General features: G+C 41.7%; 4 protein-coding genes across 7 annotated transcripts; 2 read left to right on the top strand and 2 right to left on the bottom strand.

Annotated features, from left to right (window-relative positions):
- Positions 1-37077: 37077 nt before the first annotated feature.
- SLC25A28 (solute carrier family 25 member 28) lies at positions 37078-49286 on the bottom strand. The gene is given in 6 exon segments (XM_036736195.1): positions 37078-37920; positions 39274-39330; positions 40793-41021; positions 48994-49155; positions 49157-49249; positions 49251-49286. Coding segments are annotated over 6 exon segments (1095 nt in total). The 3' UTR covers positions 37078-37402.
- A 10712-nt stretch (positions 49287-59998) lies between these two features.
- Positions 59999-98434, top strand: ENTPD7 (ectonucleoside triphosphate diphosphohydrolase 7). Of its 2 annotated transcripts, none has more exons than XM_036735679.1 (12): positions 59999-60370; positions 62441-62623; positions 73003-73208; positions 74736-74886; positions 84571-84674; positions 85762-85818; positions 86085-86218; positions 87102-87268; positions 87969-88293; positions 93278-93363; positions 93707-93868; positions 94307-98434. In XM_036735679.1, exons 1-12 carry the CDS (start codon positions 60363-60365, stop codon positions 94536-94538), a joined length of 1815 nt encoding a protein of 604 aa, XP_036591574.1. In that variant the 5' UTR covers positions 59999-60362; the 3' UTR covers positions 94539-98434. The 2 variants fall into 2 exon arrangements, with proteins under 2 accessions (XP_036591574.1, XP_036591575.1); XM_036735680.1 differs by lacking the exon at positions 59999-60370 and adding an exon at positions 61252-61290 and having other exon boundaries at positions 94307-94587.
- Positions 98435-99723: 1289 nt separating this feature from the next.
- Positions 99724-122265, bottom strand: LOC118828825 (cytochrome c oxidase assembly protein COX15 homolog). The gene is made up of 9 exons (XM_036735694.1): positions 122060-122265; positions 120589-120779; positions 119691-119813; positions 118789-118975; positions 116779-116946; positions 106858-106939; positions 105875-106029; positions 103829-103942; positions 99724-101594 (listed from the first exon to the last, which is right to left on the bottom strand). Exons 1-9 carry the CDS (start codon positions 122141-122143, stop codon positions 101463-101465), a joined length of 1236 nt encoding a protein of 411 aa, XP_036591589.1. The 5' UTR covers positions 122144-122265; the 3' UTR covers positions 99724-101462.
- A 118-nt stretch (positions 122266-122383) lies between these two features.
- On the top strand, positions 122384-143260 carry CUTC (cutC copper transporter). Of its 3 annotated transcripts, none has more exons than XM_036736375.1 (9): positions 122384-122538; positions 123832-123903; positions 125066-125125; positions 126280-126489; positions 128572-128607; positions 130537-130670; positions 138449-138476; positions 141853-141958; positions 142781-143260. In XM_036736375.1, the coding sequence occupies exons 1-9, from the start codon at positions 122478-122480 to the stop codon at positions 142890-142892; spliced, it is 819 nt and encodes a 272-aa protein (XP_036592270.1). In that variant the 5' UTR covers positions 122384-122477; the 3' UTR covers positions 142893-143260. The 3 variants fall into 3 exon arrangements, with proteins under 3 accessions (XP_036592270.1, XP_036592272.1, XP_036592271.1); XM_036736377.1 differs by having other exon boundaries at positions 122452-122538; positions 123832-123910; XM_036736376.1 differs by lacking the exon at positions 123832-123903 and adding an exon at positions 123746-123803 and having other exon boundaries at positions 122452-122538.
- Positions 143261-144179: the final 919 nt, after the last annotated feature.

Genomic DNA, 144179 nt, shown 5'->3' with positions numbered 1-144179 from the left:
CACCCTCGTGGATTTGGAATCTACAACGTCAGGAATAGGTCCAGGAGGAGAATGAAGCCAGGCTGACCAGGACCTTCCACAAAATGAAGGCTCCAGGAAGAAGTCATCAATGGGAGAAGGGTGGTAGTGGAGGAGTATTCCAGGGTGAGCAGACCCCAGGGGTGGTAGGTTTTCCAGGGCAAGGAGGCCCCAGGCACTGAGAGAAGTTTTAGGACCGATAGAGAAGGCCTAGTTTGAAGTCCAGAAAATAAGGGTCAGGGCTGGGAGCACAATAATAGGATCAAGGAGGGCATTTGCCTGGGAGGAACAACATGAGCAAAGGATGCAGAGTGGGCAATGAACAGGTTGAGCTCAGGAGGGTAGTGAGGCTAACCTAGCTGCAGCACAGGGCAGGTAATGATGTTGACATTCAAAGGAGCTGGAGTCAGATAGGTAAGCTGAAACAGATTGTGGAAGGCTTTAGATTCTGGGCAAAGAAATCAGAACAATATCTTCTAGAGGCATAACTAGCTATTTTTGTCCCAGTGGCAGCACAAAATGCACCTGGTGCAGAAGGCGTGACCATGAGGTGTGCCTTCAAAGCCAGATCACTGGCCTACCAGTAAAGGCTGGAGCCAGGGAGGAGCTTACCTGGGGAAGAGCCAAAGCAGGGGGGATGGGGAAGTTGGAAATGAGGCACGTGGTAGCTTCCTCTTTTATTTTATTTTTCAAAAATATGCTTTTTACTGATATCTCTTGTTTTTCCATTACCTACATTTCTCGATATATCCCTTCCCATTTACCAAAGAGTTATCCTTTTTAACGAAAGATAAAAATGAGGGGAGAAAATAGTTTAGCAAAATTAAGTGATTAAAAAAAGTAATGTTACAGGATCTATAGTACTCCACACCCATAGCCCTCTGCTTCTGCAAAAAAATTGAGGGATGTGCCTTTACATAACTCTTCTTTGGGATCAAAGCTGGCCTTTATAATTTCACTCTATTCAGGTCTGTTTTCTTTTTGCTATTCTTTCCATTTATATTGTTGCGCTCTCTCTCTCTCTCTCTCTCTCTCCCTCTCTTATTTTCTCTGTCTGTCTCTCTTCCCCCCCATATACACACACATACATATATACGCATGTATGTATGTATATTATATATATATATTCTATTTTTATTTGGCATCAGTTTACTTCTTTCTACTTTCTCTCTCTATTCATCCTATTCATGGTTTCTTACAAGTTAGTTATATCCCATTATATTCATGAATCACAATTTGTTTGGCCATTCCTAATCCTTCTCACTAAAACTAGGTGTTAAACTAAGCTTTGATATTTCTTCTACTGAAAATCCGCAGGTGCTTTCAGGCGCACTACATTCCTTTTAATGACAGTTGGGTGGCTAGACTTGGAGTGACACAAATCTGAATTCGAATTCTGCCTCAGATTGCTGACCCTGGGCAAGTAACTTAACCTCTCTCAACATCAGTTTCCTTATCTGTAAAACAAAACAAAACAAAAAAAGAATAGGAGACCCCTTCCTCTTCTACAGATTGTGAAGGTCAAATGAGATAAAACGTTTGTGTTGGTTGGTTGTGCAGAATTTTTTTTTTTAAAACTTTGTGTACAAAGTAAATTTTGCTGAGTACGGAAGGAGGTGGAAAAGTTAATGTAATGTAAAAGCAAAAGGCATAATGCAACTTTTTAAAAATTAAAAATAAAAACAAAAGGCAACAACAAAAATTTAATAATTGCAGCTTAAAATTGTAGTTTCCAAAAAATTGATTTGATATAGAAGTTACAGATGGTTTTGGAAAATAAAATGGGGTAGCTACAAAGTATAGGTTATTTAAAGTCATCATGGGCCATTATAACTCTAAGTACTTGAAAGAGTATGAAAGACCATTCTCATACAGCTGAGTTACACTGATAAGAACTGCTGGGTACTCCCTTTGGCAGCACGTATACTAAAACTGGAATGATGCAAAAACAAAGCAAAACAAAATAAAAGTGGCATGGCCTGTGTGCAAGAATAACACGTAAATCCATGGAGCGTTTCACATTTTTAACAGAAGTATAGAGAAGTTCACAGGAAGCAAAGTAGATAGTTTTAATTACATGAAATTAGAATTTTTGCAGAAACAAAACCAATAAAGCTAAAATGAGAAGAAAAGCAGAAAACCAAGGGAGGGTGGAAATATTTTTGCAGCAAGTTTCTCTGATAAAGGTCTCATGGGTAAGATATGTAAGGAACTAAGTCAAATTTGTAAGAAAAGGAGCCATTCCACAATTGATAAGTGGTCAAACATTGAATAGGTAATTTTCAGAGGAAGAAATCAAAGCTATCAATAGCCATATAGGGGGAATATGCTCTAAATCACCAATAATTAGAGAAATACAAGTTAAAACAATTCTTAGGTACCATCTTATACCCATAAGATTGGTTAAGGTGGCAAAAAAGGAAAATGACAAATGCTGAAGGGAGTGTGAGAAAACAAATACACTAATATATTGTTGGTGGAATTGTAAACTAGTCCAACTATTCTGGAGAACAGTTTGGAATTATGCCCCCAAAGCTATTAAACTGTACATATGTTGATCCATTGATACCACTACTAGGTCTATATCCCAAAGAGATTAAAGAAAGACAAGGACCCCTCTGCACAAAAATATTTATAGCAGCTATTTTGTGGTGATGAAGAATTGGAAACAGAGGGGATGCCCATCAATAGGAGAACAGCTAAATGAATTATGGTATATTAATGTGGTAGAATACAATTGTGCTATAAGAAATATCAAAGGGGATGGTTTCAAGAAAGATCTGGGAAAACTTGAATGAACTGGTGCAGAGTAAAATAAGCAGAACCAGGGGACCAATTAACATTAGTATTGTCAAGATCGTCAACTTTGGAAGCCTTTGTAACTCTGATCTTCATAATCATCCACCTCAATTCCAAAGGACTCGTGCTGAAAAACACTACCCACCTCCAGATAGAGAACTGATGAACTCAAGAGTGGATTTAAGCCTCTTTTCTTTTCTTTGTTTTCTTTTTCTTTCTTTTTTAATTGGACGTGGCTAATGCTGGGATTTGTTTTTCATGACTATACATATTAGTAATGGGTTTTACTTTTCTTGCATTTTTAGTGGGTAGAAAAGGGGTTTGGGGGAAAAGAATTCATAACTGAAAATTAAATTAAATTAAATTAAAAAAAGAATTGCTGAGTGAAGTATAGAAAGAGCACTAGGCTAGAAGTGAGAAAACATTTTTCAGACTTATATGGCTCTTAGAGTTTTTTATTTTTAGTTCCAAATTCTCTCCCTCCCTCCACTCCTCCTCCACCCTTTGAGAAGGCAAGAAATACAATATCCATTATATATATGAAGTCATGCAAAACATGTTTCCACATTAGCCATGTTACAAGAAAAAAAAGAAAAGCAAGAAAAAGAATTAAAGACAAAAATATGCTTGAATCTGCACACAGAGTTCATCAGTTCTCTCTATGGGGCTGGGCAGTATTTTTCATCAAGAGTCCTTTGGAACTATCTTGGATCATTGTATTGATCAAAGTGGTCAAGTCTTTCACAGTTGATCAGTGTTAGAACATTGCTGTAGTTGTGTACAATGTTCTCTTCATTCTGTTCGAAGCGAGACTTGACCTATCTCGTTGTTCCACGGCTTATTGGTGATGTGACTTGACTTTACCTGATATGTCACCCTCACAGCTTTGTTGTAGAGATCAAAGGAGATAACGTAAGTGAAAGCTATGAAAACCCTAAAGCAAGATGCAAAGGCAAGGCATTATTATGAGTGGTAGATAATATTTATACAGAGCTTTAAAGTTTGCAAAGCACTTTACATATGTTATCTCGTTTATTCCTCACAACAATCTGGGAGGTAGATGCTATCATGATCTGAATTTTACAATTGAGGAAGCCGAGACTAACATAGGTTAAGTGACTTGCCCAGGGAGTTAGTGTCAGCTGGCAAGTGTCTGAGGATATATTTGAATTTAGCTCTTCCTGACTCTAAATTCAGTGCTCTATTCACTATGCCACCTAGTTATAACAATGATGATATAATAATAATAATAATAATAACTGCCAAAACTAGATGGCACAGTGTAGGACTTGTAACCTAGAAGCTGGTGTTCAGTCATTACAATCATGTCTGACTCTTCGTGACCTCATTTGGGGTTTTCTTGGCAAAGATGTTGGAGTGGTTTTCTATTTCCTTCTCCACTCATTTTACAGATGAGAAAACTGAGTTGGAAGGGGGTAGAATATGCTGATAAATATTTAACACCTGCTCTCTGAAAAAATGTCCTCTGCATTATCAACATTTTTCCCATCATTTTCTTATGTAAAGAGTGGGAATAGGCCCCACATGTGTGTAGAAGGGCCGCATACAGCTAAGGCTTGTCCTTGTGTGGCCTAGCCTCCAGCCTCTTCCCTTCCCATCCTTCTCCAAGAGAGACTTTCATTCCTGACAGGAGAGGAAGCCACCATTCTGATCTACTTGAGTTAGAATCATACCTGCTCTCTTAAATATTGTTTGTCTAGGGCAGGGGTGGGAAACCTGTGGCTTCAAGGCCACATGTGGCCTTCTGGGTCTTCCAGTGCAGCCTTTTGACTGAGTCCAAGGTTTATAGAACAAATCCTTTTATTAAGGGGATTTGTTCTGTGAAGTTTGGGTTCAGTCAAAGAGTTGCACTTGAGGACCTAAAGGGCCACATGTGGCCTCAAGGCCACCAGTTCCCCACACCTGCTCCAGATCCACCAGTGTACTCCTGAAGAGAATATATAACTTCATAAATAATTCACCAAGTAAGGTGATTAGATACATAAATAAAATGATGCAGACCCTGGTGTGTTGGTAAGCAAAATGGGCTCTTAGCACTCAGTTCAACCAAGTGCCCTTGAAGAGCTTGGCTTTTGTTTCCTTTGATTAATTCAGTGTATTTCATTGAGTCTTACTAGGTGCTAAGCCCCAGGCCCAAACCCCTATTAGGTGCTAAGCCTGTGTGGGTGTGAAGCTTCCAGGGTCCTAAGGGGAGGTGCTAACTCAAGAGCCAATCATAGCAGCCTAAGTTCTGGTCATTCAGATGATGTTTGATGACGTCTGAAATGGTATAAGAAGAGAAGACAGAGCTATTGCTCAGGGCTCTCACCCGTGGTGGTGTGCTGATGCAGAAACTCCAGGCAGCTGTAGCTGAGAGCCCTCCAGCTCGTAACCCGGATGCTGGGACTTTGTTAAACTCTAGTAACTACATATTGGGATTTGAATTGTATTTGGTCTGTCTGTCGATGTTTGTAATTTGTTTGCATTTATTCTGAAGTTCAGGGTGCTGGCTTTTTCTCCTGAACTAAGTGAATGATATTTGTATGCTGAATTAAAGTAAGCTTGTTAACCCCTTAATGTTGCTTTCCTTAGTAAAGCAGATCAAAAGAACCTGTGCTTTTGCAGTGTGCTGCTAGCGTGCTTGTTGTTGGGCTTGTGTTGGTCTTTCACCCCCACAACAGTTGCTAGCCAGATTGTTGAAACACCTGGATGCCTTAAACTGCAATATCTAGACTCTACCATCTTCTAGGTCTAGTTTGGACCTTCTATTTTTGCGTTATATGATTTCCTCTTAAGTTTTGAAGAGAAAAGTAACTTTGCCCTGGCTCAGAAGGCCACCCTCCAATCTGGGATTCACACAAATCACAAATGGCAGGAGCTGGCCTGCTGAGTCCAATTCATTTGCCTGCTTTACCAGTCCAGGCCCATTCTCAGCCAATTAAGCAGATCCTGGATTGCATGGCAATTTTTTTGGTATACTCCCAGCTCCACATCACTTGGCTGACAAGGTAAATTGTTTCTTCCTTCTTCAAAGTGAGCAGGGAATAAAAAGAAATATCACATATAATTTTCCAACAACCTAAAAAAAATATAACATTGCTCTAAAATTAGACCCACGTTGAAGTCCTCCAAAACATTTTTTATCTCCAGCTGGCACACAATTGGTGGAGACTATATTTTGTATTTTTACAGTTATTTTTCCGTCCTTTTGCAAATTACACTGTGCTCAGCTAGACCTGTAACCCATTTAAAAATAAATGTGCTTGATTTTCCTACTCATCACAGTCATTTGGAATTTCCTCCTAGCTCCCTAAGGTGCTACTTTCTTGCTTTGGTTTAATGTAATTGTAAATTTATCACAAACATTCTTCTATCATCCAAGATGACATTGGGCCTGTATCTGACCACTGCAGATACATTCTCCTTGGCTGACACTGATAACGTCTTTTTAAGAGTGACCTTTAATCACCAGGGCACTTCCCTAGTCATCATGCCAAATTGATGAATGATATGATACAAGACAAGGAGTCCAAAGAGCCGCACACAATGGAAGAAGTCTAAAGGATCGTGCAGGTCTTGGCAGGAAAAAGAGTTAAGTTCAGAGGATTCAACTAAGGAAGGGAAGAGCAATTCTAGGAGAGGCATGCAGGGTCCAGAGGGTCAGGGAGATTCCATAGAACCACCAAGAGAATCACTGGTAAACAAGACCCTTGGTAAATGTTGATCCAAGGAGAGAGATCACTGTACTATTTAATACTGCTTTTCTCACACTGGTAGTCCTGGGATTATTCATTTATGTAAGCCATAAACAATTCAGAAGAAAAGGTGTTAGATACAGGCACAGAGCATGCCAATTACTCCCCTGTCAATTACCTTTGCGTATGTGAGTTTCCTCATCTATAAAATGAGGGGTATGGACCAGACCAGCCATGCTTCACTCTTCATTCTTCATCACTATGACTCAGTTCACTTCTCCCTCCTTCCCTGCAACCCTTTTGTCCCACTACTGAGTTCTTCCCAGAACCTCAAAATGTGAGGAAAAAGCCCAGGCCAGCCATACTTCATTCTCTGACATCACCACCAGGCTTCCCTTACCCATTCCATCTTTTCACCTCCCTTTTTTGTGTTGTTTTCCCCCATTAGAATGTAAGCTCCTTTGAGGGCAACAACTGTTTTTCTCTGTGCTTATATTTTTCTACCCAGAACTTAGCACAGTACCTGGCACACAGCAACAGTTTCGTAGATGCTTGTTGGCTGTTGACTAGATGAACTCTAAGATCCTTTCTAGCTCTAAATTCTTATGAATCTTGCTTTGAGCTTAAGGCAGGAACAGAAATGTTAGAATTAACAAATATTACAGTAAAAGCAGGGTGGCATAAGAAAGATAATTTGGACTGGGTATCAGGAGACTTGGCTCTTAGTCCTAATTTGTCAGTCAGCATTTATTAAGTGCCTACTATGTGACAGGCAGTGTGCCAAACACCAGGGATACAAAAAGAGGCAAAAGATTAGTCCTCACCCTCAAGGAGCTTACAATCAAATGAGGGGGGGTCAAAATGCAAACAAATATATACAAAACCATCTATATTCAACATAAATAGGAAATAGTTAACAGAGGGAAGGCTCTAGAATTAAGAGGAGTTGGGGGAAACTTCCTGTAGAAAGTGGGGTTTCAGGTGGGACTTAAAAGAAAACTGAGAGGTCAGTGGTTGGAGTAAAAGAGGAAGAGTGTTCCAGGCATGAGGGACAGCCAGAGAAAATGCCTAGAGCCAAGAGAAGAAGTGTCTTCTTCATGGAACAGTCAGGAGATCAGTAGCACAAGACTGAAGAGTATGAATTGGGGAGTAAGGTATAAGAAGACTGGGAAGGCAGGAGGGGGCTAGGTTTGGCTTTGATTGACAAACGTAGCATCTTACACTTGATCCTGGTGGTGATAGGGAGTTTACTGAATAGGGAGTGACATGATTGGATCTGTGCTTTAGGAAAATTACTTTAGTGGCTGAATGATGGATTGGAGTGGGGAGACTTGAGGCGGGCTGACCCACCAGCAGCTATTGCAATAATCCAGGAGTGAGGTGATGTGGGCTTGCACTAGAGAGGTGGCAGTGTCAGAGGAAAGAAGGAGAGATGTTGCAAAGGTGAAATCAGCAGACCTTGGCAACAGATTGGATGTAGGGATGAGAAACAGTGACTTCAGGATGACTCCTAGGGTGCAAGCCAAAGGACTGGGAGGATGGTGTTTCCCTCCACAGTAATAGGGGAGATAAGAGGCGAGGAAAGTTTAGAGTGGATATGTTGAGTTTAAGATGTCTGCTAGACATCCATTTCTAATTCAACCACTAACTCTGTTATTTTAAGTAAGCTACTTAACCACCCAGGACCTTATTTGTAAAATGAGGAAGTTGGAATAGATGGTCGTTAATATCCCTTCCTGCTTTAATTCAAACTACTGTGTAATCTAGGTTAAGTCAAGTCACCCCTTTGGATCTGAGTTTCCTTATCTGTAAAATGGGGTCAACGGTAGCTAAAGAGAACAAAGAAAGAGGAAAAGGTCCTATATGTACAAAACTATTTATAGCAGCTCTTTTTGTGGTGGCAAAGAATTGGAAACTAAGAAGATGCTCATGAATTGGGGAAATGGCTTAATAAGCTATGGTATATTAATATAATGGGATACAATATTACTGTAAGAAGTGATGAAAGAGATGGTTGTAGAGAAACTTGGGAAGACTGGTCTGAACTGATGCAGGGTGAAGTGTGCAGAACCAGAACAATTTCAATTATAGCAACATAGTACAAACAATTCTGAAAGACTTAAGTACTCTGATCAATGCAGAAGCATGTGATCAACCATGATCCCAGTGACTGCTGACAAGAGAAGATAGATTCATCTGAAGATGATACACATTTTTAATCATGGCTGATAAAGGAATTTGTTTTACTTGAGCACACATATTTGTTACAAGGGTTTATTTTTCTTTTTTTCTTTCAATGTGGGGTGAGAGGTAGGAGGGAAGAAAAAAAAAACCTTGATAAATTTGAAAAATCTTTAAATTTAAAAATAAGAGAAGGTATATTAGATTAGTGGTCTCTCAAGAGGGGTAGGCCATCTAGATGGTGAAGTAGCTAGAGTGCTAGGCCTGAAGTCAGGAAGATTCATCTTCCTGACTTCAAATTCAGACTCAGACACATACTAGCTGTGTGACCTTGGGCAAGTCACTTAAACCCTTTTGCCTCAGTTCCTATAAAATGAGATAGAGAAGGAAATGGCAAACTACTCCAGTATCTTTGCTAAGAAAACCCCAATTGGCATAATGAAGAATTGGGCATGACTGAACAGCAATAGCAAGAGATGTAAATGATACATTGGAGTGCATGAAGAAAATACAAGATTGGATTACATGCCATCTGATGGGGATGTAGGGGGGAAGACAGGAAGGGGAAGAAAATTTGGAACTCAAAAACTTGTGGAACTAAGTGTTGTAAACTAAAATAATTAATTTGTAAAAAAAAAAAAAGAAAATATAAGAATTTCTGTTTTACCTAAAAACATTACATTTTACTAATATTTAATATATGGATTGATGTTTGCAGCCTCACTTGGTGTATATGTCAAGACAGTCACATTTCCCATACAAGATGTGAGGCTTCTTGAGGGAATAGTAGGAGTTCCACAAAACAAAGATGGTGCCAGGCCTCAAACATTTTGTGGTAGTTTACATTTACAGGTCAAGTGGGCTTATGGATTATATTATCTAGTTTTCTCTAAACTAAGTCTCATGAAATAGATAAGTGGCTTAAAAAGATTGCTACCAAGAAACCTTCGAGTGAAGATAACACAGATAATGTGAGTATTGAACAATAAGAAAATGGGAGAGCTGTTAATTCCACTAGCAAGAACAAGCTTTCCCTCTGCCATGTTTCAAGATAAAACAAATCAGTCAAGAACTCAGCAGAAAAAACTGGAAATAATCAAGATTATTAGAAACAAGAATTTATATCTTGTTCTTAACAATAAACTTGGACATGAGTGTACATTGTGCTTTAAAATATATACTCTTGACAGTAGAAGGCTATAATCTTTAAAATGTAAACTTTTGGGGCGCTAAGCCCATGATCTTAGTATACCTCTCTTTCATATTTCCTTCTTATAGATTTTTTATTATGGTTTCATTATTTTTTGTTTGCACAAAAGCTTTTCAAGTTTGTGTAATTGAAATTATCAAATTTATTTTCTGTCATCTCCCCTATCCCTTATTTTGTCATTACTGGACCTTTTCCAGTTGTCCTGATCTATATCTGGCCACTGGACCCAGATGGCTCCAGAGGAGAAAGTGAACTCTCCCTCACTGTAATCCAACTCACTTGCAAGTTATGGCATCATCTTCCTGATATTATGGCCCTCTTCGAGAACGAAGGAAACACCACCACCATTTTGTCATTAAAAATGTTTTTTAAATGTAAACATTTGTTGCTAAAAGTTATATTAAAAAGTCAGCCTTAAAAATCCTCATTCTGCACATTAAAAAAAAAAAAACTTAGAAACAATATTGTCTAATCTACCTAAAAATCTTCCAAAGAATTCCAGTCAGTGTCGAACCTCATTTGTTAAAAAATATACAAATAAAAGACCTTCTGATTAATATTAGGGAAAGTGGAAATTTACTAGCCAGATTTCAACAGAAACCTTTACATGATTTTTGAATAAGAAGGAAAAAGGAGTATTGTGATTTAGAAAGGGCAGCCAATGTTGTACTTCTTCCATTTAGGTCTCTGTAATATTTCAGTTATAATAGGCACTAATATTAAGTCTTTCTCTAGGAAAGAAGCCCTCTGGGAAAGCAGTGTATTAGTTACATACAAGACTTGTAACTTCTCCTGTGACTTCAATATCATAATCATCTGATTTCTCCATTTGTGCATTAGATAAGGAATGTTATCGGACTGCAAAGAGGAGAAAGTTTCTTTGCTTCATTGTTCCTATGTTCCATTCTTGGATTAAGCTAACGTCCAGGCTCTGAATAGACAGATCTGCTACCTGCATGATTCTCTATGAGTTCAGCCTATGGGGTCACCTCTGAGAAAAGTGCAGGGAAGTGTCACAGGCAGGGTAGAGGACAGCACTTACATCCCTGGCAGGATGGCTTCATGGCAGTACAAGACAGATCATTATTGCTGTTGCTTGTGTTAGGGAGATTCTGAGAGGTCTTGTGGGTCAGGAGCTGGCCTTGCAGCCAAGAAGACTTTGGTTTAGTATGTGCCTTTGACAAATGTGTGGCCCTGCCCATTCACTTAACCTCTCAATGCTCCAGGCAATTCTCTAAGACAGTGGATTTTCAAACTTTTTGGTCTCAGGACTCTTTTACACTCTTAAAAATTGTTGGGGGGGAAAAAGGAAAAAAAATTGGGCACCTTTCCCCTCAAAAGAGCTTTTGTTTATGTGGTTTGTATCTAGCGTATTTACCATATTAGAAATTAAAATGTATTGATATTTTGATTAAAACATCATCATCATCATCATTATTATTTATTGTTTTGACCTGATAAACCCTTTTAAAGGGTCTCAGGGACTGTCAGGGGTACTGCTACTTTAAGATTAAAAGTTATAGAGTTCCTCATGTGGGAGTAACAAGGAAATCCCAGGTCCAGTCTCTATCCTTTGTTATTAATGATAAGAGTAAGGCCATGAGGCAGATAGGTAGTGAAGTAGATGGAGCACCAGGCTGAAGTCAGGAAGATATGAGTTCAAATCCAACCTTAGTTGGATTTACTAGTTGAATGATGTTGGTTATTAACCTCTGTTTGCCTCAGCTTTCTCATCTATAAAATGGGGGTGATAATAGTATCTATCTCACAGGTTTGTTGTAAAGATCAAATAAGAAAATAGCTGTAAAGCGCTTAGCACAGTGTCAGACACAGCAAGCACTATACGAATGTTAGCTATTATCATTATTAATGGATGTGAAAATACTTTGTAAGCAATAAGTGCCTTACAGATAGAATGTATCTTTATTATTTGGTCCACATTACCCCCAGCTGGAAGCCATCTCTCCCTCCTTGAAGGAAAAATCCCTCTTTGTTTGCACCTCTCTTGCCTAGCCCCTACATCATACAGGAAAACAACTCCTGTGGTTATGGGACCTGGCTGAATGCCTCTGCAGGCACTGCAGCCCACACCTCCTCAGCAGCCACAGCTCCTAACATTGCAGTCCAGACAGTTCTTCCAACCTCAAAATCCTTGGCATTGTCAAATGAGTCAACATCAGAAACTGATAGGATTTTATCAGTCGAAATGATGCTAAAGGAGGTGTATCACTATCTACCCTAAGGATCATGGTGACCTTCCTTCTGACTGAAACCCCTTCACTTCAATATGTTATCTCCCTTCTGTTAGCATGTGACCTTCTTAAGGGCAGCTCAGCCAGGGCAGTGGACTAGCTTTGTGATCCTAGACAAGACACTAAACCTCTCAGACTCGGTTTCCCCATTTGTAGCACCTATGTCTCACTAAGACTTTTGAGATGCCTTTTGTGTTAAGATGGTGGAAAGGATGTAAGATATGTAGCTAAAGGATCTGAGTTTAAATCCTAGTTTTGCTTCTTTTTACCTATACGAAGGTAGACAAATGACTTCCATGGGCCTCACTTTCCTTATCTGTAAAATTAGGGAATTGGACTAGATAACCTCTAGGGTCCCTCCTATCTCTAAATCTATGATCCTGTGTGTGATTGCTCCTAAACATTAAAACATTCTTTTCATGGCAATCTGCTTGACCTCTTGATTGTCTTTTGAATCCATGTTTTAAAAAAACAGCTTTAATCAGGGCTGCTCCTTCAGAGAAACAGTCAGTCAATAAGTACTTATCAAGCACCTGCTCGGTTTGCCAGACACTGTGCTAAGCACCAGAGAGTTTCGAGCAGTAAATATTTCCCTCAATTCCAACTTTATTCTTCTCATCAAGGGCTAAGGTCAGAGGTGACAGCCAAGGATTTGCTCTGGGAGACTGTGAGATGATGTCCTGAGCTTCATGAACTTTTCAAGGATCAGGAAGAGATCCATATTGTTATAACTCCAAGGGCTCCCTGGCTGACCTAGACTGCTGCCTAGGCCACCATCACCAGGGTGTTATGAGACTATAAAGGGATAATAGTTGTAAAGCACTTTGCAGACCTTAAGTTGTTGTTTAGTCATTTCAGACTCTCCATGACCCTATTTGGGGTTTTTCTTGGCAAAGATACTGGAGTGGTTTGTCACTTCCTTCTCCAGATCATTTTTACAAGTGAGGAAACTGAGGTAAACAGGGTGAAGTAACTTGCCCAGGGTCACACAACTAGTAAGTGTCTGAGTCTGGATTTGAACTCAGGTCTTCCTGACTCCAGACCAGTCTCTAACCATTGCATTGCCTAGCTGCCCTGGCAGACCTTAAAGGGCTATATAAGTGTTAGCTATTGTTATGTAAATGTTTACGATGAGGGATTTAGGTATTTCCACAATTGAAATCCCAGTCAGACCTCATCCTCTTCCTTTCTCCTTTTTCTCTTCTCTGTCTCTATCTCTGCCTCTCCACACTCTGTTACTAGTTCTCCTGTAATCATATTATAACCAAATTATCATTAATAATTGCTTTTCAAACCTGAATTCAAAACAAAACAAAATAAATCCTTCCTTTTCTTTAAGTCTCAACTCAGGAAATTTCTTCTCCTTGAAATCTTCTTAGCTAGCCTCCCTTCCCCCCAAGATGAAAGGGACTTCTCTCTTTCTTCTCTCTGTTTCTCTTTTTCAGTCAACAAGCGTTTAGTCAGTCAGCAAGCATTTATTAAATACCTAATAGTGAATAGGTAGTAGTTCCCAAAGAGGGGATTCCTCCTATCAATGCAGATTAGCAACTGTTTAGTAATCAATAGTCTTAGAGAGTTATCCTGGGGCAGCTAGGTGGTGCAGTGAGTAGAGCACCAGCCCTGGAGCCAGGAGGACCTCAGTTCAAATGTGACCTCAGACGCGTGACACATTTACTAGCTGTGTGACCTTGGGCAAGTTGCTTAACCCAAATTGCCCTGCCTTCCACACTCCGAAAAGAAAAAAAGAGAAAAGAGAGTCATCTTGAGTGGCGGCAAGATTAAGTGACTTGCTCAGAGAAAAGTAATTCAGAACTATTTGTTGTTTAGTTGTTTTCAGTCATGTTGAACTCTTTGTGATCCTTTTTGGGGTTTTGTTGGCAAAGACATTGGAATAATTTGTCATTTCCTTTTACAGCTCATTCCATAGATGAGTAAACTGAGGCAAACAGAGTTAAGTGACTTGCCCAGGGTCACATAGCTAGTAAGTGTCTGAGGCTGGGTTGGAACTATGCCCCAAAACTGTGCACACACTTTGACCCAGCAAAAGTGTTACTAGGTCTTTACCTCAAAGAGATCAATGAAAAAGGAAACAGATTCATATATACAAAAATATTTATAGCAGCTCTTTTTGTTGTGGTAAAGAAATGGAAACTGAGGGAATGACCATCAATTACAGAATTGCTGAATGGGTTATGGTTTATGAATGTGATGGAGTACCATTGTGCTATAAGAAATAATGAAGGGGATGGTTTCAGAAAAACTTGGGAAGACTTGTATGAACTGCTGCAGAGTGAAGGAAGCAGAACCAGGTGAGCAATTTTTATAGTAATAGCGATATTGTAAAGGTAATCAACTTAAAAAGACTTGTAACTCTGATCGACACAATGACTACCCACAATTCCAAAGGATTCTTGATGAAACATGCTGTCTATCTCCAGTTAGAGAACTAACAGAATAAGTATAGATTAAAGCATATTTTCTTTCTTTTTTTCCTTTTTCTTATTTTTTTAAACACAGCTAATGCAGAAATTTGTCCTATGTGTCCACATACGTTTGCCATAGTTTTTATTTTTCTTTTTTTTTTTTAACTTATTTATTTAACATATTTGGTTTTCAGCATTGATTTTCACAACATTTTGAATTACAAATTTTCTCCCCATTTCTACCCTCCCCCCCACTCCAAGATGGCTTATATTCTGGTTGCCCTGTTCCCCAGTCAGCCCTCCCCTCTATCACTCCCCTCCCCTCTCATCCCCTTTTCCCTTCCTTTCTTGTAGGGCAAGATAAATTTCTACGCCCCATTGCCTGTGTATCTTATTTTTTAGTTGCATGCAAAAACTTTTTTTTTTTGAACATCTGATTTTAAAACTTTGAGTTCCAAATTCTCTTCCCTCTTCCCTTCCCACCCACCCTCCCTAAGAAGTTGAGCAATTCAACCTAGGCCACACATGTATTATTATGTATAACCCTTCCACAATACTCATGTTGTGAAAGGCTAACTACGTTTTGCTCCTTCCCAACCCATCCCACTTTATTGAATTTTCTCCCTTGACCCTGTCCCCTTTCCAAAGTGTTTGTTTTGATTACCTCCACCCCAATCTGCCCTCCCCTCCATCATCCCCCCCCTTTTATTTTTTTTTATCTTCCTCCCTCTTCTTTCCTGTGGGGTAAGATACCCAGCTGAGTATGTATGGTATTCCCTCTTCAGGCCAAATCTGATGAGAGCAAGGTTCACTCATTCCCCCCTCACCTGCCCTCTCCCCTCCTCCCATAGAACTGCTTCCTCTTGCCACCTTTATGCGAGATAATCCACCCCATTCTATCTCTCCCTATCTCCCTCTCTCAGTATGTTCCTCTCTCATCCCTTAATTTCATTTTATTTCTTTTAGATATCTTCCCTTCATCTTCAACTCACCCTGTGTCTGCTCTCTCTCTTTTACATATATATATATATAAAAACACATATATATATACACATACATACACATACATACATATACACATAGATATATACATACACATTCACTTATATATATACATATACATACATACATATATATATATATATATACACACATATATGCATATTCCCTTCAACTACCCTAATACTGAGGTCTCATGAATCATACTCATCATCTTTCCATGTAGGAATGTAAACAAAACAGTTCAACTTTAGTAAGTCCCTTGCAATTTCTGTTTCTTGATTACCTTTTCATGCTTCTCTTGATTCTTGTGTTTGAAAGTCAAATTTTCTATTCATTTCTGGTCTTTTCACTGAGAAAGCTTGAAAGTCCTCTATTTTATTAAAACTCCATATTTTGCCTTGGAACATGATACTCAGTTTTGCTGGGTAGGTGATTCTAGGTTTTAATCCTAGCTCCATTGACCTCCGGAATATCGCATTCCAAGCCCTTCGATCTCTTAATGTAGAAGCTGCCAGATCTTGGGTTATTCTGATTGGGTTTCCACAATACTCAAATTGTTTCTTTCTGGCTGCTTGCAGTATTTTCTCCTTGATCTGGGAGCTCTGGAATTTGGCGACAATATTCCTAGGAGATTTCTTTTTGGGATCTATTTGAGGAGGCGATCGATGGATTCTTTCTATTTCTATTTTGCCCTGTGGCTCTAGAATATCAGGGCAGTTCTCCTTGATAATTTCTTGAAAGATGGTATCTAGGCTCTTTTTTTGATCATGGCTTTCAGGGAGTCCAATAATTTTTAAATTATCTCTCCTGGATCTATTTTCCAGGTCAGTGGTTTTTCCAAGGAGATATTTCACATTGTCTTCCATTTTTTCATTCCTCTGGTTCTGTTTTATAATATCCTGATTTCTCATAAAGTCACTAGCTTCCACTTGCTCCAATCTCATTCTTAAAGTAATATTTTCTTCAGTGGTCTTTTGGACCTCCTTTTCCATTTGGCTAATTCTGCCTTTCAAGGCATTCTTCTCCTCATTGGCTTTTTGGAGCTCTTTTGACATTTGAGTTAGTCTGTTTTTTAAGGTGTTGTTTTCTTCAGTGTATTTTTCAGTATTTTTCTGGGTCTCCTTTAGCAAGTCATTGACTTATTTTTCATGGTTTTCTCGCATCCTTCTCATTTCTCTTCCCAATTTTTCCTCTACTTCTCTAACTTGCTTTTCCAAATCCTTTTTGAGTTCTTCTATGGCCTGGGGCCAGTTCATGTTTTTCTTGGAGGCTTTTGTTGTAGGCTCTATGACTTTGTTGTCTTCTTTAGGCTGTATGTTTTGGTCTTCTTTGTCACCAAAGAAAGAATGCAAAGTCTGAGACTGAATCTGGGCGTGTTTTCGCTGCCTGGCCATATTCCCAACCAACAAACTTGACCCTTGAGTTTTTCAGTGGGGTATGACTGCTTGTAGACTAAAGAGTTCTATGTTCTACGTTTGGGGGGGAGGTGCCAACTCTGTCAGAGCCGCACTCCTCCTTCCCCAAGGACCCCCAGTCCAGACTGGGCTTAGATCTTCAGCAGGCTGTTGCACTCCTGCTCTGATCTGCCACTTAATTCCTCCCACCAGGTGGGCCTGGAGCCGGAAGTAACAACAGCTGTAGCTGCCCCACCTCCGCTGCCCCCGGGGCTGGAAGCCGAACTGCGAACTCCTTCCACTCCCGTAGCTTTTCCCACTAACCTTCTCCACAGTCTTTGGTGTTTGTGGGTCGAGGGGTCTGGTAACTGCCGCAGCTCACATATTCAGGGCGCTAGGGCCCCCTCCGCCCAGCTTCTGGTCTGGATCGTCCACGCCGCTCAGGCTGGGCTCTGCTCCACTCCGTTCCCAGCTCCCAGCTCCGTGTGGAATAGACCTCACCCAGAGACCATCCAGGCTGTCCTGGGCTGGAGCCCTGCTTCCCTCTGCTGTTCTGTGGGTTCTGCCATTCTAGAATTGGTTCAGAGCCATTTTTATAGGTTTTTGGAGGGACTCGGGTACGGAGCTCACTCTAGTCCGTGCTTACCAGCCGCCATCTTGGCTCCGCCCCGTTTTTATTTTTCTTTACTTCTCAATGGGTGGGGTACCTAGAGAGGGAAGGGAGAGAATTTAGAACTGAAATGAAATAAAGTTGAATTTAAAAGAAAAAGAAACCGAAAGCAATGGTAACACTGATTTGATTACTATTCCCAGAACAAGAGTTGGGAAGGAGATATATGTGTACCAAGGCAGAGCAGATGCCCAGGCTGAATGGGATGGGAAGCATGATCTGGGGCCATTTATATAATGGGTTAGGTGAATTTGCATTCATTTATTCACCAATCAGAAAGGCTCAGCCTGTGTAGGGTTCTAAAGCTCAGTGGAGTGACTTGGAGAAAGAGGACTTGGAGAAAGGGGCTGGAGATGTGAGGTCTCTAGAAGTTCTGTCCTGGGGTGCGGGTCTAAATTAAATGACATGGTCACACAAGCTAGTAGGTGTCCAAGGTGGAATTTGAACCCAGGTCTTGAGGACTACACACCTACCACTCTATCCACCACCGTTCCACTGCCTCTCAAAGTCTTGATGTCTTTGAACTGAGATCTTGTTTCTCTTTGAGCTAAAAGAGTGACCTTTTGATACCCTATTTCCCAAACCCAAATTTCAGTAGTTAAAGGGGGAGGGAGGAGTTACTGACTCTTTTACTTCCCATCAGTTGTGGGCAACCAGGGTGAGAGGAAACAGAATGCTGTATTGTCCCTTGTCAGGGCTCCTGTAACCCAGAGGGGAGCCAGCCTGGGGCCTGTCCTCGGAACCTGGAGTTGTTCTGTGGCCCAAGGAGTCCTCTGCCAGTCCTGATGACATAAACTTGCTGAAGGCCCCGGAGAGTTAGGACACCTGATCAAAGATGACTGAAGGCCCTTGAAATTCAGAGAAGTTATTAATCAGGCAGGTTGGTCTGAACAGCCCCCAGTGGAAAAGACCACAATTATCACAGCAACAACCGCCAAGGACATGTCAGGGCAACTGCTGTAGCTGACAGCTAGGAGCCCTGGCTTCCAGCAGCCTTCCCAGCTGCCTTAACCCTCTGCCCCAATTCCTGAGCTGAGGCTGTAGACTCCCAAGCCAGAGTTTAGACTCCATTGAGTAGGGACCCCCCTCCACCACCTTGCCGTTCTGCCTGGTTTTGTCATGATCCTGACCAGCACTTACCTTCCTGGTGTCATGTTCCCCTTAGACAAAAAACGACCAGCGCTTAAACACAGTGCCTGGCACATAGTAGGTGCTTAATAAATGTTGATTGATTGACCAATGGGGATTTCATTTCCTCTGGCTCCCAGTGTCTGCCTCAGCCCAGGTGTAACTAGAAAATCTTTTAGTTAGGATAAAAACCCCTGGAGGATGAGGGGTAAGAAACAACAGAGGAGATGGAGAGGATGGTCTGACTGCAAGTCCAGTGGGAGGGTGATCTGTCCTTTATATCAGAGGTGTTGAATTCAACATCGGTCAAATTCCCAAGTGCGGGCCTGAGCTGGATTAAAGTGTAATTGGGAAATATTTAGCAAAATAAATAAACCACAATAGAACATTGGTTGTTCAGTCATTTCAATCATGTCCAACACTTTGTGACCCCATTTGGGATTTTCTTCGCAGAATTAGTGAAGTGGTTTGTCATTTTCTTCTCCAAAATAGAACATGGAGAATGTTAACATGTGGCTTTCTAAGTTAATATACAGCCCATAGGGATCTTTATATAAAGTTTAATGGCCCCCTCTTTTTTTGAGTTTGACATCATAGCTAGGTGGCACAGTGGATAGAGTGCCAGGCCTGGAGTTGGGAAGAGTCCTCTTCATGAGTTGAAATCTGGCCTCAGACACTTACTAGGTGTGTGACCCTGGGCAAGACACTTAACCCCATTTGCCTCAGTTTACTCATCTGTTAAATGAGCTGGAGGAAATGGCAAACCACTCCTGTGTCTTTGTCAAAGAAACCCCACTTGGGGTCACAAAAAGGTGGACATGGCTGAAACAACTGAATCACAACAATATGTACCAGGCACTGGGTTAAATGCTTTGCAAATAGTATCTTGTCTTCGCTTTCTCCTCCTAGTGATGGCTCTGCCCCCTAATTACTTGGACCGTCGACCCTGAGCTAAAACACAGTTAGTTACTCATATCTGAACATAATCATAATTTTATCCAATGCCCAGCCATCAGTGAATTGGTTCAGAGCACCCTGCTAGGTCTAACTAGACACAGGGTTGGATTGACCTAAGAAACAGGCGTATGTGTCTGTTGGAGGAAGAATGTTTTCTATTCTCAAGGACCCTTTATCTGGCAGTGAAACCAAGGACTGTTGTCTCTGCTTCTTTGTCCTGCCTATTCTGACCTTATTTTCCCAAAGTCTTCCCCGCTACCCATCCACCTCAGGTTCAATCTGGGATTGATATGGGTGGAGGGCAGAAGCATGGTTTTTACTTTTTTAGGGGAGATGTGAGTAGGGAGGCTTAGGTGTTTGAATGAGGATAGAGCTTCCATTGCACGTCTGGTACAAAGAGGAAGGGCAGGTGTATTGCTGGAGGATTCCTCCACTAAGGAGAAGGTTAGGTGGTCCTTGGAAAACTAGGGGGTGGTGATAGTGATAGTGCTTGTAAAGCGAGATGCCTGTCATTTCTATTGGGTCATCTTGGACCTTGCAGAAAGCAGAAGGATGCTGTCGCAGACTGCTGCAGCTGCTTTGCTCTGAGGCTTTCACAGAAGACAGCAGGCTGGCAAATGATGATTTTTTAAAAAGCACAAAAACAAAAGGCCTTTCTTATGAGTGTGGTTGAACTGCCCCAAGGGATGGCTTAGAGACTAACTGGAGACAGCTGAGGCATGAAGGGGCAGGAGCAGGCGAAGAGGGTCTTGGGCAAAGAATCCACCCAGGTCTCAAAAGCTGGAGGACATTGTTGGGCCTTGGGAGCCACAGTGAAAAGAGGAAGAGCTTTGGCCATGCTGCCCCCAGCACTTGGCACACACCAGGTTAGCTACACCAAGATCTCATTGCTTCTAGTTTCACGAGAATGCCTAGATTATTTTCTTCCCACCAAAGCATTTTGGAGATGCAAGTGAGGGGTAGGGAGGCTTCTCATCTGTAAAATCAGAGTTGGACTGGATGGCCTCTGCTAGCTCTGGTTTATGATCACGTGACTTGCCAGGGTCACGCAGACAATAAACAGTAATCTTGATTTTGAATAATAGAGGTCATCCAGGTCAACTCACTCATTTTACAGGTAAGGAAAATGAAGCTCAGAGAGGTTAAGTGATTTTCCCAGGGTCAACAGCTAACAAATCCCTGAAGCAAAACATAAATTGATGACCTCCTGGCTTCAAGTCCCTTCTGGTTCTAGATCTATGACCCTGACCCTAAAGAGGCCTAGAATGAAAGGTCAGTTTTTCAGAACCATAAATGTTATAATCTGACCTTCAAGGGCCTTTGGTTAGAGGCACCATGGGGGTTAGGGAAAGGGCAGTGGATTAAGAATCAGGAATCCAGAATTTTAGTACAGGCTCTAATACTGATTTGCTATGTGACCTTAGGCAAATTATTTAACCATTCTGGGGCCTAGTTACTGACAGGGTAAAATGAGGGCCCCCACGTCCTGGGACTATCTCCAGTTTCCTGATCTATATCTGGCCACTGGACCCAGATGGCTCGGGAAGAAAAGGGAGGCTGTTAACCTTTCACAGCTCTCCCTCACTTAAATCCAATTCACTTGAATGCCATGGCATCACCTCCCTGATGTCATGGTCTTCTTCCAGAACAAGGACAAACAGCAACAAAATGAGGGGAGTGGTCTGGATCTAAGATCCTTTTGTGTTTCATTACTTGATGCCCCTAAGCGCTAAGATGAGTAATCAGTAGGTGGGAATCAGTAATCATCAGTAAGTGGGAACCTCCTGTAAATTTGGAGGCTTTAACTGAAATGGGTATTATAGGTGTAACCCTAGTTCTGCCTAAGCCTGGGGTGGTTTTCCTGAGGAAATTCTAGATGGAAGAAACAGCAAAGTTATTAATTCAGCAACTGCCAAGGCACTGTAGGTAAAGGCAAAGCCAAACCACAACTAAGGTGGAGTGACTGGAGTGTTGTCCCAAGGCACCAACATTTAGAGGATGTTGACAGCATGTGGATTTGACACCTATTTATCAAGAATAATTAAAGAGAGACAATATGGATTAATGGATGTAGAGCCAGTCTCAGATCAGAAAGACCTGGGTTCAAGTTTGTTTTCTTGGCCTCTGTGTGACCCTAGACAAATCTCTTAACCCATCAGGTGACTTCTTTTTCTGCCAACTTGGAGAGGAATATAACTCCTGATTGGCTGAGAGACCTCTGACCCACACTGTTTTATGTCTGCTAAGCTGTTACCCTCTCCTTGAGATTGCTCAGGGACAGTGGCTTTTGTTCCAAACCCTTGATCCTACCACTGGACTACAGATATTTACTTGTGGTAGATAGATATAATTCTGCCCCAATATGCAGATATGGAGATAAGAGCATGAAAGAAAGATCACCCAGCCTCTGGGGTTCTGGATTCGGCTTGCCTCTCCTGGACTAGGCTACTTGCAGTTCCGAATGGGCCTCTTCCTACTCTCCACAAAGTCCTCCCTTTGTGTTAAGGTCAGCCAATCCCAGATCAGATACCTATCCATGCCACACGTGGGACAGCTGCGTCTATCAGACAGCTACCAACCACAAATTTAACTTACACAGGAAACAATGTGTTTCATGAAATGTTAGTGATTTTGTAGAATGCTGTGAATAGCATAACTAGGTGGTACAGTGAATAGAGTGTGGGCCTCTGAGTTCAAATCCCGTGACTGAGTTATGATCCCATGACTTGCCCAGGGTCACATAGACGATAAACAGTATTCTTGAATTTGAATAATAGCGTCAGAGATTATGAGCTGGAAGGGACTATATCTGGCCTCAGATGCTTACTAGCTGTTTGGTCCTGGATATATTTAAATCTCTGTCTGCCTCAGTTAAATGGGAATAAAAATAGCATTTACCTCTTAGGGTTGTTATGAGACTAAGATGAGATCATATTTGTAACGTACTTTGCAAAATTTAAGGTTATATATGCATATATAGAATCATTATTATTTTCATACTCTAATCTCCCAAGTAGAGGGGACTTGAGCTGGAACCCTCGGTGTTCCTTGAGGCAGCAAGGTGCTATGTATAGAAACAGATCCCTGCAGGCTATATACGGACTTAGAAAACCACAAATTAACATTATCTATGTTGTATTATATTTTTATTTATTTTACTAAACATTTCCCAATTATATTTTAATCTGGTTTTGGCCACACTTGGGAGTTTTGCAGCCTCAGTACATGTGGGGAGAAGCTAGTTTGATGCCTCTCTAGGGAACAGCATGCTAGACTTTGAGTGAGGAAGGCCTAAGTTCAAATCCTACCTTAGATATTTACTAGCTATGTGACCCTGGGCAGGTCACTTAACCTCTCTCTGCCTCAGTTTCCTTATCTACTTTTTTAAAATGGGGATGATAATAACATCCAACTCACAATGTTGTTGTGATAATCAAATGAGGAAAAATATATGAAAAAGGCTTTGTAAACCTCAAAGCCCTATATAAATGTTAACTATTAGCTATTATTAGTCCTCAAACCTTGTCGATTGTCCACATAAATATAACGTTGGGGGGAGTGTGTGTGTGTGTGTGTAACTGTTGACCCCAGAACAATTAATGATCACATTACCAGCGGGCAGGATTTGGGAGAAAATCTGAAGAGCATTCTCATGTCTGTATGGAATGGATCCAGCAAAGCACACTGTACAAACTGTTGAAATTCAAGTCGGGGTAAGTGAGAGGGGGTGGGCAGACTAACTTGTCTCCTGTTCTCTTTTTGTAAAATCTGCTCTTTATTTTAAAGCCTTTCTAGGGGGTTGAGGAGAGGGAGGCAGGAAGTAAGATGACTGTTCTTTGCTTTATTTGTAGGGTTTTCTTTTGGGAAAGGGGAAAAGGGGAAAATCAGTAATTAAGCAACTGGGCTTTGGCAGTTAAATCGTTCCCCCCCATTTTTTCCACCATTACATTTTCTCTCCTAAGAATCAATTTCCCTGCTAAGATGGGTAGGTCTGGGTGTTCAAGGGTCAGGTTCCAGTCTCAATGATTCAGTCTCTCTGGGCTTAACAAAGAGACTCAGTCACAGGCCTCTTTTTCTTAAGCAACTGAAGATTCAGAGGAAGGCGCCGCCAACGTTCACCATCTCTCACAAGTTCTTCAGCCCCTTTCATGAGTCTTGTGCTCCAGCCATTGGAGCTGTAAGTACCAATTTTGGCTTTCAGCATAGTGGAATGGTAGGCTGGAGGTATCTAAGAGGGGGCTCAGGCCTGTCATAGGGAGAGAAATACCACCCACCCTATGGAGAGGATGACAACTCTGTATTATTGTTATCCCCATTTACCAAATGAGGAAACTGAGTCTGTGGGCAGTTAAGTGACTTCCCCGGGAACGTACGCTCCCTACCTTCTCCCCGTAGAGGGGGTGGGGGACCTGAGAGCCAACTGGCACGTGACAAGACCCAACTCCTGAGGAATAAAGAGAGAGCGGAGGAGAGGCATGCTGGGGAGGAGCTCACATGGAATTCGAAAGAGTAGTGACCGAGGAACTGAACCATTTGAATTAATTTTTTTTTTGTCCAGACCAGTGACGTCAGAGCTAATTACATTTGAAGAAATGCTTTTATCAATGCAAATAGAAGTTATCTGGGGGGCAGCTAGGTGGGGTAGTAAATAAAGCACTGGCCCTGGAGTCAGGAGGACCTGAGTTCAAATATGACCTCAGACACCTGACATTGTACTAGCTAGGTAAGTCACTTAACCCCGGTTACCTTGCCAAAAAAAAAAAAAAAAAGTTACCTGATGGCTTAAGAGACTTGTCTAGGGTCAAATAGAAGCCAAGAAAGCAAACTTGAACCCAGGTGTTTCCGATCTGAGGCTGGCCTCATATCCATTAATCAATGTTATCTTTCTTTAATTATTCTTAATAATGAGGTATCAAATCCACATGCTGTCAACATCCTCTAAATGTTGGTACCTTGGGACAACACTCCATCACTTCACCTTAGCTCTGCCTTGGCTTTGCCTTGTAGTGCATTGGCAGTTGCTGAATCAATAACTTTGCTGTTTCTTCCATCTAGAATAATCTCCCCCTGCCCCATTCTCTACTTTCACCAGTTGAAATTCTACCTAGTTGAAAATGGCAGCTAGAATGGGGTGCACGGGGTGTTCAAGGAGGACTAGCACCTCTGCTATGAGGGCCTGCAGAGCCCTTTTCAGGGCTGCTCATCTACCTTTGGTGTCCACCTGGCACGTAACTCTCACCTGTGGCTCCAAGAAGTGCTAGCATGTGCACCAGCCACACCCTAGTAAAACTGTCTTGGTGAACAGGCTAAACCAGGTTGACGCTGACTCTACATGACCCCCTTCAGGGTTTTCTTGGCGAAGATACTGGAGTGGTTTGCCATTTCCTTCTCCAGCTTATTTTACAGATGAGGAAACTGAGGCAATCAGGATTAAGTGACTTGCCCAGGGTCACACAGCTAGTGTCTGAGGCCAGATTTGAACTCAGGAAGATGAGTCTTCCTGATTTCAAGTCCCATGCTCTATACATTTCAATAACTAGCTGCCCCTTCTGGTATTGTGATTATTTCTATAGATGTCTTATCTTCCCCACTAGGTTATAAGTTCCTTGAAATTGGGAACTGTGTCTTAAACAGTGCTCTCCACAGCACCTGGTTCCATGCCTTACACTCATTAAATATTTGAGTGACTGAATGACCAATGTTAGAAATTTGACTACTGAACTTTTAAATGATCCTACTAACCTTCATTATAGGAAGTAGAATTGAAGGAAAAATCCACTGTGCATTCTTTTAAGGTTTCAAAGATACTGCATTACATTTGCAAAAGATGCCAAGGGAAGATCACGGGCCCCATTCCCACATGCCTCCCTCCTCCCCTAAACTGTCATGGTCTCTTGAGCCGGGCAGTTTTGGTCCTCACCAATTTTCCCTGTTCGACTCAGGAGTGTTTCAGTCGGAAGAAGAGCAATGAGACCTCTGAGGATACCTTCTCGTTCATTCAGGTGGCCCTTGACTCCTCCTTCATCCACCTGGGCCTTTACTCTTCTGCAAGGAAAGATAAGAGGCCAATGTGAGAAGCAACTGGTCTGGGCTTTGGTAGACTGAGAAGTGTGCCTGATGGCAGCCAAACTGCACGCAGTCCTTCCGTAGCCACCTGATGCCCCCTTACCCGGCCCTTGAACTAAGACTACATGAAGGTGATGATTTTCTCCTTTCCTACTGAATTCAAGGGGTAGTTAGGTGATGCAATGGACAGACTGCCAGGCCTGGAGTCAGGAAGATTCATCTTCATGAATTCAAACCCAGCCTCAGGCACGTACTAGCTGTGTGACCCTGAGCAAGTCACTTAACCCTGTTTGCCTCAGTTTCTTCATCTGTAAAATGAGCTGGAGAAGAAAATGGCAAACCACTCCAATATCTTTGCCAAGAAAACCCCAAATGGGTCATAAATTGTTGGACACAACTGAAAGGACTCAACAAGTTGAGTCAAATTCAACTAGTGATTTGGAGTTTTCTAAAAGACTGCTTACTGTGTAAGCAAGTGCTGGAGTTTGGCAAGGGTGCAAAGAGAGGGGGAGGGAAGGGAATAGATTCATCCTGGGGCTGGGGTGGGGGAATTCGATACCTCTACTCCTAGTCCTTCCCCCAGGACAGAGCTTGGGCATCAGTCAACCCACTAAATCCACCAAATAAAGGAGAAAAGGAGAGATGAGGGGAAGTGAAGGCAGAAGGTGGATTATGCTTCTTTTCATTTTTCTTGCCACAGATAACTGTGGCTAATGTGCTGATTCTGGATGGATTGATTCCTTGGACACCCTCTGCTCCAGAACCAAAATTCACTTCATGGTGCAGAGCCCAAATTTCATTGTCCTTCCATTGATTCATTTCCTAAAGCTATAAGCCTATAAGGCAACTAGAAATCAGAGGAATGGAGTGATTCAGAAGAGAGTTATGGGGGAGCATTCAGTATTAGCAGCAGGTGAGTTGGGCAAGTCCACAATACCCAGGGGCCACAACAAGTCACTCTTTTGTTATGCTTTTAAAATAAAATTTAAATATATATATGTACATATATGTATATATGTCCATATATACACATCAGAAAATCTTGTTCCCTATTACCCATAGGTGTTTCTTTTGTTATATATCAAGTCACAAGTACTGAGGACAGTAAAATGGTGGTAGTAAGGGGAGAGGGACAGTAGAACCCAGAGTTCAAACCTTGTCTGAGGGCTCACAAATAATTTTCCTGAGCCCTAGTAAGAGCTGAGAAGAAGGCCAGAAGGAACATTTCAACTGGGACCATGCTCCAAGGCTTTTGGAGTCCTACAATTCACATGCATGTGCACATACCCATCCTCTTAGGGAGATTGGCCCAAAAGCCAGAAAAGATTGTGTTTAGTTTCCCTTTTTTGTAATTGAGCTCAGAATGATGATAAGCTAAGTTCAGAGAGACTGAGTCTTTCACACTGGAGCCCTACCTTCTCATATGCTGGCTCTGCTCCTCACCCCTTTTTGTTTTGTTTTGTTTTGTTACCTAATCTCTTTAGTGGATTTTCTGCTGGAAGGACACTCCCCACATTGGTCAAATTCTCTCCCTTTATTCACTCACCCTCAAGACTCAATGTCAATTTGATCAGTATCTCCAGCTCTAGCACTGCTGACTTACTTACCCTCACTCAAATTAAGATTCCACCAACTCTTTGCTGCTTGGTCCTATGTAGAGCTGGGCATACCTCTGAGAGCTTTTTCACGTCTCCACGTTCCATTGGCCATTTTCTTTTCTTTTTGTATTTTTTTTAGGCAATTGGGTTAAATGACTTGCCCAGAGTGAGACAGCTGTAAGTATCTGAGGCCAGATTTGAACTCAGGTCCATCCTAACTCCAGGGCCAGTGTTCTATCCACTGTGCCCCTCCATCGGTCACTTTCAAAGCCTCCTGGCTAAAACTCCTTCTTTACTACTACAAGCATGAATAACTTCTCATCCTGGCTAGAAAGGCAAGACCGTATAGGGAAGAGAAAAGCAGACTTGGAGGTAGGAGTCCACATGCAACCCCCAGTTCTGCTACTGAATTGCTGTGTGATTGTGGGCAAATCACAACCTCTCTGAACCTCAGTTTCTGCATTGGTAAAATGAGGCTAACGCTAATACAGTCCAGCTTTGCAGAGCTGTTGTGAAGAAGGGGCTTCGTACACTTAGAGTGCTGTAGAAATGACTAATTATGATTGGATCTTCACAGCATTGTAGCATAGTGGAAAGAACATTGGACTTTGGAGTCAGGAGGACCTGGGTTTTATGCTATTTACTACCCGTGTGGTCTTGGGCAAAACACTTTTATCTCCTTGAGCCTCTGTTTGCTTATCTATTAAATGAAAATGAAAAGGTTGGACTGGATGTCTTCAGAAGCCTTCTAATGCCTTCTCAACCGAGGGATATTTACTGAAAAAAATAAAGCAAGAACAGAAGAACAAACCTTTCCCCCCTAGTGCCTGGGGACCCACTCTCTCTCATTCCATCTTGGTCTCTAGGCTTAGACATGATGCAGTCCGCATAACATTCATCCCAGCAGGTTTACTTCCAAATGTGTCATGACCAGTGGTGGGTGGGTCTTCATCTCTGCTACGGTAGGACTTCACCCCTCACAGTCTGATTCCTGGCACATCCTAGACTGGACTCCAGCTCCTGGACTCAGCTCTGGTGGCTTACTTTCTCCGACCTTTCAAAGCTCACAAGGTCATAACCATCTCCAGTCTCCTTTATCTAAAACAAGGATGAGCAAATGCAAAAGGGCAAAGAGCAGAGACTCATGTTCGCAGTCCATGGACTCAGCTCTGGTGGCTTACTTTCTCCGACCTTTCAAAGCTCACAAGGTCATAACCATCTCCAGTCTCCTTTATCTAAAACAAGGATGAGCAAATGCAAAAGGGCAAAGAGCAGAGACTCATGTTCACAGTCCATAGGCCAGGATGAAGAGCTGAATGCTTTGCACATCGTCGTTGTCGTTCATTCATTTCAGTTGTGTCTGACTCTTCATGACCCCATCTGGGTTTTTCTTGGCAAAGATACTGGAATGCTTTGCTATTTCCTTCTCCAGATCATTTTATAGATGAGGAAACTGAGGCAAACTGGGTTAAAGGTCACACAGCTAGTAAGTACCTGAGGCTGGATTTGGACTCAAGAAGATGAGTCTTCCTGACTTCTGGCCCAGCAATCTATCCACTGTACCCCCTATAGTAGATGCTTAATAAGTGTTTATTGACTGAATCCTCTCCCCTCACAGTATTGTCTCTGACTAGAGAGCAGCCAGGTGGGAAAAAGATCTACCTTCTCAGCTCTAAATCAATGATCTTACCTGATTCTAGTCAAGGAACTTTACCTCTTATCTCAGTTTCCTCATTTTCATTTTTTTTTAATTTTTATTTTATTTATTTAATATATTTAGTTTTCAGCATTGATTTTCACAAGAGTTTGAATTACAAATTTTCTCCCCATTTCTACCCTCCCCCCCACTCCAAAATGGAGTATATTCTGGTTGCCCTGTTCCCCAGTCAGCCCTCCCTTCTGTCACCCCACTCCCCTCCCATCCCCTTTTCCCTTCCTTTCTTGTAGGGCAAGATAAATTTCTACACCCCATTGCCTGTGTATCTTATTTTCTAGTTGCATGCAAAAACTTTTTTTTTTGTTTTTGAACATCTGTTTTTAAAACTTTGAGTTCCAAATTCTCTCCCCTCTTCCCTTCCCACCCACCCTCCCTAAGAAGTCAAGCAATTCAACATAGGCCACATGTGTATCATTATGTATAACCCTTCCACAATACTCATGTTGTGAAAGACTAACTATATTTTGCTCCTTCCAAACCTATCCCCCTTTATTGAATTTTCTCCCTTGACCCTGTTCCCTTTCGAAAGTGTTTGTTTTTGATTACCTCCACCCCCATCTGCCCTCCCTTCTATCATCCCCCCCTTTTTTTTATCTTCTTCCTTCTTCTTTCCTGTGGGGTAAGATACCCAATTGAGTATGTATGGTATTCCCTCCTCAGGTCAAATCTGATGAGAGCAAGATTCACTCATTCCCCCTCACCTGCCTTCTCTTCTCTTCCTACAGAACTGCTTTATCTTGCCACTTTTATGTGAGATAATTTACCCCATTCTATCTCTCCCTGTCTCCCTCTCTCAATATATTCCTCTCTCATACCTTAATTTGATTTTATTTCTTTTAGATAGCTTCCCTTCATCTTCAACTCACCCTGTGCCTGCTCGCTCTCTCTCTCTCACTCTCTCTCTCTCTGCCTATATATATATATATATATATATATATATATAGGCAGAGAGAGAGAGAGTGAGAGAGAGAGCTCTTTTGCCATTTGAGTTAGCCTATTTTTTAAGGTGTTGTTTTCTTCAGTATATTTTTCAGTATTTTTTTGGGTCTCCTTTAGCAAGTCATTGACTTGTTTTTCATGGTTTTCTCGCATCCTTCTCATTTCTCTTCCCAACTTCCTTTTTCTTTTCAATGAGCAGCCTTGCTCACCTTCCCCATTCTTAACAATGACACCGGGATTATTCTATTTGTTAAATCTTTACACTACCTCCGGTCACCTTTGATGCTTTCCTTTCCTTCTTCCCCTGAGTTATACTAAATCACCAAGTCTCACTGATTTTTCCTGCAATGTATATCTTATATTTGCCCTTTCCTAATGGGAACTCCCTTAACTCTTCTGCATGCTCAAAATTTCTCAGCATTGACACCTACTCTTTCCTCCTGCTCTCTTCGAGGAAGAAGAACCCTTACACTTTGTGGACAACAATTCAATCCCTTCTTGCTTCCTCCAGGACCTTACTCCAGCAATCAACCATACTTTCTCAAGCATCTTCCTTCTTCCACTCTACTGGTTCCTTCCCATCTGCTTATACAAATGCTCCCTAATGCTAAAAAGCTTCCCCTAACTTTTTCTTCACTCAGTTGCCATAACATAGTTTTCCTCCCATTTCCTACCAAACTTCTGGAATAAGTTGCCTATGCTTAATGCCTACACTGCCTCACTGCCCTCAACCCCTTGTAATCTGGCTTATTCCCCCACCCCTGCTGAAACTGCTCAAAGGTCATATTCAGTGGACTATTTTTGGTCTTCATCCTCCTTGATCTCTATTGACCATCTCTTCTTTCTGTATATTTTTCTTCCTTGGCTTCTATTTTTGCTTTTGCTTTGTCTGAGATCAGGATTGCTACCCCTGCTTTTCTCACTTCAGCTGAAGCATAATTTATGCTCCTCTAGCCTTTTACCTTTACTCTGTGTGTCTCTCTCTGCTTCAAATGTGTTTCTTGTAAACAAGATATTGTAGGATTATGGTTTTAAATCCACTCTGTTATGCACTTCTGTTTTATGGGAGAATTCATCCAATTCACATTCACAGTTATCTTCCTTGGCTTCTAAGACAATGTATTTCTCTGGTTTTCCTCCTACCTCTCTGACCATTCTTGTCTTTCTCTAATCCTCTTCCTGACCCCTTAAGGACTGTTTCCAAGGTTCCATACTTGCCTTTCTTTATACCCTTTATACCCTTGTCATTTATTCAGCAGCTTCAACTCTCATTTTTTCATGAGGGATACCCAAATTTGCTTCTCTAGGGTTCCAGATCCACACTTCCAGCCGCCTCCAGAATAGCTCAACCTGGGTGTCTCAATGGCACTCCAAACTCACCATGCCTCAAACCAAGATTACCTCTTCCTGCGGTCCCTAAACCTGCTTCTTGTGACTTCACTATTTCTGTCACTGATACCCTTCACCCAGTTTCCTATAGTTAAAAACCTCATGTTTTACCTGACTCTTCCCTCTCCCTTAATTCTTGTATCTAATCTGTTACCAAGTCCAATTGATTTTATGTCTGCAATATTTCTGTCATTCCCCTTCCCCTCACCTCCCACTTCCATCACGCTACTACCATCCCTGATAACACCTCACCTGGAAAGTGACCCTAGTCTTCCAACAGCTATTAGACTCTTCCTGAATTGTTCCCATGATTTTACTCTTCTACACAAGAATCCATCCCATACAATCCAAACTCCATCTAGCCTTCACCATGCATTGTCCACTCCTTAGTTTTACCTTTGTTGACATTCTTTGAGTAGAGCTTGCTTGTTCCCATTTCTTCACTGGGATCACACCATTGTACCACAGCCTTCCCTTCTCCTCCTCTTCTTTCTTTCCGCCAGTCTGCATCCTTCCTTTGTCTACTTCAATCCCTAGTGACACAGCCTTCCCCTCTAGGAAGCCTCCCCTGGTTAGTTCCACTTACTGGTTGTTCCTCATCATTCATCTACTTGGTTCATCCATGTAATGTCATTTTGCACGTGCTCATTTGCTGTTTTTTGCTTCCTATTCATTTTGTGTCCTTTCACAAGCCTCTATTTTTTTTTCCTGTATCTCTCCAACAGCACTGATGATCTCATTTGGTACATGGTTAGCACTTGGTAAGGTTCCCAAGGTTTGAGAAGCCCTCATTGTTAATCCATTAAGCCCAGCTTGGAACCACTACAGTGGTAGGCATCACCCAGAGGTGAAGCTTACCTCTTAAATGAAGAATCATGTAGGAGATATTAAGGGCAGGGCTCCTGCCTTGTTCCACACCCAGTTAGAGCTTTCAGTTGTTGGCTGCAAGGGGAAAACCCTCCATGACTCACCACTTTCTTTATTCAAATATAATTGCCCAGTTTTCCACAGCCTCAGAGTGGGCAGCAGGCTTTGCATATCAAGGGATTACTACTCTTGGTGGGTGGTAAGCCAGAGATCCTTCTTCCACGTGTATGTACTGATAGGCTTGATTTTTGGTTAATTTTGATCCAAGTGCCACAGTTAAAATGTCAAAGGCCCACAACTCTGAGACTTGGTTTGGTTCTAGGCCAACTCTGGGAGGCTCATAACCTCAAGAGGTTTGGCCTCCTACCAATTTGTAGTAGACTGGAAGACACCTGAAAGGAGAGATCATTCTGAGGGCAGATATTCACTCTGCAATCCCTCTTCAGTCTCCTATGTTGGTTCCTCTTCCTCCTTCCATGCTCTGTAACTATGGGCATCGTCTAAGATTCTCTGGTCCCCTGCCTTTATCTATGCACTTTCTTCAGAGAGCTCCTACCTAATTTTTTTGTCTCAATGATTACTTCTGTGTAAATGATTCTACAACTTTATCTCTAGCCCTGACCTTTCATCTATTCTTGAGTCAAATATACACTCAAATGCTCCGCTTCTATCTGAAACTCGGTGTGGCCATCCACATATTCATCATCTTGTCCTAGAAACTGGCTTTCCATCATAGCTTCCTCATTGTTGTCAATGGCGCTGTGATTCTTCCCACCATTCAGGTTAGAAATCTCAAAGTTCTCTTTGACTTTTCTCCCTCCTCATGCCCTGTGTTAATTTGTCCTCCAACGAGTCTTTATTGTACATATGTACAAAGTATTGAATTAGCTGCTGGAGGGGGAAATATGAGAGGGAGACAGTTCTTGTTCTCAATTGAGTTGAAGACAATACCCAGATGAAACAAGTAAATAATAAGATGAGGCAAGGCACTGATTGGTATTAAATCCCTAAGTAAGACTAATCCAGCACCAAATCCTGTTAATTCTTCCTTCAAAGTCTTTTTGGAATCGTCTCTCCCAAATTATTGCCACGGTGCCCTGACCGAAATCTCTGCCTTCGGTTTCTTCCATTCCAATCCATCTTGTATCATACTCCCCGATTAACCTTCCCAAAATACTTTCATCATGTCACTCCTTGCTCAAGAAGCTACAATAGCTGCTTAATGACCAAGTCAAGTCTAAACTGCTCTGCCCTGGCTTTCAAGTCTCCTCATAATCTGGCCCCACCCTACAATAATATGATAGCTGTCTTCAAATACTATATTTGAAGGGCTGTCATGTGGAAGAGAGAGTATACTTATTGTGTGACTCAAGAGAACAAAACTAGGAACAACTGGTGCGAGTTACAGAGAGGCAGATTTTGGCCCGATATTAGAAAGAACTTTGTAATTATGATAGGTGGCCACTGGAAGACACTGTCTATTAAAAAGTAGGGATCTCTCCATCACAGGAAGTATAAACAGAGGCTGAATGACTATCTTTCAGCAAGGTTGTTGTTATTGTCATTTCTGACTTTTCATGACCCCATAGACCTCTGTCCACGGGATTTTCTTGGCAAAGATACTGGAAGTAGTTTGCCATTTCCTTCCCCGGTGGCAGTGACTTGCCCAGGGTTACACAGCTAGGAAGTTTCTGAGGCTGGATATGAACTCAGGCCTTCCTGACTTCAAGCCCAGGGTTCTATCCATTGTACAACCTAGCTGTCTTTCAGCAATGTTACAGAAGGGATTCTTGCTTTGGGAGGGAAGTAGATGCAAATGACCTCTTAAGGTTTGTTTTAACACTGATTCTATGTTTCTGTAATCAATCTGAAATTCTACATAGCTACACTTACCCACAACTTCCCAGCAAGGACTGTTTGAGAGAATTCAGCTGGTTCTCTGAGGAGAATGTATTAATTCTAGCCTCTGTACCTTTACTCCCACCATCCTCTTTATGCACCTCCTTCCCTCTTTTTCTCTCGTGCCCTTCTTCCTGCCTCTTCTAACCAGTTCACCTTCTCTTCACCTCTCCTTCTCTAAAGCCCTTTATTATTTAGCCTTATTTTGTTCTGTGATACTTTAATGAATGCTGGTCTGGTCTACTACTCAGACTGAAAGCTTTCCCAGGAGCATGAATTGTGACTCATTCTTACCTGAGATTCTCCATTGCAAGATCTTGGCTATGTAGAAGGCACTCACTAAACATCTGTTGGCTGACTGGTATTGGATACCCAAGAAGCTCCATGACTAATATGGCTTCCTAGGAAAAGCTCAGCTCCGGGGACAATCCAGAACTAACAAGACACTTTTGGTGGAGGTAAACCTATATCCCAGTGCTAGGCCAGAACTAAACTTCGCTCTGAGGCTGTTGTTCACCTTTAAAAATAGTACCAACAATCAAAGTTCACCTTCGTACATCCCACCTTTCTTTTGGGGAGGGCTGGGGAGGCTGTGGGCGCAGACCCGAAGTTTCATTGGCGTAGAGAATACCCAGTATGGAAACTCAGAAAACTCTTTCACCAATGCAAATATACAACTGTTCTGAAAAAGAGATTTGCTTAGAGCTCTGAAAGGTTAAATGACTTACCCAGTAAATGACTCAGCCAGCATGTATTAGAAGTAGGACTTGACCCCGGTTCTTGACACTGAGGCTTTCTACACCATTATTCCATGCTGCCCCTTAGCCTTTGTGACACCATCATATTCTGGGTATGGGCACAGTAGTGATTTGGCCCAAAAGCACATAAACTGGTTTCCTGTTCAAAGCTCTTAATGCATGGATCCCTAACAACTGAAGGTTAGAGTCACCTCTGGACCTGGAAAAAGAGTTCGGTGACCATTTTTTTTGTTTGTTGAAACTAAGATGTTGACATAAATAAACAAATACATATATAAGTATGTATATGTATATATATTTAAATAAGCTGTTCATAATAGATTCATGGTGTTTTTTAATTAGATTTTTTATTTTTAGTTTACAACAATCAGTTCTACGAGATTCATGGTTTTAGGTACAATCCTTTTTCTTTTCTTCTGTGTATACAGAAATGCTCATGTTTGTTGATGTTTGACAAGTTCAAAACAACAAAAAATTTAAATATACATTTTAAAAAGCATCTGAACATAATACTTCATATTTTGTCTGACCAGGGTAGAATATGATTGGACTCATTAGCAGAGGCAGCATGGTGTAGACAATAGGGCACCAGACTTGGAGCTGGGAAGGTCTGTATGAAAATCCTGCCTCAAACTTCCTGTGTGACCCTGTCACTTAACCTCTCTGCCCATTTCCTTAATTATAAAATAAGGACATTGGTCCTTTCCAACTAAAAATCTAGGATACTATGATCTCCCCAAACTCATCCTCTTCCTAACTTCCCCATATGTCAAGGGCAATACCTAGGTTTTCAACCTTGTCATACATAATTCCTCACTCTTCCTTGTCCAACCAGTTTCCAAATTTTTGTTAATTCTACCTCCACAATCTTTCTGTAACCACCCTTTCTAAACTCACATTATATAGTAGGCACAGGATGAGTCTCTTTTTTGAGGGTAGGGCCATATAAAGCTGAGTCTCTCTAGAACAGGGGTTCTCTAGAACTGATGACTATTACAATATTATTGATTTCCTTTTTGGTCATGTCTTTTTATGCATTTAAAAACAATATCCTAAGAAAGGATCCATAGGTTTTCCTAGACTGCCAAAGGGGTCCATGGCACAAAAAAGGTTAAGATGACCTTCTCTAAAACACAGAATCCCTTTTTTTTTTTAAATTTTCCCATTTGATCATATGCTCATTTCCACATGGTCACTTGGGACCAGGCACCTGGTGCTCCCTTCGCATCATCCCCATGGCAAATCCTCAGGAGTCGGCTCTCAGCTCCCTAGCATTTCCTGTGGCCACTACTTGGAATTTTTATCATCTTCTTTTCTCTTTTCCCTTCTTAAATTGGAGGGGAGAATATGGCTTAAAATAAACTTTGGGAGGAAATCAAAAGATCGCTGTCTTGGGACAAATACATCAAGTCACTTTCCATCTTTGTCCATCAGAGTGAGTCACGATAAGCAGAAAACCCTTTCTAATAGTTAACTGGGCCGAATACTGTGGATCTGAATATTCCAGTCCAATATAGCAGGCCCCCGAAGGCAGGTCCAATATTTGATTTGCTCTATCAAGCATCTAGAAGAGAATAAACCAAAGAACTGAGTAACTACCTAATGGCACTTAGGTATTATCTGAATTAAAAAGGTCAGCTCCTCCCAGTCTGTGCACCATGTAAAAGCACAATGTGAATGTAAATACACATTTACCCTGGCTTTGTACAACTCTGTCCCAGAGGCCTTCCAAGTTTCATTGTAAAACTTGAGTTCTCACAAATACCCTAAAATGAGATAGAGACAAAATGGAGCTTTTGTTGCAGGTGGTGTGAAGAACAACAAATCAGACCAGCCAAGCCCCAGGAACACAGATGTGGCACTATTCCCCTAAGAAAGAGAGACAAGCGGTGGGGCCTATGTGCATACCAGTGTGGGTGGGTACTCTGACAACTGCCCCCAGAGCCACAAACAGTCTTAACACTCTACGTTCTCCCCTCCAAACCAAGAACAACCCAAGGAGGAAAAAGAGAACACTAGGAAGATTCAAGGCCCCTTTAACTCACTGCTTGGAATGGAAGCCAAGGAGGCCAGCAGCTTGTTACTTCCTTCTGTAAGACAAACCCAATGAAACCATTTAATTTAAAGAAGCCTCTTTATTCAGAACCAGGAGAAGGAGCTCGACTTTTCGCTCTATAATCTGGAGCAGGACACCTGGCCAAAGATGACGAATGAGAAGTTGTGGATGTTGTGCTGCTGTGTGTGGCACTGCCCGTCCTTGGGGGAAGCTCTGCTGGGCAAGGAAAGGCAGGAGAGCTGCAACAGGTTCTGGCAAGAAGTGGCTTTGGTGATGACACCCACATCCTCAGAAAAGCCTTTTCCACCTCCCCTCCAACATGACCCGGAGGTGGTAACAGGGCAGAAGGAGCAGGGCAGTACCAGGCCCTGGTATGATGCCGCCTCATTTCCCAGCCCTTCGCTCCTCCTGGTGTTTGGTGATTAGGTATTTGAAGAACTCATACACAGACCACGCAATGGCCGTGGAGGGGATCTGGTAAATGACTCTGGCCTGCACCCCTCGGAAGTAGGCGGTCACCCCGCCTACCTGGTACACCGTCCTGAAGGCACTAGCCATGCCTGTGATATGTCCACTAACATTTGAGTTCAAAGCCAAGGATTCCTGGGTGTTGAGCAGTGTTTTGCAAACGTCCAAAGGGGTAGTGAGGGCAGCAGCTACAGCTCCTGCACAAGCCCCAGAGATGACGTGGGAACTGGGGTCGTAATGTCTGTGTGGGTTAAAGTGCTCTTGCAGGAATTCGTAGGTCATGAAGTGAATGGCTTGGAAAGGGACGTTCATGGTCAACTGGGTGGTGTAGCTGCGGTAAAAGGCTCCAGCCCCTTCATTCTGCCACACTGCCCGAACACAGTCTGTCACCCGATGGTACGGTGAGTTGTACATCTGCATCCTCTGTTTGACCACTGGTGATGGCCAAAGAAGAAGGGAGGAGGCAACCGATCCAGGAGTGGTGGTGTCCAGGTCCAGATTCCCAAGCCAGCAGATCAGCCAATGAAAGAGAAGAAAAACAGAGATGGATAAGCTACCAATTCTGCAAAGAGAGACTGAGAGTGGGGGACAAGGACAGGACAGATCTTTCAATCAGTTCTAACTGGATGCCTTACAAATACTTATAGGCCAATTAATTAATGTTCATGGACTTTATCTCTTAAGACTAAGCCACCTTGTGGAGAACACACTACTCTCGTTCTCCCTAATATTTATCCACATCCAAGCTAGAAATGTAGGGGAAGCATGGTCCCAGAGGCAACAAAGGCTTTGGAGTGGAGGATCACTGGACTTGGGCTCAGGACCTCGCTCCATCTCTTGCTAGCTTAGGGATGTCACAGCCTCTGAGCTTCAGCTTTCTCAGCTGCGAAATGGGGCTACTACTTAACTATCCACCTCAGAGTGTTGTAAGGATCAATGGCAAACAGTGAGTAAAGAGCTTGGTAATAATTAAGTGCTATATAAGGTATTATTATTATTGACAACAATAATAATAATAAACACAGACCTAACATTCCCAATCCCTTCTCCAGATACAAGAGCGGCTAACTCTGAATACAGAGACTACTTCCCTCCTGGAGAAGCTGCATGAAGGAACGCTGGTACCAAAAGGAAAAGAGCAGTTAGCCAGAGAATTTAACTCTGATATCAGAGCACCTCCCCCTGCCCAGGGAGAGAATGCTGGGTGAGCTATGTGTGTCTGTGTGGCTTCTGACCTTTCATCAAAGTTGCTGAGCTCTGCAGATTCCCACCACCTGGCCTTGGCCCAGGCAAGTAAGGAGCTACAGCAACACAAGGTGAACCCGACTGTGACACAGACAAGCCCCATTTATTTAAAGCTATGTGGTTGCCTCTGTTCCCTACTGACCCCCTGACTGAGGGGTTAAAGCATCTTCCTCTAAGAAAAGGAATCTAGACTTCATCTTTACTTGTCGTTGGAAGAAAACAGCAGGATGGTCCTGGACTTCCAAGGATGCTCAAACCTGGGCCTGTTCCCACAGATGGACCCTAAGTAGGTTCTACAAAGCCCAGTACTTTTCCTGTTGAAGATCCCGCCCAGTGATGCAGGCAAACACATCATGTAACTGCCCAAGGGGACTGCCCCACCAAGCAGAGAACATGAAGGAGTGGTCCCCTTGGGACCCAAGGTACAATAAGGATGTGGAAGACTGAGATCCCACCAGCTCTCTTCCCCTCAAGAAGCCAAGGGAGTCCAGAAGAGCAGAGACCAACTCCCTATTCAGGGAGAAAGGTGGGAAAATTGTTACCTTCTGCTGGATTCATGGCCGCGTCATGGAGTAATGTTGCTACACACCCTGCTGCACCTGTAAATAAGAAAATAACTGCCACATGTGAGGCCAGGAGAGGGTGAGCAGAGTGCTGGAGCTGGAGTCAGGAGGCCCTGGTTTCAAACCCCACCTCTGACTCTTACTAGTTTTGTGGCCCTGGGCAAGTCACTTAACCTTTCTAGTCCTCATTCCCTTGTCTGTAAAATGAGGGTAATAACAAAGTGCTCTGGAAACTTTAAAGAGAACTATCTATACATATATCTCTATGTCATTCATATATATCTATACATTGCTAGTATCACTGAAATCCTAGGATGGAGTAGGACCCACCAAACACCAATCACTGTGTCCCAAAAGTCATCCAGGGTGCTAATCAGAGGCGAGAAAAGGGAAACTGAGGCTATACCAAGGCAAGAAATCAGAAATCCTTTAAAACCTAGAATTGGATGATCCCACCAACTTAACAAGAACATGCCAGTGCAAGTCAGCAGATATATACTATGGGAAGGATACTTCCTGGCCTTGCCAAATCTCTGTCAAGAGGCCCAGAGAGAGTCAATGAATATCACCCAAAGATGTGCCAGGAAAAGACCTTTTTAAGAACTAACCCTGTGACCCCTGCAGACAGTCACATGAGCTACCCAAGAGCTGGTCTGACTGAACAAGGGGAGAGGGAGGTGTTGAGTCAAGCAGGGATGCGACCTTAGAGGGTGATCCTGACTTCACAAAGGACTCACCTTGTAGCTTCCTGCCATGTCCCTCCTATTTCTAGATCTGCCTGTCTGTACTTCTCCTTCACCCCTCAAACCACAACCTCCCTAGCATATGCCACAATCAACTCTTAAATTGGGGCACACTCTACAGCTACAGCCTAGCCTCCCTCATTCCCTTCATGCCCCAAAGTCCTTGTTTTCACATCACTTGCGTGCCTCTTACTACCTGTCCTATAAATTGTTTGGACACCTATTCCAAAAACTTGTTGAAGACTCATCTCATTGCTCAGGACACCAAACCTCTAGTCTTTCTGCTCCTCTGAGTATCTAAATAGGGAGCAGCATCTACTTCAATAAATATCTATGGAGGACGTACTCTGCGCCAGGCATTGTGCTAAGTGCTTGCTTCCTGTACCACAAGTAACCCTGCCCATGAGATGTGACAACTGCCTATCTAAGGAATGATGTGGAGACAGGTGATTCCATGAATGGCCCCAGTTAGCACTGCACTACAAACTCTGACTCCATGAGAAAGGAACACAGAGTGCAGGGAAGAGGGAAGAGGGAAGAGGAAGGAATACTAGGAGTGTTGTTGAAGTCAATGGGTTTTTTAAGAACACATGAGGAAATTCAAGGTTTGTTGGTGCTTCCCTTCTAATCTGGCCTAATCTTGCCCAAAGCTTCAGTTCAAAAATGTTTTGAAGCAGTTAAATGTTGAGAGCAGCAAAAAGACCAAAGAATAGGTTGGGGGTGGGGTGGGGTTGCAGCACAGGAAGGATCAATACCATTGGCAATATGGCTATTGCCTCCGGGATGGATTACATCACTCAATGTCTTTTTTAACTTTTCATAGCAGGCAAAATACAGGGCATGGGCAGGCCCGGCACCCGTTGCAGTGATGTTCAGCCCCCGCATGGGTCTCCACAGGCCTTCAGTTCGCACAATTCTCCACAGGGCTTCCAACACATTGCGGTATCGAGCAGCTGGGTCTGGCTGTAGGCTTTGCATCCGGGTCTGAAATCACAGAAGAGTGACATTAATGATGTCAGAAAGCTAGGTATCCTCCCCTGACCCCAACACACACAAAGGTTCCCTGTAAATGAAGAGTCTACCATGTGACATCATGCCACGCCCATCACTACTGATCTAAAGGAGTGATACCTGGCTTCTGGCTCCAATTCTCTCCAAACTGACCAGTCTTTCAGAACTCTGTGTCCACCCTTGCTCTAGCCAGCTCTGAGCCAGAGGGTGAAACACCATTACTGCCCTTGAGAACAGCACGGCTCTAGATTTATAGATGTGTCCCTTAGGGGAATTTCAAAATGAATTATACACACAAGAGCAAAGAGGCTCCCTGCAATTCAGAGAGGGAAGTTTCCTCCAGTCTCCACTGAATTAGATACTTAATATCTAAATAAACTCAAGTTATCTGAGAGCTCTTCTACAAAATGGATTTCCAATTCAATTTGACAAATACTTGTCTAGCACCGAGTTCCTGCCCACACATTATGCCATATGATGAGAGAATAGCTAATAGTTTTCACAAGCAGCAAGATGCCTTAGATTCTTTGGGGTTGGAACTATAGGCTTAAGCTGGTAATTTGGTTTACAAGGGACTGCCTTGGCAGAGATGGAATTCCTACTTTGTTTTATAGAAGGAGAAAGGACACATAGGCCGATGGTCTACTTGGAAACCATACTTTCCTAAAACCCTAAAAGTGGTTTACATTTACCTGGAAACCACTTCTAGACAGTCAAGTATCTCATATCATTCTTGCAGAGAAGATGGAGAAGTACGGATTAGACCAGAATTAGATTCAGACCCGGTTGGATGGCTGGACTCAAGGAGTTAATGGTTCAATGGCAGAGTGGCAGGAAGTCTCCAGTAGAGTACCCAAGGGATCTGTGTGTGGCCCTGTTGAACATTTTTATCAATGACAGAGATGGCATGCTCATCGCATTTTCAGATCACACAAAGCTGAGAGGGATGGCTAGACAGTCAGGCTTCAAAAGGATCTTGACAGGCTAGAGCACTGGACTGGATCCACTAAGATGAAATATGGACAAATGTAAAGTCTTATCCTTGAGTATAAAAAAATCAATGCCACCAGTGCAAGTTAGAAGAGGTGTGTTTAGAGGGCAGTTGTTATGAAAAAGATCTGGGGGTTCTAGTGGACTGTAAGCTCAATGAGCGAGTATTGTGATGTGGGAGAAAAAAGATGATGTGATCTCAGGCTGCATTAAAAGAGGCTGAGCTTCCAGGAAGAGGGAGGTGATGGTCCCACTATACTCTAGGCCTCTATCAGCCAGGGTATTAATTTAGTTCTAGTTACAACAGTTTAAGGACATTTATAAGATGAAGACACTCTGGAGAAGGGCAACCAGGGTGGTAAAGAACCTCAGGTCCATGTCACATGAAGATCAGTTGCAGGAACTGGGCATATTTGGCCTAAAGAAGCCTCAGGGAGGCCATGACAACTGTCTTCAATCATCTGCAGGGCTGTTGTGTGGGGGAGGGATTCCATTTAATCTGTCTGGCCCCAGAAGACAGAACCAGAAGCAATGGGGAGAAGTTGCCAGAAAGGCCTCCTCAGGTCTGATGTCAGGAAAAACATCCTCTAACAATGAGAGCTGTCCAAAAGAGGAAGGGGCTGACTCAGAAGGGGCCAGAGTTTCCTTCCTTGAAGTCTTTCAGGTAGAGGCTAACCTTGTTGGGTGAGTTAGTGTGGGTATTCCTGTGGTATATAGGTTGGACTAGATGGCCTCTCAGATCCTTCCCAGCTCTCCCATTCTGGGATTTTGTGCAATGAAGGTTGAATTGAAGTTTCTGTTACCAGCTGGCCAAATGCCAAAGTGGTCTCAGGAGACAGAATAAGCCCTGGAAAACAAGGATCCCAATAGTTCTCATGTGTGCCATCACTGAACCAAAAATGTGGTAGAAAATGCCATTCACCATTGGTAAGAATCCTCCTGTGTGGTCCATGAGCAAATGTTAATAGAAGTTAAGAAGTTAATCGTACTTGAAAAACTCTTGCAGACCACAATATCCTCTTGGCAGGTACTCCTCTGAAGGGCATTCTGCAACCTAAACCACTCCTGTTCATCTGTGTGTTATAAGTAAATGCCTGGAGGCCAGGAACTATATCTAGATCATCTTCTTCTATTCCCCTCAGGGCCCAACGCACAGAAGTCATTGAATAAATGTTTGTGGTGTTGACTTGAAAACATGAAATACCATGTGGACCTGAGATCAACATAACCACCAAATCCTTTCATTGCATAACTGTGGCAACACTGATTCAGAAGGTACCAGGCACATTTATCAATGTCAAATTATGCCGGAATATGGTACTCTGTTTAAAGCTGCAACACTTAAAAATCTAGCTCCTTTTCTCTATTATTCAAATCACTGGACTCAGCTGGATGCAAATGGCTGACCCTTCATGTGAGTTCAGTGTAATCCAAAAGTTATATCACCAAAGTAAGCAACTGAAGTCCATGGAAGGCTAGATTAACTGGTCACTAATGAGAGAGCCCAGCAATCCACATTCCTCTGTAGTCCTTTCCGAATGGACAGTCACTATGGAAATGGCTGAAACCTAGAGGGGTGGAATCCCAGAGGATTATACAAAGATATACTGACCCATCCATCACAATAACCCATTGTTCTTTTCCATGGAAAACACAAATAAACATATTTACTAATCTTTCAGACCACCCAGAGGAAGAACTGTTTACATGAGCAGCCTAAGCAGCTAAATGGCACCAAGTGGACATGGTTACTGGTGAACAAGATGGATAATAACCCAGAGATGATCAAAACCAGACAACTACTCAAAAATAAGTATAAAATTGTGTTAATCAATGGAATTAAGAGGCCATTGGATCATTGCATAAGATTAAGAGCTAGACTGGAACTTGGAATTCATAGGGTCTAGCCTTTTCATTTTATAGATGAAGGACCCAAGCATCAGACAGGTTAAGTGCCTTGCTTACAGAGGCAGGATCTGAATCCAGATCTGGCATCCACAATCGGTGCTGTTTCCATTATATTCCCTCTCTGCAGGTCATGGGCTGAGATGGGGGGGAGAGAGGATTTCTAAAATTCCTATTAATTCTTGCTAGAGTCAACTTTGTACTTGGGTAATCTATTTTAAATCTATCTTTGAGGAGTTTTTAACCACTAAAACAGAGGAAAAGAAATCAGAGTATAAATAAATTGATTTATTTCAATAACTCTAGATCTACACCTAAACCCCACTCGAAAGGCTCATTCTGATGAATATAGACACTTGCTGAATAGACTCATTTCGAATCTGTGGTGGTCAATGAACATGGCTACGCAAACTTATAGGTGTTCAGTGTGAAAGTGGTTCCTGGCCCCTCAGAGGAAAACCACCTTGCTTAGCACTGTACTCAAAGCCACCACATGGTATCTTATCAATAACCCAGGCAGGGCCCCATTAGTATGAGTAATGAACCTCCTGAAATGGTGACATGTATTTAAATTCTCATTCTTCAAAGTTTTAGTTACGTAAAATATGGTCATTGGTGCAAGCCCCATGGGACCATGAAGTGAGAATTTCATTAATTTGAACCCTTCAGGGGAAGTTTCCTTATTCTCACCAATTGGAACCTCACTGGAGCTGAAATTTCCATAGTATTTTTAAGATTTACAAAGTGCTTCACATGTTATCTCATTAAGGGCTCACAGCAACCCTGAGTTGCTGTTACTATAGATGAGCACAGATGAGAAAGTCAGACCTCAGAGAAGTTAAGACTTGCCTATGGTCACAATAAATACTTATACTGAGTGGAATCTGAACCCAGGTTTTCCTGACTCCAATTTGCCCCCTCTGCATCTTAATCTCAGAATGAATAGATCCAGACAATGGGCTCAATCATATTTATGATGGCTTGAAGCAATTTCATTAGATATCTCCAGACTATGGATGAATAACTTTGTTATTTAACTTAATAACCCTGCTGTTGAATTTAACTAAATAAATATCCAATTCTAGGTTTGTTCTTATGTTAAAAGAACAAGTATTTTTTAGGCTTATAAGATATGTAAAAATTTTGAATGCCTTGAATACCACAAAGAGAAAGCCATATTCTTTGGACTTTAAATACACATTATTTATATTTGGAGTCAGGAGGAACTTGTAGCCTCCTGCCTCCACGTACACAACTATATCACCTTCAATATATACAGGGAAGATTTTAGTGTCTTCTTTCTTAACCTGTTGACACAATCATAACAGAATCCAGGATTTGGACAGGATGGGTCCTAAGACCATAGATTTAGTGCTAGAAGAACCTTAGAGATGATTTAGTCCAGGTGAGGAAACTGATCCCCAGAGAGTAACCTAGGCACACAGGCACAAGTGACTCGCCTATGATCATACAAATCATAGTAAGTGACAAAGCTAGGATTTGGGCTTTTGGAATTGAGATCCATTATCTTTCCATCTCATCATGCTGCCTCTCCCTCTTCTATCTAATCTTTGCACAGGTCTTTGCCCACGTCATTAGAGAACATTTTTGGTGAGTTTACATCTCAACTGAGATTGATTTTCAGCAGGCTGACAAACAACCTCTATGAATGCTCTTTCCATTAGAGGTCATTTCATCCAGCACCAAGGGCCAGGGAGGCTGTGACCTGCCCAAGGCCCCACAGGTACATGATTACACAGAATAGCTGAGATTTGAACTAAGGCTTTCTTAGTCCAAGCCAGTGTTCTTTTCCCTAGTACTCCTGAAAGTAGGAAGGCAGGGTGAACATTTGCCCAGATGATGTCAGAAAAGTTGTGGGGCAAGGATGAACATCTAGGACCCAGCAGATCAAATGTACACCGGTTCTGGAGGCACACAGATGGGAACTAGCACTTCTTAGGCCCAAAGGTTCATAGGATTTGGAGGCCAACTAGTCCAACCTCCTCATTTGGTTTCGACACCCAAATCACACACCCTTCAACTATTTGTTAGATTACAGTGGTATAAGTGGTATGTCTGGTTCTGCCCTGCTGTGACTGTGGCACAACAAGGCTGGGTATCTCTGGTTCATGACCCTCCTAAGGAGATTTCAAGCTGGCCTGGTCTTAGTAAGACATCTATCTGAGGGTTGCGCAGGTTTGGATGCTAAGAGGAAGTGAAAACTTTCAGTTACAGAGTTGCTGTGAATGTCCTCTATCGTTGTGGGGTAAGGATGTGTGGGCAGAGGGCTGTTCCCCTTCTGCTTTTCCCCTTCCATTTGTAATGCATCTGCTGGGAGAGTTGTCAGAGAAGGCTTCTAGGAGAAAGGAAGAAAACTGCATTTCCATGTCTGTAATAGGATCTAACACCCGCTCACAAAATGTTATCTATGTTTAACCTACTTCTCTCCAGTAACTTAAGATCTAGCACTAGGGGAAAGAAAAAAAATGATTCTACTTAAAATAGCCTTTGTATACTTGAAGACAGTAAAACTTCCCCGAGAACTGTTTTTCTCCAAACCAACAAAATGAGAGTAGTGATACTTTTTTAAACTCTAGAATTCATCCATCTAAAAGAGCTTGCTCTCCTTCAGCAATCACCTTGGGGTCTATATCCTTATTCAATGGTGCTGTCATTGCTTAAGCTTTCTGGGACCTCCACCTGGAAGCTGTCTTCAGGGTTGGTTTCTGGGCTGCACAAGAAAACCAGCCTCATTACTGTTATCATCTCCAAATAGTCTTATTCAGCCTTAACAGCTACACTGGTCACCAGGCCTTCCCTCTGAATGACTTAGGACAGCCTCTCAGCTCCCAGATTTTGCACCCAGAGGGTGTTCCAAAGGACAGAGGGACTTGACAGCTATTCTTGGAAGAGTTTGTTCTTAGCAATGCGCAACATTAACTGGCAGCACTACCCTGCAAGGTGACACCTGCTCATTTGAAAGCAGGCTGGATTGCTCGTGAAAACTAATCTCATTTCAGAGTCACTCTTTTAGTAATTTTCTGAATCATGAAACAATTTTTCATCGCTCTTCCTTGGCCTGTTTCTTAATTCTGACACTTTCCCTTAAAGTATATAGCACCTTGAGCTAGTGAAGTAGTCCTGACCGTCAACTATAGTACAATTACTTTACAATTGGACCATGCTAACTTTTTCACATTCAGTTACTGACTTCTTTAGTCTAAATATTTTCATTTGAGTTTCACTGTGGGTTTTGAATCTTTTTTCAACTGGACCCTTTATCTGCTCTGTGTTTTATACGATCTTTCCTTTCTGTAGTTCACTGCTTGGTACTCCTGAATTTCCTAGGTTCCTCGGCATGTTTGGAGGGATTTGGAGATCACTTCATCTTTATCGATAAGCACTAACTACTCATTCGAGTCACACCAGTAGTTAGTGGTATAGATTAAATCTGGGCCTAGCACCAGGTATTCCCCAGGACAATGTTTCGAACCACATTCATTTCTATTTCTCCAGTTTATTGAGATTATATAGAATCTTTAACATTTGTAGCATCATAAGATCATAGATTTTGGGGCTGGAAGTCACCTCAAGTGATCATCTAGTCTAACACTCTTCATTTTACAGAGGGGGGAAACTGAGACCCAGACAGGTGACATAACTTGCCCAAGTTTCACAGATGGTAAGAATCAGCAGAGAACCTTCACCACCAAAGTAACATTCAGTATCTTCTGTTTCACACTTGATATCACTTCCCAAAGTGCTAGCTACTCCTGACCATTCACTGTCATTCATAAAACTTTAACAAGCATGTTCTTCAGTCCTCTGACCTGGTTACAAATGAAAATGTGACACACTATTGGAGCAAGAGGAGATCCCTGGAGGAGACTGTTACCTGCATCCTCCACAACATAAAACTAGGTTACCTTTAAAATGCAATCTCCTCTTAAGTAGAAGAATAGTGTACTCTCAATCACATTTCCTGTTTGGCAAAGAATATTAAATGGGAAGAGAGCTTGTCAGCTGTCAGTACTGCTGCAACCTTTCATTAGGTAGCTGGGGCTCACCACCATGCTGTTTTGTCATTACAGCTCTTCCCCCCACAACTTGCTGTGTTTCTTTTCCAATTCTGCCCTCATTTTATTCTTCACTTTGACAGCTGCTTCAGCAGCCATAACCAATAAATAGCTGGAATCTGCTCGCTTCCATAGCCTCTTTTCTACATGGGATCTAACTTTTTTATTCACTAGTCAGACTGCTCTGTAATGAGCTGGTTCTGACTGGGGCTGACTTTGCCTTCAAGTGAATCAGACCAGACATTCAGGTGCTGTTTAAATCAATATGCTTCAAACACACCAATTTTCCCCTCATCTTCACCCTGGCTTTTGGACGGTGGCTGGTGGCCACAGAAATTCATTACCAGTTGAAGGCCCTGCCCACCTCCCCTGTTGGAGTTGCACCCCTCTATGTCCTGGTTCTGGCTCAGTTTTCACGTTCAGGACATCACTTTCAATGCATTAAGACAATAGACACCCTCCTCCTCAGACTATGCCGACGGGAACCCCAGAGTTTTGGCTTCATTTCTTATTCCCAATCCCTACAGGGGGTAAAAGCATGACAGGTCAAGAGTTTCTGCTGCTGCCAAGTCCCAGACTCTGGCTCCAGCTCCCATCATCTGGGATGGCCTAGATGGCCAAGAGCTGCCCAGGACACATTGGATAACCGGGGACACACCCCATACCCCACCAGTGACTGGGAAGACCCCCCACCACTCCACGCGCCTCTGACTGTCCCTCCCTCCCTCCTTTCTCCATCCACCTGGTGATCCACGTCGGACCTCGGGCCTTTTACCGACTGTCTCAATTTGGAGAGAACCTCTGTCCGGGCCCGGTCGGATGTCAGCCCCAGTTCGAATCAAGTCCCCGCATCAGGTCTCGGTTCGAATGGGATCTCGGAGGCGGGTCCCGGCCAGGAGGGTGGCTCGGAAGCGTGCCCAAAACTGCGGTCAGGACCAGGTGGTGCTGGTGGGGGATCCCGGTCCGGGGCTCACCTTGACACAGTCGACCGGGTACATCACGCAGTGCTCCAGGATCCCGGCCACGGCGCCCGCCACCATGTGGGTGGTGACAGTGGCTCCGGCGGGCAGCGCCTCGTAGTCCGGGTCGGGCTCTGGCTCCTGCCGGACTGGGGGCCTACAGGCCCCGGCCTCCCCCGCCGCCGGCCCCCCGGCCCACGCCCCGCTGCAGCCACCCGTCCAGCAGCGCCGACTCCCCGGGGCTCCGCCCCGGCCCAGTCGTCGGCCCCCCCCGCCACGCCGCCGGCCCCCCGCCCCTCCAGCTCCATCCACCCGGGCCAGCTGCGGCTCCCACCCCTGCCGCGGCTGCCGGCTGCCCGTCCCCGCCGCCGCCGCTGCAGCCACCTCCCCCCGGCAACCGCCGTGTCCGCTCCAGCCGCGGCCCAGCGAGTGCGGGGCCTCCGGCTCCCGCTTGGCCCCTGTGGACACGCCCCCAGTCAACCATTGGCGCAGCTGCCGTGATAGCCCCACCCTCATCCTCGCGTCACCGGAATTGTGCGCGTTCCATTGGTGAATCTACCCGTCGCTCCTTCATCTTGAGGCGTTGCTAGCATCTGGGATCCGCCTCTTCCCCTTTGATCTTCAGAGCTTCTTGTTTATTAGCCATTGATTGGATCCTCTCCGAAAATGACCCTCCTCTGTCCCCTTTGGAGGGCGGGAGAACTTCACGTTGAGCACTGATAGGCTAAGCCTCCAGGAGGTTTGGTCGAGGCCATTGGACCCCACCACCTCGATATCTGGTTGGCCACAGAAAGAGAGGGAAGCCTCGCTGAGGGGAAGCGGAGTCGGGCGCGGGCTTCTTATTGGCTCCTTCTAGGACCGGCGCTGCGGGCGGGATGACGTAGGGGGCGGGGCGAGAGCTTCAAGGTCAAACTGCCTCGGGATGCCGTTACAATCGTACCTCGAGCTGTTGCTCCTAAAGCTATGGTCGCCCACCGTCTCCTCCGGCTCTCTCCTCTCTGTTGGCGCTGCCCTTTTTGCCCAGCGGGACTGGGGATGGGGGGACGGGGAAGGGAGGCCCCGCCCCGCCCCCACGGACACTGGGGAGGCTCCCGGCTCACCCGGCAGATGTTCCCGGTGCTAAGCCCAGGCAGCGTCCGCACACGTAGATCGTTAGTGGCCGGGCTCGCTTGTGAGCTGCCGCCGTAGAGATCTCGTTTCCCCAGTGATCCAGGACCTGCTGTGGGCCAGGCATTGAGGATACAGAGATAAACTTGAACCCTGCCCTCAAGAAGCTTACAGTCTGGTGGGCAACCACAGGCCTGGAATGCGCCCCCTTTCCAACACAGAGCTCAAGTCCTGCCTTCTGCAAGAGGCCTTTTAGGATTCCCTTTTCTGCTAGGGCCTTCAGATTACCTTCCAGTAACACTACATTCATTATCTTGTATGGACGGGGTTACTTGCCTGTTTTGTCCCTTAGGTCGTGAGCTCCTCGGGGATAAGGACCACGTGTTTGCATGTGTTTTCAGTAGTGTCTGACTCTGCGTGGTCCCATTTGGGATTTTCTTAGAAATTTGCTTCTCCAGTGGATTAAGGCAAACTGGTTAAGTGACTCCCCAGGGTCACGTTAGGGAGTGCCTGAAGCAGGATTTGAGCTCAGATTTAACCGAGTCATCTAGTTGCCTAGTAAGTGTTTAATCAATGCTTGATAAGGATGTAAAATGCAAAATCTCCAACCGGGTAATTTGAGGAGATGCAGTTCTCCGACCTGGAGCATCAGGAACAGCCTATAGGAGGTGGCATTTGGGCTGATCTTTGAAGAAAGCTAGAGATTCTATGAGGAAAAGAGTGAGGAGTGCATTTGAGGCATTGAGGACAGAATAATTCGATAAGACAGGCTTTAGACTAGCATTCTCAGTTTATTTTTCATTTGAAAGTGCTGAGTTACTAAATTACATATCCATGAAAAGGAATGAAGATAGAATGTATCATGTATTTAAGCGAAAGGCTGCGTAAATATCAACTATTATTTGCCCAGTGGCACTGGTCTGTATCCACCAGCCCTTCCCTAAAGGATACATTGTTCCTCCAGATAAACTTCTTAGTGAATTGTAGCCTTAGTCACTGTACCCTTTGCCATCCAGAGAACACCATAAATGAACAGTTTTCATCTGTGTTGTGAAAATATGTGACTGCCTGTAGAACTTGCTTGGTGCAGGATTGGTGCAGTCTTTTGAGGAAGGAGGATGGATGTTCAGGAAAGATTGGGTGGAATAATCAGAAAGCAGAGGGGCAGAAGATTGGACCTTTGTTTTTCCAACGTAGTGTAGTATTCCCAAAAGTCAGGAATCTGTAGGGGTAGGATAGGGACTTGACCTCCGATATTCTTGGTATAGGGAACTCCCAGGTAAAGCATCAGAAGACATGTCTGGCCTGAGCCTCCTTAAATGAAGGTTCTGGAAGGAACCAGCTAATCAGAGAGAGGGGGGCATAAAGAAGACACCTAGACTACTAGACATACAGAGGTTTTCTCTTCATCTCAGGTATGCTTTTTAATTTTCCCCTAACACGAGCAAGTGAATATCCAAGTCTCCTATCTCTCCCTCTCTGCATCACCTTCCCTTTTATTAATAAAGAGGGAAAAAGGGAGAAATGATAAGGGTGATCTGTAGGAGGACCTGACAACACCACATTTAACCAAATGCAGTAAATGGGAGTGCCATCCTCTTAGGAGTGATCTTGGTCAGTGACAGTGTATTTTTTAACTTAGGTGGGTCAAGTCGTATTTTGAAAGCAATGTTGGTTTGGGACATTTTGGGGATTTATGGAGCAAGAAGAGACTATCCTTAAACCCCTAGGACACTTCTTTCTCTTGCTAACATTGAATTGAGTGCCTCGAATGTGTAAGTTATTGTGTTAGATGTTGGGGAAGATGAATAAGGCTATCTTTTATAGTTTAGTAGGAGAGATGAGACATGTAGATGAATTAACTATGAGGCATAATGGTGAATTGCAGTGAAAGGTGCTGACTGCTATGAGAGTTCAGAGGAGGGACAGATAACTACTGGTTAAGAACGTTACTCATTGATAGCTACTGGACCTGGATTTCACTCGTCAGAGAACACCTGGTGAGGAAACTCTGTGCCAATGCAAATTGGCACCTTGTCCAGTTCTTTCTGCACCAGGGCAAATTGGCACCTTTTGTCTTAGCTGCCTAGAGCACTGAGAGGTTAAATAACTTGTGTAGAGTCTCACAGCCAGTGTGTGCCCATCAGTACTTGAATTCAGGGCCTCCTAGCTTTGAGACTGGCTCTCTTTCCACTTGCTACACTGCATCTGAAGGTTAGGTCTTTTATAATAAGTCAGGATGATTGGATGGTAGGATTTAGTTAGAAGAGACCTTTGATATTACTGGGTCCAACTCCATCATTTTACAGATGGAGAAAGAGTGGCCAGAAAAATGTTAGCAATTTGCCTAAGGTCACAAATGTTGTAAGTAGCAAAGCTGAGGTTCTGACCCAGGTCTTTTGACTCCAAATCCAATGCTCTTCCCACCACTGTTGCTTCCCTTTCAATTCCATTCAACTCAAAAAACAATAAGCACCTATTATGTTCATTCCATCTTGACTCCCCATGGCGTTACACTAGCTGCCTCCCATGCTTGGAATGTACTGCCTCCTACCCATCTCCTCTCAAAGTCCTTTGTTTCCTCCAGACTTAGTTCAAATGCTTTTTTCTGTGTGAAGCCTCTCCTGCTCTTTCAACTGGTGCCTTCTCTCCAAAATTACCTTGTATTAATTTTGTATATAACTATATATGTACATATCTCCCCTAATAGAATGTAAGTTCCTTGTGTTGCACTTTTGTCTTTATATCCCTAGCATCTAACACAGTGCCTGACAGTATACAACTAATAAATGCTTGCTTGATTAATAGACCACCTCCCATGGGAATCAGAGCCAATCCAGAACAATTTGATTAATACTTGTCTTCACAAAAAAGCTACAACCTTACAAGCAATGACTTTTTCTATGGGACCTGAACTGTCATCCCTCCTGGCTGGTGGTGGCAAGAGCATGTCTATTTTAACTAACGTAGTATCTTCTACCCCTGCTCCCAACGCTTAACCCCTTCCTATGCATTCTTTAGCAGCTAGGGCTGGGAGTAAGACCCCGAATTTGTGTGGTTGGAGCCTGGCTGGCATGAAAGTAGACTGACTCACCACCCCTACATGATGAAAGATGACTGAAGTAAAGAGACTTTCCCCAACCCCTATTGGAAAGTCCCATTTCATTTCTTAGTAGTCAAGCTCCCTAGGGGAGCTGGTTTTGGTATAGGTTCAAAGCCACACATGTAGCAGCTAGTGGCAGCATTGAATAAGTCAAGGAAACAGATAACAGTGAGATTACCTTTGGCCAATACAGTAAAAAGAACAATAAAGAAGAGATCTTTAAAACAATCTAATCTAACCTTCTGCACAATGATGAGTCCTAAATGTGATGTCCATGGCATGATTATCCAGCCTCTATCTGGACTCAACTAGTGATGTGTCAAGGTCACTACTTAGAAATTTTTGGATAGCCCTAACTGTTAAATTCTCATGTGGAGCTAAAATCTGCTTTCTGGGTAATTAACAGCTTTTGTTCCCAGCTCTGCCTTCAGAAAGCAACACATCTCTTTTCTCTCCCACATGAAAAATCCTTCAAACACTTGAAAGATAGCTACTGTAATATGTTCTGTGGGTTAAATTTCCCAGAGATGCTGCCAAGTCAGATCTTTCCCATCCCAAATTGTGGAATTAGGTTGTTTTTAATCTAAATGTATTTCAACAAAGTTTGTCCAGTAATCAAAGATATGCCTAATGTATAGTTAAAACATATGGAATATCATAACCATAATAAATGGTCACAGAAGTTGGCTTATTATAAAATGTATAGAATGTGTTTATTCAGCATCAATGCCTCAAGTTTAAAATTAGGTTTTTGCCTTCACAGTTAAATATCTTAAATTTTTATCCCTCAGTCCAGGAATTTTTCAAGGGCCCTTTTCAGATAGCAGAAGTTCAGCAACAGTAGCATTGGGGATGTATCTTGTGATTCTTTTTGGCCTAGGACCTACTTTATAAACCCAAATATTATCTACAGAATGCAATGTCTCTTTCTCACACCCTGTTCTTATTCATGTCCTGCACTCTGTCAGCTACTGGGGATAGGATGGGATTGAGGATGGTAAAAGTAGATATTTATCAGATGTGGTTATAGAAAAATCCTTGGTGATCTTTGAAAAATCAATTTTTCTAAAATTTTATTGTATTTTTATTATGTATTTATTTATTTTGAGACTGGGTTTCCCTATCTCACCCATGCTGGAAGGACAGCAGCTACTCACAGCTCCTTGCCAGTCCTGGCTAGTACACAAGCTTTTTTTTTTTGTGGTCCTTTTCTCCCTGGGGCTTACCACACTGGTGCTATGCTTTGTGTGGACACCAGATAAACTTTGGCCCTGCTGCAGCTCAGAACTCTCCAACTCAAGCTATCTACCAGCCTCAGCCTCCTCAGCAGCCAGGGCTGTAGACATGGGCCCCATGAGGCCAAGTCTGGCCTCAAATCAGTTTCAATAGGATAGTAGGCACTAGGTTCCAAGGGCTTGGGGAGTGGGTGGTGAGGAAGCAAGAGGTTAACTTGTTGTCCCCAACGCCCTACATTTCATCTTCATCTTATGTATTTCACCTGCCCTTCAACCTGGGCCACATAATTTCCTCAAAGCTGCTCCTCAGAATCTCTAGTTGGACCGATAGTCTCGTTGCACAGTTAGATGGTGCAGTGGATAGAGCGCTGGGTCTGGAGTCAGGAAAACTTGAGTTCAAATCCAACCACAGACAATTCCTAGCTGTGCAACCTGGGCAAGTTGCTTAATTTGTCTCAGTTTCCTCATCTGTAAAATGGTGATATAATAGCACCTACCTCACAGGATGATTGTAAGGATCAAATGAGATTATTGTTAAGCACTTAGCACAGTTCAGTGCTATAGAAATGTTAGCTTTTATATTTTATTATTATTAGTCATCTTTGGTGCTACCTCCTACATGGGCTTTCCTGATCCCAGAGTTTGTGAGTGCTTTCTCTCTCAAACTACCTTTTCTTTACATATCTATGTAAGTAATATATTTCTGTAAATATCTATCTAATCATATACTTACAGAAGAATGTAAGCTCTGAGAAAAGTGGTTGTCATTTTTCTCTTTCCATCCCTTGTTCCTAACACAGGGTCTTGCTTTTAGTAGATGTTTAATAAATATTTGTTGGATGATACATCAAGTGCAGACTGAAATTTCAAGACATTCTTCCATGAAGGAAAGGAAATGTGACTCCACACTTTCATTGCATCTAAGATTTCATTAACTTTGGAGGTAGTTATGTCAAACTGTTGCTTCACATAATGAGATTGTGGTTAACTAAAACTGCCAGATCTTTCCCCCCCCATATTATCTACTGTTAAACCAGCTCTTCCCCATTCTACAATTATGCAATTGATTAAAAGTACATACATATATGTGTATATATACATAATACGTGTGTGTGTGTGTGTGTGTGTGTGTGTGTGTGTGTGTGTGTGTGTGTGTGTAGGAAATAGCTTCAGAATTTCAGAGCTGTGAAAGACCTCATTGGCCATGTAGACCAACCCATACTCAGAAAAGATTCTATGCTACCCCACAACCAATAATAGTAATCCAACCTTTGCTTGAAGCCTTCCTGTGAGGGAAAATTTACAATCCTCCAGGCAACCCATCTCATTGTTGTCATAGTTCTGATTGTTAAGATCAAGCCTATATACTGTACACCTCAAACATAGCCTGGTACATAGTGGGTACTCAAGTACTCGTTGATTGATTGAAGCCTAACTTGGCCTCTTTACAATTTGTACCGAGTTCTTTCTTCTTTTTTCTGGGGTCCAGCATTAAGTCCAATCCCTTGTCAAATTAGCAACCTTTAAAGTACTTGAAAACAGCCATGGGTCAGCACCCCTTCCCCCCATATTCCCCTTTTCAGCAGTCATGTCCTTTTACCATGCCACTTTACCATTCTGATTTTGCTCCTCTGGAATCTCTCTATACTGTCTTTGTCCTAAAGGACAATCTCAGGAATTGAACATAGTACTCCAGATATGATCTGGCCACAGGCAGAAAACCATGGCTATCATCTCTGCTGACCAGTTTAGTTACATTTTGGCAGTTTTTTTGTTTTTGTTTTAAAATTTTCAGTACCAAGGGTGGAGTTCATCTGAATCAGTTACTATGTCCTTACATATATTGGCCTCATCAGTCATTTGATCTGCCTTTCAATCCAAAGGTCACTTTCCATGGCCAAGAAAACCAACAGTTAAGCTGCTCTGCCTTTTCTCTGTTGTCGGTTATGGTTGATCCACCTGTCCTGAACAGTGGCCCTACACCTTCTTTAACCCTCTTCCCCAAAGCAGCAAAAAACAAAAGCAAAATCCTTGTCAATGCCCTTAACCATCCTAGCTATCCTTGGTTGGTCCTGAGCTTTAGCACTCTAGTCTTACAGGGTCAGGCCTGTAAGTTTTTATATTCATCCTCTAATATTTGTTCTTGCTCCTACTTTCTGAACGTAATTTTTAAAAATCTAGGTTGGTGAGTTCTCTGTGTACCCATAAAAGACATTTCATAAAATGCCCCTCATAGAAATGATTTCTTTTGTGTTTTCAGAATTTCATCTTTGAAGAGTTTCCCTTTCTTCCTGTACTGACTTTACCTGTAGAATTTTAGCCCACATAATACCACCTATACTTCCTCTGAACCCATTCAAATCTGTTCTTCTCAAGTCTTTAATATATGTCAGGCCATTCTACCTCTATGATGTGGGCTCTTTCCTATCGTAGTTCCTGTCATTTCTGCTCTTGACACCAGCTCTCACCTATTGATGAGAATCACAACCAGAATGGAATTCTCACCCATTAGTTTAGTCACATTTTGAAAGATTTATCATTAAGGAAAGCCAAGAAGTTATTAGGTGCCTTACTGTTGGCAGGGAAGGAACACTAGCATATGTCTGGATAACTGAATTTCCCTATTCCTACTAAAGCTTGCCTCTTATTTTTTTTTGTATCCCCAGTGCTTAGTACAGTGTCAGACACAGTAGATGCTTAATAAATTTTGACTGACTTTTTTGTTTATATTTCAAGAAATTTCTCATCTATTTCCTATTCCCCCCCAGGTAGTCTGTAATATTAACTGATAATAAAATATCTTAATCTTTACTCAGATGATCTCCACTAGGCTTTCCTGCCTGGATCCTGTATTTCTTCACAGGAATATACTTACTTTATAAAATATACCTACCCTACCTCTCCTTTTACCTATTCTGTTTCTTTTAAATGTGGTCTAGAGACACATACTAGTGTTGACATTTATCCCCAATAAATTTCATCTTGTGCTTTGGCCCACCAGTTCTATCCATCAAGATGATTTTGAATCTTGATTCTGTCATCTAACATATTAACTATTGCCCTCTCAGTTTGAGTGACAGCTCTATTATAGGATCTCCAGTAATACATATATATTGATGGGAAGGAAGAGGCTTGTTGTTTGTCTGTTTTTTCACAGAAACTTAAATACTTAAATTTTAGATTTTAAATGGGGATCCAAACAATCTGCAGGTTTAATTTAGCAAGTATTTTTTTGAAGGCCTACTTCAAGAAGCTTATAGTCTCTTGGGGAGAATACACATGAAATAAATAATACAAAACAGCATATGACCAAGTGTTACAGGAGGTGGGAGGAAAAAGAAAGCAATATAAATTGGTTGAAAAATGTGAGATATGCTAGACCTTGAATATTAATCAATAAACAAATTAAATTAATAAATATTGAATATCAATCAATAAACATCCTAGCCAGGATAGCTAAAATAAAATTAGCCAGGCACTGTGCTAAGTGCTGGGTATACAGAAAGAGGCAAAAGACAGTCCCTACCCTCAAAGACCTTACAGTCTTATGGGGGAGACAACATGCAAACGAATATATACAAAGCAAGTTATATACAGGATGAATAGAAAATAATTAGAGAAGGGTAGGTAGATAAGGAAAAGGCAAACTAGGCTAAAGAAGTTTGATAAGCAAAACCTTAGAAATGAAATGAAGTTGGTGTATTTGGGGGACGGTGAAGAGATTCAAATGGGTAGAGTGATGAACTATTCTAGAATGGGCCAGAGTATACAACCCCTCTCTGCTAAAGACCTAGATAGTTGCTTTAATTTTAGTTCATTTGTCTTACTCAGGGCTTTCTACACTACATTGGTTAGAAAGGTGTATATATGACAAGAAAGTCTGTCCTATGACAAATCCTTTCACCTGTCTTGTTTTTTGCATAGACTCTAGAAGCTGAGGAAGTGGCAGGTTTGAACAGGTCTGGTGGTCATGAATCATGCTATGCATATAGCATGATGTAACCACCATCCCTTCTTCCACCTCCATTTCCTGCTTTTCCTCCTCACTAAATTTACTTTTATCCTCTTTTATTTATTCAGTTTTTTTCTTTTTGCTTCCTCTCCCTTTCTTTTTCTCTGTTTTCCTAACTTTCCTACTTTGGGTCGCTTTTCTTTCCCTCCTTCTTGATTAAATTCCTAAAATATCCAACTCTCATGTAGTCTCTGTCACGAAGCACATTCGGAGCTATGATAAATTCTTAAAAATTAGCTTAGATGGTCCTACAAAAGCTCCCCCTCTTTGCTAGTAGTACTTCCACTGCACTTCCTGGTTTTTTAGTTTTGTTTTGCCTAATTCTTCCCCTCCACCACCAAGGTAAAGGTGAAGGTGGGAAATGAACTCTTACTGCTATCATGGTTATGATTTTGCCTAGGGATAGGGAGAGTCGCAAACATCCAGAGAAAATTGCAGCTGCATCTGTAGGTGTGTTTCCAGTAAAAGGTAGTTAAAAATCAGTTTTGAAATCTGGATTTCTATAATGTGTTACAACATGTTTTATATACTATACAGTGAAAAAAGACGAAATACTGGTGTATAAGCATTTTCTGCCCAGTAGCACAGCAGACGAAAAGACAACTGTGGATTCAACTTATTATTTTTTTTTTGACCCTACTGATTGGATAAATCAATACGCAAATCTCTAAACTTTAGTAAGTGCCTGAGAGATATGCTGTCAGTCTATAAAGTCCTCACCAGGTGGACAAAGAAACCGATCACCTCTGGTTTTCAAAACGACAAAGGAAGTTGTAATGGGAGAGTTTGGGGATTGGACAGGTAAATGAGGCATTTGTTAATCAGTTATGGTTACCGGATTAAAGGATGGTTTTCTTGATCACCTTCGTACTGAATGTCACATATCCTAACTTGTGGATGCATAGGAATCCTATCCTGCCCATTAAACAGTCATCGGGAGAGTGGAGGTAACACGCAGCTTAAGCAGTCACGTTCTAGATGTTCCTAATCTGCGTATCCTCTCCAGTGAGCCGGCATCTAAGAGCTGCGAGGAAGGGCGTCCTGGGAGCCGGCTGGGAAGCCGCCCAGGGGCCTGGGCACACAGTTCCCCAGCGGGAGGGAAAACCGCGTCCTGCACACCATGGCTCCTGGGAAGGGCGCTCGGAGGCGGCCAGAGAGGCGGGCAGGGATGCTTAGAGCAGGGGTGCGGGGGAGCTTCAGAGGTGACCCTCCACGCCAGGGAAAGCAGGGATCAGGAGCCGCAGGGCAATAACGGAAGCGAGGAGGCGACGGTACAGTCGGCCTGCTCTTTAATCCAGGGGACCTGCCCCTGGTACCCCCCCCCACCCGCTCAGCTTCTTCTACCCGCCCTCCGTGATTGGCCGCAGCTGCGCCTCGGGGCGGGCCGTAGAGGATAATCTCTCCCGTCGATTGGCTGCGTGCCGTTTACTCAACGTTCTACCCGGCGAGGGCCGGCCCTTTTGAGGGGGAGGCCTTCTCTTATTGGTTCCTGACCGTTTCCTTGGGGACGTGGCGCCGCGGCCGGTCCGGGCCCTACTTCCGGCCCAGAATCTGAAAGAAGTGGCTCGGTCGGGTCTGCAAGAGAGCTCGGACCCCGGAGACGGCGTTGGGCCGCCGAGCAAGGATCGGCGGGGGGAGTGTGGCGGCCTGCGGGAGAGCGAGCCCCGGCGCCGCCGGGGGATGCGGGCAGCCGGGAAGGTCGCGAGCGGGCCTGGGGAAGAGCCAAAACAGCTGGCCCCGAGGAGCGGGAGTAGGGGCTGCTGGAGGCCGGGCTGGAGCCGGGCCGGCCCGGCGGGGGCCCTGCGGCCCCAGGCCCCTTCCAGGCTGGCGCGACGGAGATGTCCGGGACGAGGAAGCCGTCCTGGTCAGGGGAAAAGGAAAGGAGGTGACAGGGGCTGAGCCCCCCGCCCCGTCCCGAGGGAAGCCCATGGCCAGGTGTGTGTGTGTGTGACTGTCTTTGTGAGAGTGTGATCGAGAGTATATGTGTTATGTGTTTTTGGGTGTAATATAGTATATGTTATTGTGTCTGTGGTGTGATAGTGTGTGGGTGTGATACAGTGTGTGTGACTGATTCAGTGTGTATGGGGGTGTGATCGAGAGTATGTTGAGAGTATATTGTATGATTGTGTCTGTGGATGTGATACACTGTGTGACTGATAGTGTGTGTGTGTGATCGGGAGTATATTGTGTGATTGTGTCTGTGGATGTGATACACTGTGTGACTGATACAGTGTGTGTGTGTGATCGGGAGTATATTGTGATTGTATCTGTGGGTGTAATACAGTATGTGTGACTGTGTGATACAGCGTGTCAGTGTGTGTGTGGGTGATCGGGAGCATATTGTGTGGTATTTGTGGATGTGATACACTGTGTGTGACTGTGTGATTCAGTGTGTGTGTGGGAGTGTGATCAAGAGTATATTGTGTGATTGTGTCTGTGGGTGTGGGGCGTGCAAGACTATAAGTGTATGTGACTGTGTGTGAGACATGGTGTATTTGAGAGTATATGTGTGTATATGTCATTGAGTTGTGTGACTGTGTGTGTCATCACCTCGGATCTTCCCTCCTTCCCCCAAGGCCACGCTCCTTAGCCTGGCATTCAAGGTCCCTTTCAGGATCAGCCCCCCAGTCCAGCCTTAGCACAGAACCCTTGTGGACTTGCCTCCAGCCAGACTGCGATGCTCATTAGCTGTGCCAGCTCATGCCTGGCTCCTGGTCCTTGCTTATCCCAGGTCCGCCCCACAGCCCACGGAGATCATGCCCACCCCTTGTAGGACCTGCTCAGTTATGGCTCACTCTGTGGGTCCCCAGGCTTCCCCAAGCTGAGTGATCTGTCCCTCTGGGGCCCTCTCAGAGGTGGGTGCTCCCCTGAGAACCTTAGAGCATTCTTTTATGTTACCTGTTTAATCTCTCCTATTAAAATATGAGCTCCTTTCTTGATGGCAGGAACCATGCTTTGTCTTTGTAGTCTTCTCACCATGAGGTGTGGAATAGGTGTTGTTTAAATTGTTGAATGTCAGAGAGCCACCAGTTGGACAAATCTGTGTGCCCATTGCATATGTTGAAAGTTTAGGGAGTAATAGGCAGGCAGTCTGGGGCTCTGCAAGTCCATTATGTCATATTTCTCAGTTATACCAGAATGCTGTATCATAGGCCAGGAGATTCCAGACCATATAAAACTTTTTTTTTTTTGTCCTGTAGCTTAATTGGTGGCAACATGGTGCCTGGTAAGAAACCCCCTTTACCAAATGCAGATAGGCACCTACTCTTGCTAATTTTTGTTTTAGAGAGTTGCCTTAGATAGTTAAGTGACTTGCTCAGGGTCTCACAGCCACCATATGTCCTAGGTGTTATTTGAAACCAAATCTTTCTGACCCTCCGGGCTGACCGTCCACCGTGTTACACTGCCTCTCCCATTCTTATGGGCAGGGCGATTGTAATTGCAGTACTTTGTCCAACTTTGATTCTCTGCCTACAGAGTAGATAGATGTAATATTTCAACATTTGGTGTTAACTAGAGCTTTGCAAACCTTAAAATACTATGTAAATGTTGGTTATCCTCATCACCATCATTATTATTACCACACTGAATTCTGTCTGGAAAAATGTTCTTTGAATCCTCAGTCTTATTCTGTTGAGTCAGGACAGAAAGTTAGCCTTAGAGTTAAGAACCTTTTTCCGCACTTTCGGGGCAGTGGGAGGGAGGAGGGAGCAGGGTAGGGGAAAGACTTTCTTGCTTGCTGTGACTCTCTAATTTCATATCCAGGGAGATTAATGATCTTCTATTTTATATCACAGTTTTGATTTCTTAAATTTCATCCATTGAATTACATTCAAAGTGTACCAGGTAGTCCATGCAAACTTTGCAGTGCCCATGCAGTACATTTAGATCTTGTTAGACGTCCTTGTTGATCTCATAACACGGACTTTAATCATACCGTAGTGTGTGTTAGCATTTTCCATTGTCATCAATGAATTACAAGATTTTTTTTTTATTGTATTTCAGGATTAGTTTTTCCTATCTCTGCCCGGCCTCCTGGTCTTTTACTGTGCCTACAGTGAGTCCATTTGCACGTCAACGGGTAGCCTTTCTGGGATTTTTCCTCATATCCTGTCTCCTTCTACTTATGGTTGTAGTGGACTTTCGACACTGGGGCTCTACCTCACCTCAAGATAGACAGTATGAAAGGTGAGTCAACTCCAGTATATCAATGTAAGCTTTGTCACTGAGGTTAATATTTTAAGAGCAAACAAAACTTGTTATGCCCCTTGGCCTTTTCTAGGGATGCTTAAAAAAAGTAAAATTTCATGCAATTTATCACACAAATGTTAAAACTCGTTTTCTCAGGGTAAGGGTTGAGGCTCAAAATTATTTATACAATTTTACCCCCATGGAAAAAGGTCAGGAAAGACCATAATTAACTTCTTCTGCTTCTTCTTCTTCTTTTTTTTTTTTACAAAGAGAGCATTCTTTTATTGTTTGCTATAATTTTATTATATATGACCTTGAAGGTACAGCCAGGTAGGATAGTAAATAGATAGAATCCTGGATTTGAATCAGGAAGGCCTAAGTGGCTTTCTAAATGTATGATGCCGAGCATGTCAGTCTCAGCCTTAGTTTACTGACTCAAAAAATGGAGGTAATAATGGATTGTTAAATGCTTTACCACCTTGAAATGTTATATACTTTATAGCAGTGATTCATTTTAATATGTTTTATGGTTTCTGATGTAGCTAGCAGTAAAATTAAAGCATTCTTTGGCATGTTTAGATGTTCTAGTCATCTTCAAAACACCTTTTTTCCCATCAAGGAACACTTCTGAGGAAATTTCATTTAGATAACTGGGCTTTACATTTCCTTGTTAAATTATTTGAATCTTGGACAGATGCCTTTTTTATTCACCAAAGTAAAAGAGATTATATTTTAATCTTATTTTTATTGATACTATCTTTTGTTTTTATAATACTTTCATTTTTAAATATATATGTTCCTTTCCCCTAACCAGTGAGCCATCCTTTGTAACAGAGATTTTTCAAAAGAGACAAGAAGCAGTTCAGCAAACCAGCATATCAGCCATGTCTGCCAGCACATGCAGTATTCCATACCCATGGCCTCCTACTTTTGAACTTTCCTCACTTTTTCATCAGGGTCAAGCTTGTTCATAATAGTTACAAAATGTTCCGTTTTTGTTTTTTTTTTGTACTACTTCTAAGAGTGATACAGAACAAGTTCTAAGACAGAAGTCAGGATATTTGGGTTCTAGTCCTTGCCTCTATTACTTTTAACTTGATTTTTTACTTTGGGCAAGTTACTTCTCTTTGGCCTTAATTTCCTTATTTGTAAAAATGAAGGTTTGGCGTTAATACAGTTTTTAAACTGTAACCTTTTATGAGTCTATGAAATATCCTCAAGCATTACCTCTTGTACAACCAGCTGCCACAAGAAGTTTTTCCTATTACCAATCCCTTACTAGCCCTAAAGTCAGTAGAGGCTACCCTTTGAAACTTCTCTTAACATTTCTGAATTATTTTTAATATTTTATTAATTTTTAATTAATTAAAAATTAATTAATTTTCTCTTTCTGAAGCCTTACTTCCATGAATTTATCTTCAGGCTTCTTGTTTATCTTCTTGAAATATTGGACCTTTAAGGGGAGGGAAGGGCTTGATTTTATGACAGGATGATCATCCAGTCTGATTTGTCTTTTATTAACATGTTTATTCACACTGTCATGGGAAGCTTATATTCAGAGTTTAAGAATCACTTTAATACTTCATTAAACCATTTATCTCTGATTCCCATTGGATTGATTAGTTTTATTTAACTTTGCTAAGTTATCTGTGAGGGTTTATGGAGACCTCATAATTTTGGACCCCTACTAAAATTAGAGAATTAGAGAATATTAAAACTGAAAGTGACATTAGAAATTGTCTTGTCCAAACCCTTTGCTTTATAGAGGAGGCAACAGATATGAAAAAGTAAAGTGTTCTGCCCAAAGTCATACATCTAGTTTGTGGCAAAGGAACTAAAACCCATGTTTTCTGGCTCTCTTTCTTTCTACTGTTCTACCCGGGCGAATGAGATTACTTGCCTTATTAGTCTGTGGCCTACTGAGAATTAAAAAATTTTATTAAAAAAAAGTTACTGTCTCAAACATACGGCAATACCTCATTTATTTGGTGGTTACTTATTTGGCATCCTTACTTTTCTCATAATTTGGAAAGGCAGTGTGGAGGACTAAAAAGAACACTAGGCTTAGATGTGAGAGTCTGATGTTTGAGTCCCATTGATGCACAAACTGTGACTAGGGGCAAGTCACTTAACTTCTGTAAAATGAGGATAATTTGTATTACATATCTGGTAGGTTTGCTGCTAAAGTGCTTTTAAGTTATATAAAGACAAAAGTATTCTTTTTTATAAAACAAAATTTGTAAACCTTAAAGTACCGTATAACTGTGAATTTTTATTATCTATCAACAATAATAATAATGAGCATCCCTTCCACAAAAATCCCACTCTGCTGCTTCATTGTGGTGTGAAGGTGACTGAATTCTAAAGGCTATGCCAGCAGAGTCTGACAGGTCCCACTAAGCTGTAAAAGCTTGGTGGCAGACCAGTGCTGACTGTTAGAGGGCCAGCCTAGCTAAGTACGGAGATGTTCATCACCATTTAGGTTGCCCACAGCACATTTTTCTTTTTTATTGTTTAAAAATGGAAGTGTCTAATGTACCCTTCCCAGCAGCCTCATTTTTTTTTTCCTAGAGGAGGAAAATTTCTGTCTAGTTTGAAGCACTGCTTTGTTTTTATTATGAGGCTACTGGTCCTTTAGCTAGACAGAGAAATCCTTTTATTAAGCACTTCCTACATGATAGACACCATGCTAAGTCCTGGGAGTACAAGCAGAAGCAAGCAAAACAGTCCCTGCCCTCAAGGAGCTTACAGGACTCATGCAGGAGGGACTTGGTTGGGGGAGTGAGGAAGGTGGCCCGTGAGAAGTCTGGAGAGTGAATCCAGGTGTGAGTGTCAATTGGAAAATGTTAATGCTTGACTAAGTAGGTAGTGGGAGCAGATGCCACTACTATGGATTGCCTTCTTTAGAAAGAAGCAGGGAAAGAAGCATTCCTTTGACTAAGAAACAGGGTTGAATTTCAAGAACGAAATGGAAATGAGAGATTCTTGTGAGCTTTTGGCACCACCATTATACCAGCCAGCCATGCTTAAAACTTTCAGGTGCTCTTTGATTCCTTCACCTTTTACACTCAATGAGTTGAGAGGTTCTATCTCATAGTCACCCTCTCCTTTTACATTCCTGCTGATAGCAATCTAATCTAAGTCTTAATTATCGTACCTAGACTGTTGCAATAGTTTTTAAAGCAATCTCCCTACCTCCAGTTTCTTTCCCTGATCCAGTTTTGCCTAAACGTTGTCTGACTAAGATATTCTCCAGTGAGACTGCTTCAGTGGCTTCCATCTTCCCTAGTCAATAGCACCTCAGTTCCTTAACTTGGTATCCAAATTAGCTTTCCAGAGAGTAGCCTACCTTTGCAGCCTATCATTTCTTATTCAGAACCAAATTAGACCATTTATTGTACTATGAACATACTCTGCTTTTGAAGTGCTCTCTAATTTCTCTTTCCCTCTATATTTACCTCTCACAATCCTATCTATCCTCTCTTACAAAGCCTTCTTTGATTCCCCTAGTTAGAAAAGACCTTTACATCCTTGAATCTCTCATAGGCTTTGTTTATTCTATTATGAACTTAATATATTTTATTTTATACTGTATTTATTTGTATATCAGTCATTTATCTCCCTACTACAGTGTAAGGTCCTTGAGGATAGGGACCAGTGTCTTATTTGTCTTTGTATTACCCTCAAACTTAACTGTTGATTTCTTTTAATACTTTATACTTGTTAGGCACTTAGCATATTGATATTTAGTATATTAATATGAGCTATTATTAGTAAACTTTTATTGAATTGAAAACCCAGGGACCCTAAGCTATAAGAAACTTGGTTGGCAAAAAAAGAATCTACCCTACCCCCTAGTAGCTAACTGAATTTCTCCTATTGACAATAAAGACAACTTTTTAAACTAAGTCTTATTGGAGGTAACCTTTAATCTTCAAAGGCGCTTTTCTAGGTACATATTAAAGTTCTATGTCATACAGAAGCAGTGAAGATGAGAGTTAAAAGGGACCATAGAGATTGTCTAGTGCAGGCCTCTTGTTTGAGATAAAGTGATTGGCCCATGGTCACATGATCAAGTGGGATCACCTGGACTTGAAGCCAGGTGTTCTGAATCCCAAGCCCTGAGTTCTTTCCATTTTACTGCAGCTTTATTTATTTATCCATTTATTTATCCATTTATTTATTTATTTATTCATGCATTTATTTATTTATTCATTCATCCATCCATTCATTCATTCATTCATTTATTCATTCATTCATTCATTTATTTATTTATTTATCTGTCTATCTATCTATCTATCTATTTATTTACATGTATAAAGCACTTTATGTAAATTATTTCATTCAATCTCTACTGCAACTCTGTAAGATAGGTGGTCCTGTAGGAGAATCAGTTTGCCATAGTGGATTCAGAAAAACCTAGGTTCAAATCCTGCTCCTGATGCTTCCTAACTTTGTAATCATGGACAAATCCCTGAGCCTCTGTTTCCTCATCTCTAAATTGGGAGTGATAATGTCTGCAGTCCCTACCTCATGGCATGGTTTTGAGACTCAAATGAGGCAGTCTTTGTAAATGCTTTGTAAGCTCTAAAAGCACAGCATAAATGCCAGCTTTTATTTGGTTGTTTTCTCCATTAGACAAATGAAGAAATTGAGTCTTAGGGAGGTTAAGTGACCACCTTGCCAATGTTAGACAGTCAATGTACACCATACTTTGAGCTCCGATGTGATTAGGCCTGGGTATGGAGAAGTTGAGCTCTACTAAGAGTGATAGTTCAGACTCACCAGGGGGCAAACAGGAAGGAGCTGGTTGCCACATGTTGACAAGTTGCCACTTTAATTGTGTTTTATTGGCTTCTGTTTGAGCCACCAAAGGGGGTATAATTGGTGTTGATTTTGTATATTGGGTAATGGCTTAGTTTAATCCTGTTATGTTTTCAGGATAATGGCACTAAAAAGCCATTGTCTTCCAGTTCTGTGTATGCTGATGTATGAGTGGGCAACTTTTCACTGACTCAGCTGAATGGAGAGAAATTGTGCTTTTTGAACAGCAGCAATCAATGTCTTTTGAGGAAAGTCCAAGACTGCTTCTCTTTGGGGACTTGAGGAATCCTAATGCTTTGGTACATTTTTCCTTCTAGGATCTCGTTTCACTTTGGAAATAGGCTTATTGCAATATCAGCAAAAGTATTTAGTGCTGATAATTAGTATTGATGCCTGCATCACAAAACTATGAGTGATAAAGTCTATTCTGTGCTTGGAATAGGCAGAGCAGGGCTTCCGGTTAGTTAAGCATAAAGAAGCCCAGCTACGTTGTAGAGATTCAGGCATCAAAGATGCTATCGCTACTATGTGATTTTTTTGGTATTCTGTGGATTCTTGTTTGTATGTAATGCAGAAAGTCAGAACTTTGATGGTTCAGTCTGGTGATGGCCGATGTTGAGTAGTGCTTGGGTATGAGTGTCAGTGAAAGAGTTTCTCTGTTATTTTCTTGAATTCTAGCTATAGCTCAGATTTTGGCTGAAGTACAATTAGAAGAATAGGGGGAAATGGTAAGCAAGGTTGGCATCAAATGAGAACATTCAGTTGCTTGTTTAACTAGGATCTACCAAAGATAACCCGAAGCTAATAAGGCAAGTTAAGGAAACTTTCTTTGAATGAGTCAGAGAGACTTTGGGTAGACTTAAAGAAGCCATTGCCAGACTAGGACCCTTTTCAGTGGACCCCATGGTCAGATCCCTCAGGCAGGAATATAGGGTACCTATTGTGGACAGAATGCCCTACTAAGTAAGAATTGAGAGAATCAAAAGTTATTTAAGGTATGGATGGTCCTCCTGGAGTTTGTTATAATCTAATGTTAGAGGCAGGTAATACTGAAAAAGACCCAAGGTAGCATTTTGAACTATAAACCAGCAAAAGAAGGAAGGTATTGTGGAGTGAAAAAAGTTGAAAGACCAGCTTTCAAATCCCAGTGGAACTTTTTAAGATGTGTGTGGAACTTGGGCAACTTTACTAACTTCATGGAAGTTCAGTTTTCTCCTATTAAAAAAAAAGAGTTTGGAATAAATGAACTCTAAGGTTTCTTCCAGTTCTAAATTCTTTGGTGCTAGGAGATGGTTGCTTTAAGGAACCAGTAGGATCCGATGTTTAAAGAAATGTTTTTATTGGGGTATATAAATAGGGTAGATTAAATAGGGAGAGAGATGAGGGAGTTCTTAATCTGGGGTCTGTGAACTTGTTTTCTAAAATACATTGACAACTGTATTTAATGTACTTAGTAACTTCTGTAATCCTCTATATTTCCATCTAATGCATTTAAAAACATTATTCTCAGAAGGGGTCCATAGGCTTCGCCAGACTATGGCCAAAGCAGCTGTGTCCCAAAAAAGGTGAACAATTCCTTGGAAATTGCAGCACTAGTGCAGGTAGAAGAAGGTGGGGAGGGAAAAGGAGGTGGGTACCATGGTTGCTCTCCTCATCACAGCACAGAAAAGAGAGGAGACAAGATGGTCACAGAAGAGTTGGCGTTGTGACAGGGCTGTGGAGAAGGGGGTGGGCTCCCAAGTTCAGGGGAATGTCCAGAGGGAGAATTCAGAAAGATCTGTGACAGTAATGGCTCCTGAGGATCATTGTCACGTGGTGAAAGACTTAAATTGGGGGCTTTGATAGGGACTGACCACTTTGGCCCTGGGGACAGAAACATTCCTTTTCTTTTTACTGGGTGGTTCCTTAAAGGCAATGAAGTGAGTGCAAAATTTCTGTAACTGGGCCCCAAAGTCCTTCTCAGACTTTGTCCCAGCTGTGAACTCTCTGGAGTCTATTGGTAGGCCTTGAGCTCAGGGATTGGGAAATCTCTGTTGAAATGGAATCCTGAGGGGCATAAAGAACACGTGATTTTTCAGTGCCAGCAGATTTTTGTCACCTGCCTCATTCCCATGAACCCTATTTCAGATTAGTGGATACTATAAAATAATTTCCTCTCTTTTTTCCCCTTTTTTCTTTAATGTATTCTAAATTACTTAGAATATGCTCATATGTCTTCTTAAAAAATGTGTTTTTTGTAGTAGAATAGGAAAGATCCCTTCATTTCTGTTTCTGCTTGGCCATTTTGATTTCAGGATTTTACATGCACGCACGCACACACACACACACACACTTTTGTTTTGTTTTGTTTTTAGTTAATAGTTAGTAATCTGGGGAGGAAAGTCTGCTTTCCGGACTATGACACTGAACTCTGTTGTCTGAGACTTGAGTTATCTGAAACAAAACAAGAAGCACAGGCTAGAATATTTTGAAGTCTAGGTCAGTCAGTCACTAAACATTTAGTAAGTGCTTACTGTGTGCCAGGCACTGTGCTAAGTCTTGAGGATACAAAGAGAAGGAAAAGATAGCCCTTGCCCTCAAGGTGCTTATAATCTAATGGGTGAAGAAAACCCACAGCAAGAAGCTGAAAAGCAAGGTGGGACAGGAGGTGGAGTGGATAGTAAGAGTATGTTTTAGTGTTATAGCATTTGCCATCATAGGATTGTATGATCTAGAGCAAATCCACATGGAATTTGCTACTTGTGGATATGCTAATCATCACACATTTATTAAGCACCTTCTGTGTACCAGTTACCATGAGAATTTCTGGGCATACAAAGACAAAGAAAATGAAAGTCTGCTGTCAAGAATCTTGATTTTCTACTGGGGAAACAAAATATACAAATAAGAGTAAATTTAAAGAATATACAAGGTCAATAAAAGTAATTTCAGGGGTTCAGGGACTAGGAAGTGGGAGATCAGAAGCCTGATGTGGCCCTTGAACTGAGTTCTGAGGGGAGCTACGGATTCTGGGAGTAGAGGGGAGGAGTGAATGAATTCCACAAACAGGGGAACTCTGCAGAGAGAGGCCCTGAGGTGGAAATGGACTGTGGGGTTCTGTACAAGAAACATCAAGTGAGCCAAATTGGCTGGAACATGGAATGTGTCAAGGGAAATAATGTGTAATATATTTGGAAAGGTAGGTAGGCCAATTTGTGAAGGTCTTTCAAAGCAAATAGGTTCGTATTGTACAATGGAACTGCCACAAAGAGATATCATAAAGGCAGAATTGGCAGGCCTTTGTCAGCTGATTGGATGTGAGACTTGAGGGCGTGGGAAGAGTCACAGATGCCTGGGATTCATGATCTTTTTTTGCCAGTATTTCATTATATTCTTGTATCACAGTTTGTTCAGTCATTCCTCATCTGATGCAACGAATCACTGAGAGCTCAGGAGTTCAAGTAAACAGCCCTTTTACTTAGAAACATATCCTACTATCCGGGGCAAATGCAATTTAGGAAGTAAAAGCAAATAAAAGTCGCCACCCAGGAGGCCCCGGGGATCTCAGGAGCTGTCTGCCTTCCCTTAGAAGTGCTTTTGTCCTCTTCTGGCCCACAGGGCCCTCTGCTGGATCCCAGATTGGTCTGCCTGGGATCAAAGTTAACCCCACCTTTACCACTTGCTTCCAGTAGCACCTGTAGCAGTGCTGGGGTTAACCCTTGCCTCCCCAGTTCCATCAGTATCCTGGCCCACAGCAAGCCATTACCCAATTGATTGGTACTTATTTTGTTTCCATTTCTGTGCTACAGTAACAGAAGGTCAGTTTCTGATACTATCCTCATCTTGTTCTTTATATATTGAAATGTTTGTATTCATTGATGATGAAGGTCACAATAAAAAAAAAAGGGAAAAAAGAATGCAAGTGTGATTCTGACATTGCAAACTTGGATGACTGGAAGGATAGTGTTGGCTTCCGCAGAAATAGGGAAATTAGGAAGACCATGGATAACTGGGGGTGAAATGCTTCACTATTATAATGATTGGTATTTCAACATTCATTGAAGATGATGGTAAATGATTCTGGGATGGGAGTCTTTTGATATAAAGCCTGTGTAGGCTTAATTTTGTTTACTTATATAATATTTCTTTCCAGGGCTTTATGGGAAACACCATTATCCAAGTAGGAAAAAGGCAGGTGTTTTACCTATTGTGCCATGATACCTAGCAACTTGTTTAAATCCAGAAAAAAAAGGCCATGGTAGAGTTGGAACAGTAATTTCATCGTACATAACACCTACACGTAATATTGGCTCACAGCTTAGTAACAACGAGCAGTTAAGGAAATCATCCTCATTCTACTTTGTTGTCACTTTTGATGTCTGCTCAAAAGGATTGATAAATTACTTGTCTTTTAGACCTGACTTTATTAGAAATGCTAGGCTTTTCCAGACAACCATCCATCTACAGTTAGGAGAGAGGAGGCAGATACACTAATGTGAAAAACTCTTTGTCTTTCAACTGAGCCAGCTCTGTCAACATATGAGCTATATGGTAGGGCTCTCAGACTGTGCTGATGAAACCCTTGAATAAGAGTTAGCAATAGTTAGAGTTTTTTGATTCGGGTTCTGAGAAAACTGAAATATTAACTGAAGCAATAACTTCAGTGATGGTATTACCTCAGAGCGATGATGACGTGGTTTACCTCACCAGAACTCTCAGCCTCACCTCATTGTTCAAAATGGTGCTTTGAGAGGAAAGCCCTGTTCTCTTAATTCTGCCAGATCACAATGAATGTCACCTTCTAGCTCTAGCTCATATTTCTCAGCATATACCTTACCCACGTCTCTGGGAACATTTCCCCTAAGAATGTGAAAAAATCCCCATATAAGCATGATGTTAACTAGGGGCTGCTGTGTACTCTGTTGTACAGGGTGAAAAAGTTTGCTGCAACAGTCGGCTTTGGTGCTTCACCAAAGTGTGGTGTGAATGAGCAATTCTGCTTTTTTAAAAGTTGATTGTATTTTTTGAATTAACAAGTATTTATTTTCTCTTCCACCCCCACCCCCACCATTGAATTTAAAAAAAAAAAAAGGAAGAAAAACAGAACATTCAAACAAACATACATAGTCAAGCAGAACAAATTCCCACATTGGCCATGTCCAAAAAGATAGGTCTCATTCTGCGTTTTAAGTCTTTTACCTCTTTGTCAGGAGGCAGGTCCTCTGGAATTATAGTTTGTCATTGCACTGATCTGTGAAATGAAGTCTTTCAAAGTTGTTTTTCTTTATAATGCTATCATTGTGTAAATGAGTTCTTCTCCCTTTGGTCTGTATCAGTTCATAGAGGTCAGTGAACAATAATACTCTTAAAGGCAGTAGGAATTACTTTGGTTAAATGCTTCTGGCAGAGCAGACTTGGTAAAGCATTCTGACTGTGTTCATGTCTGTCAGTACAGTCATCAGTATTGAAATCCATTCCAGGAAGCCTTGTTTGCCATGCTTTCTATATGTGGTGGGATTGGGCTCCTGTTTTCCACAGCTGCTTAACTCTAGCTCCTCTTTCCCTTTTCTCAGGTATTTAGCTCGAGTAGGAGATCTGGAGGCTACAGATACTGAAGACCTAACTCTGAATTATGGCCTTGTGGTAGACTGTGGCAGCAGTGGCTCCAGGATTTTTGTTTATTTCTGGCCACGTCATAATGGGAACCCACATGATTTGCTGGATATCAAACAGATGAGAGATCGCAACAGCCAACCAGTGGTTAAAAAAATTAAACCAGGTACTAATGGGGCTGTTTTCTTGTATGGTGATAAATATCCACATTAAGTAGAAGGGGGTAGGGGAAAAGAAGGAAGGAATCCATCTTTTCTCCTCATGACTGCTTTGGGAGTGGGGTAGGAAGTGGGTCTCTTGTTCTGAGTCCTCATAAATTCATGTTTCAAATCAGTTTACTTCTACATACTTTTATTAAGCACCTACTGCTTATAAAGATCTTGGCTATACATATCCCTACTCTCCAGAAGCTTTTTACTAAGGAGAACAACATGTATCTACATAAGTAAATACAAGGGAATCTGAAGAGAGCGAGAATATTAACAGCTGGGAGCTTCAAGGATGAGATGGTGGTACCTGAGCTGATCTTTGAAGGATGATGATGATTTTGAGGAAATGAGGGAGAATATTGCAGGGACATGCTTGGTTTGTGCAGATGCACAGCGGGACATATAAAGTTGAATTTAGAGAACAACTAGTGGTCTAGCTTGGCTGATATATAAAGTATGAAAGGAATCATTGTGAGATTAAAAACTGGGAAGGGAGGTAGGAGCCATTTTTAAAAAATTAATCATTTTAAACTTAAATACAAAACAAGAAAAGAAAAAAAGAACATTTCCATGCACACAGCAGAGCATGAGAAAGGATTCAATATAAGACAATAAATTTCCATTTCACAAAAACCTATGTAATAAATTCTACCATTGTTTTCAAACCAACCCAACTTTTCTGTGCTTCCTTCTAGGTTTTCTTTTGTTCTCTGCTTTGTACTTTTTATTTTATTTTTATCTCCCTGCCCCCCCCTCCAGAAGGCTACAATTAAACTTGAGTATATATACATATACCTACACATCTATAAACATACACACATAGATACACAATACATATGTGTAAGACAAACACTGAATATTTCTATTTGTCAGTTCTTTCTTTGGAGGTGGATAGCATCTTCCTTCATAGGTCCAAGTCTTTCCAAGTTTTTCTGAATCAACCAGCTCACCATTTCTTATATCACAGCAATATTCCATCACAACCATAACCTATCTGAGAGATGTCTATGAAAGTTTTTTTCCCCAGTTTTTAACTTTTCTTCTAGTCTTGGCTACATTGGTTTTATTTATACAAGACATTTTTAATTTAGAATAATCTAAATTATCCATTTTACACATGATTGGAGCTATTTGTGAGAGCCTAAAATTCTAGGATGAGGAGTTTGCATTTTATCCCAAAGTCCATAGGGAACCACTGAATGCTTCGGATATCTGCCTGAGAGATAATATGTTGGCAGCTGTGGCCATTAGCATGGGTGGAGGAGAGATTGGAAGCAGGGAGACCATTTAGGAGGCTGTTGATCTGAAGGTTTAAAGTAGGGTGGTTGAGGGCAGGTGATGCCCTTCGTAGACACAGGGAAGTTTGAAGGACTCTGGCAGTTAAATCCTTTGGGACTGAGGTGGTAGTGGTGTTTTTTTTAATTGTATGTAGAAAAAAAAAATTGTATGTAGAACCTTTACAAATTATTTTAATTTTTGTTTAGGGATTTCTGCAATGGCAGAAACTCCAGAACATGCTAGTGATTACCTTCGCCCTCTGCTGAGTTTTGCTGCTGCTCATGTGCCTGTGAAGAAACACAAAGAAACACCTCTCTATATCCTGTGCACAGCGGGCATGAGACTTCTTCCAGAGAGGTGAGAGTAGAGAGAGTTTAAATAAAATGGGGATGATATGTATTTGAGTTCTTTAGCCTGAGCGCGGAGGAGGAAATTGATCTTGATTGTCTGGAGTAGGCCTGGAGCACATGGAGTAGCCTCTCTTATCTCCATAACTGGAGATTCCTTTGGATTCTCTGCTCTCCTTTTGTGATGCAAATACTCCCCGGGAAGGCTAATTGATCATTCATACCTTAGTCAAATCAGTCTGTTAGTTAATAAAATGTAATAAGTGCCTACTATGTGCCAGGCTCTGTGCTAAGCACTGCCTTCTAGGAGTTCACAATCTAATGGGGAAGACAACGTGCATAGAAATATATACAAAGCAAGCTATATCCAAGATAAATAGGAAGTAATCAGCATTAGAATTAAGAAGAGTTGGTAAAAAACCTCCTGTAAGAGATAGGATTTAGTTGGAACTTAAAGGGGGCCAGGGAAGGCAGTAGGCAGAAATGAGGAGAGAGGACATTCCAGGCATGGGGGACAACCAGAGAAAACTCCAGGAGCCAGGAGAATGAATCAGCCAGAAGGCCAGTTGGTCACTGCATCAAAAAGTACATGTTGAGGAACAAGGTGTAAGAAGACTGGAAAGGTAGGAGGGGGCTAGGTTATGAAGGGCTTTGTTGCCATGCAGAGCACTTCATATTTGATCCTGGAGATGTTAGGGAGCCACAGGAGTTTATAGAGTAGCTGGAACATGCTTTTTAGGAAAATCACATTAGTGGCTGAATGAGGATGGATTGGAGTGGGAAGAGACTTGAGGCAGGCAGACCCACCAGAAGGCTATTGCACTGATCAAGCATGAGGTGGTGAAGGCCTGCACCATGTTTAAGGCAACATCAGTGAGAAGGCAGTATATTCAAGAGATATTGCAAAGATGAAATCAGCAGGCCTTAACAACAGCTTGGATGTGGGGGTGAGAGGGAGTGGGGAATCCAGGATGAACTCCTAGATTGGGAGCCTGAGTGACTGGGAGAATGGTGTTGTTTTCTGCAGAAATAGGGAAGTTAGGAGGTAGGGAAGACTTGAGGGGGAAAGATAGTTCTGTGTTGAACATGTTTAGTTTGATGTCTACTGGACATCCAGTTCAGGATATCTAAAGGCAGTTGGAGATGCAAGATTAGAAGTCAGCAGAGAAATTGGGGCAGGAAAGGCAGATTTGAGAATCATCAGCATAGATATGGTAGTATCTGGGAGTTGATGAGATCTTTAAGTGAAGTAGTGTGGAAAGAGAAGAGAAGAGGACCCAGGACAGGACCCTCAGGGACACCTGCAGTTACAGGGGGCAGAGAAGGAGTGGTCACTGGGAATTTAGATTGGTGGGGAGGAGAAAGAAGGGGTAATTTTGGAGCTTGGAGCACTTGGGGAAGGCATGGCCTGTAACTGTTTGGACCTAAAAGATAAAAGAGTAAGGGAAGAGCAGTATGAGGGGGGCGGGACAGTTGGGGGATCTTTGGGTAGGGTGAGGAACTTTGCCATTTTATTTAGAATTGTAAAGGTGACTGATTTGATACTGAAATATTGCTCCCTCTGCTGACTAATTTTGAGACTGACTTGACTCATCCATGTCTATGGTCTTGCAGCTTTTAAAGAGCAAACCTCAGTTCACCATGATTGGATCCAGTCTTCTCGACATCTGGGCTAGTCTAATTTTTTCTAGCTCAGCTGATCAGAGCCATAGCTATTCCCAGTCTCTCTCATTTTCCTCTCCATCTTTCCTCTCTGTCTTTGTTCCATTTCCTACAAATGCCAGGGCCTCCTGTGTTTGCTAAACACAAATAAACTACCAGGTGTTTTTTGCTTTATTCTTTGGTTTTTCAAAGGAATCTTCAGACATTCTTTCTCCCTTTTTAAAAAACATCTTTCTTTTAAAAAAGGTTTATTAATGCCTTTCTTTACATTCTTGGTACTTCCTCCTTACTAAATTTTTCTTTTTGCCAAAGAAAAACATAAGCAAAACCAATCAATGCAATGCAACAAATGTGTCATAAACCCTTAGCAACTACAAGGAGCTATGCTGGCTGCTGCAGATAAAAAATGAGAAAAAAAATGATGAACCTTGCCATTGAGACACAGACTAAGACAGCATATACACATGGTTCTGTTGGGGAAAGGAGAAATCCAAAATGCTCTAGAAAAATTGCAGCAGATCACTTGTAGCTGTGGGGGTGGTATAGGGTTAGGGAGACTGAAAGGGTTCTTGTAGAGGAGATGATGCTTGAGGGGGGCCTTGAAGGAAGAAAAGAATTTCAGTAGATGGAGATGGGGAGGGAATGAGGATATGAGGGTGGGCCAAGTGAACGTGTAGGATGAGATCACAGAAAAACTCAGTGGTACAGTGGATAGAGTGCTGGGCCTAGAGTCAGGAAGACCCTACTTCAAATCTGACTTTATACATTTGGAGCTGTTTGACCCTCCTCCCAAGTCACTTAACATTTGTTTGTCTCATTTCCTTTTCTGTAAAGTGGGATTAATAATTGCACCTACCTCCCAGGGTTATTATGAGGAAAAATGAAATAATACTTGTAAAATGCTAAAGTTCCTGGTACATGGTAAGTTATATATAAATGTTTGCTATTATTATAGGACAGTGGTGAGACGTAAAGCTGGAAGTGTAGGTTGTATTGTTGTGGAGAAGGAATATTTAAATGCTGGGCTAAGGAATTTGTATTTTATTGTCCCTTCAGTGGCAGTAGAGAGTCAGGGAAGTGACATTAGAACATTAGAAAGATAATTTTAGCAGCTTGGCAAAACAGTCAAACTGACTGGCAACAGGGACCTTCCAAACTCCCAAGTTTTTCATCTGCTGGAACCAGACTCGAATGTAATTGAGAAATGTTTAACAAAATAAGTAAAAATATAATACAACATAATGTAAATTTGTGACTTTTTAAGTCATTGTGCCCCTGAAGGGTTCTGTTTCTGTTTGTATTTGACTCTACAACTGTAAAGGATGGATTTGAAAAGGGGAGAATCTGTCTGTAGACTGGGAGACCCTTTGGTCCCCTCTTCCACTAGCTAGTTGAGGGGTGAGCAAGGCCTTATATGAGGGTGGTGGCAGAATGAGTAGATCTGGGAGGAATGAGATCGACACCACCTGAGAGTGAATCAAAAGGACTTTAAAACTATTGATTGGCTAGGGCTAAAGGAGAAGAGAGAGTCAAAGATGTATTTGACCTTTTTATGGGAAGGGCGAATGAAATTTAAGTAATTTATGAACCTTTAAAGGACCATTTAAATGTTGCCTATTGTCATCATTACTCATTTTTGTCAGAATTGAAGGGTTTGCTGATAATTAAGAACCTGGCACTCTAAGAGGCCTAATCTACCTACATGATTTTTTAGATCTAGTCTAGCTATAAGTCAACTTGACTGTTGGAATGAATCGTCCCCAGTATGAAAATGTTGGGTCAGTCTTGATTGTAAATTTTATTGTTCACTTGAGTAAGTCATAAAGTCATTCCTGAGTGTTCCCTGACACTTTTTCAAATAAATAATTAGCTAACCAAATTTAGGGAGGATGCACAGCAGCTCCTTTTAATTGGAATGCCAGAAAATGGGTACAAAGGCTACTGAATGTGGAGGAGAGGATGTAGGGTCAGATCTTAGTTCTTTCCTGCTTAACCCCTCTGGGACTCACTTTCCTTATTGGTATCCATTCAGTATCCATTCTTGTTGAGTCCATCTCCACCACATCTCACATCATCCTCCAAGGGCATGAATGGCGACCTAAATATGGACAGGTGGTCACAGATCTAGAGCTGGAAGGGGCTATAGGTAGCAGCTAGTTCTCATTTGACAGGTAAAGAAATGGAGTGTCTCAGATTTTTGTGTCTTGTCTATGGTCACTGAATTAGCAGAACTAGGGTCTGAACCCAGTACCTCCAACTCTGAATGTTGCATTTTTTCCCATTATAATTTCAAGTGGAGAAGGAGCAATCAAACAAGTAGGAAAACTGGAAGTGAGGGGCCAAGGGGGTGGGGTGGGGGGAATATGTGTTAGAGAATTAGCTAGTTAGTTATTACAGAAATCAAGGGAGAAGCTCCTGAGGAACAGCTAGAATGAAGCTCATCAGAGCTAGCCATTAGGAGATCATTGATGGCTCTAGACAAAGCTGTTTCAATAGTGATAGGATTAAGAGCCAGCTTTCAAGGGAATCAGAAGTAACTGGGTGAACTCATAGTGGAAACTTTTAAGTGGAGATGATCCTTTCTAAGAGCTTAGCAGTAAAAGGAAGGGGCACGTGGGCAGCAGGGAAAAGGCAAGTTTTTTAATTAGTTAATTAATTAATTTTTAGTTTATAACATTTAGTTCCACAAGCTTTTGAGTTCCAAATTTTCTTCCCCACCCCAAGATGGCATGCATTCTGATATAAGCTCTACATATACATTCACATTAAACATATTTTCAGTCATGTTGCAGGGAAGAATTATAACCAATGGAATGAACCACGAGAAAGAAAAAACAAAACAAAGAGAGAGCAAATAATATGCTTCGATCTGCATTCAGACTCCATAATTCTTTCTCTGAATGTGGACAGCATTTTCTATCATGAGTCTTTTGGAGTTATCTTAGAACCTTGCATTGCTGAGAAAAGCCAAGTCTATCAAAGTTAGTCATTGTACAATGTGGCTGTAACTGTGTACAGTGTTCTCCTGGTTCTGCTCCCCTCACTCAGCATCAGTATATCTTTCCATATTTTTCCCAAGTCCACCTGCTCATCATTTCTTATAGCGCAATAGCATTCCATTACATTCATAACCACAACTTGTTCAGCCATTCCCCAATTGATGGGCCTCCCCTCAATCTCTGATTCTTTGCGACCACAAAAAGATCTGCTATAAATATTTTTGTACATGTGGGTTCTTTTTCCATTTGTATGGTCTCGTTGGGATACGTCCCTAGAAGTGGTATTGTAGGGTCAAAGGGCATGCACATTTTTATAGCCTTTTGAGCATAGTTACAAATTGTTCTCCAAAATGGTTGGATCAGTTCACACCTCCACCAACAATGCATTAAGTTTTCCAATTTTCCCACATCTTCTCCAGCTTTTATAATTTTCCTGTTTTGTTATGTTAGTTATGTTATGTTATGTTATGCCAGTCTGATAGGTGTGATGTGGTAAAGGGTTTTTTTTTAAAGACATTGTAGATCAGAGCATATTTGTGGGCAAATGAGGAAGGCACCAGTCTGACAGGGGGAATTGAAGATGAGAGAGAATTGAAGGGGCCACTTCCAGAGTAGGTGGGAGGAGATGACATTGAGGGCAGAAGGTTTGGCTTTGATCAAAAGGGCCCCCTTTTCCTCTGTGACTAGATAAAGGAGGAGAGTATGAGTAAAGATGAGAGGGATTTTTGAGTTGTGGAACTGGAGGAAGGTAACTCATGACTGGCCTCCATTTTCTTGGTTAAGTAGGAGGTGAGGATGTTTCTTGAAGATGATGGTGAGGGTATCTTTTTTATTTTAATAAATTTATTTTTTATTTTTAGTTTACAACACTCAGTTCCACAAGTTTTTGTGTTCCAAATTTTCTCTCCCTCCTTCTCCTCCCCGTCCCCCCAAGACGGCATGTAATCCAACGTGGGTTCTACATATACCTTCACATTGAACTACATAATAGTCCAGTTGTAAAGAAGAATTATAACCAATGGAATGAATCATGAGAAAGAAGAAACAAAACCAAAAAAGAAGGAAAAAAAAGAGAGCAAAGTTTGCCTCAATCTGCATTCAGACTCCGTAATTCTTTCTCTGGATGTGCATAGCTTTTTCCATCGTGAGTCTTGGAACTGTCTTTGAACTTTGCATTGCTGAGGAGAGCCAAGTCTATCAAAGTTAGACCTTACAGATACCATGTGTCTGTAATCGTGTATAATGATCTGGTTCTGATCCCCAGTGAGCGTGTCTTTGAGAGCTTAAGAGATTCTCAAATTGCTGCCGAGGGAAGCAAGGCATAATGAGGAATGTTTCAGACATTCATGATGAAGTAACAGGTATTGGCTCCAGCAGACCTAAAAGGAAGTCATTGTAGCCTCTAGAGATCTAGAATTCTGACAAGAATGAGAATGAGAACCACAGCTGTTTATCACAAAATCTATGAACAGCCCAAGATTGCATAGCCTGGGAAGGAAGGTTGTTGATAAAGAAGACTGGTGAGGTCAGAGGGCATACCAGGTGGGCTGTGCTGAGTCTGAAGACTTTGGCCAATGTTACAGCCACTGCCACGTCTCAGGTGACTAGAGCAAAGGGGAGGAGGAGGAGGGCCACGTCATTTGCTGCTGTTCAGCCTGTCCTCATGAAATCTCTGCTCCATCTCATTCCTTTTTGTGAACAAGGAATTTCATTTCTTACAAATAAGTTTTACTGATGCCTTTTGTTCTTTTATCACAGTAGTTTCTGAGACAATCCCTTCTTCCCTTAATATAATAAAGAAAAGTAGTTACAATGACTTCATCTGACAATGTATGCAACATTCTACCTTTTTAGTCCTCTGACTCTGCTGAGAAGGAGGGTTTTTTCATTATTTGTTCATTGAGACCATTACTGGTGTTTTAGTGACATTTTCACTTACACACTTGCAGTCATTTCATTTATTCTTTAGATTCTGCTCATGTGGCTCTGCACAAGTTCATATATGTTTTTCTATGTTTCTTTGAATTTCTCACTCATTTTATATAGAACAATAGCGTTAAATTCATACATCATATTTTGAATGGTGATTTTTTTTTGCATTAAAGTAGAAACACTGAATATAACTGTTAATTAAATAGGGACTTGTAAAGGAATAGCCCTTTTCTTGCCCTGTTTGTAACCTCCCTGTTAATATGTCACCAACCTCCCTATAGAAGGTTTGCATCTTTGTAGTTTCTTGAGAGAAAGTCTGTTTATTCATTTGGAGTTCATTCAGCAGCTAAGACCCTGAGGCCTTGTCAGTATGCTCAGTATTAGATGAGATATGAAGATAAATAAGCGTGGTCACCAGCCTCACAGAGCTTACCCAGTAGGGGCAGATGATTTTACACAGGATAGAGCATGATGCATGTGGTATAGTGGCAGGAGCACTGAATTTGGAGTTCCAAGACTTGGATTTGACTCCTTGCTTTGCTGCTTACTGACTCTGTATTACCATGGGTGACTGATCCTCTTGGGACCTTAGTTGTCTTGTATAAAGGCACTGGGCAAGGTGATCGGAATTCCCTTGGAGCTCATAAGTCTGTGACTGACCTCTGAGGCCTCTTCCAGTCATAAGATAATGAATGTAGTTGTATGGCTTCATTTCCCAAATTCTCTGCATCGCTCAGTTCAGTTGTTTTTCATTTGTGTCCAATTCTTTGTGACCCCATTTGGGATTTTCTTGGCAAAGATACTGGCATGGTTTGCCATTTCCTTCTCATGCTCATTTTACAGATGAGGAAACTGAGGCAAACAGAGATAAGTGACTTGCCCAGGGTCACACAGCTAGGAAGTGTCTGAGGCCAGATTTAAACTCAGGAAGATGAGTCTTCCTGACTCCAGGCCTGGTGCTCTCTGTGCAGTGGCACCACCTCGCTGTCTGGCTTAGTGGAGGATAGCTATCTAGCCCTATGCTCTCATGGTATCTTTCCTCTGTTGATATTATTTAACTCTGAAATTTATACATTGTATTTGATGTTGTTAGTGACAGGGATTGGACCTGTGATTGCTTTAGCATAGGATGAGGAAATTGCCTCTGCCAGTGCAGCATTGCACATTCTCTGCCAGTTGTGGTCTTAGAGAATTAGTGCCCAAAGTACCAAGAGGTTAAAGAGCCTACGTTTGTCAGAGGCAGGGCTTGGCCCTGGGAGTTCCCGGCTCCTACTTGTAACAACAAGTGGGAGTGAAAGACTAACACAAGCCCAACAAGAATGCTGCCAGCACAGGTTCTTTTGATCTGCTTTACTAAGAAAAATAACATTAAGGAGTTAACAGTCTTTCAGGACGAAAAGCCAGCAACCTGAATTTCAGAGCAAATACAAACAAATCACAAACATACATTAGAAACAGACCAAATCACAACTCGTAGTTACCAAGAAAGCATCAACATCTGGGTTCACAAGCTGGGAGACTCTTAGAGCAGCTGCCCAGAGTCCCACGCCACTCTTCCAGTAGCTGAGAGCCCCAAGGCAGGATGCCAATCTCTGGGTTTATATATTCTGTTCCAGGCCTCACCACGTGACCTAAAATCATCACAAACATTCGACTTAAACCCACGTGGACTAAAAGCCTCTGGCGTCATAAACATGTCACTCAAACCCATGCAAACCAGGCTTTCCCTTGAGGCAAGAAGATCATCAGACTCCTAAAGAAACAAAGGCCAAACTCTCCAAGGGCACTTGATTAAATAAGTGCTAAAAGCCCGCCTTAATTACCCACACACTACCGTACCACAGTTATTTCTATACAGGTTTGAGTCTTAAGTGTTATTCTCAACTGAAACTCAGGTAACAATTATATCCCGAGCCAATAATGTGTTTCTAGCCATTTGAAATCTAGAAAAACACAAATTGGCTTTGCTTAGTTATTGGCCACATTTTCCTCCCTTTCCTTTTCTTTTTAAACAGTTAACAAAATATTTAAGAAGTAATGACGTTTTGGTAGCTACATCATCTTTAGCCGAATGAATATTTGTAATTCAATTTCTATCTTCACAAAAATCTTAAATAACAAAAAAGATATACTGTAAACTTTGAAATTGTCTGATTGTAATAATGCATTTGCTGTTGAATAACGTTTAGATTATGGAGATATGTATAGTAATAGCCCTTTGCCAAAATACATTTTGTAAATAAATATATATATATATTTTTTTTCTTCTCTCCCTTTCATATATTCTCTTTACCATCCACTCCCTTCCCTTCCCCTACCATCATCTTAAATTTCTGACTCTGGTGGTATAGGCCTTACATTCGGCATTCAAGTTTTCTTCAACTTCTCCTTCACCGCTCCACCCCCCCCCCATGTTAGAGCATTTAACTTTGACAGAGTATTTCTGCTTTTACTATAATTTTTTGTTTTATATGCCAATGTTAGTGTTGTCTTTATCTGATAATATCACTTAAGATTTTAGAAGAAAAATGATTGAAACCATAGTTATAGTGACCTTTGGATTTTGATCTTGCTATGTGTTATTAAAATGAGAAGGATCTCGTTGGTTGATGTCTTAGTATCTAAGAAGGTTGACTTTTAGATTATACATAGGAGGTGAAATAAATAATCTCATGAAACTCAGCGGTGGTTCTCACTCGGTGACCTGGTGCATTATTTATTGCATGAGGCACTGAAAATGAATTTAATACCACCGTGGGTTGATTTCACGGCTTTCTTTGAAGATAGTAACAGGTATAATTATTTTATAAGTCAGAGAATTGAGCTGTTGTTTTCCTGCCGCTTATACAGACTCATGCGATGTGTGGCACAGAGCCACAGTTGTACTTAATCCCTTACTGTATCCCGTTAGAGCAAAATTGGTGGAAGCTATGTTGGAAGACTTTTTTAACCTTAGAGATACGTTTTTTTCAGGAGTTAAAAGATAGATAAAGAAAATAAACATTGAGAACATAAAGGTTAAATCGAAATAACAGGACTAGGCGATTGAGACACAAGAAAAGTTACTTAATATTCATTTTTGGATCTTGTCTTTTTTGTAGCAAGCAGTTAGCAATACTGGCTGATCTAGTGAAAGATTTACCCTTGGAGTTTGACTTCCTCTTTTCACACTCTCAAGCTGAAGTAATCTCTGGAAAACAAGAAGGTATTAGAACTAAACATATACTTGATTTTTCACTTAAATGGCTGTATTGTCTTAATAAAAGTAAAATATTTCACAGCCATCTGAATTGCGTTCAAGACCATTTTATAAATAATTTTTATCTTTCTGAACGTGCATAATTTTTCTTGATTATGTTATATATCATGTTGTGCATGGTTATATGAATCTGTTGTCATTTTATTTCAAGGATTTTTCCTGGTTTTAATCTTCTGTTTAAAACCCATATGCTTGAGGAGGGTACTTAGTTTTTAAACATGATTATTTCTAGTGGGGTTTCTCATAGTTAATGGTAATTTTGGAATCAGCATGTGGCTTCAGAAATGATAATTGATTTCCAAATCAAATGGCAAAGTGGATAACTGGATCAAAGTAGGAGAAAATGTCAGAATGCAGAAAGTACTTATTTACTGCACTTTAGTCTCTTAGCTTGCTTTGGGATGGTTGGCTTTTTTTACTTTTGATATCTTCCCCTTCACCAGGAGTTCTGAACCTTTTTTGTCATAGGCCCCTTTGGCAGGCTGGTGAAACCCTGTGGACCCCCACTCAAAATAACTTTCTTTTAAATTAAAGGAAATGTGAAAGATTAGTGAAAATAAAGATGTAATTTTTTCCCCATCCAAGTTCACAGATCGCCTGAAATCTCTTCATTTCTCCTTTGGGGGGAGAATCCCAGGTTAAAGAGTCCTGTTCCTTATAGCTCCAGGCATACAGTGTTAGTGTCTCTATGACAAACATCATTACATTGGGTCTGTTACCTCTGGAGTTACATTTATAGGCTAATGTTTATATCAAATTGTTTTTCTATTTGTTAGAAAAGAGGAGTAGTTTCCTGGGGTTTATGTCACATGCCCATTGGCATGGTGTCAAAGTTTCTCATCTTTTCTCATGAAATCTCTAAGATATTGACATCTGATTTTATACACAGGGAAGTGCCACATTTTTTTTCCTGAAGGAAAAGTTAGCTTATAGCATGTTGTCAGTAGAGAATGTTTTGGTGGAGGCTTCAGGAGGACAGATGTCGGGTGTAAGGTGGAGAGATTCAAGTGAATGGTTTTTGTTTCTTACTCAGGTGTTTATGCATGGATTGGGATCAACTTTGTTTTAGGAAGATTTGACCATGAAGATGGTAAGTGTTTTCTTGTGTTCATTTAGTGTGGGCCTACGAGAAATGGCCAAGGAGGCTTTAAGTGACGACCCATGGTTGGGGGAGTGAGGCTGTACTGATGATTATTGAATCTCCCCCAGAATCCGTCTGACCTACTCAGAGCATATGCTTTCCTTATATTTGGGGTTTGCTTCCTGGTTCTTGTTTTATTTTTACATTGATTACATTAGTATGTTGGCTGTTTTTTTTTCTTCTAAGGACTTCTTAAATAGCTTTTTTTCTTTCAGATACAGAAGCCCTGGGTCCCCAAGAATCAGTGGCTGGACGTAGGAGGACAGTAGGGATACTAGATATGGGAGGAGCCTCTCTCCAAATTGCTTATGAGGTTCCCACCTCTCCTACTTTCCTTCCTCCAGAACAGGTACATATGTCCCTCATGGGGGAAATTCAGTTTTCCACATGTCCCATTGTTTGAGTGATTTATGCAGATTGAAGTAGCTGGGTGGCACGGTGGATGAAGTGCTAGACTTAGGGTCAGGAAGATCTGGGTTCAAATTCAGACAACTGAATTCAGACAAATTTCAGACAAGTAACAAGCTGTGTGACTCTGTGACCCTGTTTGCCTCAATTTCTTTATCTATAAAATGGGGACAATAATAACCCCTTATTTCCAAGGTATTGTGAAGACTAAATGAGATAATATTTGTAAAGTGCTTTGTAAACCTTAAACCACTGTATAAATGCTGCTATTAATATCATGCCCTCTAACCTCCTTTGAGTTATTAAAGTTTATTTTGAGGGGAGGCATTGGGCACATTGACAAGAAATGCAAATAGTACTGGATGGTGTGAGATCCTAGAAAACAAGATGGAGAAATGTTGTTAGCCTGTGTTCCACAAGCAAAGGTAGGGCTCTATTCCCAACAGTCAGAGATAGATAACAAGATGGCAACAGAGGGCTGAAGGGTCCCTCGAGGGATGTGTGACTTGTCAATTTGTGAAGCTGTGGTATGGAAAGTATATTGCCCATTACTGAACTTTTGTGCTGGTGCAGTAAAGCAGAGCTTAATCCAGCTCTAGTTCTGTTCCTGGTTTGGGATCACAGAAGAATCCCCTAAAAGGAGCTTATTATAAAGGCCTTGTGGTGGGTGGTCTCTATAATTAAAATAATGTTTGAGTGAAAGAAACCCCAGGGTTTAAAGTATATTCAGAGTTCTTGAAGCCAGGCATTTTGGCCCATGTTTTCCTTACCTAGAAATTAATCAGTGATCCAACTTAGTTGTTTTCTTTCCCCCTGAATTACAGGAAGAAGCTGCCAAAGTCCTGCTAGCCGAATTCAACCTGGGCTGTGATGTACAGCATACAGAGCATGTCTATAGGGTCTATGTCACCACCTTTCTGGGTTTTGGAGGTAACTTCGCCCGGCAACGCTATGAAGATATGGTGCTAAATGAAACCTTTACCAAAAATAGGTAATTTTATGTTGGGGTTTGAACTCTGAACTAGATCTTGGACAGCCCAAGGATGTAATTCCTCTAGTACTGGCCCACCATCTTGCACTTAACAGACCTTTAATGAAGGCCTGTTGAATTGATTGACTGTTAGGAAGAAAGAAGAGCATCCTCCTAAAGTGGCTCACCACATCTATTTTAGTGACCGTCTGTGTCTGTAGATGGAACAGACATCTCTCAGTATTGCCCTGTTTGAATCAGGGTTTCTACAGAGATGATTTTCGGACTCTTAAAGAAGTGCTTATTGCTATTCTCTATACTTTGAAACAACATCTAAGGAGAATTGAGCTTCATTTAGTCACTTGTTTTAAAAATATAGTGACTACAGAGAGACAGGCAGCCTGGTGGAGTAGAAAGAACACTGAACAGACCCATTTGGGTGCAGGCCAAACTCTGCTGTTTATTAGCTGTGTGACCTTGGAAGAGTCACTGAACCTTAGTTTCTTTAACTGCAAACTGGGGACAATGATATTAGTCTTCCCTACCTTTAAAGGAGATAATCTCTGTAAGTGCTGTGCAGTGTGAGCTGTTATTGTCTTTACCACAATCTGCTTCCCAGAAGAATAATTAGATATGTTTGTTAAATCCATTGTGTTTCTTGGAGTAGGACATTCAGAGAAACACAGAACTGGTATTATCATGGCTCCTATTGTTGTGGCAGGTTACTGGGCCAACAGACAGGTTTGACTCCAGAAACTCCCTTCCTGGATCCTTGCTTGCCCGTGGGCCTCGAGGATGTGGTAGAGAGGAGCGGCCAGGTCCTGCACATCAGAGGAAGAGGAGATTGGCTAATGTGTGGGGAGATGCTGCAGCCACTGCTGTCCCGGGCCAACGCCAGCCAGGCCTCTCTGAATGGCATCTACCAGTCCCCAATTGACTTCAACAACAGCGAGTTCTATGGCTTCTCAGAATTCTTTTACTGTACAGAAGATGTATTGCGCATTGGTGGTCGCTACCACGGGCCAACCTTTGCCAAGGCTGCTCAGGTACATGATCGAAGTTTATTTGCATCTTTTGTGTACCCTATCTATGGAGACTCCTGGCTGCCACCTTCTCTCCCTGCACCCCCAATTTCTGCTTGGGGAAATTCACCTCCAGTAAGCCTTCCCAGACTACCCTCCATCTTCCTACTGGATATGGTCTCTCCTTCCTCAGAACTTCACTTGTATTTTCTTTATACTCTCTTATATTTTTAACATTTCCAAATTATATTAGAGTTATTTGTATGATAGATGAAAGAAATTTGAGGACAAGGAATAAACCTCCTATAGCTTTACATAGAGTTGCTCTCTAATGACTCCTGAGCATGGCTTTCTAACCTGTCCTGTACCCTAAAGCCCAGCAGGTCTTTCTGTCAACTTTTTAACCCAACCTTCTTGTGTTCTCTCTGTGAGCTTTCTGATAGTAGGGTCTGGCTCACCTCCTGGACTTAGCACAGTGCTTGCCACATAGTAAGTGCTTAATAAATGCTTATTCATTTATTCATATGCCAAGGCACAAGGAATCATAAATGAAAAAAGGTAAAAATATTAAATGTCCTTGATAGACCATAAAACAAAAACAAGGAATTAATGCAGAGAACACAAACAAAATGTACAATACTAAATGGAGACTACGTAACGACATCTTGAATAACGAGTGGGTCAGATCATCTGAATTGGTAGCTATCAAAAAATAATGGAGACATTTATTCGCTATATAAAAATTGTGATGGTCTGGAAAAAAGAATGGAGACACTCACTATATAAAAATTGTGACGGTCTGGAAAAGGAAGTTCTCAGAGGAAAAATGACATTTCTGAAAAGGCACATAACAAAATAGAATAAGAAAGCATTAAGGAACTGGTCATGTGACTAAAAATATGAAATCAAAACGTTGGTAAACCCCAGAGAAGATATCTTGAAAATTATGGGAGAAATAGATACAATTTAAAAGAAAAAATGCCATAGACATGATAAAGCTGAGAACTTTTTTTTTCTTTATAAAAGGGAGGCAGCAGTGCACACGAGAACACTGGATTCTTGAGTCAGAGGACCTGGGTTCAAATGCTGCTTCTGCCACTTACCCTCTCTCACTTCACCTCTGTGAGCTTCAGTTTCCTTATCTGTAAAATGAGGTGATTGGACTAGATGGCTCTGAGGCTCTTTCCAGCTTCAGACTTATGCCCTAACACTATACTTTGCACATAGTAGGCAATTGGAAAGGCAACTAGTGGGCAGTGGATCAAGCTCTGGTCCTGGAGTCAGACTCATCTCTCTGAGTTCAAATCTGGCCTCAAACACTTCTAGCTGTGTGACTCTGGGCAAGTCATTTAACCCTGTTTGCCTCAATCTCTGCATCTGTCAAATGAGCTGGAAAAGGAAATGGCAAAACCACTCCAGTGTCTCTGTCAAGAAAACCCCAAATGGGACCCAAACTAGGTCATGAAGAGTCAGACACGACTGAAAATTGAGTGAACAATAGACAATTAGAAGATATCTATGTTGCTGGATTGTTATCAGAATTCATAGCTTTATTGTCCAGATTTTAAATTCTTTTGATTCTTCCTCTTTAAAACTTCAGGGATGTAGCATTTTGTTGGCATTGTAACCCCACTCCATTGATGCAGATTGCATCCCAACTACAATGATGGTCTTTTGAGAAATCCTGTGGCTAGGAAACGCATCCCTTGGAGCCATCTAAATGAAGCTCAGCTGGTCTGTAGACAACCTACCTACAGACCTTTGCTAGGCTCATGATCAAAGTCTTTCCAGCTTGGTGGAGGAGCCCAAGTTTATACTTCCCTGGGGCTTCGCCTTTGTGACCCATTGTCACCTCCATGTCTTGATGAGGCATCAGAAGAAGATCTGAGTGGGGGCGTGCTCCCTCAGCTTCAGAAAGGGTCACTCTTGATGTTCCTGTTCCATGAGTATTCTCATTTGTGATTTGTATTTGTATAGAGAGTCATGTGGGCAAGATTAAATTTTATATATATATATATATGAATGAATGATAATTTGAGGAAGAAAGAATGAAAACTAAAAACTTGGGGGATTTTCCTGAAGGAGACAGCATGTGAGCTGATACTTAAAGGCTTGTCAAGGATGGATGATAGGAGGAGGACTCTGGAAGGGCACACACTAGGCCTGGGCAAAGGCACACAGTCAGGGGGTGGGGTGTCACATTCAGGGACAATAAGCAGGCCAGTAGATTGTAACAAGTAGATTGCAGAATGCAGTCAACTAGGAAAAGTGCCCTGGGGCCAGATTACAGAGAGCTTTAAATGCCAAGCTGGGGAGCATGTATTTTATCCCAGAGGTAAGAGGGAGCCATTGAGTTTTCTTGAATGGGAAAGCACAATGGTCAGACTTGTGCTTTGGAAAGAATGTTTTGGCAGCTGTGTTAAAGATGAATTGGAGAAAGGAAAGACAAGCCAGGAATCTAATTAAAAAGCTATCTTAATAGTTTAGGTGAAAGGTGGTGAAGATCTGAATTAATGAGTGCCTGTGTAAATGAAGATAAATAGATGAATGCAGCAGATGTTCTAGAGGTAGTTGGCAGTTGATTGGATATGAAAGGGTGAAGGAGACCATGAATTGAGAATGACTCTGAGGGTAAACTTGGGAAAGATGGTGGGCACTCTCAGCAGAAATGGGAACCTTTGGTGTGGGGATGGGCATGGGGGAAGGGAGAGAGATAATGAGTTCTGTTTTGTACACTTTGAGTTTGAGATGCCTATGGAACAGCCAGGAGGAGATGCCCAAAATCTGGTGGTGATACAGAGCTGGAGATGAGGACTGAGATGAAGCGGATATTTAGATCTTGGAGTCATCTACATAGAGATAGTAACTGAGCCCATGAGGGATGATGACATTACCAAGAAAAAGGGTTGAGAGAGAAGGGGAAAGGGCCCAAGAACAATCTTGGGTTACACATACACATATGCGGCAGGTCATAGATGAAGATCCAGCAGAGGAAACCGTAAAGGAACAATACAGTAGGTAGAAGTGGAGCTAGGAGAGGCAGGGCCATGAACACCTAGGGAAGGGAAAGTAACCTGTAGGAAGTGTAATGTCAGCCAAGTCTTGTAGACCTCTCTCTTTCCCTTGTGCCCTGCCTACTTTTCTACTATCACTTTCCTCCTTTCCCCAGGTACTTTTAAGGAACTAGGCTGATCCTTAGGCAAAATGTAAAAATAGGTGAAATGCAGCCTTTCCACCTCATTTTTTAATACTGTCCTCTTACTCCCCAGCACCCTGCCCTCACCTGTTCAGTGCCCTCTGTTCTCTGTCCAGAACTCCCTATTGCCCCCATACCCAAGAACACCACAACAATTCTTGTGTCAGGGCAGCTAGGTGGTATAGTAAGTAGATCATTGGTCCTGGAGTCAGGAGGAATTGAGTTCAAATGCAGCCTCAGACACTTGACACACTTCCTAGCTGTGTGACCTTGGGCAAGTCACTTAACCCCAATGGCCCTGCCCTCCCCCCTCCAAAAAAACCGAAACAACTCTTGTGTCCCATCATCCCCTCATGCTCCTTCGCTATAGGGATTATAGGGTTAGAGCTGAAAGGGACCTTCAAGGTGATGTTGACCAATCCCTCATCTTACAGGTAAAGAAATTAAGGCCCAAACAGTGGCTTGCTGAAGAGCATGCAGCTAGTAAGTGTCGGGGCTTTTGACCAATCTGGTGCTTTTTCCAAGATGCCAGTGTTCTGTCCTAGTACTATGATAAATTATTACTTGATCAGGTACTAATGGCTTAACACGTTGTTCTTTCTAGCTATGATACTTGTGTTTTACCTTGCAGAGGGAGTAATTTAACTGGTGACTGGAGTGGGTTGTGGTTTGAGCACAGCAATGAGCAGTGATAGAATCTGGATCAGTTTTGTAGCGGTTGGACAGCCCAAAGATTACTGTTGTGTGTATTCATGAAGAAGGCTAGCCTTGTTTGGAAATGTTACATATGAAAGGCACCTCACGATGGAATCCTTTCGCTGCTTCCAGACCTAAGCCAGTACCGTGGCTAGGGTAGAGAGGTCTCTGCCCCAGAGGAGACAGGTTGAAGTGGCTTCGGCCTAGCTCTGCAGTGATGGCGAGAAAAACATGGGTGAGGCCTCTCAGTATTGGGGAGCTGTTATTTAGCTAAACTATGACATAATTCTCCTGTCATTATTATGGGATGGATTCTATGTGGTTCAATGGAGAAAAAAGACCTGGCCCATTTGCAAACATGGAGGTGAAGGACCTGTGTCTTTTCCCTCTTTAAAAACCTGGGGAAAATGCTTTAAGACTTTGTACTTGCATGATTCCATTTTCAGAGGAAGTTGGTGGTGCATTGGATAGAGTGCTGGGCCTAGAATCAGGAAGACTGAGTTCAAAACCTGCCTCTCAGATATTTAGTAGCTGTGTGACCCTGGGCAAGTTATTTTACCTCTGTCTGCTTCAGTTTACTGAGTTGTAAAAGGGACATCATAACAGTACCTACCTCACAGGGTTGTTGTAAGGATCACATGAGATCATATTTGTAAAAAGCACTTAGCATAGCGCCAGGCACATAGTAGGTGCTATGTAAATGTTTCCTCTCCTCCTCTCCCCTCTTCTTCCATTTCCCCATAGTTATTTGTTTGTTTCTGTTTCTGGGCTTGAAAGATGTGGTGGACGTGGTGCATTAATTCAACACTGTAAGGTTTGCGAAGTGTTTTCCTTCCTATCAACTCTGTGAGGTAGTTCGGGCAAACATTGCTGTCTTATTTCTGCAGGAAAGGAAACTGAGAAGTCGGATTACTTGGTAAGAGTCCCCAGGGAGGAGGTGGCAGGTCTGGGGTCCCACCCAGGTCTCCGTATTCTAAAGCCTGGGCCTTTCCCACCTCATCGTGCTGCATCTTCTTGGATCAGCTTGGTCAAAATGAACAGGATGAACTGTAAATTCCTCTTTTAGTGTTTATCCTTCCTGGTTTATGTCATACATCCTCTCTGTTTTCATTCCAGGACTACTGCAGTATGGCATGGCCAGTGCTGACTCAGAGATTCAAGAATGGTCTCTTCTCATCACATGCCGACCAACACCGACTTAAGTAAGGAATTTCCTTAAATGTCACCTTATGCAGGAGGGTTAATGGTGGAAGGTGGGCTTTGGTTGTTTTGGAGAATGTGAAGGGCTATTATAGTGAGCATAGGCAAGGAGACTCAGAGACCCCTGAACTCATCAAAAGGAATTCTGGATTAGTGGGAGAGAAATGAAGATGAAATCCCTGGTGGTGGTGACAGTACTGGGGGGGGGAATGTGTGGTAGTGGGAAAGCCATTCCAATGGGGCTCCATTCAGAGATAAGAAAGCTAAAAGGGGGAGGGGGAGGCACTTTTCTCTGGCATGGAGCTCAAAGTGGGGATCTGAAGAGTAGGTCTGTTCTCTTTGCAGATATCAGTGTTTTAAGTCAGCCTGGATGTACCAAGTCCTCCATGAAGGATTCCACTTCCCGTATGATTACCCAAACCTGCAAACTGCCCAGTTGGTGTATGACCGGGAGGTTCAGTGGACCCTAGGAGCCATTTTGTATAAAACACGTTTCCTACCACTCAGGTAAAGCTGAGCACATTTAGTGGGGTTTAAATCACTCTTTGCTTCCTGAGCTTAGGGCCATCCATCCAGCTCTGCTGTCTGACTTAGGCAGAAGGGGCTTGTCAAAGATTAGGTTCAGGGGCTGGTTAGGAGAGGCTTCCTTTGCAGCTTCTCCCAGAATGCACTCCATAAGGAAAAGAAGGAGCATAGTATGGCCAGAAAGATGGTACCGTCGTTTCGGCCTGAAATGTTTGAAGTGTCAGGAAGTACTTGAGGAATCCTCCAGCACCTCTGGTCACTGGATCTTAACAGCAACTCTGATGCCTACTTGTAGCTGGCATTGTAGAATATTTAGGTTGGGTGATTCAGAAGGGGGCATGATAGTCTGTTTGATCCAAAATAATTTTTTACCTTTAGGAAGCTAATGTTACTTTTCCCAACCTCCTGTTGTTTCCTTAGGGATCTACGACAGGAAGGTGTCCGGCAGGTCCATAGTAGTTGGTTGCGCCTCTCCTTTGTGTACAACCACTATCTTTTCTTTGCCTGCATCCTGGTGGTGCTCCTGGCTATCGTTCTGTACCTTCTGCGGCTGCGCCGAATTCACCGTCGACAAGCTAGAGTCTCTGCCCCCTTAGACCTGCTATGGATAGAAGACGTGGTGCCCATAATCGGGGTGCAGGTGGGACCATGATGCTGCTCCAGGACTGAAGCATTTCAAGAACCAGAGAAGTGACACTCAGGCTGTCCTGGCCCCATCTTGAACCTGTCTCAGAGGCTGCTTCAATGATCTGTGAGGCTGTTATTGTGTTGTGTTCTCACATCTTTCTTCTCATGACCAACTATCCAAGAGAAGCCATAACCTGATCTGTGAAGTTATATAGCTGAGACACTCTGGTCTAACACGAGGCACTCAGCCTTGCTCTGCCTAATGCCCCTGGGGTGTGCTTCTACCCCTTATCAGGGAGGGTTTGGTATTGGACGAAGGATATTCTTGAGCTACACCCAGCTTTCACTTCCCTGGATGAAGAAGGGAGTATGGCATTGGGCAAGAGGATACTGCAACTGAGGCATCTGATACCAAGCCTAATAGATGTTAAGAAGCATGGCAGTCTTTTCTTTCTCTGTAACAGAGAAGTCTCATATGTGGAGATCCACAGCGTTTAATAATGATCCAAGGATCTTTTGTGACCATGGACCAGCAGAACTTCGAGGCAACTAAAATAACACCAATGAATTCTCTTTTTACCTGGCAGTGAAGCTCTCCTGGGGTAGCCTAAGGCTCTGGCCTAGGCTTGCTGCTAAGGTGACATAGATGGGCTGTGTCTGTTGTAAGGGGTCCATTGAAGACTTTTGTTTCCTGTCTGCTTGGCATGGATCTGTTTTTTCCATATCAATTTGCAGAGAAGGCTAAATAAGGGGTGGGGAACCTGTGGTCTTGAGGCCACATGTGGCCTTGAGACCACAGGCTCCCCACCCCTGGGCTAAATCTAGGCATTATTTTTGCTTCTTGAGCCTTAAATATGCTTGTAGGACTCTGGAAGCTGTGACAGAGAAGGGTCCTTGGATTTGGGTTTTTTTTTAGGATTCCTGCCCCCCAAGCACATTTTATCTGAGCCCATTTAATCAGCCTATCTGGTTCTAAGTTGCCACTTCATTTCACTGCCAAGATAGATGTATAGTGTCAGAAGGGATGTATATGTGTAGAAAGGAAAAGAAATATCAGGATTTTGGGGAAAAGGCAATAAAATCAAGTTTTTTTTCAAAGTTGTTCATAGTTTTTGCCTTCGAGAATTTCTGAAGGAAGCAGAGTTCAGGTAGGAAACAGTCTGAGCTGGCCAGTTCAATAACTCTAAAAGGCATTTATTTCTCCCACACCCCTACCCCCACACTCCCCAGCTCCATTAACATTTCATGAGTAAGGAGAGAGAAAAGCAGCAATAATTAGACAATTAAGACTGTTAGGGCCAAAGGGACCAGCGTTGGTGGGATGTCATGGAACAGCCACTGTTTCACCCACTCCCCTTGGGTTTTCCTATCCTTGCAACAACCTTTGACGGTTTTTCCCCCTCCGTTTTTACAAAACCTCCTTTTTCACCTTTGATCTTCCCCCATACGCCACTTGACTTTCCCATTCCATCATTTTTCTCCTGGTCCCCTTTTCACTCAGCATGCGTAAAGAAAAGATCCTTAAATTAAACAAGGTGGAAATATACATACCTGCTTGGCGAGAACTGGAGATGAAAGGGTTGCAGCCAGGTCTCAAACTGATTTTTGAGTTATTATGGAAGGGCAAAGATCTCTGAATTTCCTTCAGGGAAATATCAAATGAATCTAATTATGGAGATTCCATAGCTGTCTTTGAAAATTATTCCTATACTACATTAGGCTTATACAATTACTTTATCTTAATTTTGTCTTTTTTTTCCTTCCACTTCTCTGCTCTCATATTTTAAAATAAAAACACATTTGGTTGACATTTAAAAGCTTACAAATGAGTTGGGGGGTGGGCAGTGACCTGGCACCAATCCAGTTCCATTTTTTCCTGCCTCGGTCTCCAAATGTTTGGAATGCTGCCTTCAAGAAGATGAGAACTAAACAAAAGCGTTCTCATCAACTGCCAATAAATCATATTCAGCATAGAAAGTATTTGGGGGTGAAGGGTACAGAAAGGAGAAAAAGTTGTTAAATACCCAAAAGCACTTACTTGTGTGTAGTTAATATGCTTCACTGTGATCATTACTTAGGTTATGTACATTTTGTCATTTTTTTGTGTAAATTATCCTTCATATTATTGATTTATTGGAAATGGTTTTTAGATTTTTTTGGATTTGTTTTTTAATTACAAGGTCTGGGACCAATAATATTCTCAATCCCAAGTAAGTTATTACCCTTAAATTGTATGAAAATGTGGAAGGAATATATCTAGATGTTATCTCTTAAAACTACCAAAAACATATTTGCTATCGGCATTTTATCTTGCCTTTCACTCCTTTGCTCCTTCTGTTGCCCCTTTGTCGGCTTCATATGTAGAGCACTGCTTCCCTGACAACATAAGAGCTGTACATGTTGCTTTCTTAGCCCTTGTTCCTAATTGTGGTTTGCACAGTTCAGTTTGGCTTTCACTAGCTCCCCCCACACTCCAATCTTTCAGTCTTTTGCATTTTTCTTCTACTTGGGTATCCATAATTGGAACTTTTCTCCCCATGAAGAGAATTACTTTCATCAAATTCAGTGTTTTTTCCCTTGCAAATTTTAATATGATCTTTGCCATTACTGATTCAGGTCAAATCCCATTACAATCCATTTCATCGTAAGAACAATTGTAATGGCACTTTCCCTATCTCAGGACAACACATTTTTATTTTGAATAGTTAAATGCAATATATCCTTTTGCTCTTCAACCTTTGTCTATATTCGTTCCTTGGTAAAGCAGAAAAAAGGGTGAACATTCGATAGTTTGGCAGGCTCAAGCAGTTAACTTTTAACTCCTCACAAATGTCCTTACTTCTGACTCAGCTTTTGGGAGGCCAAAAGCGTTTTTAAAGGGTCTGGAACATTTTAGATTTGCTTGCTAAGTGTCCTCTTAAAGTGTTTCAACTTATCCAACCGGGCCTTTACTGGAATTCACTTTCAAGCTTCCTGGGAAATGTTTCTCAAAGTGTGGCCCATGGAATGCTATAAGGATAGAGGCTAGCCTGGTGCTTTCATTTTCATGGAAAATCCCTGGGGGAAAAAATTCCCCTCTACCAGTGCAGCTCAGCACCTTCTCTTCAACTCAGACTAGAGAGCTGTCTAAAGCAGGCAGAGGTTTACTGACTTGCCCAGGGATCACACGGCCATTATGGACCTAGGCCCTCCTGGTGGGCCTGCCTCCAGTCCAGTCATTTACTTAGTTACTTGCTGATATCATTAATACCAATGCTCTAATATCGTAGGTCTGAGAACTTAAGGAAGTGGGAGGGCTGGGGGAAGAGCCACTTTGCTGCTCTTAGATACGAGTTTCTTAAGTTGATGGTAAAGACATCATTTCTAGCAGTAATCCTTAAAGGCAATTCCAGCAGAATAAAAATTACTGACATGCCCTTACTCCAAGAGTTGATTCTAAGTTTCATTTGCATAGCATATTCTCATGTGTTTACCACCTTGCACAAATACCTCAACACCTACAATTACCTTTGCCAAGCATTTGACGGCTTTGCTCACATCTGAATAGTTTTCATTATTAACAAATAAGACTGTTAGTAGTGTTTAGCTAAAACCCACATGTTGACTTCTCTTTTCAATCGTTTTCACGATTCTCTAATTGAGAGAACATTAGGCACGTATTTTTAAAATTTGCCTGCCTTTATATTCTGTAATTCATTCTGCCAACAGCATCATCTAATGTGTTTCCAGGCTAGTCACATTCCAGATTATTGAAGGACTAAATGAGTAATAAGCCTACCTCATTAAGCAGTTGGGCAGCTAGGTAGCACAGTGGACGGAGCATGGGCCTTGGAATAGGAAGACTCGTTCAAATTCAGCCTCAGACGCTTACTAGCTGTGTGACTCTGGGCAAGTCACTTAACCCTGTTTGCCTCAGTTTCTTCATCTGTAAAATGAGCTGGAGAAGGAAATGGCAAACCACTCCAGTATCTTTGCCAAGAAAATCCCAAACAGGGTCACAAGGAGTCAAGGCACAACTGAACAGCAACAACAAAAACATTAAGCAATTGGATTATTATTGCAGAAGGCTTCTAAACTTCTGGTAACAGGTTTCTTTTTTGCTGCCTTTAGTCTTGGGAAACAGGTTTAAAATTGTCCGATTCCCTCTATTTGTGCTAACAGCATATCACCTAACTTAATTTCAATTGGATTAAGAAGGGAGGTGGCAGCAGCCACCATTGAAGCTTAGAATTTCACTGAGTTAGTGTCTACTGCATTCTCATTTTATTACCATTTGTAGCCAAATACTTGAGTCTGTAAGGCTTCTGTGTCATAAAAAATACTGCTAAAATCAGTTCTTGAAAGCCAAGGGTTGTGGTTCATTTTATACTTAAATATGCCATGCATTTCATGTAGACCAATTAGTTATACCCTGAAAAACAATGACAGAGCAGAGGCAGTCCCGCAAGGCTGATGCGTTGCTCTGTAAGCCAGGGGCCTGGGGTTTTAGTCCATTTTCCTGTTAACTCATTGTGTGACCTCAGGTGAGACCCCTGCCTGTGGATGTGTTCCCCCATCTCTAAATGATTCCAGGGCCCATTCCTTCCAGCCCTGGCTGTCTATGCTGCTTTGGTTTGGTTTTTTTGCTTACACCGTTCTCAAGTCTAACCTGGATTTAACCTTTTTGAGCTTAGTCTCTCCTTGGGCTTCTTAGAAAATGGATCTGCCCTGCCGAGATAAACAGCTAGTATTTCTCCTTTGCCTCTGCTCCAGCTCACGGTTCTCCTCTACAGCAAAGGCCATTTTTATCACAACAGCTGTCCTTTTAAAGTGCTTTCTTTATAAAAAATGGATATTATACCCATATTACAGAGGAGGAAAGTAAAGGTCAGAGGGTTTAAATGACTTAATTGTGGTTACATAACTAGTATTGAGTTGAGGACTCAAACTCAGGTCTTCTGAATCCAACTCTAGGACTTTTATGTCCTCTTCAGGTCATTTTCTTCCCCTCTGTGTTAAACTCACAATCAAATAGCCTCAGATTGTAATAACAGAAGGATTCTCCTGCCTTGGTCCACCTTTTGGCTGTCTGCTTATGGCTCAGAAACCTTCAGAAGAGGGGGCAGGACAACAGGATAAAGCATAAAATTAACATCACTCTACATTGGCCGTCATAGTTGGAATACTCTTCTGGACACCTGAAGCCAAAAGAAAGGTTTATGCAAACAGAATTATAGTCAGTAAGCTTTTATTAAGGTAATTTAAAAATTATTTTGCCTTCCCCTCATGGAGCTTACATCTGGTGGTTACCATGTACGTACATGAGTGAGTAGGAAATGTGTGAAATAATTTCAAGGAGAGGGTGCAAATGAGTGAGATGGGGGAGGGGGGGTCAGGATCAGGCACCTGAACTGTGCTTTGAAGGAAGGCGAGGAGTCTGAGGAGAGCACATTCCACATATGGGGCACTATCTGTGCAAAGGGTCCGAAATGAGAGGTGAGGCAATTTGCCAACAATTTGCCTTTGTGGCAGTGGTTTTTCTACCGGCTCCGGTTTTTATATTTATACAACTGGTTTCTTATCAATCTTATGTAATTTAACAATTTAAATGGAAACAAGCTTGCTGTGAAATCATGTTTAATGTGCAATCATTTGTACAGCAATATCAAAATTAAACTTCTTTCAAAATAAAAAAAACAAAAAGCACCCGTCTTCTTTCATGCCATTTGACACTATGTATGACAAAGATTTTGTCCAGGCCTTGGGTAAAAGGTTCATAACTAATGGATCTTTTGTGTCCCTGGTTTTTACTTTTTCCCATCCCTACAGCTGCTTAGATATTTGAGTACCTTCCATGTGGGAGGTGCTATTCCCTACCCCAAACTCAAGTGTGAAGATCGCGGGGCCTGAACAGATTTCTGTTCAGTTTTGACCCTCCTGTTCCCACCGAATTCTGCCCCAAGCTGATGATAAAAGAGAAAGAGGGAAAAAGAGCAGCTTGAGAAGAAGCTCCTTCAACAGTAAATACGAATACTTCACATTTCGTTTCCCAATTTACTGTAAGACTGGATCAGAATCAGTAAGTCTTTTTAAATAATATTTTATTTTTCCCCAATTATGTGTGAAAACAACTTTTAACTTTTTTTTTAAATGTTCTAAGTTCCAAATTCTATCCTTCCCTTCCTCCCTACCCCCCTCCCTGAGGTGGTAAGCCATCTGATCATGTATAACATTTTGTGCAAGATTAAAAAAAAAGTGCAAAAAATAGTCTGCTTCAGTCTGCATTCAGACTCCATCAGCTCCTTCTCAGGAGGCGGACAGCATGTTTCATCATGAGTCCTTTGGGAATGTCCTGACCATCATATTGCGGAGAATAGCTACGTCATGCACAGTTCTTCACTGTACAATATTACTGTTACTGTGTACAGTGGTCTCCTGGTTCTGCTCACTTCACTTTGTATCAGTTCATGTAAGTCTTGCCAGGTTGAAACCAGCCCATTCATCATTTCTTATAGCACAGTAATATTCCGTTACAATCACATACCACAGCTTGTTTAGCTATTCCCCAATTGATGGGCATCCCCTCAATTTCCAATTCTTAGCCCCCACAAAAAGAGCTGCTATAAATATTTTTGTACAAATAGGTTCTTTACCTTTTACCTTTTTTTTTTTTTAAATCTCTTTGGGACACAGAACTAGCAGTGGTACTGCTGGATCAAAAGAATCAGACAGTTTTAAAAGTTGGGAGGGATCTTAGACATCATGTTAAAAAACAAGTGACAACTTTTCACCTTAGGGGTGAAGGGCAGTTTTGTTTTGTTTGAAAAAGAATCCTCAGCCCAGTAACCTCATCCTTGATCATCGGATCTGTCCCCCACATCATTTTCTCAATCCAGTGTGAGGGAAGCTCAATGCCCTCTAAGAGCTGTCAAAAGCCTGGGCATGGCCCAAAAAGCAGCTGCCCTGAGCATTACTTTGGGATTCGCCGCAGTTCATTCATAAGCCAAAGGGCCACGCTGAGCAAAGCCAGGGACCCTGACTGGTGGACTGCAGCCAAAGGGGTTGGAACATACATCAGCAGAGTACTAATGCCCAAGCCCACCTGTTGAAAAACAAACAAAACCACAATGAATGAATGAGAACAACAGTAATTATAGTGATTTTTAAAAGAAACTGAAAATGGCTGGCCAAAATAAAATAAGCTGCTACATTTCCATCTGTTTTCCCATTAGTATTAAATGTAAAATAAAATGGGAATATCCCATAATAATTTATAGCACATAATCAAGCTATATCCATAGAGGGCAAAAGGGCAGATTGGTACAGAGAATACAAAGGGATACAACGGGGGAAGGGATGTACACATCATGGTGCCCAAAACCCAATGGCTTTTTCATTTTGGGGAAAAATGGCTTAGTCCTGTGAGAATGTGGTATCTGTCAGTGGTCACATCTATGATGTGGGTTGGCACAGTGGATAGACTGCTGGGACCGGAGTCAAGGAATACTCCTCTTCATGAGTTCAAATCCAGTTTCAGACACTTACTAGATGTGTGACCCTGGGCAAGTCATATAACCCTGTTTGCCTCAGTTTCCTCATCTGTCAAATGAGCTGGAGAAGGAAATGACAAATCACTCCAGTATCTTTGCCAGAAAACCCCAAACGGGGTCACAAGGAGTTGGACATAACAACAAAAGATCACAGGGTCACTGAATTCTATATTTAGAGCTGGAAGGAGCTTCAGAGGTGATCTAATGTAACTTCTTCATTAGGTCTGTGACTTGCCTAAGACTGACTGCACAGGTAGCAGGCATCAGAGGCATGATTTGAACCCAGTTTCTCTGACTCTAAAGCCCATTCCACAAGATGATATTGTTGGGGAATCCAGGTTTCCAGCTCCTGATTCGTAAGAGGAGCCCCAATTATGAGAACAGCAGTGTGGCTGGAAGCAGATCCTCGATAAATAGTGGAAGGAGAAAGCTTGGGGATGAAATAAGGCCAGAGGGCTCACTGTAAAAAGAGGGTGAGAAAAGGGACAGTATAGAGTAGGGAAAGATGATCAAGAAAGAGGGGATGGTTCTGGAAAGACAGCCCAGTGCATTGGTTCATTCATGTATTCAATTAATACTTATTAAGCTCCTACTATGTTCAAGGCCCTATCCCTGGTCCTGGGGAAAAATCCAGGCAAAAGGGATACAGAATGGCATGGTGGAAGAGGCCCAAGACTGGGGAGTCAATTCCAAGCTCTGCTTCTTCCTGCCATGGCCTTCACCAGTCATTGGTCTCTCTGGACTTCCATATCTTCAATTATGAATGGGATTGGACTCTATGACCTCTAAGATCTCACTCATCCAGCTCCAAATCCAACCAGGTCATCCCCTCTGTTAAATTTCCATCAATCCTTCCAAGTTCCATGATTTCATCAGCATGAATACTCCCTCTACCTACACATGAGCCCTCCACGATCTGAATAACCTTTGAGAATTTCCACAGATGAAAATGTCATTCCCTTGTAGACCATCTAGGCAATAAGCCCCTCCAAACACAGCTAGGCTGATCCAGACAAAACACATCCAGTGTATCGCTGGCCCGTACCCAGAGCCTATCCAGTCTGGTAAAATCTACATTGGCCTGCTGAGCCAATAACAATCCAGGATCACCTCCATGCCACGATCAAGAACTGGGGTGGGACTTAAACAGAAACAATTGTTTAATGGAAGTAAACATTCACAAGCCCTTGGACTAGGCAATCACTTATCACATATCTGTCAGCTATTTATATTTCCAAGATCTCTACTGCTCCTCATCGTAGGGCAGGAAAGTTCTGGGCTGTGAGCAGAACACAGTGACATCAAGGACATGCTTGGCCTAAGAAGTGTGATACGATGGAAAAAGCAATGAACTCAGCATTGGAGCCCTGGCCATCCACTCATCAGCTGCAAGACTACGGGCAAGTCACTAGCCTCAGTTTCCTCACCTGCAAATGGGGATGATAATAGTAGGGATACTACTTTTATGCTACAGGTTTGTTGTGAGGATTAAATGAGATCATGTAGGCCATACGCTTTGAAGCTGTAAAGTATTATGTAAATGTTGGCAATTACTATTACCATCATCATTATAAGATTATAGGATCAAGAGCAGGAAGGTCCTTGGTCCTCATTTACACGAACATGCTCATCTTACACAGGAGTAACTGAGGCACTGAAAGCTGAAGGGGTTTGTCCAAGGTCACAAAGGTACTGAGAGCAGAGTCAGGATTTAAACCCAAGCCCTTCTACCTTTAATCCTGTGCTCTCCCCATTATGCCATGCTAATTAAGTAAGTAGTCAATACCTGTGCATAGGCCACAGTCAGCAATGTTGCCACCGCCATTTTGGCCCTTCGAGGAAGGGGGATTCTCCGGGAAAGGAAGTAAAGCCCAGTAATGGCTGTGACTGTAGTGATTCCCTACAAGAAAGGAATAAGCTGGTCAGAGCTGCTCATAAGAAATAATGACTTCTCCCCAATTTCTAACTTCCACCCCTTATACTTTGTAAATATATGTTGTTTTCTGGCAACATTACTAATACCTATCTATAATGACATAGAGACCAAGAGATAATATTGTTTGCAATGGAGATGCTTTCCCCAAAAGATCTGGGTAAAGCTAGCATGGTGGTATCATCTGATGTGTCAGAAATGTTAACTATAGCAACAAGAAAAAGAAACCGAGAGAATGAACAAAGGCAAAGAAGAGGCAGAATTATCTCTATTTATAGATTACAGATGGTTTGTTTAGAGGAGCCCAGAAATTTGATGAAAAAATTAAGAAAAACAATTAGTATTCAAATGGATCTGTGATCTCATTGATTTGGATGTCCTCTCAATGACTCGCCTGTGCTGTCTGGCCATAAGTTTATTGAGAGCCTGCCTTTTCTCCTGACTTTGTGAAGATACCAACGGGGACCTCGAGCTGTCTACCCGTCATTCTTCCTTCTCACTACATAACCAGCCCACCTTCTTTTTCAGTCAGGGAAATCCCTGATGACATCCTCAATCCTGTTATTCTTTGAAGGTCCTTATCTGTCATGTGTCAGTCTGTTCATATCTACTATGTACCTCATCATCACCCTCTATAATGCTTCCTTTTACTTTGAGACTAAGCCATATCTTGCAGCCATATAATCTGTAGGGATTATTCATCTATACATGTATATATATATATACACACCTGCATACGGACACATACAGATACACACGTCACTACATACAGGTACATATGCACTCATAGGTTCAAATGTATATGAATATGTATACATATACATGTATGTACACACACACACACCCCTAGTACAGACAGTACAAATGGACACAAATTTAACAGCAAAATTTAATGTGAGGGCAGTGGAATGGAATTATTTCAGAAAATCACAGAGTTCCTTTGACCACTCCAAACTCCTCCTCCCAGAAGCAAAGGTCCATCTTTTTAGTCCCAATACTCCACTGGTTTTGTTGTATGGCTGTATGACATTGTGTGCTACAAAATAATAAATAGCTTTGGCAAAGTATTAGATAGAACTATTTAGTCTATCTGTATAAAACCCAAGAAAAAGTACAAAGGAAAAATTCATCAAAATAACAACATGCATAAAATATTTGGGTGTTAACCTACTATAATACACAGGAATTATACAACTACAAATAAAACACTCTTTACAGAAATAGAAGACTCCAAAACTCGTTGCCAATGTTTATACTTTTTAATTTTTATACTTTAAAAGTATAAATTTTATACTTTATAATTTTTATTTTTTGCCTTGCACTTTTCATATTCCATCTTACATCATATTCAATTAATTCAACACTTATTAAGTACTTGTATGCAAGGCACTATGCTAGGCCTTGGGAGCACAACGACAAATAATCCCTCTCCAAGAAGCTTACATTTCACTGTATTCATGTCATATACCATTAGACTGTAAATTCCTCGAAGGCAAGGATTGTACCTTTTTTTTTACTTTTATATTCTAATGGTACCTGGCAAATACCAGTTGCTTAATAAATGTTTGAATGTATGCTCCTTGAGAGTGGGGAGTTTTGTTTTTGTATTTGTATTCCTCGTGCCTTAAGCAGGGTCTTGATTATGGTAAGTCCTCGAAAAATACCTGTTGAAATGAACTGAATTGCCAGGTGCGGCGGCTAGTGGGTCAAGTGCATGTCTATGCTAAGTTGAGGGCTAACATTGTGAGCCTTTGGAACTTGGGGGCCACCAGGCTATCTAAGGAGGGACAAACTATCCCAGGCCAGAAATGGATCAGGTCAAAGATCCTATGCTGATCTAAGTAGGACTGGGTCTGGAAGTAGCCCTGTACTTCTAGCTCCCTTTTAAGACAAACATACCAGGATTCGGTGATCAAACTGCACCATGGTTGGATTCTCAAAGACGTTCCTAAGGACTGGAGAGAAAGTAAAAAGATCCTCTGGGATCCATCGTTCTCCCATCTTAGGGAAGGAGTTGTATACAAGGCCAGCATCCAGGCCTGCCACAAAAGCCCCTGCAGTTCAAGACAAATTTTAAAACTCAAAATAAGAGGGAAGCCAACAAATATAATACCTTTTACATGTAAAAAACACTCCACCACAAAACAGTATGCTACAATTTTTTATCCTGGTGCCACAAGGCGGAAATAATAAAAGTAATAGAGATATTTTGGTAATCAATCCACAGGCATTTGTTAAGCACCTACTATGTGCCAGGCTCTGTGTTAGGCTCTGGCAACACAAAGACAAAATTAAACCTGTTTGAATGGACGAAATCACAGGTACACACCTGCATAATATATCACACAAAAAATAACAGCCAGGTGAATAATGTGTGTATGAGAAGACCAGAAAGGTGGGATGGGGCTGGGTGGCAACAAATGACTTTATATTTAATCAAGTGGCAATACAGAGCCCCAGGAGTTCAGTGATTAGGAGAGACATGGCCAAATTTACACTTTATGAAAAAATCATGGATTACAGATTCAAAACTGATTTGTTAAAGTGAAGCTAGGAACAAATGTGGTATCTCTCTCATCTCTGGGATTAAAGTGATATTTTCTCAGGAAAACAACCCTCAAAGCACTGCTATTTTATCAATTATGTTTTGATATGACAAATGACTAGTAAATTAAAAATGGAGAAATGCAGACTCAATATTTGAGAATCAAGGTGATGAGAAAACAGGCTGGACAGCAGGGGATGGGGGCAAGAGAAAGGAGAGGTGGGGGAAGGGTGATGAATAGAAGGCATGGGGAGGTAAGATGCAATAGGAAGGGATGAAGTATCAAGAGAACCACGGGAAGAAATGATGGTAGCATTCAGGTAGCAGAAGCTCATACCTGAAAGAGCTGTAAGGAAAACCAGGCCCGCCGTCCCATGAGCGAATCGCCTCAGCTGCAGGAGCTGACGGGTTTCCGGCAACTGTACAACATAAGGAAGACGAATCACTTGGACAAATGATATTGCTAGATCTAAAAACAGCCAACGCATTTTTTCAAAGTCAAATAAAAGTGAAGAATAAAGGCAATTAAGTGGCTAATGCAGGTTAAAATTCTTTACAATGTTTTCAGAGATCTGTCCTTAGAGATAAGGTTGTTTTGTTTGGTAGTTAGGGTTCGAGAAGGATGAGTCAGTTATGTATGCACCAGATGAGCACTGACAAGGTGCCAACAGAGTAAAAAACAAGCTTCTATGTCTTCTCTTTTTCTTAAAAAAAACAAGCCATATTTTTTTATTCTGAACTTAGCCCCCAAAAGAGCATTTTCACATACATAGTAGAACATAAAAGGAGGACTGTATATAAACATGTGCATCTTCAGGTTATTTTTCTTGCTCTTTAAGGATGTATATAAGAAAACTCTCCTGTTTGTGGCTCCTTTTGAACTTTCTTGGGTGTTCTGTGCATTTTAAATAATGTTTCAACAGCCTTTGTGGGGGTGGGGAGAGTTATCACCATTGCTGATCTTTTATCACCTCCTCCACTGCTTCTCCAAAACCCAAGAACAACAAGAAAATCCTTTGGAATAGATAAGCATAGACAGGTAAAATCAATCATCGCAGTGGCTATGTCTAAAAATACATGTCTCTTTTTGCACCGATTCCATCACCTCTCCGTCAAGAAATGAATGAATGAAAAAAGCATTTATTAAGCACTTAATAAAGGCAAAGCACTGTGCTAAGTGATGGGGGTACGAATAGAAAAGACAGTCCCATTTTTGATCTCCCAGCCCTCCCAGAGCTCACATTGTAAGAGGGAAGACAACACATATAAAAGGTTTCAGCTACAGGTAAGATGGAAAGGCCTAATGGTCCTTAAGGTACAAGAGCAAAGCAGATTTTAATGCCTCTTCTTTTCTGTCATTTTTTACTGATAAAACAGTGTCCGTTTCCAAGACTGGACCACTTGACAGGGCCAAGGACTTTAGGGACAAGAACATTCCTTTCTGGGTCTTCAGTAGCTGCGGCAGAAGCTCCTGCAGGAGCAGTTGCTGGGCTACATTTTCACAGAGGTAGCAGCTGCCCAGGGTGGTGGCTGTGGGCACTGGGTGAAAAGTCCAGTACATTGCTATTCCCAAGTTCAGGATCCTGGTCTGTTTCTATCAGGGTCTGAGGGGAGATGGTGGTCCAGAGGGTGCCTTGCCTTGGTAACTCAGCAAAGCTGCCGGCCCTGTGGATGGCACTTGGTGGGACCCTTCTCCACAAGAGGCGCTTCTCTAGATGACAGGTATGATTGTTCGCCTGGACAACCTGCTTCATCTTTGGTGCTCTGCAGACGTTTCATTGACCACAGTTCTGAAGGCTTCCAAAATTGGTTTTTGTTTCTTTACAATGGTGTTGTCTTCCTATAAGCCATTCTGGTCCTGCTCACTTTACTCTGCATCAGTTCGCAGGACCTGAGAATCTCAAATCCTCTTTCATCACTTCCTATGGCACAATCATATTTCATCTCATTCATATGCCACAACTTGTTCAGTCATTCCCCAATGACAGGCATTCCCTTTGACTCTAGTTCTTTTCTTTTTAATCCCACCTTCAGAATCAGGATTTTTGCTTTGCTCTAACTATTCTCTTTCTGGTATTAGATAAAATTGAAAAGTTTTTACACAATCAAAACCAATGCAGCTAAAATTAGGAAGGAAACGGGATGTTCGGTCATTTCAGTCGTGTCTGACTCTTTGTGACCCCATCTTTGGGTTTTCTTGATAAAGATACTGGAGCGGTTTGCCATTTCCTTCTTCAGTTCATTTTACAGATGAGGAAACTGAGGCAAACAGGGTTACGTGACTTGCCCAGGATCACACAGCTAATAGTGTCTGAGGCTGGATTTGAACCCTCAAAGACAAGTCTTTGTGATTCCAGTGCTATATACATTTTGCCACTTAGTTGCTAAGAAAACAGGTAATGGAGGTGGGGGTAAAGGGGTCGAGGCAGATCTTTGAAGCAAGTTTCATTGCTAAGAATCTCATTTCCTAGATACATATGGAACTGATTCAAATATATAAGAATAATAGCCATTCCCCAATTTAAAAAATGCTCAAAGGATATGAATAGGCTAGTTTCTAAATAAGAAATACAAGCTAGGTGGCGGGGTGAATAGAGCACGAGCCCTGGAGTCAGGAGGACCTGAATTCAAATCCAACCTCAGACACTTGACACTTACTAGGTGTATGACCTTGGGCAAGTCCCTTAACCCCAATTGCTCTGCCTTTCCCCCTCCAAAAAAAAAAAAAAGAAATACAAACTATCAAAAGCCATATAAAAATGCTCCAAACCATCAATAATTAGAGAAATGCAAATGAGAGTGATTTCTGAGGTTCCATGGAAGAGCAAGGAATATTAGAACCAAAAAAAGAAAAGATTTTTTAAAAACTGAAGAAATCCTAACATATCTGCTATAAAAAACAAATGATCTAGAAAACAGGTCAAGATTTAAGGATCATTAGACTCCCTGAAAACAATGATTAAGACAGCTTAGACATTCTATTTAGAGAAATCAAAATGAAAATGGCCCCTCCCCTACATCCACTTATTTTTCCTATGAGTATGATGTATTTCTACACCAAACTCTGTGTCTAGGTGTGTGTGTGTTCAACTAACTCTCCTTTGCCCATTTAAGATAAGAGCAAGGTTCATCCAGTGCCTGCTCCTCCCACCCTTTCCCCCATGTTTGGAGATTTTTTTCGTTTTCTCCAACTATGAGTAACAGAGAGTTCTAGCCCCTTTTTACTACTTTCGACACTAACAGCGTACAAATAGTACCTTCTAAACTATACTTTCTACCTGCCTTTTACCACCCCCACCTTCTCTTTCCCTTCTTAAAATCTACACAGGAACACTAATCCATTCTCAAGTACTCTTTCTTTAAAAAAAAAATCCTTAATGCTTTTTGAAGACATTGAGGTCTGAAGAGACATTCCTTCTCATCCTTCCAAGTGCCCATATAAATTTACCTTTCTGGTTTCTTTGGACTCTTGTGTTTGCATTTTATAGTTCCTACTCAGCTCCGGTCTTTTCATCAGAAATGTTGGAAAGTCTTCTATTTCATTAGAGATCCATTTTCTCCCCCTTTGGGATTTCACTCAGCTTCACAGGGTAAGTTATTCTTGGTTTTAAGTCTATCTTTTGCCTCATAGAATACCACATTCCAAGATCTCTCATTTATTGTAGAAGCTGCCAGGTTTTGAGTGATCCTGGCTGTGCTTCTTTCTGGATACCTGTACTATTCTTTCTTTGACACAGGAGCTATAGATTGTGGCTGTGACACTTATGGGACTTTTTCTTTGGGGCTTTCTTTCTGGGGGATCAATAGATTCTTTTTATCTGCTCTCCTGTTCTAATATATATGGGATACCTTTCAGATCTATGATGGTTTGCTCATGTCTCCAGGTTTAGTTCCTGAATCCATATGTAAACAAAAATTCCCTCTACAACATATTTGATAATGGGTCATCCAGCCTTTGATTGCAGATCTCAAGTGAGGGAGAACCTAGTCTCTCCCAATGCAGGGCATTCCACTTCTGGCTGGCTGGCTTTAATTGTTAAGGAGTTTTTTCTTATCTTAACCCTATATTTGCTTCTTTGAAACCTCTATTCATTGTTCCTAGTTTTGCCTTTTATGGCCAAGGAGAAAAAGTCTAATTTGTCATTCGACATGATAGTCCTTCAAATATTTCTCTTTTCCTTTCTTCTCTAGGCCAAACATTCCTAGTTCCTTCAACCAATCCTCATGAATTATCTCTAGGACCCTAACCATTCCAGTCTTCCTCTTCTCAACTTTCCAGCTTACCACCTTAACACAAGGCACACAGAACTGAACATAACATTCTAATCATAGTCTGACAGGGCACAATAGAATCGTCTCCTTATTCCTGGAAGCTATGTCTGTCTTAACGAAGACCACAGTCACGTTAGCATTACCGGTTGCCATATTGCAGTTTTGACTTAAAAAGAACCTGTAATCTACTCAAACCTCTAGACCTTCTTCAGGCAAACTGCTGTCTAGCCACACCTTTCCCATCTTACACTTACAAAGCTAATTTTTAAAAACAAAACTTTAAAGCTTAACATTTACCTCTATTAAATTCAAAATTATTAGATGAGGCCCAACATTCTAGGCTGTTATTTTTGGATCACGTCTTTCAGGTGTGTGAGCTATTCTTCCCAGTTCTGTGTTATCCGTAAATTTGATACATGTACTATATTTGAGTCACTGACAAAAACGTTAAATACCACAGTTAGCTCTTTGGGGCACTCCACTATTGATCTCTTTCCAACTTGACATAAAACCATCAATAAGTGCTTTTCGATTTCCAGCCATTAAACCCGCGCCAAATCGATCTAACTGTTCTATCACCTACCCCATATCTCTTTGTCTTGATGAGATGTCAGATGAAAGAACTTGTTAAGTGCTTTGCTAAAATCTAAGTAAACTATATCTACAGCACCACCCATATATATGTACATATGTATGTGTACATAGGTGTGTGTGTACATATATATATATATATATATAAAAACATATATACATATATTGGTTTAGTAACCCGTCCAAAAAAAAAAAAAAAAAGAGAAGTGAGGTCAGTTTGGCATGACCAATTTTTATAGAAGCCACACTGTCTCTAAGTGATCACTGCTTCCGTTTCTAGATGCTCATTACCCATCTCTTTGATAACCCAAACTAGACTTTTCACAGAAATCAAAGTCAAGCTCATGCGCCTGTAGTCTATGGATTCTGCTCTCCTGCCTTTTAAAAACTAGAAACCCTATTTACCCATCTCCAGCATTGTGGAGGCAATCTTTTAGAGATTACCATCACTGTCTCGGCAGAATATTTATTAGTTCCTTCAGGACACTGAGATGCGGTCCACTTGAGCCTAGTGACTTGATCTCACCCAGAAGTAGCTAGATGATCTCTTGCTAACTCCCTACTTATTTTGAGTGTCAGTTTTCAATTCTTATTTTGTTCTTTGCAATCTAAAGATTATTTCCATTGGCAAAGAAAAGAGAAACAATCTAAGAGCTCAGGAGCTCTGCCTTCTTTCACCCTAGTGTTCCTGTCTCCTTCTTTGAATCTTCTCTTTCTCTGAATATAAATTTTAAAGAACGCTTCTGGTTGTTTTTAGTTGCCTTCAACCAGTCTCAATTTATTCTGAATTTTAGTATTCCTGTCACTATTCTTGTAGAACTGTGCCATGCTTTTAAATTTACCCTCCATTTCCTGTTTTTTTTTTTCTTGGCTTAAAACTCAGGATGGTCAGTAAGTTAGGTTCCTGTGCACCTACATCATTCTCTGGAGGGACTAGTGAATGAGATCTCTGAAAGAAGAAGAGTATAGAAAAAAAAAATCAGAGGGCTGAGAAAAGAACTTCGGAAAATATATTTAATTAGTGGAAAGAAAATGAGTGATTAGGAGGTAGGAGAACCAGGAGAGAAGTACCACAGACACCAAAAGAGAAAAAGGTCCCAAGGAAGGAATCCTCAATAGTGTACAACAGCTAGAAGGAGATTTTTTTTTTCAAGAGTGAGAACTGAAAAAGACCAGCAAGGGTAGGATACTTATTCTCTAAATTGGGCTGTGAAAAGTAGGAAAGGAATAAAATCATTCAAATGTAGACTGCATCAAATTTTTAATTCTAGGCTGGCTTTTCACTGATACCAAAAACATTTAGGTGCAGCCTTTCCCAACTGTCAGGTGGTATATGCTCAGGTGATACAATTTCAATATTAGAATGAAAAAAAAAAAGTCTGAAGACAAATTCACTACAAAGCATGTACACATATATGCATACCTCATTTTGTCCTACACATGTTCATAAAACTAGATACATCCAGCTTTCTTCTACCCTTAAAAGATCCCTCACTTAACCTTACCATCTCCTCAAACTATTATCCCATATCTCTTCCTTTTCACAGCAAAACTAAAAAAATTGTCTCCCCTTGGTGCCTTCCATGTCCCCCCTCACTCACTTCTCAATGACCCTTACAATCAGGCTTCTAGTGTTATCACTCAACTCGAACTGTCCTCTCCAATGTTACCAAAGTTATTTAATTGCCAAACCCAACGGCCTTTTCTCAATCCTTTTTCTTTACCTCTCGGCCACTGCTTCCTCCTGTATGCTCTTTCTCCTCTGGGTGTTCACGCCTCTGCTCTCTTGACTTTGACTGCTTTCGTGACTCTGATTCTCCTCCTACCTGACTCCTCTTTGGATTTCTCTGCTGGATCATTATTCACATCCTGTCCCCTTGAGTGTACCCCAAGGCTCTGGCTCTGGGCCTTATTTTCTTCTTCCTTCCAATCTCTTTTGGTGACTCCATCAATTCCCATGGGTTTAAGCATCTCTTCAAAGGTGACTTCAACAGCTATTTATACAGCTCTGAGCTCCAGTCTTTCATTACCAATTGCCTACTGGATATTTCAAACTGGATGTCCCACAGGCATTTCAGACTTAAAATAACTCCTTCTATTCCATCCATTCTGTTAGACAGATAATACACAGGAGGCACTGGAGGTTTGGACTCCAGCCTCTAACAGGTTCACACTTGATTTGGTCAGACAGGAAAGACAGCTTCAAAGGGGTTAATAATAAGCTTTATTCTAGTCTAGTTTTCTCTAACAGTATTGCTGATAACAGAAGCACTACAAAATCCTACAGTATTCCCTAATCACCCTTCTCACAGGGGCTGGCAAGAAGGCAGGGGCAACTATCCCTACGTCTCGATGGGGACAATCGAGACAGGCATAACTTGTGCATTCAACCCTAAAGGGTTCCCCTAAATCCCCTCAAGCCTCAATGGGGGCCGGTTGAGGCAAACACAGATTCCCCCTCCTGATTCTTGGTGGGGGCCAATCAAGGCACACTGCATCCCAGCTTGTGCATTCAACCATAAAGGTTCCCCAACTCACTGACCAATGACCACCTATTTTATAGGGTATCAGACAAAGAAGGCATATTGCCAGCAATAGCCTCACCAGTTTACATCACCTCATCCCTATACCTCACTGCATGGTCGCAGTGGATGTTTACAGTTTCAGCACACGTTTATATTATTTATCCTTATGTAATGCTGCACAAGCATGGTGGAGATGTTTTGAACCATGAGCCTGGGAACTCATATCTAATACCCGGGAAACAGATTGTTATGGCCACAGATCCTGGGAAACTGAGGTTGTTATGGCCATAGATCCTGGGAAACTGAACTCTAAGAAATAATAACAAAAATCCACTTTACACACACTAAAATCTATCTTACTTACACTAAAATTCACCTTACTTACACATGCAAATCCACTTCTTTTCCTAACTTTCCTATTTCTGTGAGGGCCACCACTACCCTTCCAATCACCCAGGCCTGCAAACTAGGAATCGCCCTTAACTCCACGCTCCCCTCACCCTATCCTATCCAAACAGGTGCCAAGTCTTGTCAATTCTACTTCCACATCTCTTGAATCTTTCCCCTTCTCTCTCCACACAGCTGCCAAAGTGATATTCTTAAATCATAGGTATGACCACTCTGCTGCTCAAAAAACTTCAGTGATTCTCTATTACCCCTAGGATCAAATACACATTCCTTTGTATTTAAAATCCTTCACAACCTGGCTCCAGTGTATCCTTCTAGGTTTCTACATTCCTCCCTTCACAAATCTATGGGCCAGCCAAATTGGCCTTACTCTTCCTCTGTGCCTTGCACAGGCTATCTGCCCAGAATGCACTCCTTCCTCTGGGCTGTTTCTTATAATCCCTAGTTTACTTCAAAGCTCAGGTCAAATAATATCTCCCATATGGAGCCTTAACTTAATCTCTCCAGCTTCTGGTATTTCCTCCCCAAAATTACCTTGTATTGATTTTGTATATTTATATTGTTTCTGTTGTCTCCCCCAATACAAGCTCTTTGAGGGCAAGGGTGGGTTGTTTTTTTGTCTTTGTAGCCACAGCACCTGCCCACAGCAGGCACTCAACAAATGCTTCTTGTTGTTTCTGTAAAGCAAATTGAAAAACTCAGCTCATCATTCCCCTTCCTGACAGCGGATCACCTTCCCACCTACTCTGTTCCTGTCAATGATGATCATTCTTTCACTCACCTAGTCCTGAGGAAGGCAATTAGATGTGAACACCCCATCCTTCTTCCTCTCCACCTCCAGACAGATTTTTATACCCATTCTTTCCTCCTTCTCTTCTGTACTAATCAATACTTCTTGAATGAACCAATCAGAAGAGGTGTCTCTACTCTCAAAAATTAATCTTCTATTATACAGGTTTTCTTGAAATGGATATTTATGGTTTTAAATTGAATCCTCTCATGTTCTGCGGTGTACATGGGAATGTTCTTTTCCCCCTTTTCTCATTTTGTATTTAAGTTTAAAATAAATAAAAATTTACCAAAAAAAGGTTAATCCTATACTTATGCCCTTGACCCTTGCACCTCCCCTAGGCCCTTGTCTTACTTTTCTTCCTTTCACTGTCAAAATCCTTCAATGAGTGACTCCACTCGGCTTCTCCTACCTTTCTGCCTGCTTCTTCTCACCTTCAATTCCTTTCCTTCCCATCTACTCCTTAAATACCTTAATCCTCACATCTCTGTACTCAGCCTTCTGTTTACACACTCTCTCTCCTAGCGTTTGCCCATTCTTACAATTTCAATTATCACTTTAGTGGAGATAACCCCAAGTGTGTACAACGAGAACTCTCTCTCAAGCTCCAGTTCTCCATTTCAAACCACTTTCCCAGATGATTTCTATTTACAGGCTCTAATATCACCTCGCATACACTCCCACCCAAAGTTTATCCAGGGCTATTTTCTGGCCATTCTAGGCAGCTGACTCTACTTTTCACACCTGCTATAAAGTGTATTAGTGTGAACAATGATGAAAGTGTCATGGAACACACCATTACCAAGAATCTCTATAAAAAGCATCCTATCTTGCTTTTACACATTAAACTAGTCCAGTTAGTGTGTCCTTTAACCAATATGTAGAACACCCACTATCACACCAGTGAAGTACTCCGTGTACACTATATCCTCCTGGACTCGACAAGTAATAAAGGTAACACTAAGCACATAACACTCTTCCTATTCTGTTGCCTTACATTCACAGAGAACCTTTGATCTGAGTCTCCTCATCTTCCTTCCTTTGGGTCTTCCAGACAAGTGTCTAGGGTTTGATCTTTTAGTGAAGGAGTTCTTAACCTGAGCTCTATGGACTTGTTTTTTAAAAACTGTTCCTAACTCCAACTAAACATACTGGGCTTCCCTTGTAATCCTACTTATTTGATGTTTTTAATAACGATTATCTGAGAAGCAATCTGTAGGCCTCACCAGATGCTGCCAAACGGATGCAGAACACAAAAAGGCTCAAGAAGCTCTGCTCCCACAAGACTTCTTCCGACTACATTAGAACTTTGTCCTCCCGTCATCTTCAATGGACTCATACAGTGGCACGCTGATAAAAGTCCTGCCCTCAAATGGATTCTGCCTTTGGGTGACTGCTCCAAGTCTCTTCCAAAAATTACGCAGCCTTCTAAGACACAATTTATTTAGGTCATAGAATTCAATGCTCCTTTCATTCTTGGCAATGTTTTGTTTCTAGAACACTGGTAGACTTCATTATATGGAAAGCTTTATTTAGGCCAATCACCACCCACAGGTCAGTAACTTCTAAATCTTCAATGAGCTAGGACACCCAGTTCCCCGACACCAGTATCCGTGCAGGAGTACAAGCCAATGTCACAGGAGCTGTCTGTGGAATGCAGACTGCCTCTTACCTTGTCTCGAGGAAGCAAGAGGGAGAGTGCAGTCCACAAGCTGGCACAATAGAGGACAAGGGCCGAGCCCAGGTGAGCGGCCAGGCGATACTGGCTCACCCGAGGGATGTCATAAGAATCTGGCTTTTCTTCTAATCCACTCTTCACCATATACCATCCCAGCAGTCCCTAACAACAAATGGAGAAAGATAGAGATATAACATGATTCAAATTAGCCACATACCTACATACCTTGGAGGGAAAGAATTTAACTTTACTAAGGCTAAATGAACAGTGTCCTCCCATGTCTCTGAGGTTCCAGAAGTTAATTTTTATTCCCTTCCCTAGCCAGACAAATCCCTCCCCCGACATCTATCCATTTTTTGTGGAGTAGCTTCAGGATATTTCTACTCTCACGCTTTGAAAATCTAATACCTCCAAATATGCTCCAGGTCCTGTCTCATCCAAGAGACTTTGCTTCTACCTTTATCCCTTTCTGCTCTGGCATCAAAGCCATAGCACTAAGGGCAATCTCCAGCTCAAATGATTTGAAGGGACAATGTGATGTGCTGGTTATGTGTGGCTCCCTAGCTGGTACTAAAAAGGACCAGGGCTGTAATATAACCACTCCATCAGTGTACATCTCCCTCCCACCCCACCACCAATGCAAAAGATCTCAAGACCATAGAAGTCAAATAGGAAGGCTCTTAGAGATTAGCTAATCCAACTGTCTCCTTTTATAGAATAGGAAACTGAGAAGCAAAGAGGCTAAGTGATTTGTTGAAGGTCATACAAGCAGAACAGGGGTTTGAATCAGGCCTTCTGACCCCAAAAGGTCCTTTTTGTGACTTTTTTCCTCCTTCAAGATAGCTCTTGGTGTTTATTTTAAACTACTTTCATGTCTATAAAAATGGTAAAGGGGAATCACACAGTGATTCACCCTTCACCATCCTCCTAGAGGCTTTCTGGCATCTTTCCTGGCCCTTTTCTGTCTTTAATATACATTATTTCTTATTCTAAAAATAGTCATTTTTCCCTCGCCTTTTCCAACTACTCTTCCATTTTCGGTCTCTCAGCAGGCTAGTCCTGATGTCCTTACCTCCCTTCAGACTTCTCCACTGCTCTGGACTCATGTTTCTGCAGTTTCAATGACACCACACTTTTGCCTCATGTTTCATTCATCCTTTCAAGCTCTTATATTCACCTACCCATCAACTGTGAGGAGTCTTCTAAAGCTCTTTTCATTCAGGAAGCTAACATACACAATTTCAATCACTATTTGTCTTCATTTCTCACCTGTCTGTGCTCCTTAGGATTTGGCCTTCAGTGACCCAGGAATCTCATCATTTCGAAAGATCACACCCCCTGGTCCTGGGACTGGAGAGCTCCTCTCATAAGCTCCATTTAAGGAGGGCACCCAGGCCAGGCACCAATTTGTTTCCCACTCAGTTGCACTCCTCTGGACTTTGTCATCATGTCCTACCCCCTCCTCTTCCCCCTGCTCCCCAGCTTCCTTCTGTATGGTCTTCCATCATTAGATTGTTAGCTCCTTGAGAGCAGGGCCTCTTTTCCTTTTTCTTTTTGTATTCCCAGTGCTTGGCACTGTAAATGGCACATAGTTGATGTTTACTGATGGAAGGAATAACTAATCTGTCTCTACTGCTCAGCTAAATCTCTATTTCTGATTTCTCACCTGCTTTCTAATTCACTTGGTTGTCTTGCTGGCATTTTAAGGTAAACCTCCTTTTCCCAAGCTCTCCACTCTTAACTAATGCCACCCTGACACAACTTCAAAATAGTCTATGGTATAGTTATAAGGATTATACATCTACAGCTGGAAGGGGCTAGTCCAACCCCCAGTTATAAGAGGCAATCCAATACCACAAAGAAATAATTATGATACTTAGGGAAGGCTTTCTAATTCTGAAGGGACCAATAACACTGAAACAAAACATTATTGAGTCAAAAAACCGGTCCCTTTGTAAGCTCAAGTGGATGTTTCTGAGAATCTCTGCATCTTGTAAAACTCACCTGGAAACAGACTAAGCCACAGAGGGCAAGGACACGACCTTTCATGCCATGGGTGAGCCAACCCTTTCTCCAAAAGTAGGCAGCGGGAAGGATATATGCTAGGCCCACAATTCGTCCCCACATTCGGTGTGAATACTCCATGTACCAGATAAACTTGAATTCTGCCAAGGTCATGTTATGGTTCAAGCTAGGTGAGAGGGACATCAATAAAGAAGAATAAGAAAATATTTTCTTAGTTAAGTTTAACATGATAAAACAAAGGTAAAATTGCATAGCCTCACAAAACAGGAAATAACTTTTTTTTCTGAAGCCAGGAGTTGCCCCTTGCTAAAGAGATTAAACATCAAGATATACCTTATTTGTCAATGGGAGATTTCTACTCCCTGCTGTGTGATGTGTGTGAGCATGCATGTATGTGTGTGTGTCTATATGTACATACATAAAATCAAGCTACACTAAGAAGTTTAACTTCCAGAATCCAGGAAGCCATGTAAAATTGTTAACCTAGTCTCTCATTTGCTGGCATCTTCAATACAAAGAGCATTTTGCATACATTTAAGAAAATTCAGCATCTTCAGTGTTACTGTGGCACTCCTCAAAGGAATACCCAGCCCCCCTGCAGGATTCTCAAGTCTATCAGTGACCAAAAGCCCACCTTGGAGTTTCAGGTGTACTCCATAGAACACACAAAGCCTATTGGAGCCAGACACTAACAAAGAGAATCACACATTTTGAAATATTTGATTAACGAGGAAAAAAAAAAACGGAAAAAAGCAGGAAATTAGGATGCTCCTATGGGATTCATTTTTTCCTTTCCCTCATACTTCCACTCAATAGATTCAATTCGATTACACTCAACAAACATCTGATGTTTGTTATTATTTTCAAATTATTGTGCTTACATTTTAAATTCTGGAAACTGCTGGTATTTTTGGAACTCTGCTTCCCATTCTTCTTGGCTTGTGGGTGGTTTCATCTCTTTTATCAAGTGCCAATCTACCATGGAGAGCCCAGACTCTGTCAACCTTAAGATGAAAATATAAATGAATACTATTAAGATCTTAAAAGAAATCTACTGGCTCCATTAATTATAGACTAAAGGAATAAACATCTGAATTTAACCTTGCTAAGGATAACATTCTGCTTTCCCTCCTCTCACTGATAATTTTTTTTTTTGTTATTTTCCTTAAAGGCATTATCAGGCACAAGTTTATCCCGCCTTTTCTCTCATCTTTTTCTTTCTCTTTCTGGTAGAATTTTACTGGCTCAGTCAATACTAAATCTGTTAAAATCAAGTTTTCCTATGAGATCCATCGTTCTGTATATTTAGAGGCTTAGAATTTCAGATATGAAAAGAGCCTGAGATCATATAGTCCAACCCCTTTATTTGCCAGATGAGGAAACTGAGGCCTGAATTTATATAATATGCCCAAGTTAGTGGCAGTGTCCTGTACCCTGTTTCTGAATTTTGTGCTCTTTTCACTCTGCATTACTGTGCTCTTGAAAAACACATCAGAATTATTTGTTGTTCAGTCATTTCAGTTGTGTTGACTCTTTGTGACCCCATTTGGAGTTTTATTGGCAAAGATACTGGAGTGGGTCACAGTAGCTAGTAAGTGTCTGAGGCTGGATGCCAACTTAAGTCTTCCTGACTTCAGGCCCAGCACTTTATCCACTGCATCACCTAGCTACTCCACCCCGCCCCCCCTCCCCCCATTCAGAATTACAGGTGCCCTCTTTTGCTGAATGGCAGATGATGAGACTCCTAATTCATTTCCACTTTTATTGGGGACTGCTCACCTAGTCACTCCACCAAGAATAACTGCTCCTGCCACTGTTCCACTGCAGACCAAGAGCCAACGGCCCATAATCCGCTCCGCGGCCTTCGTGGGGATACGCACTGCCTCCCTTCCAGCCTGCATAGCTACTTCAGACAGAGTGCTGCGCTGCCTTTGCAAGAGAGGGAGCTTTTGCCCATAATGGCAACCACACTAAGGACCAAGAGAAGAAATATCATGGTTTTAGAATGAAGGTAAAATCTTCTAACATGCTAAACCTTTACCTTAGTATGCTCTATGCTTTTCTACCATACTGTCTTATCCAATACTAGTTATAAATTCCTTGAGGACAGGGGACACAGTTTATCAAACTCACAAATTATAGTACTACCCTTTTCAAAGGGCTTTCTTCACAACTTGAGGGTGGTATGCAGCAGCTGGATTTGGAGTCAGGAAGATCAGGATTTATGTCCTACGTCAGATACCTATTAGCTATGTAGAACTGGGAAAGTCACTCAACTTGTCTAAAACTCAGTTCCTCCTCTACAACATAAAAGAAGTGGATTGGAACTGAGCCCCCTTCCAAATCCTGATCTCTTTATCTATGCTCCTATGAAGTCAGAGCTGGGACTCAATCACACATCATTAGGAATACATGACATATCGCTAGAAGAAATCTTAACCATCATTTAGTCTACTGCTTTCATTTTTCAGGCGAAGAAACTGAGGCTCAGAAAGCTTAAGGCTTCCAAAGGGTATACCTTCACTCATTTACCCATCAAGTAAATGTTACCCTCCTATTGTTCCCAGGTGCTGTGCTTGGTGCTATGAAGGGTAGGTAAGTTGCTGAGTTGGGAGACCTGGGCCTCCTGATTCAATCTTTCAACTCTAGCATTCTCGTTCATCATTGTGTCTTCCCTAGAAGCCAGCACAGTACCCTGTACCCCTTCATCGAAGAAAGCGTTTATTAAGAGGTTAGTTAAGTGTCTGGATCCGGAAAACAACACCACCAAGGAAGAAACAGCAGCCACCAGTTCAACAACCCTGCGAGGTAAGGGCTCTCCTTATTCCCGTCTTACATTTGAGGAAACCGAGGCAGACAGAGGTTGTAATTTGTCCCCAGGTCTTCCAGACTTCAAGACCAGCGCTCAGACCATTGGGCCTCCTAGCTTCCCGTTCTACGTGGTAACTAGATCTAGCACCCGCACGGCGCTCTCGGGTTCGCATAAAGCTTCCCATATGTCATCCCACCAGATCCCCGAGGAACTTAGGCTCTGTTAGGGGACAGAGGCAATGTGCACATCGGCAGGTACAAAGCAATGGGGGGTGGGGCGGAATCAGGGCAGTAACCGAGCAGGGAATGAATAAAGGACATTCCTCGGGCTCCCGGCCCCCTTCTACCCCCTCTCCGCCGGGACTGACCCCAGACCCGCACTTCACTTCTCCCTGAGCTAGCTCTGATCCTCCGACGGCCCCTGCTGGGGCGCCCGTACCCGGGGAGCCCCCCTGGGAGCCAGGAGCCGGACGCCTGGACTCCCCAGCACCGCTTTTAGAGGAGGAAAGAATACGCGCAGCATCGCGAACGTGACAGCCCCCGGACAGACTTGGAGTCCCTCAAAGTCACCGCCAAACAACACTCTTCCCCAGACGCCACACGCCGGCTTCCTCCCAAGGGAGAAAAGGACTTCCGGGGCACGCAGAACACATCGCAGAGGGTGGAACTTACTCCAGTCACGTGATCATGGACGCAGGAAGTAGGTTGCCGGAAATGTGACTACTGCGCCTGCGCCTGCGCCCACGACGCCACCGAAGAGCCCACTCTGCAAGGGGTGAGGCAGGAAGGGGAGGAGTTGTTCGGGGCTCGCGCCTCTTGTATCCCAACCGCGTCCCCTCCAGACTGAAGCTGTGAAGATGAAGAGGCAGGGGGCCCCCAAGGAGCGGAAGCGAGTCCGTATAGCTCCGGTCCAGCCAGGTGAGAACCAGCGGAGGGATGCCGAGGCTTAGCTCGTTTGGCGTGAGTGGCAGCGTGGTGCCGCGGGGAGAGCTCAGGGTTCGAATGGGCGCCCTGCCTGGGGTGACCTTGGGCTAGGCCCAACCTCTGAGGCCGTCGGTTTCCTCGTCTGTAAAATGAGAGGTGAGGCTGGGGTTGCGGCTGGGCTAGAGTCAGCTGAGCGTTTATGAGATGCTCTGCCAGGCCCTGGGGATACACCAGGAAAAATAAACGGTGCCTGCCCTCAAGGGGCGTTATGTCAGCCAGGTGGCGGGGGCAAGAAGACCCGAGGTCCACTGTGACCTCTGACACGTACCAGCCGTACCTGACCCTGGACAAGCCACTCCCTCTTTTCTTCAGTTTCCTTATCTGCAAAATGCGATTAACAGTAGCACCCACCGAGCGTTTGTGATGCCCTTTCAACCAGCACTTGTAGATGCTACCATTATTATTTAGTAACAAACATTTTACAGAAGTGAGGAGGGAGAGAGCACATACGTATGTGTATATATGTATACGGGCACCCCCTCCTGTCACACTCAGTGTGTGGCCTCGGCCAGGTCACTTCATCTCTCCTGCCCCCCAGTTTATTCATCTGAAAAATGAGCAGGGTTGTGCTAGATAGCCTCCTATCAATAACCAATCAGTAAACATTTATTATACACTTACTGTGTACCAGACACTGTGCTAATGCTAAGTACCGGAGGTCCCTTCCAGGGCTAAATCTATGTCCCTGTGATCCTGTCAATCAGAGCAGGTAACTAGTAATTTGGGGGCACCTGAGGCAAGCAGAATGAAATCTATTCTATCAACCCTGGGGTTATATTTATTGTGCCAATGTCTTGCTTGTACATAGTTGTTTGCATGTTGTCTCTCCTCTTAGAGAGCTCCTTGAGAACAGGGACTGGTTTGTTTGGGTTGGTTTTTTTTTTGGCCTTTTTTTCTATCCCTGTTGCTTAATGCATGCCTGGTGTATATTAGGTGCTTGATAAATGCTGTTTGATTTGAACCAAGTCCAAGCCTAGCTGGGGAACTGTCTCCATATAAATTAAAAGCATTGCGTAGTTTTGGGAGATTATTTTAATTTTTCATTTCCTTAAAGCACCAGTTGCCCAGCACCTGGTTGGCACAAGGTGGGTGGTGGGGGGCGGATTGTCACCATTGATGAATGCGGATGTTGCTATTCTAGGCTACCATGATGTTGAATGTAGACTGTGCAGTTGCCAGATGGTTCAGCACGCTGACAGGTTTGTTTTTGTACCTTGCAACTTTTAGAAATGACAAATGAATTTCTTATGGAGGTATGCGTGGATTCAGTGGAGTCGGCTATAAATGCAGAAAGAGGAGGTAAAAGGTACAGGGGAGGGGGGATGAAGTGTTTTCTGAACCTTTCTCACATGCCTGCAAACTGACCCTGGAGAATCCCTTGTAATCACAAGTACTGGAGAGTTTGCATCTAATCCATACTGCCTGTCTGAGCCTCAATTTCATCTGGAAAATGAACAGTGAGATAATTCAAGGTCCTGCTCTAAAAATTCTGATTTTGTGAAAAGTAAATGAAAATGGCAGCTAGGTGGTGCCATAGTGCACAAAGCTCCCATCCTGGAGTCTGGAAGATTCATCTTCTAGTGTTCAAATCTGCCTCAGGTATTTCCTAGCTGTGTGACTTTGAGCAAGTTACTTAACCCTGTATGCTTCAGTTTCCTCATCTGTAAAATGCGCTAGAGAAACAAATGGCAATCCACTCCAGTGTCTTTGCCAGGAAAACTCCAACACAACTGAAAAATGACTAAACAACAACAAAACTGAAAACAAAAGCATCATGATAAGGAGAATGTGAGGCAATCATCTGGCTCGGCCCCACAACATGAAATTGAGAGCCAAGAAGAAGAAATCTCTTTCATTTTACTTAGTAGGAACATTGACCAAACTAAACCTGAAAGATAATCTCAGAGATTTGTTGCTATCATAGCAACTAACACATTGTATCTCCTCCCCCTAGGTCACCTTTGTACTTTAGAAGTGTCTAGTTAAAAGGAGCTTCAAAGATTTCCAACCTTTCAGTAATGGTCTTCTAGTTCTTTGCCATTATTCTAATTTCATCAGCTTGCATTTTCTTCACCCCGGTCCTTTTTAAGTTTTCTGATTTTGAGCTCTGGATAGGTTCTAACTAATAACTTGCCCATGTTCTGGTCCTAGTATAACTTGGAATTACTCAGAAGCAAATCGTATACTTACTCATCTGTAAGAAAGACAGTGTACCACTGGGGTCAGTCAAGAAACTTATCCCCTGTTCCATGGTCCTTCCTCATAGTCTCCTTTGGAGTCCTGTAGAGACCTTGAGTAGGATATTAACCTTTAGATCCTTCTATGATTGAATCTACTTTGGCTGTAAAATGTAGGTGAGCCAAAAGATACAGTGTCTTGTTTTGATGACTATTTGGAACAAAGAAAGATAAGCTAGATTTTATCTTGGATTTCTGATGACCTTTAAGCTCTTTCATCATAGGTGCCGGCCGTATTGAATTGTGTTCTGGTTTGCTGGAGGGAGGAACTACACCCAGCATGGGTGAGTGAGTGTTCTTCTAAGTAACTCCTTATTAAACCCCTAGGCCTAGCCCATTGCATTGAACAGCTAGCAGGTGCTTAATAAATGTTTTTGGGTTTTGTTGCATTCATTTGACCATCTGTTGCTCTGACATAATTGAGTTAAGTATGATGTGGATTTTGAGAACTGACTGTGTAAGGAAGCTATGTGTTGTTGTAGGGAAAAAAATGCTTGAATAAGGGTCAGTGTACAAAGGACTGACCTTGGAGTCAGGAAAACTTAGGATCACGCCCCACCTCTGGCACCTCCTGTTCTCTGTCACAGGGCATGTCCCTTAACTTCCCTGTGCCAAAGGAAACTCTTAAGACTCTTGGTTGTAAAGAAAGTGCTGAACTGCCTTGGGAAGACTCTTCACTGGTACCTTCTTCCCTCCAGTGAAATCACAGATCCAGTCCAGAAAACCAAAGTCTGACCTTAGGACCTTCTGCCTTTCCTCAAGTGTAAAGTGAGAGGGTTGAGCTAGAATAATTCCCTGCAGTCCTTTACAACACTAAATCTGTAATCCTAGCTAGCTATACACTGTATCTTCCTTGTGTGTTTTAATTCCTATATCTTTGCACAACCACTCAAAACAGAAACTTTTATGAATACTTCTTTCATTCAGAGAAAGGGCTAAGCAATTTGCATTTGTATGGTTTGGGAACACAGAACTTGGACCATTAGAGTTGGTTTTAAATAGTGCTTCAGAAGACTTGGAGGAAAAACTTGAATCTCAGTGATTCTGCTGGCAGAACATGGAGACTCATAGCTATTGAATCTTAGATGTCACCTACCAGTAAAAGAATAGAATATGTTGTACATAATTCTGCGAGAAGTTTTATGGAGCCTTGAGTGACAAGTACTGTAATGATTTCAGTGTCATTCTTTGCTGATTTCTAACATTACAGTTGTCTATTACTTAGCCATGGCTCTTGTGCATTTTTCCACTTTTTCTCCACTCCCACCTTCTGTTTAATTTCTTTTGGCCTCAGAAGTTTACTCTTCCTTTTCTGCTGTGGTGACATTAAGCAACAGATTGAAGAGGCCAGAAATATTTTTGCATATATTTATCTCTAAGAGTTAAGAGTTTATTGCCCCTGCTTGGTTTTTTATCTTTGCACTGTGTATTCTTGTAGGTGTTCTACAAGTGGTTAAGCAGTGTATTCAGATCCCTGTCTTTGTGATGATCCGACCACGTGGAGGGGATTTCTTATATTCAGATCGTGAAGTAGAGGTCATGAAAGCAGACATCCGTCTTGCCAAGCTTTATGGAGCTGATGGGTTGGTATTTGGGGCATTGACTGAAGATGGACGTGTTGACAGCGAGCTCTGCATGGCACTTCTATGTAAGGATGTAATGCTGAAAGGGAAATGCCTCTTAATTATCTACAATGTGATTATATCCATATGTACTCAATATAGAAAGACTACTTGATTATGTACCTATTTTTTCCAGTCACCCTTTCCTGTACCAGTAGCCAGGTCATTTGTTAACGATGATGTTTAGAATCGGGAAGAGCCATTAATCAGACCACAGATATTAGTATGTAAAAGGTCGAATAAACCTGCTTGTCTAGTGTGATTATGTGATACTTGAGTAGCCAGCTATTGCTAGAAAAACCCTGCCCCCAGCCCCTAACTAAAAAACCCCAATTTGTGTAAGAAAATCAGACTTAGTTCCTGCCGTTTGGCATTCAGTGGGTGTCCTTGACACCCCCCCCCCCCCCATGACTGTTCTGGGAGTATGGAGTATGGCCAAGGGAAGGGCCTGATGCTTAGCAATCTCTGTTTCTTTCCTGAGTGGGCTGAGAGACGACTCTATCTCGTTTCAACAAACCCAGCTGGAGCATCCCTTGGTCTGCCTATGGCCTTGAAGGATGAAAGCCTCAGCCCCAGATATTCTTTTGAATTATGTGACTGTTCCTAGCTCTTATCTCATGAGTCATGTTGTGGGATGTATGGCAAACTGGACACAGAGATTCTGGGTTGTAATTCAGTTGACACTTAGTCAGCTGTCCGATATGTTGTATCCACAATCTATTAAGGAGTTTCCTTTGATCATGGTCATAAAAGGTACAGGCGTGCCCAGTCTGCAAAATGACATTTCAAGAGATAATTAAGCACTGAATCCTGTATTCTCTATAAAAACTACCCTTTCACTTTAAAACGGGCGATTGATTTGGGAAGTACCTCAATGGCTGTCGGCTAATAAATTCTCCACTTAAAACTTATACTCTGTGGCGTGTCTCACTCGCTTCTGGTATAACAATTAAACTTAAAGAAAAATACATTAACTTCCTATTTGTTACTCCGTGCTACAATATTTGTTGAAAGCCCGTTGTCAGGCAACCCGTTAGTACTGTTCAAATGCAACTTAAATATCAAAAAACTTTGAAAGAGGCTGCTATTCACATGTCATGATATAAGCAAAATAGACAGCAACAAACTCATTACAAGAAATTCAGATTTTAACAGTTTTGCTTTAATGACTTTGAAGTGTGAAAGATATAACAGTTTCCTCTTGAACACTGGTTTGTTCATATGGTTGTCTCCAGTCAGTGTTAATATTCATAACGATTTTGAATGGTCTTAAGTGGTTTTTAAAATTTGGACAGATTTCTGTATGTGACCATTAAGACGTACATTACAACGGATATTCAGAAACGGTACCATTTGTAAATGGACTGTTTCAGCTGCAGCATTGTTATACAAGACCTACTCAAGAATAGAGAAAAAAATTGAATAGACTTTGAAAATAACAAAGTTAACTAAAAACATTTGTTGATAATAAAAATAATGAGCTAGAATTGGGTTAATTTTCTAAAATAACTTATTGAGTTGGCAAAAATAAATTTTAAAAAGTGTCTGGTCCAAAATAGTAAAGCTGTTTTTAATAACTTAGCTGTTTTGAAATCCAGTGTGTTTAACTTAGATTTTGTTTAAAATTAGTTAGTGGTGTTTGAAAGCCTGAAATCAAGAGTTGTAGTAGTCCCCCCCACCCCCCACGTTTATGACCCTACTTAGCAGTTTCATGTTCTGGCAAGCTTGCAAAAATAGTCTATATATAGGTCTTAATTTGCATTCACATATTAGCCTTAGGATGTGTGTTGATTAAATGGCTTATGTTGATTTTAGCCAGAAGTCATTTCTAAGAATGAGTTAATTATGATATTGTTTAGAAACCTTTAGGCATTGTGCTTTGGGGAATAGAATGAAAAACAGGGCAAGGTCTCAGCCCCTGGTGAGCTTATAGTTTAGTAAAATTTTGACTCCTTTGACTTTCAGTTTACCATTTTGCTGCTTCATAGAAGTAGCTGAGAGATTTTGGAAATGGGAAGTTGAAACCTGTATAATACAGATTTTTTTTTTTGAGTAATAAACAGTGGTGTTTACTTCATGTATTTATCACATGATTTTCTTTTTTACAGCTACCTGCCGTCCTCTGCCAGTCACTTTCCACCGAGGTGAGTTACATATTTTTGGAAATTCTGTTGAAACAGACTAGTTAGTCTCTCCACCCAGTGCAGTTGTATAGGACATATTTCTATATCTTATGAGGGCTAGGCCCCAAAGTAAGACTACAAAATTTTGCACTGTTGCCGATTGGTTTCTTTAAACTGATGGAAATCACAGGTTTAGAAATGTAAAATATTGAGAAATTTTTTAAGGGAAAAAGGTGTTTTATTGTGTGGAACTTAAAGGGAAGAGAAAATGGAATATATACATGCACAAATATACATTTTACATATACACACACATACATATGTGTATATATGCACACACATATACATACATACACAATTAATTTTTAGGACCCTTAGGCCTAAAGTCATCTGTTACTTTGTCAGCATTGAGATGTATAACTAAATCATCTTGGGCATAGTTAAAAATGTGAAAATCTCATAAGAAAAGAAGGAAAAACTGGAACTTCCTGTTTTGAGTCTTAATATTTCCATTTAGATTCCTATATGGCTCAGGCCAAGTATGAATTTTTTTTTCCTGAAAAACGGAAAAGTTTTGGATTATTCGATTTTTTTAATAATGTGTGAAAAATATTTTTTGTTCATGCCTTGCCTTTTCTTGTCCAAAATTATTTCTGTAACTGTGCAATAAGGTTTTAATGTAAGATCATCTCTTTCAATTATATTATTCTTGTATAGGAAGTTCCAAAAGTCTTTTGTAGTAAGACTTTTGGGGCACTATGATTCCCAGTACAAACAGTATAGCACAACTTTCAGATGTAAGATGTTGATCATTTATGCTTCTAGAGAATATTGCTATTTTCATTAAAAAGAAGGATCTTGAACCTTCTTTCCTTAAGGACTTCTTCTTGTTGACTTTAATCTGTATATAGGTCAGTATGTTTCTTTTATGTAGATGAGGCCTCAAAGAACTGGGAATGTTATTCACATATGTGTGTGTGTGTGTGTGTGTGTGTGTATATGTGTGTGTGTGTGTATGTGTATATATCTCAACATTTCTGTCCATTTATTACTTTTTTTAAAGAAATTCTTGATTTTTTTGTATGTTTTTATATCATCTTCATTTCCAAATGTAAATACAACGTAGACCACTAACTCCTGTTCTACGATAGAATGGTTCAGCATTTTCATTGTCTATTGTATAAATATATTATATTTTAAAATTTAACTTGCCAAGCATGAACATTTTATAGCAAGTATACAGAATGCATTATTTTTGTTCCTAAAATAAAGGGGCTTTAGAATTGCCAAGCTTTAAAATATGTATCCATATCTACATCTGTATATAGTATTTCATATATTTCTGTTTTCTCCCAAATATCTGGCCCTTCCAAGGAAAATATGAAGTGGGTAGAGGGTAGAACTTTTCCCCATGGCTTTCAGCTTTCTGAAAATTTTATACCTCTGGAGAGATCCTCTCTAGAGCTCCACAGATTTGATTTTCATTCTAATATTAGGTTGGCATTGCCAAAGGTAAGCAGGGGGATGCCACTAGGAAAAAAGGCCTAGTAGCCAACTTGGTCTGCTTTCAGTTAAATTAGATTAGTGGGGGCCTCTCAGGTGTGTACTTCAGACCTCTATCTCATCAAGCGTCCTTCTGCACAGTGGCAGCACTGAGGACCAGGGCAAAGGGCTTCTATTGTCTTTGACTTCTTTCATACCTTTGCTATAGGCAGAGGGAGAGAATCTTAGAGAATTGGAGGGAAATCTCAAGCTAAAAATGATATTCAAATGTCCTATTCTGTTATTCTACTGTGAACTTTTTACATAGGATATTAGTTAAAATGGTATGATGTTCCTTTCAGAAATGATGAGTTTTATTCAACTCTGTAATTAGGATGCCATCTCCCAGGATTTTTCAGTTGATGAAGGATCTTTGATCAAAGTACAAATTGTTTTATGTATTTTCAGCCTTTGACATGGTTCAGGACCCCGTGGTCGCTCTAGAAACCCTTTTGACCTTAGGATTTGAACGTGTGTTGACCAGTGGTTGTGACAGCTCGGCATTAGAAGGGCTTCCTGTGATAAAGCAACTTGTAGAACAGGTATGCAACCCTTTAAAAATATATAGATATAGCACACTTTTGGGTACTTTAGACACTACTTTTAAGAGCCTGTAGCCTTGTTTTACATGCTATTGTTATCTTTATTATTGTTACTAGGTGGAAAAAGACCAGTAGGCAGGCGGATATTTCCTTCACATGACTAAGGAGTCAGATTTAATTGCAATTAACTCATTTATTCACATGATTATCTGCAGCAAATTTACCTTCTCTCTGCCATCCGGTATAATTCTAGGCCACCTCCTCCTCTCCATTCTTTGTGTGCATAGGAAGTACAAAATGACTTAAATGTTAACCTAAGAAAAAAGTAATATAGAGAGTAGATTCTGTAGTGCCTTCATCCCACCTCATCAGGCTACATTCTAAGACCAGTGTTATATTCTTAACATTACATTATCTTTTCCACTTCAAACCCCTCACCATCTATGTCCACCCTCCAGTTTTGAGGAGGAAATACAGCCATTTTTCCCCATATAACAGATCCATCTCAAACTACCATCATCAGAAGAAACAAACAAGTAATTTAAAGCTTTTGCATTTTTCTAAGACTAGATCAGTGTAATAACTTGATTTAGTGTTCCTTTGAACTAAGGTAAATAGGTAAAAATAACTTGGTTTCACTTTTCTATAGCTGCAAAAATAATTTTCAAAATTTGTACATGAGACTATAATTTGCTTATGCCAATCTGAAATAATCCACTTTGGTTACAGCCTGGTTGTTCATCAGAACTTTCAGTATTATCAAAGTAATAATAACTGCCTTGTATTGTACATCATGTACCATTATCTCATTTGAGCCTTACAATAGTTCTATGAGATAAGCCCTGTTATTCCTGCTTTTTTATTTTCTGGTTATGATATATAAAAATATGGGATAATATCTAAGAAAGGAGTCAGGTGTTCTAAGTATGGGTAACAGGCAAGGTGAACTGTTGATTCTCACTCCAGGAGGTAAATTTGACCTCTTAGCCATTGCTGAAATTTGATGGAATTAATTCCTTGACTGGAACATGACTTTGGAAGGGCATACCTTATTTAAAAACAAACAGGATAGGTAGAAATGGAGGTGGGGTCACGTTGTGTATTACGGTAGATTAAATTCATGAAGGAATCCAGACGTTAGAAGGGAAATCAATGGAAGTGGAAATAGAAGTGATATTTTTGTTGTAGTGTACTCCAGCCCTTGAAGTGCTAAAGGGGGCTCTCCCATGGAAGAAGTTTAAGAAGCCCTGCTATAGACCACCTACATAGAAGAAATCAGCGAGTAGTTCAGGAAATACATTACAAACCTGGCAAAAGAGCCTGACACAGAGGAAATGCTTAATAAGTCTTTTCTGTCTCCTTGCTTGCAGAGTATTACTGGCTGGAGAGAGGTTAAATGAGACAGGTTGTGTTCAGAGGTCATAGATCTCTTATATTTATCCTGGTCAGACCATGTGTAGAGAATTGTGTTTGACTTCAGGTGCCACATTTTGTGTAGGCTTTAATTGCCTCCAACAATCCCCTTGATAAAAGGATTTGTTCCTTTTGGATTCAGTCAAAGGGCTGCACTTGAGGACCTAGTAGACCACATGTGTCCTCGAGGCTGCAAGTTCCCCACCCCTGAGAGTATTTAGAGGAGAACTGGATGGTGACAGGCCTTGAGATCATGTTGTATCTGGATCAGCTGAAGGAGCTGGGGTTGTTTGGCCTGGAGAAAAGAAGACTTACTGTGGATGTATCTGTCTTGAGGTATTTAAAGGGTTATCACGGATGTGAGAGCTTAGGTTTGCTCTCTTTGCCTTGGGGCAGAGCGAGGAGCCTTGAGTGGTAGCTGCAGAGAGGCAGCTTTTGGCTGATAAAATGAAAACTTCATAACAATTAGTTATTTGCAGGCACAATAGACTGCCTTGGTTTGCACTTTTTTCATTGAATTTGTTGAGCCCAGGCTGTGGGTGCTCTCTGGTTCAGAGTGTCATAGAAGAGATTTTTATTCAGGCACTGACTGGACTAGAGCCTTAGAGGCTTTTTCTAACCAAGATTCTTAGCTTCTGGAAAATCAACTCAGTCAAGAGTATTTCTTCTTCCCTCATCTCCAAAAGTAACTATGATGACTCCTTGTAAACAACAAAACATTTTTATTTTAACCATTTAAAATAGAATTCTTCCTAAAATGTAATAGGCACTTTTTTTTTTTTTGCTTTAGTAAGCACAACATGCCAACCTTAATTTCACCTTGTTTTAAGCATCTATTTGTATTTATTTAGTACTTTTGTGGGTCTGTTATATCACCAGTTACTACCCAACTCTACTTTCTCATCCTGTGTAGCTCTGTACTGGGCTTTCAAAGGGAGTCCACCCAACAGTAGAGTTCCCTTCCGTTGAGGTAACGTCCATTCAGTGAATAGGCCTCTTTTAAGAAAGAAAAGAAAAAAATCAAACTGGGAGGGGAGGATCCTCAGGGTTGCTATTCTAAGGAGAAACAGTTACCATTGACATTTACTCTAAGGCTGGAGGGTCCAAAATACAAGCATTAAGTGGAGGCTGGGCCAGGACCTGTTGTGGTCCAATCTATGAGCTACTGAGTGAACCAGGCTTCATGAAGGAAAAGAAAGATCTAGCCAGTAATCCCCAAGTTAAGTGGGCAGCTTCTGGCCATCAGTTTTTTTTTCTTTTTATAATTAAAGAGGCCTATTCACTGAATGGGTGTTACCTCACTCTAAGTGAGTACATAAAAAGGCCATAGCCTAAAAGGGTCAGGTCTCCCTGGGCCATCTACAGTCACCCTGATTAATATCTGGTCACTGGATCCAGATGGCTCTGGAGGAGAAAGTGAGGCTGGTGACCTTGCATAGCCCTCCCTCACTCAACTCAAAGTCAACTGCAAGTCATGTCACCATTTCCCTGATGCCATGGTCTGCTTCAAAAACGAAGGACAAACACATCAACAGCAGACCCTTCCATTAGTTACTACTTGGGTGCCCTGAAACATATACACTGTCAATCTGGTATTCCTTGTCTTTGCTATATTATCAGTCTCTCCTCTTTTTCCAGCTGTGTATCTCTTGGGATAACATCATTTATGCCACTTCCTGCATATATCAGCATTGGTAATATACTGTAGCCTAATGACATCTTTCATATCATCCTCCATTGTGCTATGGGTGAACTGAACTTTTAATTATTTAGAAATTGTGATGTCTCACTGCCATATAGCATCACTACATGATATGAAAGTTAAAAATGAATTTTCGTTTCAGGGAGAAACTTTGGGTTATTGAAAGGACTGTCTAGTTTCCCAAATGCAATCTTGGCCCCTGGCTTTTGTCTATTCAATTTAAGGCCAAGCTCACTGTCCATCTGCAGTGTCAGTCTAAAATCTGTGTGCATCACTTCAGCACATGTTGATTAAGTGGTTTTCACATGCAGATCTTTGTGCTGGATGCTGGGGATCCAAAGATGAGAGTGAAACAGCTCCTTCCCTCATCCCCTAGGAGGAGGAAACATGTCCTCAGAGAAGTCAATATGAAGTAGATAAAAGGAATATAGAATAGTTTCTAGAGGGAGAAAGTACTGTCAGCTAGGGGGTCAGAAAAAGTTTGGGGAGGAGATGGCAGCTGAGAAGGAAGCTCTGCAGTCTGGGAGATGAAATAAGAAGGGGATCCCACCTGGGCAAAGGCACATGGACCAGAGGGGAATTGTGGGTACACATAGTAGCCAGGGGGCCAGTTTGATCAGAACAGAGAGTACCTAAGTACCTAAGAGGGAATAGTACTAAATCAGAAAAATGGGGGCGGGGGGGGGGGAGGTATCAGATTGTCCAGGGCTTTAAGTACTAGGCCAAGGATTTTTGTATTTCATCATAGAGACAGTAAGGATCCGCTGCTGATTTGTGTATGTGGGAATGACATGGTTAAATCTGTTTTAGGAATATTGGTTGGCAAGTCTTTGGGATATAGATTGGAGAGGGGAAAGCCAGAAAACAGTGAAATTAGTAAGCTGCTATATAATAGTCTAAGTGATAATGAGAGCTTGAACTGGGGGAGACTCGTGTGAAACAGTAGATAATGAGGTAGAATTGATAGCATCTCATTAGACATGAGGTGGGAGTGTTCGGCTGAGAAAGAAGGAAGAGTTAGGAGGGAAGCTGTGAATAAACCTTGTTATTGGAAGACCGATGATGTCCTCAATAGAAAGAGGGAAGTTTGGAGGAGGAATAGGTTGGGCAGGGGACAGTAGATGAGTGATCCATATAAGAGATGACAACTCTGGTCTCTTCGCTGAATTGTATGTCATAGAGTGGACAATAAGCAGCCTTTTATCTACTTGGTTTTTCCTTGTGTATATCGTTTAGTATCTCTAAAGCTAATGTGGGAAATTGGACTGAATCTGTGTGGCTTGGAGAACATGCTCCAGAACTTACTTTCTTGCAGAAGTTGTTATTGGTTCCATAGTTCTTGCCACTGCTCCCCTTCCCCACCCCCACAAAAAAAGAAAAGAAAAGAAAAAGTGAGGGATATAAAACCTACTGTTTTGCCTCCTGGGCCATATATTGTTCCTCCTTTTCTGAAGTTAATGGTTGTTGACTTAAAGGTCAAAGCAGCATTCATTCAAGTTGTCTTTTCCACAAATTCTGAAATGATCTTTCATTGAAGGTAAGAACATAATGGGAGAAGTCAGAAAAAAAAATTTACCTCCACAATAAAACATTCTCTGTAAGCAACAGATAAAAGTATGATTCCTTTGGAAGCTCTGAGATAACTTAAAGCTATGGATCTTACAGCATTCATACCTGTGGGAACATTCACCTTGCCTTTATTTAAATTTGAGTGAAGTTGATTCATTAGCAGATGCTACGTTTGACAGGCATTGTCAAAATAGAATAGGTTTATTAGCATTGAAAAATTTTAGGGGTAGACTGTTCAGAAATTAATCTGTTTCCTTACCCCCCCCCCCCCGCCCTCCAAAAAGAAATACACAACATTTGTTTTCACAGCTTCATTGTCCGGGGTTTATTTTATTTTACTTACATAAAGTCTTTGGCCTCTACCAAAGCCATACTGCCATCCATCCATGCCTCCTCGTGGCATGGGGGGGTGGGAGGTGGAGGTGGTTAAATAACCCCGAACTGTCATAGGCCATGTCAATGGAGTATAAGCTCTGGCCAATTCTCACATGCTGGAAAGGCTTAATTATAACAACTACATGTCTCTTGTCTGGATTAGGTACATTTAGAGAGGTGCAGCACTGCTTTGCATTAAGTGGTTAATTTTTCGGCCATAGGAACCCTCAGAAATGTTACTGCTGTGTTATAGAGGGGTTATAATCTGTGTGTGTGATAGGATTACCCTTACAAACCAAATTGAGGGGCTTGAAATATTGACTAATGGCATGTCCTATTTTCTAAATAACTCAACCCTTCCAAAAAATACATGGAGCTCAACTATATTTGCTTCTCCCTTTAGCTTTTAACTGAAGGAAATTTGAAACCCACATCGCAATAGCCTATACAGTATACCTGGGTCTATTGTGTTAATTATAATTTAATTAAGGGAATATGAATTGTGTTTTAGCTTTGCATTAACAGTGCCTTAGAGGTTGTTGAAATGAGTACAACTTAGCTTGTCATTACAGGTAAGAGGGGAATGGATTTGTCTCTTCTGTTCCCTTCCCTGCTTGTTGCCACTTTGACGTCCTTCCCTGTGGTGGTTTCTTTTGCTCCTTGCTGCTGCTTTGTCTCTTCTCTTGTGGGTGCCTCTGCTCGGCTTCACTGTCACGGTTTCTCTTCTTTACTACATTCTTCTCTCTACTTCTCCTTGTTTTACAGTGTTCCCTTGATGTTCCATGTTCTTGACTTTTCCTCTCCTCTCTGCCTCACTTCCCCTCTCTCTCCTTAGGTCGTTCTTTTTCATACCCATTCCTCTTGACTATCTCTCCTGTTCTTTTCATCTTCCTCCTACCCTTTGTCTTCTTTCTCCCCTCACTTCTTCCTTTCCCCGGCTTCTGTCTTCCTTTCTTTCGTTCTTTCTTTCTCTTCTTATCCTCTGCAACTATCTTTCCCTTCTTTCCCTTGACCCTTAATTGTCCATAATATGGAATGCAGGTATGCTTTTTAGTACTTATCTATGATTGAATGATACTCTTCCCATTTGCCATGTGTCCATATGAAGGGAAAAACCCAATCTTCTCACCAAGTCAGTTAAGTTAGCTCCCCAGCTAGATTTTTTTTCTTGTGTTTTAATATCACTTAATAGAAAAAAAAACTTATTACATTATATGTTCATTTACCATTAAAGCAATTGAAAAGGCACTGGCTGATGTGAGAACATAGCTAACATTTACATACGTTGTCTCTTTTGGACTCCACACAACAACCTTGTGATGTAGGTGAGGCTGAGAGGTTAAGAGACCTGTCCATAATCACACAGCTACTGTCTACGGCAGGATTTGAACTCAGATCTTCCTGACTCCAAGCCTAGCACTCTCTCTACTGCACCACCCAGCTGTAATGAGAAAACTGGTCCATGTTTTTAAAACTCATCCTAGTCTAGATAACCAAGAATGGAACTTGTTTACTTTCAACTTTATTTTCATTTTGCTCTACATGTAATAATGGTAGCTAGCATTTACATAGCACTTTAAGGTTTGCAAAGTGCTTTATAAATATTATCTCATTTGATTCTTACAACAACCCTGACAGGTGGGTGCTATTATTCCCATTTTACAGATGAGGAAACTGAGGCAGCAGTTGAGTTTGACATGTAGGTAGTGTGGCTTGTTTGGGGTAACTTTCATTTCCATTGTCACTATTAACCCACCTGCTTCCAAGAGCCCCAGTGACTTTGAGTCAGTGGGGTCATTGTGTTCTAAATTCTAGTTTTAACAGTTATTTATCACGATAGACCCCAAAATGGTGGAACGTTGCAAGTTTAAACAAAAGTCAGGAAATCACAAGTTTTGTCTTCTGCCATTATTAGAATGTGAGTTGTATTTAGGAACTAGTATTTCATTACTAGGAACTAGGTAAGGAATACATTAAACTGTAGTTCTAGTTAATCGATGTGATGATCCAGCAGGAATACTTGAGGATGTCAGGTTTACGGTTATGGCATTCCTTTTTCAGTAATTTATCTTTTAGAATTATCTTGATGCTGCTACTTTTCCTTGTGGAAAATCAACTCTCATCATCCCCTCAATAAATTAGTGATCATTTGAGATAGAAATTTTTGGGATTTCATTAGTGGTGATTAAGAATAGATTTTATAGTGTTTTATGAAGTACTTTCTCATACTTCATGTCACTTACTTGTTCCCTGTGCCTGGTGAAAAAAATGCTATTGTCCTTGTTTGCAGATGAGGATACAGGGCCTTAGAGATAGGGAGTCAAGGCCCAACATTGTCCAACTGGGGCATGAGTCTTGTGGCTCCAGATTTTTCCAGTAAACTACATTTGTTAATCTAGATTCTCCTAGCTTCAATAATCTTTTAAGCCACTTGGGTTCTGTTAAGACATCTCTCCTTCAGTATGTTAAAATTAACCTTTTAGGTCTGGTAAAGCTCTTCTGTCATAGCTCTTTGTTAGGGCAGAAAGTAGCTTACATTGGATAAGAGAATACAACTAGCCCACTCAAAGGCTCAAAAGAAATATGGCGGACCTATTTGAAATCAGACTCTAAACCTGATACTAAGAAACTCAGTGTGCTTTGACTCATATTTCTATTCTCTGATTCATCATCATATGCAAAGGAAGAATATTTAAACTTGCCTTTTTTCTTTTTTCAGGCAAAAGGCAAGATTGTGGTAATGCCAGGTATTTATTTATTTATCCATTTGCTAGCAATAACTGAAATTTAGTGTAAGATGAGAAAGGAGGCAGATAGAGACAGAAGAGAACAGTCTAGCAAGCATTGTTTCAAAAAGAAGAGTGCAGTATTCAGGGAAAATGTTCTAGACTGGCAGACCTGTGCTGACTAAGTATTTCACAGAGTGGGGTATCTTGGTGTGAAGAGAATATTCTGGTAGGGGGTGAGCTAGTGAGGACTGAGAATTGGAGAAATCCCAGGGTGGGAGAGCGTGTCCGTGGAGGCAAGGCTTGGCTTTTGTGGTAAGGGTTTCCTGGAATCATGGGAGTTTTCCTATGGTTACTACTTTCTGGTGTGGATTTTTTACGGAGGAGAAACAACATCATGCTCTTAGGAGAAATTCTGTGCTAGAAGGATGGACAGCAATGTAGAATTATGCCTTTGGGGATAGTATCAAGGTCAGCAGGTCCAAGTCAGTGAGTCTGTAAGTGGAGGTGAAGGACATGGAAAGATGATCTAGTAAGTAGTATTTGAGAGGAAGATTGAACTATTTGGGGAAAGTGCAGATAGAGATAAATGGAGCATCAAATAAAAGGGGTGCTTTCTAAATTGCTGAAGATCATTGGCCACCAAATTCTGACTTTTAGCCATTAAATCCATGATGAAAATAATTTATTGTAGGTGCTTCCAGTAGTACGTAAGAATTGTGACTTAGAGGGAAAATGGATGGTTCACTTTGGAAAGAGTTAGTTAAGGTGACCCAGGGTCAAAGTGAAGAACTTTACTCAGAAGAAGGAACTTTGAGATAGAATTGGGGGTAGGTGGGAGGCAGGGAAAGCAGAGAGGGAAGAGGAAGAGTATGGTTATGAGTTAGATAGAAGTTGGAGTTTAAAAAAGGAATTTTGAAATAGAACAAGGCAAAGGACTGGACCCTGGTCAGATGGAATTATAATAAAGTGAGAGCCATACATGAAAAAATAGTTAATGTTTCAGGGAAGGTACTCTGTTTATTGTCTCTTTGAGTTTAGAGAAAGACATTCTGTATTTAGTTTTTGCTTAAAGCAGATAATTTAAAATTTCATGCACTATTTAAAACTCAGCTTCCTAAATTGCTGAAAACTTTAGTGATAATATAGTAACAGCGTTTAGTATGAATAAATGCATAGCAAGGGGAGAAATTTATGCCTATGAGGAGATCATTGTCAGTAGAGCAAAAACTCTTTAATAATGAGAACAATTAACAATATAGTAGTTGAGACAGTTGGTTATTTCTGGAGAAAATAAAGTTGTCATTAAGGTTAAGTGACTTGAAATTTCAGCTTCCTTATGTTCATTTGTTGTAAAATGATTCAGTACAAATTTAGAAGAGGTCACATTTAACTGAATATCTGGGGCATTCTGTACATTGCCCAGAAACTATCATTGATGAGGATTGATTTAGTACAGAAAGGTGGGAAAAGAATAAGCAAGAGTTATGCATCTAGACTGCAACACTGAGGGACTGCCTTAGCAGCTAGCAACTTCCATGTTAGAAATTAGTAAAATAGAATAATTTACAATATTTAAGTTTGAGAAAATAGACATAACCCAGAAGAAAGTCTGTAAGTAGTACAGCAATTTCTTGAAAAGAGAGGTCTAGAACTATACCCTATTCACCAATTTTAGCCAAGACCAGATAAGTAGAACTGGTCATTTATGGCTTACAGGATGGCTTGGGGGGTCAGTGAGCCATGAGGCCTTATTTCTGTTGAAGATAATGTTATTGGCAGCAAAAGTTCTGGGGTACGACTTAAGTTTCCTTTATTTTTAAGATGCGTAATTCAGACTCATGTACAAAGGAGATATATATTCATTTCCTCTTTGGCTCATCATAATATCATTAATGAAATCCCATAGGAAAACATTAACGTGACATAATAAAAATCTCAGTTAAGAATCCTGATAATTGTCTAACCCTAATCATTCATTTAAAAATGAGTTGGTTGTAAGAGACCAAAGTGTACTTTGCTGACTCAAAGTATTGTGACTGTAGTAACTAGACTTCTATTTGTCTAAAGTGGTTGCTGACATCCATAGTGATTACCCTCAGGCACCTCAAGGTCTGTTTTGATAATTCATATTCATGTATGTTTAGTGTATATTTTTTTAAATTGATAGCTTATTGTTTACACGGTAACGCTGTTAACTAGAATTTCTGATCAGAGTGTATCCTATTCCCCAGCCACACACCTGTTGTCTTTGAATGTGTGCTGTCCTTACTGTCTTGGATTCTTTACCCTTATTAGCTTGGGGACCTGAGCATTCAGTCCCACTTTCTGGGCCTTAGTCTACTTGGTTGTAAAATAAGGGGTTGCCAGGTGTTCCAGAAAGGCCCTTCCGGAAATTTGGCATACAAGTTTGAACCCTGGACTGGGCTGGTCCGGACTTCCAGGCAGTTAGAAATGAAAGGAAGGGAGAGATGTGGTCATTGATTTGGATGGTAGAGCTAAGGGTAGTGGGGAAGAGGATTCTGAGGTTCAAAGCCTGGACGATGTATGTGGAGAGTGGCTGTGGCAGGGACAGAACCAGAGGAATCAGGAGGGGAGCTGGTTTTGAGGGACCTCGGAAATCTGTTGTGCACGCATTGACCTTGTGGCATCCGGAGGGAAAGTGTACAAGGTGCTGGAAATCCACCCATTGTGACTGGACCTCATGGATCGCACTCATGTCTCAGCCGCAGTTTGTGTTTTGAGCCTATCAGGCCGCTTGTTAGCACATGTTCTTTGGATTCTTAATTCGGAGTCTCATAGCTGAAGCTTCGGTGAGCGAGGGTGGATGTATTCTTTCCCAGAATCATCTTATTAGATAAGCTATAATATAGACACATCAAAACCCGAGACAAATGGAAACGAAGGGCCCGCACAATGATAACTCTTGTGTGTGTGTGGGGTTCGGTGCACTGTCCTCATAGGCACTCGTGAAAGGGGGTAGTGGGTGTGAAGACACCGTTATGCAGATGAGGAAACTGAGGCGCTGAAATCGGATGATTTTGCCATAGTATAGAGTAAAAGCCTCAAAGCCGGAGGTGCCAGGTGGCCTCTCTAGTGGCCTTTGCCTGACCTCAGTTTTTCCTCTGAGAACAAAGTTGTAGACCCATCAGAGGGGAAGTGGGAAGAGAAAAGTGTTTTCTGAGCCGAGTGACCAGAATAGTCCAGACAAGCCCCGAGGGCGACTGCGCAGGCGCGGGGGCGGGGGATCCTTCTTCACCACGGCTCATTGGCCTGGGCAGGGAGGGGGCGCTGCAGAGCTTGGCCTCCGGTTAGACTTGACTCAGTTAAGCTGGTGGGGGGAGGGGTGACGCGAGGCTGGTGCCCCCATGAAGTAGCATTGGGCTCTCTCCTCCAGGGGGCGGCATAACCGAGAGAAACCTGCAGAGGATCCTCGAGGGCTCGGGCGCCACCGAATTCCACTGCTCAGCTCGCTCTGCCAGGGACTCGGGCATGAGGTTCCGGTAGGTGCGGGGCCTGGGAAGGGAGGAGCCTCTTTGTGGGCGGGGCTTTGTGGAGGGGCAGGGCTTTCCACCCAGGACTCAACCTCCCTGCTCAGCCGAGGGAAGCTTGGCTAGTCTTGGCCTTCTGTCAGAGCTGGCTTAGTAGGGAAAGGGGAGAAATCTCACTTTTGTGGTGCATGTTCTTCATCATCATAAAAATAGCTAACGTTTGCATCGCACTTAGGATGTGCCGGGCACTGTGCGTTTATTCCCATCGATCCTCACTACAGCCCCGGTAGGGGGTGCTGTTATTAACCTCCATTTTTTAGAGGAGGAATCTGGGACAAAGTGAAGTGACTCGCCCAGGGTCACACAACTACTACGTGTCTGAGGCTGAATTGGAACCAGATCTTCCTGACTCCAGACCTGGGCCCTGTTCACTGGACAACCAACCAACCTCCTGACACTGCTGTTATCATCAACAACAAAGGAAAGAGACGACCTGGGAATGCAAAACTTAAAATGGAAGGACCCTGCAAAAAATGATCCCGATTTTCTCCATCCCCCCAGACTTTGGCCAACAGAAAACATTTTCATTTACTTTGGGTCTTATGAATTGCAGTATGCAAAGCCTGGGAAGTATGCTGCTAAGAGAGATCGCAGAGTCTGGAGTCCAGTTCTTCTGGGCTACCCTGATCTGTATCTCTGTCACCAGGGCTAGACAGAAGCAGTGTTAGGGATTTAGATGCAAGTAGCACGTGCCATCTATGGAAGAACATACTTACCTGCTCAAGGCTATCAAAGTTAATGTAATAATCTGTTCCTTTATGATTTCTTTGACAGAAATACCTCTGTTACCATGGGAGCTTCACTTTCCAGCTCAGAATATTCCTCAAAGATAACTGATGTGGCAAAAGTAAGGACTTTGAGTGCCATTGCAAAGAGCGTCCTATAGGAGTATCAGAAGCCCTGGGAGAGACGTGCACACCAGGCTAAAGATTCAGAGAGGCTTGATGTCTGAAGCTCTATGACTCAGTTACTCTAGCTTTGCCCTTCTCTGGGCAGGTCAGGGGATTGACCTTGTCATACATGGACCATGGAGAATTCTTCCAGGAGAGCCACAGTTAATTGGAGAAGCTGCAGTCTCTTCATCTGATCATTCTTGCCAGCCTTCTCCATCATCATGACTAAATGTAGCTGGATCGAGACTCTGCCATAGATTTAGTCTGCCCAGTAAATGGGATTAATTGAGAAGCTGGAAAAAATTAAATTCAAGATTTACCTTTGATTTGCCTTTGTGAAATAAAATTTTCACTTCTGTTAGATTTTTGTCAATTTAATTTCTTTCTGCATGTAGTTTTTAGCCCAGGTAGAAAGAATAATTTGGCTTTTGGATTGAACTTTTGGGGATGGTAATTAGGGTTAAGTGACTTGCCCCGGGCCACACAGCTAGTAAGTGTCCAAGTCCAGTTTTGAACTCCAATCCTCCTAACTCCAGGGCTTGCGTTTTATCCACTGCCCCACCTATCTGCCCCTTGGATTGGACTTTGAAGCTATCAGTCAACCAACTAACAAGTATTTGTTGATCGCCTCTTATGTGGCCTATATTTTATGTAGTTTGGGGAGAGAGAAGTATGAAAAATGGTTCTTGCAACTAACTATTCCACTCTCTGCTCATCTTTTTTCCTGAACTTCCAAAACATATTTTGGCTGTGCCACATAATTAATACTCTTAATACTGTGAGATATGGTTTCCTCTTTGCTTTGTGTGTATTTGTCTTTTCTTCTTAGATTAAGCTAGAGGACAGAGACCATGTTTTGCTCAAATATCTGACCTTTTTCCAGTCATAGCATACACTTTTCCTACTTCCATGCCTTTATTTTCTTGGGATCTATTGTCCTTTATCCAATATGTCCAATTCCTAGCTTTCCTTCAAGCCCTAGGTCAAAAGCTTCCTCTTCTATCCTCCTTGATCATACCAGTAGGAAGTAATTGCTCCTTTCTGCAAATTTTGATGATACATCATGTATCCATCTGCATGGAGCAGTTGAAAGTGCCCTGGAATTGGAATCAAACAATCTGGGTTAAAATCCTGACTGCTGTTTACCAACTATGTGACCTTCAGCAAATCATTTGATGTCTTGGTGTCAAGTTCCTCATCTCTAAAAGGGTAGTGGGGGTGAGAGAATTCCAGTGTCAGCCACTAAAGCCCCTTCTAACTGGATCCTGTAAGCTCAAATT

Source organism: Trichosurus vulpecula, chromosome 8 (assembly GCF_011100635.1).
Source record: "Trichosurus vulpecula isolate mTriVul1 chromosome 8, mTriVul1.pri, whole genome shotgun sequence".
In the NCBI taxonomy this organism is placed as follows: domain Eukaryota; kingdom Metazoa; phylum Chordata; class Mammalia; order Diprotodontia; family Phalangeridae; genus Trichosurus; species Trichosurus vulpecula.
Note: the sequence above shows the minus strand (reverse complement) of the source record. Positions and strands in the feature narration are given on the sequence as shown.

Coding starts and splice junctions, on each gene's coding strand:
- ENTPD7 (XM_036735679.1), top strand. Junction 73,209..74,735: donor GGTTAAAAAAATTAAACCAG/GTACTAATGGGG, acceptor ATTTTTGTTTAG/GGATTTCTGCAATGGCAGAA. Junction 93,364..93,706: donor GCCGACCAACACCGACTTAA/GTAAGGAATTTC, acceptor TTCTCTTTGCAG/ATATCAGTGTTTTAAGTCAG.
- CUTC (XM_036736375.1), top strand. CDS start 122,478: ATGAAGAGGCAGGGGGCCCCCAAGGAGCGGAAGCGAGTCCGTATAGCT. Junction 128,608..130,536: donor GCCAGTCACTTTCCACCGAG/GTGAGTTACATA, acceptor ATGTATTTTCAG/CCTTTGACATGGTTCAGGAC. Junction 138,477..141,852: donor CAAGATTGTGGTAATGCCAG/GTATTTATTTAT, acceptor TCTCTCCTCCAG/GGGGCGGCATAACCGAGAGA.
- LOC118828825 (XM_036735694.1), bottom strand. CDS start 122,143: ATGCTGCGCGTATTCTTTCCTCCTCTAAAAGCGGTGCTGGGGAGTCCA. Junction 119,814..120,588: donor ATTCTTGGTGGAGTGACTAG/GTGAGCAGTCCC, acceptor TTTCATCTTAAG/GTTGACAGAGTCTGGGCTCT. Junction 106,940..116,778: donor TCTTGCTTCCTCGAGACAAG/GTAAGAGGCAGT, acceptor TATGTTGTACAG/TTGCCGGAAACCCGTCAGCT.